The following is a 135,044-nucleotide window of genomic DNA, read 5'->3' on the forward strand; positions in this document are numbered from 1 at the left end:
GGACAAGGAGCAGGAGATGTAGAAGGAGCGGGAGGTGGAGAAGGAGCAGGAGGGAGACAAGGAGCAGTAGGTGGAGAAGGAGCAGGAGGAGGAGAAGGAGGAGAAGAAGGAACAGGAGGTGGTGAATGAGCAGGAGAGGAGAATGAGCAGGAGGTGGAGAAGGAGCAGGAGAAGGAGATGGAGAAGTAGCAGCAGGAGCAGAAGAAGCAGCAGGAGGAGAAGTAGCAGCAGGAGGAGACGGAGCAGAAGCGGGTGAAGGAGCACAAGCAGGAGTAGGAGCAAGAGCGGGAGAAGGATCATGAAGTGGAGAAGGAGCAGGAGGAGGAGTTTGAGCAAAAGCCGAGAAGGAGCAGGAGGTGGAGAATGATGAGGAGGTGGAGAAGGAGCAGGGCTGGAGAACAAAGAGGAGGAGGAGATTGAGCAAGAGGAGGAGGGAGAGCTGGAGGAGCTGAAGGAGCAGGAGGAGGAGGAGGAAAACGAGCAGGTGGAGGTTGAGCAGCAGGTTGAGAATGAGCAGGAGGTGGAGAAGGAGCAAGAGGAGGAGTTTGAGCTGGAAGGGGAGAAGGAGCAGGAGGGGGAGAAAGAGCAGGAGGGGAGAAGGAGCAGGAGGGGGAGAAGGACAGGAGGGGGAGGAGGAGGAGAAGGAGCAGGAGTTGGAGGAGGAGAAGGAGCAGGAGGTGGAGAAGGAGCGGAGTGGAGAAGGAGCAGGAGGAGGAGGATCAGCTGGAGGAGAAGATGGAGCAGGACGAGCAGGTGGAGGAGGAGCAGTTGGTGGAGGTTGAGCAGAAGGTGGAGAAGGAGCAGGAGGAGGAGGATGAGAAGTAGCAGGAGGTGGAGAAGGAGCAGGAGGAGAGAAGAAGCAGAAGAAGGAGAATGAGCAGGAGGTGGAGAAGGAGCAGGAGGTGGGGAAGGAGCACGAGGTGGAGAAGGAGCAGGAGGTGGAGAACAAGCAGGAGGGAGAGAAGGAGCAGGAGGTGGAGAAGGAGCAGGAGGAGGAGAAGGAGGAGGATGGAGACAAGGAGCAGGAGATGGTGAGTGAGCAGGAGTGGAGAAGGAGCAGGAGGTGGAGAAGGAGCAGGAGAAGGAGGTGGAGCAGGAGTGGAGATGGAGCAGGAGAAGAAGAAGGAGCAGGAGGAGGAGAAGGAGCAGGAGGTGGAGATGGAGCAGGAGTGGAGAAGGAGCAGGAGAAGGAGAAGGAGCAGCAGGAGTAGGAGCAGGAGGACGAGAACGAGCAAGAGGTGGAGAAGACGCAAGATGAGGAGAAGGAGCAGGAGGTGGAGAAGGAGCAGGAGATGGACAAGGAGCAGGAGGAGGAGAAGGATGTGGAGGAGGAGAAGGAGGTGGAGAAGGAGGAGGAGGAGAAGGAACAGGAGGTGAAGAGGAAGCAATAGGTCGAGAAGGAGCAGGAGGCGACAAAGGACCAGGAGGGTGAGTAGTAGAAGGAGTTGGAGAAGAAGCAGGAGGATGAGCAGGAGCAGGAGTAGAAGAAGGAGCAGGAGGAGGAGAATTATCAGGAGGAGGAGAAGGAGCAGGAGGAGGAGACGGATCAGGAGGAGGAGAAGGAGCAGGAGGAGGAGAAGTAGCAGGAGGTGGAGATGGAGCATGGGTGGAGGAGGAGCAGTAGAAGAAAAAGGAGCAGGAGGAGGAGGAGAAGCAGGAGGAGGAGAAGAGGTAGGAGACGGAGAAGGCGCAAGATGAGGAGAAGGAGCAGGTTGTGGAGAAGGAGAAGGATGGAGAGAAGGAGGAGGAGGGAGACAAGCAGCAGGAGGTGGAACATAAGAACATAAGAACATAAGAAATTGGAGCAGGAGTAGGCCAATCGGCCCCTCGAGCCTGCTCCGCCATTCAAAAAGATCATGGCTGATCTGATCCCAACCACAAATCTAAAGAACACAAGAAGTCGGAGCAGGACCCGGCCACATAGCCCCTGGGCCCTCTCCGCCACCCACAGGGCATTGACCGATCCGAACTCAGCTTCATGTCCAATTTCCTGCCCGCTCCCCATAACCCCTAATTCCCTTTACTTCTCGGAAACTGTCTATTTCTGTTTTAAATTTATCTAATGATGTAGCTTCCACAGCTTCCTGGGGCAGCAAATTCCACAGACCTACCACCCTCTGAGTGAAGAAGTTTCTCCTCATCTCAGTTTTGAAAGAGCAGCCCCTTATTCTAAGATTATGCCCCCTAGTTCTAGTTTCACCCATCTTTGGGAACATCCTTACTGCATCCACCCGATCAAGACCCTTCACAATCTTATATGTTTCAATAAGATCGCCTCTCATTCTTCTGAACTCCAATGAGTAGAGTCCCAATCTACTCAACCTCTCCTCATATGTCCGCCCCCTCATCCCCGGGATTAACCGAGTGAACCTTCTTTGTACTGCCTCGAGAGCAAGTATGTCTTTTCTGAAGTATGGAGACCAAAACTGTATGCAGTATTCCAGGTGCGGTCTCACCAATACCTTATATAACTGCAGCAATACCTCCTTGTTTTTATATTCTATCCCCCTAGCAATAAAAGCCAACATTCCATTGGCCTTCTTGATCACCTGCTGCACCTGCATACCAACTTTTTGATTTTCTTGCACTCGGACCCCCAGATCCCTTTGCACTGCAGTACTTTCCAGTCTCTCGCCATTAAGAAAATAACTTGCTCTCTGATTTTTCCTGCCAAAGTGCATAACCTCACTTTTTCCAATATTATATTGCATCTGCCAAATCTCCGCCCACTCACCCAGCCTGTCTATATCCCCTTGCAGGTTTTTTATGTCCTCCTCACTCTCTACTTTCCCTCCCATCTTTGTATCATCTGCAAATTTTGATATGTTGCACTCGGTCCCCTCCTCCAAATCGTTAATATAGATTGTAAAGAGTTGGGGACCCAGCACCGACCCCTGTGGAACACCACTGGTTACTGGTTGCCAGTCCGAAAAAGAACCATTTATCCCAACTCTCTGCTTCCTGTTCGATAACCAATCCTCCACCCATGCCAGAATATTACCCCCAATCCCGTGATTTTTTATCTTAAGTAATAATCTTTTATGTGGCACCTTGTCGAATGCCTTCTGGAAGTCTAAATACACTATGTCCACTGGTTCCCCTTTATCCACCCTATACGTTATATCCTCGAAGAACTCAAGCAAATTTGTCAGACATGACTTCCCCTTCATAAAGCCATGCTGACTTTGTCCTATTAAATTATGCTTATCTAAATGTTCCGTTACTGTCTCCTTAATAATAGACTCCAAAATTTTACCCACCACAGATGTTAAGCTAACTGGCCTATAATTTCCAGCCTTCTGCCTACTACCCTTTTTAAATAACGGTGTTACATTAGCAGTTTTCCAATCTGCCGGGACCTCTCCTGAGTCCAGGGAATTTTGGAAAACTATCACCAAAGCATCCACAATCCCTACTGCCACTTCCCTCAAGACCCTAGGATGGAAGCCATCAGGTCCAGGGGATTTATCCGCCTTGAGTCCCATTATTTTACTGAGTACCATCTCCTGAGTGATTTTAATCGTATTTAGCTCCTCCCCCCCCGAGAGTCCCCTGTTTGTCCAGTGTTGGGATATTCTTAGTGTCCTCTACTGTAAAGACTGAAACAAAATATTTGTTCAGCATTTTTGCCATCTCCATGTTTCCCACCATTAATTTCCCGGTCTCATCCTCTAAGGGACCTATGTTTGCCTTAGCCACCCTTTTTCTTTTTATATAACTATAGAAACTCTTGCTATCTGTTTTTATATTTTTTGCTAATTTCTTTTCATAATCTAACTTCCCTTTCTTAATCAATCCTTTCGTTACTTTTTGCTGTCTTTTGAAGAATTCCCAATCTTCTATCCTCCCACTAAGTTTGGCTACCTTATATGTCCTTGTTTTTAGTCGGATACTATCCTTGATTTCTTTACTTAGCCACGGATGGCTGTCATTTCTTTTACACCCTTTTTTCCTCAGTGGAATATATTTATTTTGAAAGTTGTAAAATAACTCCCTAAATGAACACCACTGCTCATGTACCGTCTTACCCTTTAATCTATTTTCCCAGTCCACTTTAATCAATTCCGCTCTCATACCATCATAGTCTCCTTTATTCAAGCTCAGTACGCTTGTTTGAGAATCAACCTTCTCACCCTCTAATTGGATATGGAATTCAACCATGTTGTGGTCGCTCGTTCCAAGGGGATCCTTAACGAGGACATTATTAATTAATCCTGACTCATTACACAGGACCAGGTCCAAGGTTGCCTGCCCCCTTGTAGGATCAGTTACATACTGCTCAAGAAATCCATCCCTGATGCACTCAATGAACTCGTCTTCAAGGCTGCTCTGCCCAATTTGATTTGTCCAGTTAATATGATAATTAAAATCCCCCATAATTATGGCTGTTCCCTTATTACATGCCCCGACTATCTCCTGATTAATACTTCTTCCAGCAGAGTTGCAACTATTAGGAGGCCTATATACTACGCCCACTAATGTTTTTTTTTTCCCTTATTATTCCTTATCTCCAACCAAACTGTTTTTGGGTGGAGATAAGGAATAATAAGGGAAAAGGAGCAGGACGAAGAGAAGGAGGAGAAGAAGGAGCAGGAGGTGGTGAATGAGCAGGAGTGCAGAAGGAGCAGGAGGTGGAGAAGGAGCAGGCGGGCGAGAAGGAGCAGGAGATCGAGAAGCAGCAGGTGGGTGAGATGCAGCAGGAGGGCGAGAATGCGCAGGAGGTGGACAAGGAGCAGGAGGTGGACAAGCAGCAGGAGGAGGAGGTTGAGCAGGAGGTGGCGAAGGAGCAGAAGGTGGAGATGGAGCAGGAGATGAAGAAGGAGCAGGAGGAGGATTAGGAGCAGGAGGAGGAGAAGGAGCAGGTGGTGGAGATGGAGCAGGGGGAGGAGAAGGAGCAGGAGGAGGAGAAGGAGCAGGAGAAGGAGAAGGAGCAGGAGGAGGAGAAGGAGCAAGAAGAGGAGAAGGAGCAGGAGGTGGAGAAGGAACAGAAGGTGGAGAAGAAGCAGGAGGTGGAGAAGGAGCAGGTCGGAGGCAAGGAGCAGGAGTTGGAGAAGGAGCAGGAGGAGGAGAAGTAGGAGAAGAAGGAGCAGGAGGTGGAGAAGGAGCAGGAGGTGGGGAAGGAGCAGGGGACGGAGAAGGAGCAGGAGGTGGAGATGGAGCAGGAGGTGGAGAAGGAGCAGGAGGTGGAGAAGGAGCAGGAGGGAGATAAGGAGCAGGAGGGAGTCAAAGAGCCGGAGGTGGAGAACGAGCAGGAGGAGGTGAAGGAGAAGGAGGAGAAGAAGGAGCAGGAGGTGGTGAATGAGCAGGAGTGGAGAAGGACCAGGAGGTGGAGAAGGAGCAGGAGGTGGACAAGGAGCATGAGGTGGACAAGGAGCAGGAGGTGGACAAGGAACAGAAGGAGGAGAAGAAGCAACAGGTGGAGAACGAGCAGGTGGCGGAAAAGGACCAGGAGGGCGAGTAGGAGAAGGAGTTGGAGAAGAAGCAGCAGGAGGAGCAGGAGCAGGAGGAGAAGAAGGAGCAGGAGGTGGAGAATGAGCAGGAGGCGGGGAAGGAGCAGGGGAAGGAGAAGGAGCAGGAGGTGGAGATGGAGCAGGAGGTGGAGAAGGAGCAGGAGGTGGAGAAGGAGCAGGAGGGATATAAGGAGCAGGAGGGCGTCAAAGAGCCGGTGGTGGAGAAGGAGCAGGAGGAGGAGCAGGAGCAGGAGGTGGAGATGGAGCAAGAAGAGGAGAAGGAGCAGGAGGTGGAGAAGGAGCAGGAGGTGGAGAAGGAGCAGGAGGATGAGAAGGAGGAGAAGAAGGAACAGGAGATTGTGAATGAGCAGGAGTGGAGAAGGAGCATGAGGTGGAGAAGGAGCAGGAGAAGGAGATGGAGAAGCAGCAGCAGGAGCAGAAGAAGCAGCAGGAGGAGAAGTAACAGCAGGAGGAGACGGAGCAGAAGCGGGTGAAGGAGCAGAAGCAGGAGTAGGAGCAGGAGTAGGAGAATGAGCAGAAGGTGGAGAAGGTGCAAGATGAGGTGAAGGGGCAGGAGGTGGATAAGGAGCAGGAGATGGAGAAGGCGCAAGATGAGGAGAAGGAGGAGGAGGTGGAGAAGGAGCAGGAGATGGACAAGGAGCAGGAGGAGGAGAAGGAGGTGGAGAAGGAGGAGGAGGAGAAGGAACAGGATGTGGAGAAGAAGCAATAGGTCGAGAAGGAACAGGAGGCGAAGAAGGACCAGGAGTGGAAGTAGAGAAGGAGTCGGAGAAGAAGCAGGAGGATGAGCAGGAGCAGGAGTAGAAGGAGCAGGAGGAGGAGAAGGTGCGGGAGGTGGAGAAAGAGCACGAGGTGGAGAAGGATCAGGAGGAGGAGAAGGATCAGGAGGAGGAGAAGGATCAGGAGGAGGAAAAGGAGCAGGAGGAGGAGAAGTAGCAGGAGGTGGAGATGGAGCAAGAGTGGAGTAGGAGCAGGAGAAGAAAAAGGAGCAGGAGGAGGAGTAGAAGCAAAAGGAGGCGAAGAAGTAGAAGGAGAAGGCGCAAGATGAGAAGAAGGAGCAGGAGGTGCAGAAGGAGCAAGAGAAGGAGAAGGAGCAGGAGGTGGTGAATGTGCAGGTGTGGAGAAGGAGCAGGAGGTGGAGAAGGAGCAGGAGGGCGAAAAGGAGCAGGAGGTCGAGAAGCAGCATGTCGGCGAGATGCAGCAGGAGGGCGAAAATGCGCAGCAGGTGGACAAGGAGCAGGAGGTGGACAAGCAGCAGGAGGAGGAGAAGGAGCTGGAGAAGGAGCAGGAGGAGGAGAAGGAGCAAGAGGTGAAGAAGGAGCAGGAGGTGGAGAAGGAGCATGGGTGGACAACAAGGAGGAGGAGGAGATTGAGCAAGAGGAGGAGGGAGAGCTGGAGAAGCTGAAGGAGCAGGAGGAGGAGGAGGAAAACGAGCAGATGGAGGTTGAGCAGCAGTTTGAGAATGAGCAGGAGGTGGAGAAGGAGCAGGAGGAGGAGTTTGGGCAGGAAGGGGAGAAGGAGCAGGAGGTGGAGAAGGAGCAGGAGGAGGAGAAGGAGGAGAAGAAGGAACAGGAGATTGTGAATGAGCAGGAGTGGAGAAGGAGCATGAGGTGGAGAAGGAGCAGGAGAAGGAGATGGAGAAGTAGCAGCAGGAGCAGAAGAAGCAGCAGGAGGAGAAGTAACAGCAGGAGGAGATGGAGCAGAAGCGGGTGAAGGAGCAGAAGCAGGAGGAGGAGCAGGAGTAGGAGAATGAGCAGAAGGTGGAGAAGGCGCAAGATGAGGAGAAGGAGCAGGCGGTGGAGAAGGAGCAGGAGGTGGAGAAGGCGCAAGATGAGGAGAAGGAGCAGGAGGTGGAGAAGCAGCAGGAGATTGACAAGGAGCAGGAAGAGGAGAAGGAGGTGGAGAAGGAGGAGGAGGAGAAGGAACAGAATGTGGAGAAGAAGCAATAGGTCGAGAAGGAGCAGGAGGCGAAGAAGGACCAGGAGGGGGAGTAGAGAAGGAGTTGGAGAAGAAGCAGGAGGATGAGCAGAAGCAGGAGTAGACGAAGGAGCAGGAGGTGGAGAAGGTGCGGGAGGTGGAGAATGATCAGGAGGAGGAGAAGGATCAGGAGGTGGAGATGGAGCAGGAGTGGAGGAGGAGCAGGAGCAGAAAACGGAGCAGGAGGAGTAGTAGAAGCAAAAGCAGACGAAGAAGTAGAAGAAGAAGGAGCAAGAGAAGGAGAACGAGCAGGAGGTGGAAAAGGAGAAGGAGGGAGAGAAGGAGGAGGAGGGAGACAAGCAGCAGGAGGTGGAGAAGGAGCAGGAGCAAGAGAAGAAGGAGAAAAAGGAGCAGGAGTTGGTGAATGAGCAGGTGTGGAGAAGGAGTAGGAGGTGGAGAAGGAGCAGGAGGGCGAGAAGGAGCAGGAGGTCGAGAAGCAGCACGTGTGCGAGATGCAGCAGGAGGGCGAAAATGCCCATGAGGTGGACAAGGAGCAGGAGGTGGACAAGCAGCAGGAGGAGGAGAAGGAGCTGGATAAGGAGATGGAGAAGTAGCAGCAGGAGCAGAAGAAGCAGCAGGAGGAGAAGGAGCAGCAGGAGGAGAAGGAGCAGAAGCGGGTGAAGGAGCACAAGCAGGAGTAGGAGCAGGAGCGGGAGAAGGAGCATGAAGTGGAGAAGGAGCAGGAGGAAGAGTTTGAGCAAAAGCCGAGAAGGAGCAGGAGGTGGAGAATGATGAGGAGGTGGAGAAGGAGCAGGGTTGGAGAACAAGGAGGAGGAGGAGATTGAGCAAGAGGAGGAGGGAAAGCTGGAGGAGCTGAAGGAGCAGGAGGATGAGGAGGAAAACGAGCAGGTGGAGGTTGAGCAGCAGGTTGAGAATCAGCAGGAGGTGGAGAAGGAGCACGAGGAGGAGTTTGAGCAGGAAGGGGTGAAGGAGCAGGAGGGGGAGAAGGAGCAGGAGGGGAGAAGGAGCAGGAGGTGGAGAAGGAGCAGGAGCTGGAGGAGGAGAAGGAGCAGGAGGTGGAGATGGAGCGGAGTGGAGAAGGAGCAGGAGGAGAAGGTTCAGCTGGAGGAGAAGATGGAGCAGGAGGAGCAGGTGGAGGAGGAGCAGTTGGTGGAGGTTGAGCAGAAGGTGGAGAAGGAGCAGGAGGAGAGAAGAAGCAGGAGTAGGAGAAGTAGCAGGTAGTGGAGAAGGAGCAGGAGGTGGGGAAGGAGCACGAGGTGGAGAAGGAGCAGGAGGTGGAGAAGGAGCAGGAGGGAGAGAAGGAGCAGGACGTGGAGAAGGAACAGGAGGAGGAGAAGGAGGAGGAGGGAGACAAGGAGCAGGAGGTGGTGAATGAGCAGGAGTGGAGAAGGAGCAGGAGGTGGAGAAGGAGCAGGAGAAGGAGGTGGAGAAGGAGTAGGAGAAGGAGGTGGAGACGTTGCAGCAGGAGGAGAAGAAGCGGCAGGAGGAGAAGGAGCAGATGCGGCAGAAGGAGCAGAAGCGGGAGAAGGAGCAGAAGCGGAAGATGGAGCAGGAGCGGGAGAAGGAGCATGAAGTGGAGAAGGAGCAGGAGGAGGAGAAGGAGCAGGTGGAGGAGAAGGTGCAGGAGGTGAGAAGGTGCAGGAGGGGGAGAAGGAACAGGAGCGGGAGGCGGAGCAGGAGGAGGAGGTTTAGTATCAGAAGGCGAAGGATCAGGAGGAAGTTGATGAGGAGGAGGAGAAGGAGCAGGAGGAGGTTGAGCAGGAGGAGGAGATGGAGCAGGAGGAGGTTGAGCAGGAGTTGCGGAAGGAGCAGGAGGACGAGAAGGAGCAGGAGCACGAGAAGGAGCAGGAAGACGAGAAGGATCAGGAAGACGAAAAGGATCAGGAAGACGAGAAGGATCAGGAAGACGAGAAGCATCAGGAGGAGGGGAAGAAGCAGGAGACGGAGAAGGAGCAGTTGAGGGAGAGGGAGCAGGAGGTGGAGGAGGGGCTCGACGGCGAGAATGATCAGGAGGGTGTGAACGAGCAGTCGGCGGAGGAGGAGCGGGAGCCATAAAAGGAGCAGGAGGCGGAGAAGGAGCAGGAGGCGGAGAAGGAGCAGGGGGTGGAGAAGGAGCAGGAGGTGGAGAAGGAGCAGGAGGAGGAGAAGGAGCAGGAGGAGGAGAAGGAGCAGGAGGAGGAGAAGGAGCAGGGAGAGAAGAATGAGCAGGAAGAGAAGAAGGAGCAGGAAGAGAAGAAGGAGCAGGAGGTGGAGATGGAGCAGAAGTGGAGAAGGAGCAGAAGTTGGAAGTTGAGCTGGACGACGAGATGGAACAGGAGGGGTAGAAAGAGTAGGATGTAGAGTTGGAGCAGAAGGTGGAGACCGAGCTATAGGTGGAGAAGGAGCAGGAGGGGGCGAAGGAACAGAACGGGGCGAAGGAGCAGGAGGCAAAGCAGGAGCAGGATGGTGAGAAGGTGCAGGAGGAGGGGTATGAGCAGGAGGCGGAGAAGGAGCAGGAGGCGGAGAAGGAGAAGGAGGCAGAGAAGGAGCGGGAGGCGGAGAAGGAGCAGGGGGTGGAGGTGGAGCTGGATATGGAAAATGAGCAGGAGGTGGAGAAGGAGCAGGAGATAAAGGAGGAGGAGCAGGAGGTGGAGAAGGAGCAGGAGGTGGAGAAGGAGCAGGAGGTGGAGAAGGAGCAGGAGGTGGAAAAGGAGCAGGAGGTGGAGAAGAAGCAGGATGTGGAGAAGGAGCAGGAGGTGGAGAAGGAGCAGCAGGAGGAGGTTGAGCGGGACGAGTAGAAGGAGCAGGAGGGGGAGAGTGAGCAGGATGGGGAGAGTGAGCAGGAGGTGGAGAAGGAGCAGGACGGGGAAAAGGAGCAGGAGGTGGAGATGGAGCGGGAGGGGGAGAAGGAGCAGGAGGCGGAGAAGGAGTGGGATGCAAAGCAAGAGCAAGAGGGGGCGAATGAGCAGGAGGACGAGAATGATCAGGAGGACGAGAAGGAGCAGGAGGAGGGGAAGAAGCATGAGGAGGAGAAGGAGCAGGTGGGGGTGAACGAGCAGGATGCAGAGAAGGAGCTGGATGCATCGAAGGAGCAGGACGCGTTGAAGCAGCAGGAGAGGGAGAAGGAGCCGGAGGTGGAGAAGGAGCAGGAGGTGGGGAATGACCAGATGGAGGAGAAGGAGGAGGAGGAGGCGAAGGAGCAGGAAGTGGAGAATGAACAGGAGTTGTAGAAAGCTTCAGTTGAAGAAGGAGCTGGAGGTGAAGAAGGAGCAGGACGGGGAGTTGGAGCTGGAGGAGGAGAAGGAACAGGACGTGGAGATGGAGCATGAGGAGGAGAAGGACCAGAAGGTGGAGAAGGAGCAGGAGGTGGAAAAGGAGCAGGAGGTGGAGAAGGAGGAGGAGGTGGAGAAGGAGCAGGAGGCGGAGAAGGACCAGAAGGTGGAGAAGGAGCAGGAGGTGAAGAAGGATAAGGAGGAGGAGAAGGAGCATGAAGAGAAGAAGGAGCAGGAAGAGAAGAATGAGCAGGAGGTGGAGAAGGAGCATGAAGTGGAGAAGGAGCAGAAGGTGGAAGTTAAGCTGGACGACGAGATGGAACAGGATGGATAGAATGAGCAGGATGTAGAGTAGGAGCAGAAGGTGGAGAAGTAGCTATAGGTGGAGAAGGAGCAGGAGGGGGCGAAGGAAGAGAACGGGGCGAAGGAGCAGGAGGCAAAGCAGGAGCAGGAGGGTGAGAAGGTGCAGGAAGAGGGGTATGAGCAGGAGGCGGAGAAGGAGCAGGAGGCGGAGAAGGAGAAGGAGCGGGAGGCGGAGAAGGAGCAGGAGGCGGAGAAGGAGCAGGAGGCGGAGCAGGAGGCGGAGAAGGAGCAGGAAGCGGAGAAGGAGCAGGAGGCGGAGAAGGAGCACAAGGAGGTGGAGCAGGGGGTGGAGTAGGAGCAGGAGGAGGAGAAGGAGCAGGAGGTGGAGAAGGAGCAGTAGGTGGAGAAGGAGCAGGAGTTGGAGAAGGAGCAGGAGGTGGAGAAGGAGAAGGAGGTGGAGAAGGAGCAGAATGTGGAGGTGGAGCTGGATATGGAAAATGAGCAGGAGGTGGAGAAGGAGCAGGAGATAAAGGAGGAGGAGCAGGAGGTGGAGAAGGAGCAGGAGGTGGAGAAGGAGCAGGAGGTGGAGAAGGAGCAGGAGGTGGAGAAGAAGCAGGAGGTGGAGAAGGAGCAGGAGGTGGAGAAGGAGCAGGAGGAGGAGGTTGAGCGGGACGAGGAGAAGGAGCAGGAGGGGGAGAGTGAGCAGGAGGGGGAGAGTGAGCAGGAGGTGGAGAAGGAGCAGGACGGGGAAAAGGAGCAGGAGGTAGAGATGGAGCGGGAGGGGGAGAAGGAGCAGGAGGCGGAGAAGGAGTGGGATACAAAGCAAGAGCAAGATGAGGCGAATGAGCAGGAGGACGAGAATGATCAGGAGGACGAGAAGGAGCAGGAGGAGGGGAAGAAGCAGGAGGAGGAGAAGGAGCAGGTGGGGGTGAACGAGCAGGATGCAGAGAAGGAGCTGGATGCATCGAAGGAGCAGGAGGCGTTGAAGCAGCAGGAGAGGGAGAAGGAGCCGGAGGTGGAGAAGGAGCAGGAGGTGGGGAAAGACCAGTTGGAGGAGAAGGTGGAGGAGGAGGCGAAGGAGCAGGAAGTGGAGAATGAACAGGAGTTGTAGAAAGCTTCAGTTGGAGAAGGAGCTGGAGGTGAAGAAGGAGCATGAGGAGGAGGAGAAGGAGCTGGAGGTGGAGTAGGAATAGGAGGTGGAGAAGGAGCAGGAGGTGGAGAAGGAGCAGGAGGTGGAGAAGGAGCAGGAGGTGGAGAAGGAGCAGGAGGTGGAGAAGGAGCAGGAGGCGAAGGAGGAGGAGGAGGTGGAGAAGGAGCAGGAGGTGGAGAAGGAGCAGGAGGTGGAGAAGGAGCAGGATGTGGAGAAGGAGCAGGAGGTGGGGAAATAGCAGGAGGTGGAGAAGGAGCAGGAGGTGGAGAAGGAGCAGGAGGTGGAGAAGGGGCAGGAGGTGGAGAAGGAGCAGGAGGTGGAGAAGGGGCAGGAGGTGGAGAAGGAGCAGGAGGTGGAGAAGGAGCAGGACGTGGAGATGGAGCATGAGGAGGAGGAGAAGGAGCTGGAGGTGGAGTAGGAATAGGACGTGGAGAAGGAGCAGGAGGTGGAGAAGGAGCAGGAGGTGGAGAAGGAGCAGGAGGTGGAGAAGGAGCAGGAGGTGGAAAAGGAGCAGGAGGCGAAGGAGGAGGAGGTGGTGGAGAAGGAGCAGGAGGTGGAGAAGGAGCAGGACGTGGAGAAGGAGCAGGAGGTGGGGAAGTAGCAGGAGGTGGAGAAGGAGCAGGAGGTGGAGAAGGAGCAGGAGGTGGAGAAGGAGCAGGAGGTGGAGAAGGAGCAGGAGGTGGAGATAGAGCAGGAGGCGGAGCAGGAGGCGGACAAGGAGCAGGAGGCGGAGAAGGAGCAGGAGGCGGAGAAGGAGCACAAGGAGGTGGAGCAGGGGCTGGAGTAGGAGCAGGAGGAGGAGAAGGAGCAGGAGGTGGAGAAGGAGCAGGAAGTGGAGAATGAACAGGAGTTGTAGAAAGATTCAGTTGGAGAAGGAGCTGGAGGTGAAGAAGGAGCAGGACGGGGAGTTGGAGCTGGAGGAGGAGAAGGAGCAGGACGTGGAGATGGAGCATGAGGAGGAGAAGGAGCAAGAGGTGGAGAAGGAGCAGGAGGTGGAGAAGGAGCAGGAGGTGGAGAAGGAGCAGGAGGCGAAGAAGGAGCAGGAGGCGGAGAAGGAGCAGTAGGCGGAGAAGGAGCAGGAGGTGGAGAAGGAGCAGGATGTGGAGAAGGAGCAGGAGGTGAGGAAGTCGCAGGAGGTGGGGAAGTCGCAGGAGGTGGAGAAGGAGCAGGAGGTGGAGAAGGAGCAGTCGGAAGAGGTTGAGCTTGATGAGGAAAAGGAACAGGAGACGGAGAAGGAGCAGGATGTAGAGTAGGAGCAGGAGCAGGAGGGGGTGAAGGAGCAGGTGGGGAGAAGGAGCAGCAGGCAAGCCAGGAGCAGGAGGGGGAGAAGGAGCAGGAGGAGGAGTTTGACCAGGAATTGGAAAAGGAGCAGGAGGGGGAGGTTGAGCAGAATGAGGAGATGGAGCAGGTGGAGGGGAAACAGTAGGAGGTAGAGGTGGAGCTGGACGTGGTGGAGGAGCATGAGGTGGAGAAGGATCAGGAGGCGGAGAAGGAGCAGGAGGTGGAGAAGGAGCAGGAGGTGGAGAAGGAGCAGGAGGCGGAGGTGGAGCTGCAGGTGAAGAAGGAGCAGGAGGGGTAGAAGGGGCAGGAGGTGGAGGAGGAGCAGAAGGAGGAGAAGGAGCAGAAGGTGGAGAAGGAGCAGGAAGAGAAGAATGAGCAGGAGGAGGGGTTGAGCAGAGAAGGAGCAGGACAAGAAGAAGCAGCAGGAGGAGGAGAAGGAGCACGAAGAGAAGAATGAGGTGGAGCAGGAGATGGAGCCAGACGTTGAGAAGGATCAGGAAGACGAGAAGGATCAGGAGGAGGGGTAGAAGCAGGAGACCGAGAAGGAGCAGTTGAGGGAGAGGGAGCAGGAGGTGGAGGAGGGGCTCGAGGGCGAGAATGATCAGGAGGTTGTGAACGAGCAGTTTGCGGAGAATGAGCAGGAGGAGGAGACGGAGCCAGACGTGGAGATGGAGCAGGAGGTGGAGAAGGAGCAACAGGAGGAGAAGAAGCAGGAGAGGGAGAAGGAGCAGGAGGACGAGAAGGAGCAGGAGGACGGGAAGTAGCAGGAGGACGAGAAGGATCAGGAAGACGAGAAGGATCAGGAAGACGAGAAGGATCAGGAAGACGAGAAGGATCAGGAAGACGAGAAGGATCAGGAAGACGAGAAGGATCAGGAGGAGGGGTAGAAGCAGGAGACCGAGAAGGAGCAGTTGAGGGAGAGGGAGCAGGAGGTGGAGGAGGGGCTCGAGGGCGAGAATGATCAGGAGGTTGTGAACGAGCAGTTTGCGGAGGAGGAGCGGGAGGCATAGAAGGAGCAGGAGGCGGAGAAGGAGCAGGAGGCGGAGAACGAGCAGGAGGCGAAGAAGGAGCAGGAGGTGGAGAAGGAGCAGGAGGTGGAGAAGGAGCAGTAGGCGGAGAAGGAGCAGGAGGTGGAGAAGGAGCAGGAGGAGGTGGTTGAGCTGGACGAGGAGAAGGAGCAGGAGGGGGAGAGTGAGCAGGAGGGGGAGAGTGAGCACGAGGTGGAGAAGGAGCAGGACGGAGAAAAGGAGCAGGAGGTAGAGATGGAGCGGGAGGGGGAGAAGGAGCAGGAGGCGGAGAAGGATTGGGATGCAAAGCAAGAGCAAGAGGGGGCGAATGAGCAGGAGGACGAGAATGATCAGGAGGACGAGAAGGAGCAGGAGGAGGGGAAGAAGCAGGAGGCGGAGACGGAGCAGGTGGGGGTGAACGAGCAGGATTCAGGGAAGGAGCTGGATGCATCGAAGGAGCAGGAGGCGTTGAAGCAGCAGGAGAGGGAGAAGGAGCCGGAGGTGGAGAAGGAGCCGGAGGTGGGGAACGACCAGTTGGAGGAGAAGGAGGAGGAGGCGGCGAAGGAGCAGGAATTGGAGAATGAACAGGAGTTGTAGAAAGCTTCAGTTGGAGAAGGATTTGGAGGAGGAGAAGGAGCAGGACGTGGAGATGGAGCATGAGGAGGAGGGGAAGGAGCTGGAGGTGGAGTAGGAATAGGAGGTAGAGAAGGAGCTGGAGGTGGAAAAGGAGCAGGAGGTGGAGAAGGAGCAGGAGGTGGAGAAGGAGCAGGAGGTGGAGAAGGAGCAGGGGGTGGAAAAGGAGCAGGAAGTGAAGAAGGAGGAGGAGGTGGAGAAGGAGCAGGACGTGGAGAAGGAGGATGAAGTGGAGAAGGAGCAGGAAGTGGAGAAGGAGCAGGAGGTGGAGAAGGAGCAGGAGGTGGAGAATGAACAGTTGGAGGAGAAGGAGGAGGAGGAGAAGGAGCAGTGGTTGGAGAAGGAGCATGAGGTGGAGAAGGAGCAGGATGTGGAGGTGGAGCTGGATATGGAAAAAGAGCAGTAGGTGGAGAAGGAAAGGAGATGAATGAGGAGCAGCAAGAGGTGGAGAAGGAGCAGGAGGTGGAGAAGGAGCAGGAGGTGGAGAAGGAGCATGAGGTGGAGAAGGAGCAGGAGGTGGAGAAGTAGCAGGAGGTGGAGAAGGAGGAGGAGGTGGAGAAGAAGCAGGAGGTGGAGAAGGAGCAGGAGGTGGAGAAGGAGCAGGAGGTGAAGAAGGAGGAAGAGGTGGAGAAGGAGCAGGAGGTGTAGAAGGAGCAGGAGGTGGAGAAGGAGCAGGATGTAGAGTAGGAGCAGGAGCAGGAGGGGGTGATGGAGCAGGAGGGGAGAAGGAGCAGCAGGCAAGCCATGAGCAGGAGGGGGAGAAGGAGCAGGAGGAGGAGTTTGACCAGGAATTGGAAAAGGAGCAGGAGGGGGAGGTTGAGCAGAATGAGGAGATGGAGCAGGTGGAGTGGAAGCAGCAGGATGTGGAGGTGGAGCTGGATGTGGTGGAAGGGCATAAGGTGGAGAAGGAGCAGGAGGCGGAGGAGGAGCAGTAGGTGGAGAAGGAGCAGGAGGTGGAGAAGGAGCAGGAGGCGGAGGTGGAGCTGCAGGTGAAGAAGGAGCAGGACGGGGAGAAGGAGCTGGAGGAGGAGAAGGAGCTGGAGGAGGAGAACGAACAAGAGGAGGAGAAGGAGCAGGAGGTGGAGGTGGAGCAGAAGGTGGAGAAGGAGCAGGAAGAGAAGAAGGAGCAGGAGGAGGGGGTTGAGCAGAGAAGGAGCAGGACGAGGAGAAGCAGCAGGAGGAGGAGAAGGAGCACGAAGAGAAGAATGAGCAGGAGGAGGAGATGGAGCCAGACGTTGAGAAGGAGCAGGAGGTGCAGAAGGAGCAACAGGAGGAGAAGGAGCAGGAGAGGGAGAAGAAGCAGGAGAGGGAGAAGGAGCAGGAGGGGGAGAAGGAGCAACAGGAGCAGAAGGAGCAGGAGTACGAGAAGGAGCAGGAGGACGAGAAGGAGCAGGAGGACGAGAAGGATCAGGAGGAGGGGAAGAAGCAGGAGACGGAGAAGGAGCTGTTGAGGGAGAGGGAGCAGGAGGTGGAGGAGGGGCTCGACGGCGAGAATGATCCGGAGGGTGTGAACGAGCAGTCGGCGGAGGAGGAGATGGAGGCATAGAAGGAGCAGGAGGCGGAGAAGGAGCAGGAGGTGGAGAAGGAGCAGGAGGAGGAGGTTGAGCGGGACGAGGAGAAGGAGCTGGAGGGGGAGAGTGAGCAGGAGGGGGAGAGTGCGCAGGAGGTGGAGAAGGAGCAGGATGGGGAAAAGGAGCAGGAGGTAGAGATGGAGCTGGAGGCGGAGAAGGAGCAGGAGGCGGAGAAGGAGTGGGATGCAAAGCAAGAGCAAGAGGGGGCGAATGAGCAGGAGGACGCGAATGATCAGGAGGACGAGAAGGAGCAGGAGGAGGGGAAGAAGCAGGAGGAGGAGAACGAGCAGGATGCAGAGAAGGAGCTGGATGCATCGAAGGAGCAGGAGGCGTTGAAGCAGCAGGAGAGGGAGAAGGAGCCGGAGGTGGAGAAGGAGCAGGAGGGCGAGAAGGAGCAGGAGGTCGAGAAGCAGCAGGTGGGCGAGATGCAGCAGGAGGGCGAAAATGCGCAGGAGGTGGACACGGAGCAGGAGGTGGACAAGCAGCAGGAGGAGGAGAAGGAGCTGGAGAAGGAGCAGGAGGAGGAGAAGTAACTGGAGGTGGAGAAGAAGCAATAGTGGCAGAAGGAGCAAGTGGCAGAGAAGGACCAGCAGGGGGAGTAGGAGAAGGAGTTGGAGAAGAAGCAGGACGAGGAGGTTGAGCAGGAGTTGGAGAAGAAGCAGGAGGAGGAGGTTGAGCAGGAGGTCGAGAAAGAGCAGGAGGTGGAGATGGAGCAGGAGAAGAAGAAGGAGCAGGAGGAGGATTAGGAGCAGGAGGAGGAGAAGGAGCAGGTGGTGGAGATGGAGCAGTGGGAGGAGAAGGAGCAGGAGGAGGAGAAGGATCAGGAGGTGGAGATGGAGCAAGAAGAGGAGATGGAGCAGGAGGTGGAGAAGGAGCAGGAGGTGGAGAAGGAGCAGGAGGTGGAGAAGGAGCAGGAGGGAGACAAGGAGCAGAAGGTGGAGAAGGAGCAGGAGGTGGAGAAGGAGCAGGAGGAGGAGAAAGAGGAGAAGAAGGAACAGGAGGTGGTGAATGAGCAGGAGAGGAGAATGAGCAGGAGGTGGAGAAGGAGCAGGAGAAGGAGATGGAGAAGTAGCAGCAGGAGCAGAAGAAGCAGCAGGAGGAGAAGTAACAGCAGGAGGAGACGGAGCAGAAGCGGGTGAAGGAGCACAAGCAGGAGTAGGAGCAGGAACGGGAGAAGGAGCATGAAGTGGAGAAGGAGCAAGAGGAAGAGTTTGAGCAAAAGCCGAGAAGGAGCAGGAGGTGGAGAATGATGAGCAGGTGGAGAAGGAGCAGGGGTGGAAAACAAGGAGGAGTAGATTGAGCAAGAGGAGGAGGGAGAGCTGGAGGAGCTGAAGGAGAAGGAGGAGGAGGAGGAAAACGAGCAGGTGGAGCTTGAGCAGCAGGTTGAGAATGAGCAGGAGGTGGAGAAGGAGCAGGAGGAGGAGAAGGAGCAGGAAGTGGAGAAGGAGCAGGAAGTGGAGAATGAACAGGAGTTGTAGAAAGATTCAGTTGGAGAAGGAGCTGGAGGTGAAGAAGGAGCAGGACGGGGAGTTGGAGCTGGAGGAGGAGAAGGAGCAGGACGTGGAGATGGAGCATGAGGAGGAGAAGGAGCAAGAGGTGGAGAAGGAGCAGGAGGTGGAGAAGGAGCAGGAGGTGGAGAAGGAGCAGGAGGCGAAGAAGGAGCAGGAGGCGGAGAAGGAGCAGTAGGCGGAGAAGGAGCAGGAGGTGGAGAAGGAGCAGGATGTGGAGAAGGAGCAGGAGGTGAGGAAGTCGCAGGAGGTGGGGAAGTCGCAGGAGGTGGAGAAGGAGCAGGAGGTGGAGAAGGAGCAGTCGGAAGAGGTTGAGCTTGACGAGGAAAAGGAACAGGAGACGGAGAAGGAGCAGGATGTAGAGTAGGAGCAGGAGCAGGAGGGGGTGAAGGAGCAGGTGGGGAGAAGGAGCAGCAGGCAAGCCAGGAGCAGGAGGGGGAGAAGGAGCAGGAGGAGGAGTTTGACCAGGAATTGGAAAAGGAGCAGGAGGGGGAGGTTGAGCAGAATGAGGAGATGGAGCAGGTGGAGGGGAAACAGTAGGAGGTAGAGGTGGAGCTGGACGTGGTGGAGGAGCATGAGGTGGAGAAGGATCAGGAGGCGGAGAAGGAGCAGGAGGTGGAGAAGGAGCAGGAGGTGGAGAAGGAGCAGGAGGCGGAGGTGGAGCTGCAGGTGAAGAAGGAGCAGGAGGGGTAGAAGGAGCAGGAGGTGGAGGAGGAGCAGAAGGAGGAGAAGGAGCAGAAGGTGGAGAAGGAGCAGGAAGAGAAGAATGAGCAGGAGGAGGGGTTGAGCAGAGAAGGAGCAGGACAAGAAGAAGCAGCAGGAGGAGGAGAAGGAGCACGAAGAGAAGAATGAGGTGGAGAAGGAGATGGAGCCAGACGTTGAGAAGGATCAGGAAGACGAGAAGGATCAGGAGGAGGGGTAGAAGCAGGAGACCGAGAAGGAGCAGTTGAGGGAGAGGGAGCAGGAGGTGGAGGAGGGGCTCGAGGGCGAGAATGATCAGGAGGTTGTGAACGAGCAGTTTGCGGAGAATGAGCAGGAGGAGGAGACGGAGCCAGACGTGGAGATGGAGCAGGAGGTGGAGAAGGAGCAACAGGAGGAGAAGAAGCAGGAGAGGGAGAAGGAGCAGGAGGACGAGAAGGAGCAGGAGGACGGGAAGTAGCAGGAGGACGAGAAGGATCAGGAAGACGAGAAGGATCAGGAAGACGAGAAGGATCAGGAAGACGAGAAGGATCAGGAAGACGAGAAGGATCAGGAAGACGAGAAGGATCAGGAGGAGGGGTAGAAGCAGGAGACCGAGAAGGAGCAGTTGAGGGAGAGGGAGCAGGAGGTGGAGGAGGGGCTCGAGGGCGAGAATGATCAGGAGGTTGTGAACGAGCAGTTTGCGGAGGAGGAGCGGGAGGCATAGAAGGAGCAGGAGGCGGAGAAGGAGCAGGAGGCGGAGAACGAGCAGGAGGCGAAGAAGGAGCAGGAGGCGGAGAAGGAGCAGTAGGCGGAGAAGGAGCAGGAGGTGGAGAAGGAGCAGGAGGAGGTGGTTGAGCTGGACGAGGAGAAGGAGCAGGAGGGGGAGAGTGAGCAGGAGGGGGAGAGTGAGCACGAGGTGGAGAAGGAGCAGGACGGAGAAAAGGAGCAGGAGGTAGAGATGGAGCGGGAGGGGGAGAAGGAGCAGGAGGCGGAGAAGGATTGGGATGCAAAGCAAGAGCAAGAGGGGGCGAATGAGCAGGAGGACGAGAATGATCAGGAGGACGAGAAGGAGCAGGAGGAGGGGAAGAAGCAGGAGGCGGAGACGGAGCAGGTGGGGGTGAACGAGCAGGATTCAGGGAAGGATCTGGATGCATCGAAGGAGCAGGAGGCGTTGAAGCAGCAGGAGAGGGAGAAGGAGCCGGAGGTGGAGAAGGAGCCGGAGGTGGGGAACGACCAGTTGGAGGAGAAGGAGGAGGAGGCGGCGAAGGAGCAGGAATTGGAGAATGAACAGGAGTTGTAGAAAGCTTCAGTTGGAGAAGGATTTGGAGGAGGAGAAGGAGCAGGACGTGGAGATGGAGCATGAGGAGGAGGGGAAGGAGCTGGAGGTGGAGTAGGAATAGGAGGTGGAGAAGGAGCTGGAGGTGGAAAAGGAGCAGGAGGTGGAGAAGGAGCAGGAGGTGGAGAAGGAGCAGGAGGTGGAGAAGGAGCAGGGGGTGGAAAAGGAGCAGGAAGTGAAGAAGGAGGAGGAGGTGGAGAAGGAGCAGGACGTGGAGAAGGAGGATGAAGTGGAGAAGGAGCAGGAAGTGGAGAAGGAGCAGGAGGTGGAGAAGGAGCAGGAGGTGGAGAATGAACAGTTGGAGGAGAAGGAGGAGGAGGATAAGGAGCAGTGGTTGGAGAAGGAGCATGAGGTGGAGAAGGAGCAGGATGTGGAGGTGGAGCTGGATATGGAAAAAGAGCAGTAGGTGGAGAAGGAAAGGAGATGAATGAGGAGCAGCAAGAGGTGGAGAAGGAGCAGGAGGTGGAGAAGGAGCAGGAGGTGGAGAAGGAGCATGAGGTGGAGAAGGAGCAGGAGGTGGAGAAGTAGCAGGAGGTGGAGAAGGAGGAGGAGGTGGAGAAGAAGCAGGAGGTGGAGAAGGAGCAGGAGGTGGAGAAGGAGCAGGAGGTGAAGAAGGAGGAAGAGGTGGAGAAGGAGCAGGAGGTGTAGAAGGAGCAGGAGGTGGAGAAGGAGCAGGATGTAGAGTAGGAGCAGGAGCAGGAGGGGGTGATGGAGCAGGAGGGGAGAAGGAGCAGCAGGCAAGCCATGAGCAGGAGGGGGAGAAGGAGCAGGAGGAGGAGTTTGACCAGGAATTGGAAAAGGAGCAGGAGGGGGAGGTTGAGCAGAATGAGGAGATGGAGCAGGTGGAGTGGAAGCAGCAGGATGTGGAGGTGGAGCTGGATGTGGTGGAAGGGCATAAGGTGGAGAAGGAGCAGGAGGCGGAGGAGGAGCAGTAGGTGGAGAAGGAGCAGGAGGTGGAGAAGGAGCAGGAGGCGGAGGTGGAGCTGCAGGTGAAGAAGGAGCAGGACGGGGAGAAGGAGCTGGAGGAGGAGAAGGAGCTGGAGGAGGAGAACGAACAAGAGGAGGAGAAGGAGCAGGAGGGGTAGAAGGAGCAGGAGGGGTAGAAGGAGCAGGAGGTGGAGGTGGAGCAGAAGGTGGAGAAGGAGCAGGAAGAGAAGAAGGAGCAGGAGGAGGGGGTTGAGCAGAGAAGGAGCAGGACGAGGAGAAGCAGCAGGAGGAGGAGAAGGAGCACGAAGAGAAGAATGAGCAGGAGGAGGAGATGGAGCCAGACGTTGAGAAGGAGCAGGAGGTGCAGAAGGAGCAACAGGAGGAGAAGGAGCAGGAGAGGGAGAAGAAGCAGGAGAGGGAGAAGGAGCAGGAGGGGGAGAAGGAGCAACAGGAGCAGAAGGAGCAGGAGTACGAGAAGGAGCAGGAGGACGAGAAGGAGCAGGAGGACGAGAAGGATCAGGAGGAGGGGAAGAAGCAGGAGACGGAGAAGGAGCTGTTGAGGGAGAGGGAGCAGGAGGTGGAGGAGGGGCTCGACGGCGAGAATGATCCGGAGGGTGTGAACGAGCAGTCGGCGGAGGAGGAGATGGAGGCATAGAAGGAGCAGGAGGCGGAGAAGGAGCAGGAGGTGGAGAAGGAGCAGGAGGAGGAGGTTGAGCGGGACGAGGAGAAGGAGCTGGAGGGGGAGAGTGAGCAGGAGGGGGAGAGTGCGCAGGAGGTGGAGAAGGAGCAGGATGGGGAAAAGGAGCAGGAGGTAGAGATGGAGCTGGAGGCGGAGAAGGAGCAGGAGGCGGAGAAGGAGTGGGATGCAAAGCAAGAGCAAGAGGGGGCGAATGAGCAGGAGGACGCGAATGATCAGGAGGACGAGAAGGAGCAGGAGGAGGGGAAGAAGCAGGAGGAGGAGAACGAGCAGGATGCAGAGAAGGAGCTGGATGCATCGAAGGAGCAGGAGGCGTTGAAGCAGCAGGAGAGGGAGAAGGAGCCGGAGGTGGAGAAGGAGCAGGAGGGCGAGAAGGAGCAGGAGGTCGAGAAGCAGCAGGTGGGCGAGATGCAGCAGGAGGGCGAAAATGCGCAGGAGGTGGACAAGGAGCAGGAGGTGGACAAGCAGCAGGAGGAGGAGAAGGAGCTGGAGAAGGAGCAGGAGGAGGAGAAGTAACTGGAGGTGGAGAATAAGCAATAGTGGCAGAAGGAGCAAGTGGCAGAGAAGGACCAGCAGGGGGAGTAGGAGAAGGAGTTGGAGAAGAAGCAGGACGAGGAGGTTGAGCAGGAGTTGGAGAAGAAGCAGGAGGAGGAGGTTGAGCAGGAGGTCGAGAAAGAGCAGGAGGTGGAGATGGAGCAGGAGAAGAAGAAGGAGCAGGAGGAGGATTAGGAGCAGGAGGAGGAGAAGGAGCAGGTGGTGGAGATGGAGCAGTGGGAGGAGAAGGAGCAGGAGGAGGAGAAGGATCAGGAGGTGGAGATGGAGCAAGAAGAGGAGATGGAGCAGGAGGTGGAGAAGGAGCAGGAGGTGGAGAAGGAGCAGGAGGTGGAGAAGGAGCAGGAGGGAGACAAGGAGCAGAAGGTGGAGAAGGAGCAGGAGGTGGAGAAGGAGCAGGAGGAGGAGAAAGAGGAGAAGAAGGAACAGGAGGTGGTGAATGAGCAGGAGAGGAGAATGAGCAGGAGGTGGAGAAGGAGCAGGAGAAGGAGATGGAGAAGTAGCAGCAGGAGCAGAAGAAGCAGCAGGAGGAGAAGTAACAGCAGGAGGAGACGGAGCAGAAGCGGGTGAAGGAGCACAAGCAGGAGTAGGAGCAGGAACGGGAGAAGGAGCATGAAGTGGAGAAGGAGCAAGAGGAAGAGTTTGAGCAAAAGCCGAGAAGGAGCAGGAGGTGGAGAATGATGAGCAGGTGGAGAAGGAGCAGGGGTGGAAAACAAGGAGGAGTAGATTGAGCAAGAGGAGGAGGGAGAGCTGGAGGAGCTGAAGGAGAAGGAGGAGGAGGAGGAAAACGAGCAGGTGGAGCTTGAGCAGCAGGTTGAGAATGAGCAGGAGGTGGAGAAGGAGCAGGAGGAGGAGAAGGAGCAGGAAGTGGAGAAGGAGCAGGAAGTGGAGAATGAACAGGAGTTGTAGAAAGATTCAGTTGGAGAAGGAGCTGGAGGTGAAGAAGGAGCAGGACGGGGAGTTGGAGCTGGAGGAGGAGAAGGAGCAGGACGTGGAGATGGAGCATGAGGAGGAGAAGGAGCAAGAGGTGGAGAAGGAGCAGGAGGTGGAGAAGGAGCAGGAGGTGGAGAAGGAGCAGGAGGCGAAGAAGGAGCAGGAGGCGGAGAAGGAGCAGTAGGCGGAGAAGGAGCAGGAGGTGGAGAAGGAGCAGGATGTGGAGAAGGAGCAGGAGGTGAGGAAGTCGCAGGAGGTGGGGAAGTCGCAGGAGGTGGAGAAGGAGCAGGAGGTGGAGAAGGAGCAGTCGGAAGAGGTTGAGCTTGACGAGGAAAAGGAACAGGAGACGGAGAAGGAGCAGGATGTAGAGTAGGAGCAGGAGCAGGAGGGGGTGAAGGATCAGGTGGGGAGAAGGAGCAGCAGGCAAGCCAGGAGCAGGAGGGGGAGAAGGAGCAGGAGGAGGAGTTTGACCAGGAATTGGAAAAGGAGCAGGAGGGGGAGGTTGAGCAGAATGAGGAGATGGAGCAGGTGGAGGGGAAACAGTAGGAGGTAGAGGTGGAGCTGGACGTGGTGGAGGAGCATGAGGTGGAGAAGGAGGAGGAGGAGGAAAACGAGCAGGTGGAGCTTGAGCAGCAGGTTGAGAATGAGCAGGAGATGGAGAAGGAGCAGGAGGAGGAGTTTGAGCAGGAAGGGGAGAAGGAGCAGGAGGGGGAGAAGGAGCGGGAGGGGTGAAGGAGCAGAAGGTGGAGAAGGAGCAGGAGGGGGAGGAGGAGGAGAAGGAGCAGGAGCTGGAGGAGAAGGAGCAGGAGGTGGAGATGGAGCGGAGTGGAGAAGGAGCAGGAGGAGGAGGTCCAGCTGGAGGAGAAGATGGAGCAGGAGGAGCAGGTGGAGGAGGAGCAGTTGGTGGAGGTTCAGCAGAAGGTGGAGAAGGAGCAGGAGGAGGAGGATGAGAAGGAGCAGGAGGTGGAGAAGGAATCATAGAATCATAGAATCATAGAAGTTACAACATGGAAACAGGCCCTTCGGCCCAACATGTCCATGTCGCCCAGTTTGTACCACGAAGCTAGTCCCAATTGCCTGCACTTGGCCCATATCCCTCTATACCCATCTTACCCATGTAACTGTCCAAATGCTTTTTAAAAGACAAAATTGTACCCGCCTCTACTTCTGCCTCCGGCAGCTCGTTCCAGACACTCACCACCCTTTGAGTGAAAAAATTGCCCCTCTGGACCCTTTTGTATCTCTCCCCTCTCACCTTAAATCTATGCCCCCTCGTTATAGACTCCCCTACCTTTGGGAAAAGATTTTGACTATCGACCTTATCGATGCCCCTCATTATTTTATAGACTTCTATAAGATCACCCCTTAACCTCCTACTCTCCAGGGAAAAAAGTCCCAGTCTGTCTAACCTCTCCCTGTAAGTCAAACCATCAATTCCCGGTAGCATCCCAGTAAATCTTTTCTGCACTCTTTCTAGTTTAATGATATCTTTTCTATAATAGGGTGACCAGAACTGTACACAGTACTCCAAGTGTGGCCTCACCAATGCCCTGTACAACTTCAACAAGACATCCCAACTCCTGCATTCAATGTTCTGACCAATGAAACCAAGCATGCCGAATGCCTTCTTCACCACCCTATCCACCTGTGACTCCACTTTCAAGGAGCTATGAATCTGTACTCCTAGATCTCTTTGTTCTATAACTCTCCCCAACGCCCTACCATTAACGGAGTAGGTCCTGGCCCGATTCGATCTACCAAAATGCATCACCTCACATTTATCTAAATTAAACTCCATCTGCCATTCATCGGCCCACTGGACCAATTGATCAAGATCCCGTTGCAATCTTAGATAACCTTCTTCACTGTCCACAATGCCACCAATCTTGGTGTCATCTGCAAACTTACTAACCATGCCTCCTAAATTCTCATCCAAATCATTAATATAAATAACAAATAACAGCGGACCCAGCACCGATCCCTGAGGCACACCGCTGGACACAGGCATCCAGTTTGAAAAACAACCCTCTACAACCACCCTCTGTCTTCTGTCGTCAAGCCAATTTTGTATCCAATTGGCTACCTCACCTTGGATCCCATGAGATTTAACCTTATGTAACAACCTACCATGCGGTACCTTGTCAAATGCTTTGCTGAAGTCCATGTAGACCACGTCTACTGCACAGCCCTCATCTATCTTCTTGGTTACCCCTTCAAAAAACTCAATCAAATTCGTGAGACATGATTTTCCTCTCACAAAACCATGCTGACTGTTCCTAATTAGTCCCTGCCTCTCCAAATGCCTGCAGATCCTGTCCCTCAGAATACCCTCCAACAACTTACCCACTACAGATGTCAGGCTCACTGGTCTTCAGTTCCCAGGCTTTTCCCTGCCGCCCTTCTTAAACAAAGGCACAACATTTGCTACCCTCCAATCTTCAGGCACCTCACCTGTAGCGGTGGATGATTCAAATATCTCTGCTAGGGGACCCGCAATTTCCTCCCTAACCTCCCATAACGTCCTGGGATACGTTTCATCAGGTCCCGGAGATTTATCTACCTTGATGCGCGTTAAGACTTCCAGCACCTCCCTCTCTGTAATATGTACACTCCTCAAGACATCACTATTTATTTCCCCAAGTTCCCTAACATCCATGCCTTTCTCAACCGTAAATACCGATGTGAAATATTCATTCAGGATCTCACCCATTTCTTGTGGTTCCGCACATAGATGACCTTGTTGATCCTTAAGAGGCCCTACTCTCTTCCTCGTTGGCCTTTTGCCCTTTATGTATTTGTAGAAGCTCTTTGGATTCACCTTTGCCTGATCTGCCAAAGCAATCTCATATCCCCTTTTTGCCCTCCTGATTTCTCTCTTAACTCTACTCCGGCAATCTCTATACTCTTCAAGGGATCCACTTGATCCCAGCTGCCTATGCATGTCATATGCCTCCTTCTTCTTTTTGACTAGTGCCTCAATCTCCCGAGTCATCCAAGGTTCCCTACTTCTACCAGCCTTACCCTTCACTTTATAAGGAATGTGCTTACCCTGAACCCTGGTTAACACACTTTTGAAAGCCTCCCACTTACCAGACGTCCCTTTGCCTGCCAACAGACTCTCCCAATCAACTTCTGAAAGTTCCTGTCTAATACCATCAAAATTGGCCTTTCCCCAATTTAGAATTTTAACTTTTGGGCCAGACCTATCCTTCTCCATAGCTATCTTAAAACTAATGGAATTATGATCACTGGTCCCAAAGTGATCACCTGCCCTTCCTTATTTCCCAAGAGGAGGTCAAGTTTTGCCCCCTCTCTAGTCGGGCCATCCACATACTGAATGAGAAATTCCTCCTGAATACACTCAACAAATTTCTCTCCATCCAAGCCCCTAATGCTATGGCTGTCCCAGTCAATGTTGGGAAAGTTAAAGTCCCCTACTATTACCACCCTATTTTTTCTTGCAGCTGTCTGTAATCTCCTTACATATTTGCTCCTCAATTTCCCGTTGACTATTTGGGGGTCTGTAGTACAATCCTATCAAAGTGATCTCACCCTTCTTATTTTTCAGTTCTACCCATATAGACTCAGTGGGCGAACCCTCGGATATATCCCCTCTCACTACTGCCGTGATGCTCTCCCTAATCAAGAACGCAACTCCCCCTCCTCTCTTACCTCCTGCTCTATCTTTCCTATAGCATCTGTACCCTGGAACATTGAGCTGCCAGTCCTGTCCCTCCCTTATCCATGTTTCAGTAATAGCTATAACATCCCAGTCCCATGTACCCATCCATGCCCTGAGTTCATCTGCCTTGCCCATCAGACTTCTTGCATTGAAATAAATGCAGTTTAATCTAGACTTCCCTTGGTCTTTGCCCTGCTTTCTCAGACCATCTGTCCGGTCATGTTCTGTACACTCTCCCTTACTGCCTTTTGTTTCTGTCACCATTTTATTTCCCACTGACTTCCTGCATCGGTTCCCATCCCCCTGCCACATTAGTTTAAACCCTCCCCAACAGCACTGGCAAACACTCCCCCTAGGACATTGGTTCCAGTCCTGCCCAGATGCAGACCGTCCAATTTGTACTGGTCCCACCTCCCCCAGAACCGGTTCCAATGGCCCAAGAATTTGAATCCCTCCCTCTTGCACCATCTCTCAAGCCACGTGTTCATCTTAGCTATCCTGTCATTCCTACTCTGACTTGCCCGTGGCACTGGTAGCAATCCTGAGATTACTACCTTTGAGGTCCTACTCTTTAGTTTAACTCCTAACTCCCTAAATTCAGCTTGTAGGACCTCATCCTGTTTTTTACCTATATCGTTGGTGCCTATATGCACCACGACAACTGGCTGTTCACCCTCCCCCTCCAGAATGTCCTGCAACCGCTCCGAGACATCCTTGACCCTTGCACCAGGGAGGCAACATACCATCCTGGAGTCTCGGTTGCGTCCGCAGAAACGCCTGTCTATTCCCCTTACAATCGAGTCCCCTATCACTATAGCTCTGCCACTCTTTTTCCTGCCCTCCTGTGCAGCAGAGCCAGCCACGGTGCCATGAACCTGGCCACTGCCACCTTCCCCTGGTGAGCCATCTCCCCCAACAGTATCCAAAACGGTATACCTGTTTTGGAGGGAGATGACCGCAGGGGACCCCTGCACTGCCTTCCTACTCTTCCTCTGTCTGTTGGTCACCCATTCACTATCTCCCTCAGTAATTTTTATCTGTGGTGTGACCAACTCACTGAACGTGCTATCCACGACTTTCTCAGCATCGCGGATGCTCCAAAGTGAGTCCATCCGCAGCTCCAGAGCCGTCAAGCGGAGGAGAGAAGAAGCAGGAGGAGGAGAAGGAGCAGGAGGTGGAGAAGGAGCAGGAGGTGGGGAAGGAGCACGAGGTGGAGGAGGAGCAGGAGGTGGAGAAGGAGCAGGAGGGAGAGAAGGAGCAGGACGTGGAGAAGGAGCAGGAGGAGGAGAAGGAGGAGGAGGGAGACAAGGAGCAGGAGGTGGTGAATGAGCAGGAGTGGAGAAGGAGCAGGAGGTGGAGAAGGAGCAGGAGAAGGAGGTGGAGAAGGAGCAGGAGAAGGAGGTGGAGACGTTGCAGCAGGAGGAGAAGAAGCAGCAGGAGGAGAAGTAGCGGCAGGAGGAGAAGGAGCAGATGCGGCAGAAGGAGCAGATGCGGGAGAAGGAGCAGAAGCGGAAGTTGGAGCAGGAGCGGGAGAAGGAGCATGAAGTGGAGAAGCAGCAGGAGGAGGAGAAGGAGCAGGAGGACGAGAAGGAGCAGGAAGACGAGAAGGATCAGGAAGACGAGAAGGATCAGGAAGACGACAAGGATCAGGAGGAGGGGAAGAAGCAGGAGACGGAGAAGGATCAGTTGAGGGAGAGGGAGCAGGAGGTGGAGGAGAGGCTCGAGGACGAGAATGATCAGGAGGGTGTGAACGAGCAGTAGGCGGAGGAGGAGCGGGAGGCATAGAAGGAGAAGGAGGCGGAGAAGGAGTAGGAGGTGGAGAATGAGCAGGAGGTGGAGAAGGAGCAGGAGGAGGAGAAGGAGCAGGAGGAGGAGAAGGAGCAGGACGAGGAGAAGGAGCAGGGAGAGAAGAAGGAGCAGGAAGAGAAGAATGAGCAGGAGGTGGAGAAGGAGCATGAAGTGGAGAAGGAGCAGAAGGTGGAAGTTGAGCTGGACGACGAGATGGAACAGGAGGGGTAGAATGAGCAGGATGTAGAGTAGGAACAGAAGGTGGAGAAGGAGCTATAGGTGGAGAAGGAGCAGGAGGGGGCGAAGGAACAGAACGGGGCGAAGGAGCAGGAGGCAAAGCAGGAGCAGGAGGGTGAGAAGATGAAGGAGGAGGGTTATGAGCTGGAGGCGGACAAGGAGCAGGATGCGGAGAAGAAGAAGGAGGCGGAGAAGGAGCGGGAGGCGGAGAAGGAGCAGGATGCTAAGAAGGAGCAGGAGGCGGAGCAGGAGGCGGAGAAGGAGCAGAAGGCGGAGAAGGAGCAGGAGGAGGAGAAGGAGGAGAAGAAGGAACAGGAGGTGGTGAATGATCAGGAGAAGAGAAAGAGCAGGAGGAGGAGAAGGAGCAGGAGAAGGAGATGGAGAAGTAGCAGCAGGAGGAGACGGAGCAGAAGCGGGTGAAGGAGCACAAGCAGGAGGAGGAGCAGGAGCGGGAGAAGGAGCATGAAGTGGAGAAGGAGCAGGAGGAGGAGTTTGAGCAACAGCCGAGAAGGAGCAGGAGGTGGAGAATGATGAGGAGGTGGAGAAGGAGCAGGGGTGGAGAACAAGGAGGAGGAGGAGATTGAGCAAGAGGCGGAGGGAGAGCTTGAGGAGCTGAAGCAGCAGGAGGAGGAGGAGGAAAACGATCAGGTGGAGGTTGAGCAGCAGGTTGAGAATGAGCAGGAGGTGGAGAAGGAGCAGGAGGAGGAGTTTGAGCCAGAAGGGGAGAAGGAGCAGGAGGGGGAGAAGGAGCAGAAGGGGAGAAGGAGCAGGAGGTGCAGAAGGAGCAGGACGGGGAGGAGGAGGAGAAGGAGCAGGAGCTGGAGGAGGAGAAGGAGCATGAGGTGGAGAAGGAGCAGGAGGAGAGAAGAAGCAGGAGGAGGAGAAGGAGCAGGAGGTGGAGAAGGAGCAGGAGGTGGGGTAGGAGCACGAGGTGGAGAAGGAGCAGGGGGTGGAGAAGGAGCAGGAGGGAGAGAAGGAGCAGGAGTTGGAGAAGGAGCAGGAGGAGAAGGAGGAGGAGGGAGACAAGGAGCAGGAGGTGGTGAATGAGCAGGAGTGGAGAAGGAGCAGGAGCTGGAGGAGGAGAAGGAGCATGAGGTGGAGAAGGAGCAGGAGGAGAGAAGAAGCTGGAGGAGGAGAAGGAGCAGGAGGTGGAGAAGGAGCAGGAGGTGGGGTAGGAGCACGAGGTGGAGAAGGAGCAGGAGGTGGAGAAGGAGCAGGAGGGAGAGAAGGAGCAGGAGGTGGAGAAGGAGCAGGAGGAGAAGGAGGAGGAGGGAGACAAGGAGCAGGAGGTGGTGAATGAGCAGGAGTGGAGAAGGAGCAGGAGGTGGAGAAGGAGCAGGAGAAGGATGTTGAGACGTTGCAGCAGGAGGAGAAGAAGCAGCAGGAGGAAGAGTAGCGGCAGGAGGTGAAGGAGCAGGCGCGGCAGAAGGAGCAGAAGCGGAAGTTGGAGCAGGAGCGGGAGAAGGACCATGAAGTGGAGAAGGAGAAGGAGGAGGAGAAGGAGCAGGTGGAGGAGAAGGTGCAGGAGGTGAGAAGGTGCAGGAGGGGTGAAGGTGCAGGAGAGGGAGAAGATGCAGGTGGGGGAGAAGGAACAGGAGGGGGAGGCGGAGCAGGAGGAGGAGGTTGAGTATGAGAAGGCGAAGGATCAGGAGGAAGTTGAGGAAGAGGAGGAGAAGGAGGGGAGGAGGTTGAGCAGGAATCGGAGGAGGAGCAGGAGGTGGAGGCTGAATAGGAGGAGGAGATGGAGAAGGAGGAGGTTGAGCAGGAGTTGCGGAAGGAGCAGGAGGACGAGATGGAGCAGGAGGACGAGAAGGAGCAGGAAGACGAGAAGGATCAGGAAGACGAGAAGGATCAGGAAGACGAGAAGGATCAGGATACGGGGAAGAAGCAGGAGACGGAGAAGGAGCAGTTGAGGGAGAGGGAGCAGGAGGTGGAGGAGGGGCTCGAGGGCGAGAATGATCAGGAGGGTGTGAACGAGCAGTAGGCGGAGGAGGAGCGGGAGGCATAGAAGGAGCAGGAGGCGGAGAAGGAGCAGGAGGCGGAGAAGTAGCAGGAGGCGGAGAAGGAGCAGGAGGTGGAGAAGGAGCAGGAGGAGGAGAAGGAGCAGGAGGAGGAGGAGCAGGAGGAGGAGAAGGATTAGGAGGAGGAGAAGGAGCAGGAAGAGAAGAATGAGCAAGAAGAGAAGAAGGAGCAGGAGGTGGAGAAGGAGCATGAAGTGGAGAAGGAGCAGGAGGTGGAGAAGGAGCAGGACGTCGAGTAGGAGCAGAGGGTGGAGAAGGAGCTCTTGGTGGAGAAGGAGCAGGAGGGGGCGAAGAAACAGAACGGGGCGAAGGAGCAGGAGGCAAAGCAGGAGCAGGAAGGTGAGAAGGTGCAGGAGGCGGAGAAGGAGTGGGATGCAAAGCAAGAGCAAGAGGGGGCGAATAAGCAGGAGGAGAGAATGATCAGGAGGACGAGAAGGAGCAGGAGGAGGGGAAGAAGCAGGAGGAGGAGAAGGAGCAGGAGGAGGAGAAGGATTAGGAGGAGGAGAAGGAGCAGGAAGAGAAGAATGAGCAAGAAGAGAAGAAGGAGCAGGAGGTGGAGAAGGAGCATGAAGTGGAGAAGGAGCAGGAGGTGGAGAAGGAGCAGGAGGAGGAGAAGGAGCAGGAGGAGGAGGAGGAGCAGGAGGAGGAGAAGGATTAGGAGGAGGAGAAGGAGCAGGAAGAGAAGAATGAGCAAGAAGAGAAGAAGGAGCAGGAGGTGGAGAAGGAGCATGAAGTGGAGAAGGAGCAGGAGGTGGAGAAGGAGCAGGACGTCGAGTAGGAGCAGAGGGTGGAGAAGGAGCTCTTGGTGGAGAAGGAGCAGGAGGGGGCGAAGAAACAGAACGGGGCGAAGGAGCAGGAGGCAAAGCAGGAGCAGGAGGGTGAGAAGGTGCAGGAGGCGGAGAAGGAGTGGGATGCAAAGCAAGAGCAAGAGGGGGCGAATAAGCAGGAGGAGAGAATGATCAGGAGGACGAGAAGGAGCAGGAGGAGGGGAAGAAGCAGGAGGAGGAGAAGGAGCAGGTGGGGGTGAACGAGCATGATGCAGAGAAGGAGCTGGATGCATCGAAGGAGCAGGAGGCGTTGAAGCAGCAGGAGGGGGAGAAGGAGCCGGAGGTGGAGAAGGTGCAGGAGGTGGGGAATGACCAGTTGGAGGAGAAGGAGGAGGAGGAGGCGAAGGAGCAGGAAGTGGAGAATGAACAGGAGGTGGAGAATGGGCAAGAGGTGGAGAAGGAGCAGGAGGCGGAGAAGTAGCAGGAGGTGGAGAAGGTGCAGGAGGTGGAGAAGGAGCAGGAGGTGGAGAAGGAGCAGGAGGTGGAGAAGGGGCAGGAGGTGGAGGAGGAGCAGGAGGCGGAGATGGAGCAGGAGGTGGAGAAGGAGCAGGAGGTAGAGAAGGAGCAGAAGGTGGAGAAGGAGCAGGAGGTGGAGAAGGAGCAGGAGGTAGAGAAGGAGCAGGAGGTGGAGAAGGAGCAGGATTAGAAGGAGGAGCAGTAGGAAGAGGTTGAGCTTGACGAGGAGAAGGAACAGGAGACGGAGAATGAGCAGAACGTAGAGTAGGAGAAGGAGCAGGAGGGGGTGAAGGAGCAGGAGGGGAGAAGGAGCAGCAGGCAAGGCAGGAGCAGGAGGGGAGAAGGAGCAGGAGGAGGAGTTTGACCCGGAAGTGGGGAAGGAGCAGGAGCGGGAGGTTGAGCACAAATTGGAGATGGAGCAGGTGGAGGGGAAGCAGCAGAAGGTGGTGGTGGAGCTGGATGTGGTGGACGAGCATGAGTTGGAGAAGGAGCAGGAGGCGGAGAAGCAGCAGGAGGTGGAGAAGGAGCAGGAGGTGGAGAAGAAGCAGGAGGCAGAGGAGGAGCTGCAGGTGAAGAAGGAGCAGGACGGGGAGGAGGAGCAGAAGGTGGAGAAGGAGCAGGAGGTGGAGAAGGAGCAGGAAGAGAAGAAGTAGCAGGAGGAGGGGGTTGAGCAGAGGAAGCGAAGGAGCAGGAGAAGGAGAGAAGGATCAGGACGAGGAGAAGGAGCAGGAGAAGGAGAAGGAGCACGAAGAGAAGAATGAGCAGGAGGAGTAGATGGAGCAAGACGTTGAGATGGAGCAGGAGGTGGAGAAGGAGCAACAGGAGGAGAAGGAGCAGGAGAGGGAGAAGGAGCAGGGGAGGGAGAAGGAGCAGGAGAGGGAGAAGGAGCAGGAGGGAGAGAAGGAGCAACAGGAGGAGAAGGAGCAGGAGGACGAGAAGGAGCAGGAGTACGAGAAGGAGCAACAGGAGGAGAAGGAGCAGGACGACGAGAAGGAGCAGGAGGACGAGAAGGAGCAGGAAGACGAGAAGGATCAGGAAGACGAGAAGGATCAGGAAGACGAGAAGTATCAGGAAGACGCGAAGGATCAGGATAAGGGGAAGAAGGAGGAGACGGAGAAGGAGCAGTTGAGGGAGAGGGAGCAGGAGGTGGAGGAGGGGCTCGAGGGCGAGAATGATCAGGAGGGTGTGAACGAGCAGTAGGCGGAGGAGGAGCGGGACGCATAGAAGGAGGAGGAGGCGGAGAAGGAGCAGGAGGCGGAGAAGGAGCAGGAGGTGGAGAAGGAGCAGGATGAGGAGAAGGAGCAGGAGGAGCAGGAGGAGCAGGAGGAGGAGAAGGATAAGGAGGAGGAGAAGGAGCAGGAAGAGAAGAAGGAGCAGGAAGAGAAGAAGGAGCAGGAGGTGGAGAAGGAGCATGAAGTGGAGAAGGAGCAGAAGGTGGAAGTTGAGCTGGACGACGAGATGGAACAGGAGGGGTGGAATGAGCAGGATGTCGAGTAGGAGCAGAGGGTGGAGAAGGAGCTATAGGTGGAGAAGGAGCAGGAGGGGGCAAAGGAACAGAACGGGGCGAAGGAGCAGGAGGCAAAGCAGGAGCAGGAGGGTGAGAAGGTGCAGGAGGCGGAGAAGGATTGGGATGCAAAGCAAGAGCAAGAAGGGGCGAATGAGCAGGAGGACGAGAATGATCAGGAGGACGAGAAGGAGCAGGAGGAGGGGAAGAAGCAGGAGAAGGAGAAGGAGCAGGTGGGGGTGAACGAGCATGATGCAGAGAAGGAGCTGGATGCATCGAAGGAGCAGGAGGCGTTGAAGCAGCAGGAGGGGGAGTAGGAGCCGGAGGTGGAGAAGGTGCAGGAGGTGGGGAATGACCAGTTGGAGGAGAAGGAGCAGCAGGAGGCGAAGGAGCAGGAAGTGCAGAATGAACAGGAGGTGGAGAATGGGCAGGAGGTGGAGAAGGAGCAGGAAGCGGAGAAGTAGCAGGAGGTGGAGAAGGTGCAGGAGGTGGAGAAGGAGCAGGAGGTGGAGAAGGGGCAGGAGGTGGAGAAGGAGCAGGAGCCGGAGAAGTAGCAGGAGGTGGAGAAGGAGCAGGAGGTAGAGAAGGAGCAGGAGGTGGAGAAGGAGCAGGAGTTGGAGAAGGAGCAGTCGGAAGAGGTTGAGCTTGACGAGGAGAAGGAACAGGAGACGGAGAAGGAGCAGGAGGTAAAGTAGGAGCAGGAGCAGGAGCAGATGAAGGAGCAGGAGGGGAGAAGGAGCAGCAGGCAAGGCAGGAGCAGGAGGGGGAGAAGGAGCAGGAGGAGGAATTTGACCAGGAAGTGGAGAAGGAGCAGGAGGGGGAGGTCGAGCACAAATTGGAGATGGAGCAGGTGGAGTGGAAGCAGCAGAAGGTGGAGGTGGAGCTGGATGTGGTGGAGGAGCATGAGGTGGAGAAGGAGCAGGAGGTGGAGAAGAAGCAGGAGGCGGAGGAGGAGCTGCAGGTGAAGAAGGAGCAGGACGGGGAGGAGGAGCAGAAGGAGGAGAAGGAGCAGAAGGTGGAGAAGGAGCAGGAAGAGAAGAAGGAGCAGAAGGAAGGGGTTGAGCAGAGGAAGAGAAAGAGCAGGTGGAGGAGAGAAGGAGCAGGACGAGGAGAAGGAGCAGGAGAAGGAGAAGGAGCACGAAGAGAAGAATGAGCAGGAGGAGGAGATGGAGCCAGACGTTGAGAAGGAGCAGGTGGTGGAGAAGGAGCAACAGGAGGAGAAGGAGCAGGAGAGGGAGAAGGAGGAGGAGAGGGAGAAGGAGCAGGAGAGGGAGAAGGAGCAGGAGGGGAAGAAGGAGCAACAGGAGGAGAAGGAGCAGGAGGACGAGAAGGAGCAGGAGGACGAGAAGGAGCAACAGGAGGAGAAGTAGCAGGAGGACGAGAAGGAGCAGGAGGACGAGAAGGATCAGGAAGACGAGAAGGATCAGGAAGACGAGAAGGATCAGGAGGAGGGGAAGAAGCAGGAGACGGAGAAGGAGCAGTTGAGGGAGGGGAGCAGGAGGTGGAGGAGGGGCTCGAGGGCGAGAATGATCAGGAGGGTGTGAACGAGCAGTAGGCGGAGGAGGAGCGGGAGGCATAGAAGGAACAGGAGGCGGAGAAGGAGCAGAAGGCGGAGAAGGAGCAGAAGGTGGAGAAGGAGCACGAGGTGGAGAAGGAGCAGGAGGTTGAGAAGGAGCAGGAGGAGGAGAAGGAGCAGGAGGAGGAGAAGGAACAGGAGGTAGAGAAGGACCAGGAGGTGGAGCAAGAGCAGGAGGTGGAGAAGGAGCAGGAGGTGGAGAAGGATAAGGAGGAGGAGAAGGAGCATGAAGAGAAGAAGGAGCAGGAAGAGAAGAAGGAGCAGGAGGTGGAGAAGGAGCAGAAGGTGGAAGTTGAGCTGGACGACGAGATGGAACAGGAGGGGTAGTATGAGCAGGATGTAGAGTCGGAGCAGAAGGTGGAGAAGGAGCTATCGGTGGAGAAGGAGCAGGAGGGGGCAAAGGAACAGAACGGGGCGAAGGAGCAGGAGGCAAAGCAGGAGCAGGAGGGAGTGAAGGTGCAGGAGGAGTGGTATGAGCAGGAGGCGGAGAAGGAGCAGGAGGCGGAGAAGGAGCGGGAGGCGGAGAAGGAGCAGGAGGCGGAGAAGGAGCAGGAGGCGGAGCAGGAGGCGGTAAAGGAGCAGGAGGCGGAGAAGGAGCAGGAGGCGGAGAAGGAGCACAAGGAGGTGGAGCAGGGGGTGGAGAAGGAGCAGGAGGAGGAGAAGGAGCGGGAGGGGGAGAAGGAGCAGGAGGCGGAGAAGGAGTGGGATACAAAGCAAGAGCAAGAGGGGGCGAATGAGCAGGAGGACGAGAATGATCAGGAGGACGAGAAGGAGCAGGAGGAGGGGAAGAAGCAGGAGGAGGAGAAGGAGCAGGTGGGGGTGAACGAGCATGATGCAGAGAAGGAGCTGGATGCATCGAAGGAGCAGGAGGCGTTGAAGCAGCAGGAGAGGGAGAAGGAGCCGGAGGTGGAGAAGGAGCAGGAGGTGGGGAATGACCAGTTGGAGGAGAAGGAGGAGGAGGGGGCGAAGGAGCAGGAAGTGGAGAATGAACAGGAGTTGTAGAAAGCTTCAGTTGGAGAAGGAGCTGGAGGTGAAGAAGGAGCAGGACGGGGAGATGGAGCATGAGGAGGAGGAGAATGAGCTGGAGGTGGAGTAGGAATAGGAGGTGGAGAAGGAGCAGACGGTGGAAAAGGAGCAGGAGGTGGAGAAGGAGGAGGAGGTGGAGAAGGCGCAGGAGATGGAGAAGGAGCAGGAGGTGGAGAAGGAGCAGGAGGTGGAGAAGGCGCAGGAGATGGAGAAGGAGCAGGAGGTGGAGAAGTAGCAGGAGGTGGAGAAGGAGCAGGAGGTGGAGAAGGAGCAGGAGGTGGAGAAGGAGCAGGAGGTGAAGAAGGAGGAGGAGGTGGAGAAGGCGCAGGAGATGGAGAAGGAGCAGGAGGTGGAGAAGTAGCAGGAGGTGGAGAAGGAGCAGGAGGTGGAGAAGGAGCAGGAGGTGGAGAAGGAGCAGGAGGTGGAGAACGAGCAGGAGGTGGAGAAGGAGCAGTAGGAAGAGGTTGAGCTTGACGAGGAGAAGGCACAGGAGACGGAGAAGGAGCAGGAGGTAAAGTAGGAGCAGGAGCAGGAGGGGGTGAAGGAGCAGGTGGGGAGAAGGAGCAGCAGGTAAGGCAGGAGCAGGAGGAGGAGAAGGAGCAGGAGGAGGAGTTTGACCAGGAAGTGGAGAAGGAGCAGGAGGGGGAGGTTGAGCAGAAAGAGGAGATGGAGCAGATGGAGGGGAAGCAGCAGGAGGTGGAGGTGGAGCCGGATGTGGTGGAGGAGCATGAGGTGGAGAAGGAGCAGGAGGCGGAGAAGGAGCAGGAGGTGGAGAAGGAGCAGGAGGTGGAGAATGAGCAGGAGGCGTAGGTGGAGCTGCAGGTGAAGAAGGAGCAGGAGGGGTAGAAGGAGCAGGAGGAGGAGAACGAACAAGTGGAGGAGAAGGAGCAGGACGGGTAGAAGGAGCAGGAGGGGTAGAAGGAGCAGGAGGTGGAGGAGGAGCAGAAGGGGGAGAAGGAGCAGAAGGTGGAGAAGTGGCAGGAAGAAAAGAAGAAGCAGGAGGAGGGGTTGTGCAGAGAAGGAGCAGGACGAGGAGATGCAGCAGGAGGAGGAGAAAGAGCACGAAGAGCAGAATGAGCAGGAGGAGGAGATGGAGCTAGACGTTGAAAAGGAGCAGGAGGTGGAGAAGGACAAACAGGAGGAGAAGGAGCAGGAGAGGGAGAAGGAGCAGGAGAGGGAGATGGAGCAGGAGAGGGAGAAGGAGCAGGAGGGGGAGAAGGAGCAACAGGAGGAGAAGGAGCAGGAGGACGAGAAGGAGCAGGAGGACGAGAAGGAGCAGGAGGACGAGAAGGAGCAGGAGGACGAGAAGGATCAGGAAGACGAGAAGGATGAGGAATACCATTATTCAAGAAGGGGTGTAGGGAAAAACCGGGGAACTACAGGCCAGTGAGCCTAACATCAGTGGGAGGAAAATTATTGGAAAAAATTCTGAAGGACAAAATTAGTCTCCACTTGGAGAAGCAAGGATTAATCAGGGATAGTCAACATGGCTTTGTCAAGGGAAGATCATGTCTGACTAATTTGATTGAATTTTTTGAGGGGGTGACTAGGCGTGTGGATGAGGGTAACGCAGTGGATGTGGTATACATGGATTTCAGTAAGGCCTTCGATAAAGTCCCGCACAGGAGACTGGTCAAGAAGGTTCGAGCCCATGGAATCCAGGGTGCCTTGGCACTTTGGATACAAAACTGGCTTAGTGGCAGAAGGCAGAGGGTGATGGTCGAAGGTTGTTTTTGTGACTGGAAGCCTGTGGCCAGTGGGGTACCACAGGGATCGGTGCTGGGTCCCCTGCTGTTTGTGGTCTACATTAATGACTTGGATATGAATGTAAAAGGTATGATCAGTAAGTTCGCTGATGATACAAAGATTGGTAGGGTGGTAAATAGTGAGGAGGATAGCCTCAGTCTGCAGGACGATATAGATGGGTTGGTCAGATGGGCGGAACAGTGGCAAATGGAATTTAACCCGGAAAAGTGCGAGGTGATGCACTTTGGAGGGACTAACAAGGCAAGGGAATACACAATGAATGGGAGGACCCTAGGCAAGACAGAGGGTCAGAGGGATCTTGGTGTGCAAGTTCACAGATCCCTGAAGGCGGCGGAACAGGTAGATAAGGTGGTAAAGAAGGCATATGGGATACTTGCCTTTATTAGCCGAGGCACAGAATATAAGAGCAAGGAGGTTATGATGGAGCTGTATAAAACACTGGTTAGGCCACAGCTGGAGCACTGTGTGCAGTTCTGGTCGCCACACTACAGGAAGGATGTGATCGCTTTGGAGAGGGTGCAGAGGAGATTCACCAGGATGTTACCAGGGCTGGAGCGCTTCAGCTATGAAGAGAGACTGGGAAGATTGGGTTTGTTTTCCTTGGAGCAGAGGAGGCTGAGGGGGGACATGATTGAGGTGTACAAAATTATGAGGGGCACAGATAGGATGGATACTAAGGAGCTTTTTCCCTTCGTTGAGGGTTCTATAACAAGGGGACATAGATTCAAGGTAAAAGGCGGGAGGTTTAGAGCGGATTTGAGAAAGAACTTTTTCACCCAGAGGGTGGTTGGAGTCTGGAAGTCACTGTCTGAAAGGGTTGTGGAGGCAGGAACCCTCACAACATTCAAGAAGCATTTGGATGAGCACTTGAAATGCCATAGCATACAAGGCTACGGACCAAATGCTGGAATATGGGATTAGAGTAGACAGGGCTGGTGGCCGGCGCGGACACGATGGGCCGAAGGGCCTCTATCCGTGCTGTATGACTCTATGACTCTATGACTCTAGGAAGACGAGAAGGATCAGGAAGACGAGAAGGATCAGGAGGAGGGGAAGAAGCAGGAGACGGAGAAGGAGCAGTTGAGGGAGAGGGAGCAGGAGGTGGAGGAGGGGCTCGACGGCGAGAATGATCAGGAGGGTGTGAACGAGCAGTAGGCGGAGGAGGAGCGGGAGGCATAGAAGGAGCAGGAGGCGGAAAAGGAGCAGGAGGCAGAGAAGGAGCAGGAGGCGGAGAAGGAGCAGGAGGCGGAGAAGGAGCAGGAGGCGGAGAAGGAGCAGGAGGTGGAGAAGGAGCAGGAGGTGGAGGTGGAGCTGGAAATGGAAAAGGAGCAGGAGGTGGAGAAGGAGCAGGAGATGAAGGAGGAGGAGCAGGAGGTGGAGAAGGAGCAGGAGTTGGAGAAGGAGCAGGAGGTGGAGAAGGAGCAGGAGGTGGAGAAGGAGCAGGAGCAGGAGGGGGTGAAGGAGCAGGAGGGGAGAAGGAGCAGCAGGCAAGCTAGGAGCAGGAGGGGGAGAAGGAGCACGAGGAGGAGTTTGACATGGAAGTGGAGAAGGAGCAGGAGGGGGAGGTTGAGCAGAAAGAGGAGATGGAGCAGGTGGAGTGGAAGCAGCAGGAGATGGAGGTGGAGCTGGATGTGGTGGAGGAGCATGAGGTGGAGAAGGAGCAGGAGGCGGAGAAGGAGCAGGAGGTGGAGAAGGAGCAGGAGGTGGAGAAGGAGCAGGAGGCGGAGGTGGAGTTGCAGGTGAAGAAGGAGCAGGACGGGGAGAAGGAGCAGGAGGTGGAGAAGGAGCAGGACGGGGAAAAGGAGCAGGAGGTAGAGATGGAGCGGGAGGGGGAGAAGGAGCAGCAGGCGGAGGTAGAGATGGAGCGGGAGGCATAGATGTAGCAGGAGGCGGAGAAGGAGCAGGAGGCAGAGAAGGAGCAGGAGGCGGAGAAGGAGCAGGAGGCGGAGAAGGAGCAGGAGGCGGAGAAGGAGCAGGAGTTGGAGAAGGAGCAGGAGGTGGAGAATGAACAGTTGGTGGTGAAGGAGGAGGAGGTGGAGAAGGAGCAGGAGGCGGAGAAGGAGCAGGAGGCGGAGAAGGAGCAGGAGTTGGAGAAGGAGCAGGAGGTGGAGAATGAACAGTTGGTGGTGAAGGAGCAGGAGGTGGAGAATGAGCAGGAGGTGGAGAAGGAGCAGGAGGTGGAGAAGTAGCAGGAGGTGGAGAAGGAGCAGGAGGTGGAGAAGGAGCAGGAGGTGGAGAAGGAGCAGGAGGCGGAGAAGGAGCAGTTGAGGGAGAGGGAGCAGGAGATGGAGGAGGGGCTCGAGGGCGAGAATGATCAGGAGGGTGTGAACGAGCAGTAGGCGGAGGAGGAGCGGGAGGCATAGAAGGAGCAGGAGGCGGAGAAGGAGCAGGAGGCGGAGAAGGAGCAGGAGGCGGAGAAGGAGCAGGAGGCGGAGAAGGAGCAGTAGGCGGAGAAGGAGCAGGAGGCGGAAAGGAGCAGGAAGCGGACAAGGAGCATGAGGTGGAGAAGGAGCAGGAGGTGGAGGTGGAGTTAGATATGGAAAAGGAGCAGGAGGTGGAGAAGGAGCAGGAGATGAAGGAGGAGGAGCAGGAGTTGGAGAAGGAGCAGGAGGTGGAGAAGGAGCAGGAGGAGGAGAAGGAACAGGAGGTAGAGATGGAGCGGGAGGGGGAGAATGAGCAGGAGGCGGAGGGAGAGGTGGAGCGGGAGGCATAGTAGGCGCAGTAGGCGGAGAAGGAGCAGTAGATGGAGAAGGAGCAGGAGGTGGAGATGGAGCACGAGGTGGAGAATGAACAGTTGGAGGAGAAGGAGGAGGAGGAGAAGGAGCAGTCGTTGGAGAAGGAGCATGAGGTGGAGAAGGAGCAGGATGTGGAGGTGGAGCTGGATATGGAAAAGGAGCAGGAGGTGGAGAAGGAAAGGAGATGAAGGAGGAGGAGAAGGAGGTGGAGAAGGAGCAGGAGGTGGAGAAGGAGCAGGAGGTGGAGAAGGAGCAGGAGGTGGAGAAGGAGCAGGAGGTGGAGAAGGAGCAGGAGGCGGAGAAGGAGCAGGAGTTGGAGAAGGAGCAGTAGGTGGAGAATGAACAGTTGATGGTGAAGGAGGAGGAGAAGAAGGAGCAGTGGTTGGAGAAGGAGCATGAGGTGGAGAAGGAGCACGATGTGGAGGTGGAGCTGGATATGGAAAAAGAGCAGGAGGTGGAGAAGGAAAGGAGATGAAGGAGGAGCTGGAGGTGGAGAAGGAGCAGGAGGTGGAGATGGAGCGGGAGGCATAGAAGGAGCAGGAGGCGGAGAAGGAGCAGTAGATGGAGAAGGACCAGGAGGTGGAGAAGGAGCACGAGGTGGAGAATGAACAGTTGGAGGAGAAGAAGGAGGAGGAGAAGGAGCAGTCGTTGGAGAAGGAGCATGAGGTGGAGAAGGAGCAGGATGTGGAGGTTGAGCTGGATATGGAAAAGGAGCAGGAGGTGGAGAAGGAAAGGAGATGAAGGAGGAGGAGCAGGAGGTGGAGAAGGAGCAGGAGGTGGAGAAGGAGCCGGAGTTGGAGTGGAGCAGGAGTTGGAGAAGGAGCAGGAGGTGGAGAAGGAGCAGGAGGAGGAGAAGGAGCAGGAGGAGGAGGTTGAGCGGGACGAGGAGAAGGAGCAGGATGGGAAAAAGGAGCAGGAGCAGGAGGCGTGAAGGAGCAGGAGGGGAGAAGGAGCAGCAGGCAAGGCAGGAGCAGGAGGGGGAGAAGGAGCAGGAGGAGGAGTTTGACCAGGAAGTGGAGAAGGAGCAGGAGGAGGAGGTTGAGCACGAATGCCAGGAGGAGGAGATGGAGCCAGACGTTGAGCAGGAGCAGGAGGTGGAGAACGAGCAACAGGAGAAGGAGCAGGAGAGGAAGAAGGAGCAGGAGGGGGAGAAGGAGCAACAGGAGGAGAAGGAGCAGGAGGACGAGAAGGAGCAGGAGGACGAGAAGGAGCAGGAGGACGAGAAGGAGCAGGAAGACGAGAAGGATCAGGAAGACGAGAAGGATCAGGAAGACTAGAAGGATCAGGAAGACGAGAAGGATCAGGAGGAGGGGAAGAAGCAGGAGACGGAGAAGGAGCAGTTGAGGGAGAGGGAACAGGAGGTGGAGGAGGGTCTCGAGGGCGAGAATGATCAGGAGGGTGTGAACGAGCAGTTGGCGGAGGAGGAGCGGGAGGCATAGAAAGAGCAGGAGGCGGAGAAGGAGCAGGAGGCTGAGAATGAGCAGGAGGTGGAGGTGGAGCTGGATATGGAAAAGTAGCAGGAGGTGCAGAAGGAGCAGGAGATGAAGGAGGAGGAGCAGGAGGTGGAGAAGTAGCAGGAGGAGGAGAAGGAGCAGGAGGAGGAGGTTGAGCGGGACGAGGAGAAGGAGCAGGAGGGGGTGAGTGAGCAGGAGTGCGAGAGTGAGCAGGAGGTGGAGAAGGATCAGGACGGGGAAACGGAGCAGGAGGTATCGATGGAGCGGGAGGGGGAGAAGGAGCAGGAGTTGGAGGGAGAGATGGAGCGGGAGGCATAGAAGCAGCAGGAGGCGGAGAAGGAGCAGCAGGCAGAGAAGTAGCAGGAGGCGGAGAAGGAGCAGGAGGCGGAGAAGGAGCAGGAGGTGGAGAAGCAGGAAGAGGTGGAGAAGGAGCAGGAGGTGGAGAAGGAGCAGGAGGTGGAAAAGGAGCAGGAGGTGGAGGAGGAGCAGGAGGTGGAGAAGGAGCAGGAGGTGGAGAAGGAGCAGGAGGTGGAGAAGGAGCAGTAGTTCGAGGTTGAGCTTGACGAGGAGAAGGAACAGGAGACGGAGAAGGAGCAGGAGGTAGAGTAGGAGCTGGAGCAGGAGGGGGTGAAGGAGCAGGTGGGGAGAAGGAGCAGGACGTGGAGAAGGAGGATGAGGTGGAGAAGGAGCAGGAAGTGGAGAAGGAGCAGGAGGTGGAGAAGGAGCAGGAGGTGGAGAATGAACAGTTGGAGGAGAAGGAGGAGGAGGAGAAGGAGCAGTGGTTGGAGAAGGAGCATGAGGTGTAGAAGGAGCAGGATGTGGAGGTGGAGCTGGATATGGAAAAAGAGCAGTAGGTGGAGAAGGAAAGGAGATGAAGGAGGAGCAGCAAGAGGTGGCTAAGGAGCAGGAGGTGGAGAAGGAGCAGGAGGTGGAGAAGGAGCATGAGGTGGAGAAGGAGCAGGAGGTGGAGAAGTAGCAGGAGGTGGAGAAGGAGGAGGAGGTGGAGAAGGAGCAGGAGGTGGAGAAGGAGCAGGAGGTGGAGAAGGAGCAGGAGGTGAAGAAGGAGGAAGAGGTGGAGAAGGAGCAGGAGGTGGAGAAGGAGCAGGAAGACGAGAAGGATCAGGAAGACGAGAAGGATCAGGAAGAAGAGAAGGATCAGGAAGACGAGAAGGATCAGGGGGAGGGGAAGAAGCAGGAGACGGAGAAGGAGCAGTTGAGGGAGAGGGAGCAGGAGGTGGAGGAGGGGCTCGACGGCGAGAATGATCAGGAGGATGTGAACGAGCAGCAGGCGGAGGAGAAGCGGCAGGCATAGAAGGAGCAGGAGGCAGAGAAGGAGCAGGAGGCGGAGAAGGAGCAGGAGGCGGAGAAGGAGCAGGAGACGGGAAGGAGCAGGAAGCCGAGAAGGAGCAGGAGGTGGAGAAGGATCAGCAGGTGGAGGTGGAGCTGGATATGGAAAAGGAGCAGGAGGTGGAGAAGGAGCAGGAGATGAAGGAGGAGCAGGAGGTGGAGAAGGAGCAGGAGGTGGAGAAGGAGCAGGAGGTGGAGAAGGAGCAGTAGGAAGAGGTTGAGCTTGACGAGGAGAAGGAACAGGAGACGGAAAATGAGCAGGAGGTTGAGTGGGAGCAGGAGCAGGAGGTGGTGAAGGAGCAGGAGGGGAGAAGGAGCAGCAGGCAAGCCAGGAGCAGGAGGGGGAGCAGGAGCAGGAGGAGGAGTTTGACCAGGAAGTGGAGAAGGAGCAGGAGGGGATGGTTGAGCAGAAAGGGGAGATGGAGCAGGTGGAGTGGAAGCAGCAGGAGGTGGAGGTGGAGCTGGATGTGGTGGAAGGGCATGAGGTGGAGAAGGAGCAGTAGGCGGAGAAGGAGCAGGAGGTGGAGAAGGAGCAGGAGGTGGAGAAGGAGCAGGAGGCGGAGGTGGAGCTGCAGGTGAAGAAGGAGCAGGACGGGGAGATGGAGCTGGAGGAGGAGAAGGAGCTGGAGGAGGAGAACGAACAAGAGGAGGAGAAGGAGCAGGAGGGGTAGAAGGAGCAGGAGGGGTAGAAGGAGCAGGAGGTGGAGGAGGAGCAGAAGGTGGAGAAGGAGCAGGAAGAGAAGAAGGAGCAGGAGGAGGTGGTTGAGCAGAGAAGGAGCAGTATGAGGAGAAGCAGCAGGAGGAGGAGAAGGAGCACGAAGAGAAGAATGAGCAGGAGGAGGAGATGGAGCCAGACGTTGAGATGGAGCAGGAGGTGGAGAAGGAGCAACAGGAGGAGAAGAAGCAGGAGAGGGAGAAGGGGCAGGAGGACGAGAAGGAGCAGGAGGACGGGAAGGAGCAGGAGGTGGAGAAGGATCAGCAGGTGGAGGTGGAGCTGGATCTGGAAAAGGAGCAGGAGGTGGAGAAGGAGCAGGAGATGAAGGAGGAGCAGGAGGTGGAGAAGGAGCAGGAGGTGGAGAAGGAGCAGGAGGTGGAGAAGGAGCAGTAGGAAGAGGTTGAGCTTGACGAGGAGAAGGAACAGGAGACGGAAAATGAGCAGGAGGTTGAGTGGGAGCAGGAGCAGGAGGTGGTGAAGGAGCAGGAGGGGAGAAGGAGCAGCAGGCAAGCCAGGAGCAGGAGGGGGAGCAGGAGCAGGAGGAGGAGTTTGACCAGGAAGTGGAGAAGGAGCAGGAGGGGATGGTTGAGCAGAAAGGGGAGATGGAGCAGGTGGAGTGGAAGCAGCAGGAGGTGGAGGTGGAGCTGGATGTGGTGGAAGGGCATGAGGTGGAGAAGGAGCAGTAGGCGGAGAAGGAGCAGGAGGTGGAGAAGGAGCAGGAGGTGGAGAAGGAGCAGGAGGCGGAGGTGGAGCTGCAGGTGAAGAAGGAGCAGGACGGGGAGATGGAGCTGGAGGAGGAGAAGGAGCTGGAGGAGGAGAACGAACAAGAGGAGGAGAAGGAGCAGGAGGGGTAGAAGGAGCAGGAGGGGTAGAAGGAGCAGGAGGTGGAGGAGGAGCAGAAGGTGGAGAAGGAGCAGGAAGAGAAGAAGGAGCAGGAGGAGGTGGTTGAGCAGAGAAGGAGCAGTATGAGGAGAAGCAGCAGGAGGAGGAGAAGGAGCACGAAGAGAAGAATGAGCAGGAGGAGGAGATGGAGCCAGACGTTGAGATGGAGCAGGAGGTGGAGAAGGAGCAACAGGAGGAGAAGAAGCAGGAGAGGGAGAAGGGGCAGGAGGACGAGAAGGAGCAGGAGGACGGGAAGTAGCAGGAGGACGAGAAGGATCAGGAAGACGAGAAGGATCAGGAAGACGAGAAGGATCAGGAGGAGGGGTAGAAGCAGGAGACCGAGAAGGAGCAGTTGAGGGAGAGGGAGCAGGAGGTGGAGGAGGGGCACGAGGGCGAGAATGATCAGGAGGTTGTGAACGAGCAGTTTGCGGAGGAGGAGCGGGAGGCATAGAAGGAGCAGGAGGCGGAGAAGGAGCAGGAGGCGGAGAACGAGCAGGAGGCGAAGAAGGAGCAGGAGGCGGAGAAGGAGCAGTAGGCGGAGAAGGAGCAGGAGGTGGAGAAGGAGCAGGAGGAGGGGGTTGAGCTGGACGAGGAGAAGGAGCAGGAGGGGGAGAGTGAGCAGGAGGGGGAGAGTGAGCAGGAGGTGGAGAACGAGCAGGACGGAGAAAAGGAGCAGGAGGTAGAGATGGAGCGGGAGAGGGAGAAGGAGCAGGAGGCGGAGAAAGATTGGGATGCAAAGCAAGAGCAAGAGGGGGCGAATGAGCAGGAGGACGAGAATGATCAGGAGGACGAGAAGGAGCAGGAGGAGGGGAAGAAGCAGGAGGTGGAGACGGAGCAGGTGGGGGTGAACGAGCAGGATTCAGGGAAGGAGCTGGATGCATCGAAGGAGCAGGAGGCGTTGAAGCAGCAGGAGAGGGAGAAGGAGCCGGAGGTGGAGAAGGAGCCGGAGGTGGGGAACGACCAGTTGGAGGAGAACGAGGAGGAGGCGGCGAAGGAGCAGGAATTGGAGAATGAACAGGAGTTGTAGAAAGCTTCAGTTGGAGAAGGATTTGGAGGAGGAGAAGGAGCAGGACGTGGAGATGGAGCATGAGGAGGAGGGGAAGGAGCTGGAGGTGGAGTAGGAATAGGAGGTGGAGAAGGAGCTGGAGGTGGAAAAGGAGCAGGAGGTGGAGAAGGAGCAGGAGGTGGAGAAGGAGCAGGAGGTGGAGAAGGAGCAGGGGGTGGAAAAGGAGCAGGAGGTGAAGAAGGAGGAGGAGGTGGAGAAGGAGCAGGACGTGGAGAAGGAGGATGAGGTGGAGAAGGAGCAGGAAGTGGAGAAGGAGCAGGAGGTGGAGAAGGAGCAGGAGGTGGAGAATGAACAGTTGGAGGAGAAGGAGGAGGAGGAGAAGGAGCAGTGGTTGGAGAAGGAGCATGAGGTGGAGAAGGAGCAGGATGTGGAGGTGGAGCTGGATATGGAAAAAGAGCAGTAGGTGGAGAAGGAAAGGAGATGAAGGAGGAGCAGCAAGAGGTGGAGAAGGAGCAGGAGGTGGAGAAGGAGCAGGAGGTGGAGAAGGAGCATGAGGTGGAGAAGGAGCAGGAGGTGGAGAAGTAGCAGGAGGTGGAGAAGGAGGAGGAGGTGGAGAAGGAGCAGGAGGTGGAGAAGGAGCAGGAGGTGGAGAAGGAGCAGGAGGTGAAGAAGGAGGAAGAGGTGGAGAAGGAGCAGGAGGTGTAGAAGGAGCAGGAGGTGGAGAAGGAGCAGGATGTAGAGTAGGAGCAGGAGCAGGAGGGTGAGATGGAGCAGGAGGGGAGAAGGACCAGCAGGCAAGCCAGGAGCAGGAGGGGGAGAAGGAGCAGGAGGAGGAGTTTGACCAGGAATTGGAAAAGGAGCAGGAGGGGGAGGTTGAGCAGAATGAGGAGATGGAGCAGGTGGAGTGGAAGCAGCAGGATGTGGAGGTGGAGCTGGATGTGGTGGAAGGGCATAAGGTGGAGAAGGAGCAGGAGGCGGAGGAGGAGCAGTAGGTGGAGAAGGAGCAGGAGGTGGAGAAGGAGCAGGAGGCGGAGGTGGAGCTGCAGGTGAAGAAGGAGCAGGACGGGGAGAAGGAGCTGGAGGAGGAGAAGGAGCTGGAGGAGGAGAACGAACAAGAGGAGGAGAAGGAGCAGGAGGGGTAGAAGGAGCAGGAGGGGTAGAAGGAGCAGGAGGTGGAGGTGGAGCAGAAGGTGGAGAAGGAGCAGGAAGAGAAGAAGGAGCAAGAGGAGGGGGTTGAGCAGAGAAGGAGCAGGACGAGGAGAAGCAGCAGGAGGAGGAGAAGGAGCACGAAGAGAACAATGAGCAGGAGGAGGAGATGGAGCCAGACGTTGAGAAGGAGCAGGAGGTGCAGAAGGAGCAACAGGAGGAGAAGGAGCAGGAGAGGGAGAAGAAGCAGGAGAGGGAGAAGGAGCAGGAGGGGGAGAAGGAGCAACAGGAGCAGAAGGAGCAGGAGTACGAGAAGGAGCAGGAGGACGAGAAGGAGCAGGAGGACGAGAAGGATCAGGAGGAGGGGAAGAAGCAGGAGACGGAGAAGGAGCTGTTGAGGGAGAGGGAGCAGGAGGTGGAGGAGGGGCTCGACGGCGAGAATGATCAGGAGGGTGTGAACGAGCAGTCGGCGGAGGAGGAGATGGAGGCATAGAAGGAGCAGGAGGCGGAGAAGGAGCAGGAGGTGGAGAAGGAGCAGGAGGAGGTTGAGCGGGACGAGGAGAAGGAGCTGGAGGGGGAGAGTGAGCAGGAGGGGGAGAGTGCGCAGGAGGTGGAGAAGGAGCAGGATGGGGAAAAGGAGCAGGAGGTAGAGATGGAGCGGGAGGCGGAGAAGGAGCAGGAGGCGGAGAAGGAGTGGGATGCAAAGCAAGAGCAAGAGGGGGCGAATGAGCAGGAGGACGCGAATGATCAGGAGGACGAGAAGGAGCAGGAGGAGGGGAAGAAGCAGGTGGAGGAGAACGAGCAGGATGCAGAGAAGGAGCTGGATGCATCGAAGGAGCAGGAGGCGTTGAAGCAGCAGGAGAGGGAGAAGGAGCCGGAGGTGGAGCAGGAGCAGGAGGGCGAGAAGGAGCAGGAGATCGAGAAGCAGCAGGTGGGCGAGATGCAGCAGGAGGGCGAAAATGCGCAGGAGGTGGACAAGGAGCAGGAGGTGGACAAGCAGCAGGAGGAGGAGAAGGAGCTGGAGAAGGAGCAGGAGGAGGAGAAGGAACTGGAGGTGGAGAATAAGCAATAGTGGCAGAAGGAGCAAGTGGCGGAGAAGGACCAGCAGGGGGAGTAGGAGAAGGAGTTGGAGAAGAAGCAGGACGAGAAGGTTGAGCAGGAGTTGGAGAAGAAGCAGGAGGAGGAGGTTGAGCAGGAGGTCGAGAAAGAGCAGGAGGTGGAGATGGAGCAGGAGAAGAAGAAGGAGCAGGAGGAGGCTTAGGAGCAGGAGGAGGAGAAGGAGCAGGTGGTGGAGATGGAGCAGTGGGAGGAGAAGGAGCAGGAGGAGGAGAAGGATCAGGAGGTGGAGATGGAGCAAGAAGAGGAGATGGAGCAGGAGGTGCAGAAGGAGCAGGAGGTGGAGAAGGAGCAGGAGGTGGAGAAGGAGCAGGAGGGAGACAAGGAGCAGAAGGTGGAGAAGGAGCAGGAGGTGGAGAAGGAGCAGGAGGAGGAGAAAGAGGAGAAGAAGGAACAGGAGGTGGTGAATGAGCAGGAGAGGAGAAGGAGCAGGAGGTGGAGAAGGAGCAGGAGAAGGAGATGGAGAAGTAGCAGCAGGAGCAGAAGAAGCAGCAGGAGGAGAAGTAACAGCAGGAGGAGACGGAGCAGAAGCGGGTGAAGGAGCACAAGCAGGAGTAGGAGCAGGAACGGGAGAAGGAGCATGAAGTGGAGAAGGAGCAAGATGAAGAGTTTGAGCAAAAGCCGAGAAGGAGCAGGAGGTGGAGAATGATGAGGAGGTGGAGAAGGAGCAGGGGTGGAAAACAAGGAGTAGTAGATTGAGCAACAGGAGGAGGGAGAGCTGGAGGAGCTGAAGGAGAAGGAGGAGGAGGAGGAAAACGAGCAGGTGGAGCTTGAGCAGCAGGTTGAGAATGAGCAGGAGGTGGAGAAGGAGCAGGAGGAGGAGTTTGAGCAGGAAGGGGAGAAGGAGCAGGAGGGGGAGAAGGAGCGGGAGGGGTGAAGGAGCAGGAGGTGGAGAAGGAGCAGGAGGGGGAGGAGGAGGAGAAGGAGCAGGAGCTGGAGGAGAAGGAGCAGGAGATGGAGATGGAGCGGAGTGGAGAAGGAGCAGGAGGAGGAGGTCCAGCTGGAGGAGAAGATGGAGCACGAGGAGCAGGTGGAGGAGGAGCAGTTGGTGGAGGTTCAGCCGAAGGTGGAGAAGGAGCAGGAGGAGGAGGATGAGAAGGAGCAGGAGGTGGAGAAGGAATCATAGAATCATAGAATCATAGAAGTTACAACATGGAAACAGGCCCTTCGGCCCAACATGTCCATGTCGCCCAGTTTATACCACGAAGCTAGTCCCAATTGCCTGCACTTGGCCCATATCCCTCTATACCCATCTTACCCATGTAACTGTCCAAATGCTTTTTAAAAGACAAAATTGTACCCGCCTCTACTTCTGCCTCCGGCAGCTCGTTCCAGACACTCACCACCCTTTGAGTGAAAAAATTGCCCCTCTGGACCCTTTTGTATCTCTCCCCTCTCACCTTAAATCTCTGCCCCCTCGTTATAGACTCCCCTACCTTTGGGAAAAGATTTTGACTATCGACCTTATCGATGCCCCTCATTATTTTATAGACTTCTATAAGATCACCCCTTAACCTCCTACTCTCCAGGGAAAAAAGTCCCAGTCTGTCTAACCTCTCCCTGTAAGTCAAACCATCAATTCCCGGTAGCATCCTAGTAAATCTTTTCTGCACTCTTTCTAGTTTAATGATATCTTTTCTATAATAGGGTGACCAGAACTGTACACAGTACTCCAAGTGTGGCCTCACCAATGCCCTGTACAACTTCAACAAGACATCCCAACTCCTGCATTCAATGTTCTGACCAATGAAACCAAGCATGCCGAATGCCTTCTTCACCACCCTATCCACCTGTGACTCCACTTTCAAGGAGCTATGAATCTGTACTCCTGGATCTCTTTGTTCTATAACTCTCCCCAACGCCCTACCATTAACGGAGTAGGTCCTGGCCCGATTCGATCTACCAAAATGCATCACCTCACATTTATCTAAATTAAACTCCATCTGCCATTCATCGGCCCACTGGACCAATTGATCAAGATCCCGTTGCAATCTTAGATAACCTTCTTCACTGTCCACAATGCCACCAATCTTGGTGTCATCTGCAAACTTACTAACCATGCCTCCTAAATTCTCATCCAAATCATTAATATAAATAACAAATAACAGCGGACCCAGCACCGATCCCTGAGGCACACCGCTGGACACAGGCATCCAGTTTGAAAAACAACCCTCTACAACCACCCTCTGTCTTCTGTCGTCAAGCCAATTTTGTATCCAATTGGCTACCTCACCTTGGATCCCATGAGATTTAACCTTATGTAACAACCTACCATGCGGTACCTTGTCAAATGCTTTGCTGAAGTCCATGTAGACCACGTCTACTGCACAGCCCTCATCTATCTTCTTGGTTACCCCTTCAAAAAACTCAATCAAATTCGTGAGACATGATTTTCCTCTCACAAAACCATGCTGACTGTTCCTAATTAGTCCCTGCCTCTCCAAATGCCTGCAGATCCTGTCCCTCAGAATACCCTCCAACAACTTACCCACTACAGATGTCAGGCTCACTGGTCTTCAGTTCCCAGGCTTTTCCCTGCCGCCCTTCTTAAACAAAGGCACAACATTTGCTACCCTCCAATCTTCAGGCACCTCACCTGTAGCGGTGGATGATTCAAATATCTCTGCTAGGGGACCCGCAATTTCCTCCCTAACCTCCCATAACGTCCTGGGATACGTTTCATCAGGTCCCGGAGATTTATCTACCTTGATGCGCGTTAAGACTTCCAGCACCTCCCTCTCTGTAATATGTACACTCCTCAAGACATCACTATTTATTTCCCCAAGTTCCCTAACATCCATGCCTTTCTCAACCGTAAATACCGATGTGAAATATTCATTCAGGATCTCACCCATTTCTTGTGGTTCCGCACATAGATGACCTTGTTGATCCTTAAGAGGCCCTACTCTCTTCCTCGTTGGCCTTTTGCCCTTTATGTATTTGTAGAAGCTCTTTGGATTCACCTTTGCCTGATCTGCCAAAGCAATCTCATATCCCCTTTTTGCCCTCCTGATTTCTCTCTTAACTCTACTCCGGCAATCTCTATACTCTTCAAGGGATCCACTTGATCCCAGCTGCCTATGCATGTCATATGCCTCCTTCTTCTTTTTGACTAGTGCCTCAATCTCCCGAGTCATCCAAGGTTCCCTACTTCTACCAGCCTTGCCCTTCACTTTATAAGGAATGTGCTTACCCTGAACCCTGGTTAACACACTTTTGAAAGCCTCCCACTTACCAGACGTCCCTTTGCCTGCCAACAGACTCTCCCAATCAACTTCTGAAAGTTCCTGTCTAATACCATCAAAATTGGCCTTTCCCCAATTTAGAATTTTAACTTTTGGGCCAGACCTATCCTTCTCCATAGCTATCTTAAAACTAATGGAATTATGATCACTGGTCCCAAAGTGATCACCTGCCCTTCCTTATTTCCCAAGAGGAGGTCAAGTTTTGCCCCCTCTCTAGTCGGGCCATCCACATACTGAATGAGAAATTCCTCCTGAATACACTCAACAAATTTCTCTCCATCCAAGCCCCTAATGCTATGGCTGTCCCAGTCAATGTTGGGAAAGTTAAAGTCCCCTACTATTACCACCCTATTTTTTCTTGCAGCTGTCTGTAATCTCCTTACATATTTGCTCCTCAATTTCCCGTTGACTATTTGGGGGTCTGTAGTACAATCCTATCAAAGTGATCTCACCCTTCTTATTTTTCAGTTCTACCCATATAGACTCAGTGGGCGAACCCTCGGATATATCCCCTCTCACTACTGCCGTGATGCTCTCCCTAATCAAGAACGCAACTCCCCCTCCTCTCTTACCTCCTGCTCTATCTTTCCTATAGCATCTGTACCCTGGAACATTGAGCTGCCAGTCCTGTCCCTCCCTTATCCATGTTTCAGTAATAGCTATAACATCCCAGTCCCATGTACCCATCCATGCCCTGAGTTCATCTGCCTTGCCCATCAGACTTCTTGCATTGAAATAAATGCAGTTTAATCTAGACTTCCCTTGGTCTTTGCCCTGCTTTCTCAGACCATCTGTCCGGTCATGTTCTGTACACTCTCCCTTACTGCCTTTTGTTTCTGTCACCATTTTATTTCCCACTGACTTCCTGCATCGGTTCCCATCCCCCTGCCACATTAGTTTAAACCCTCCCCAACAGCACTGGCAAACACTCCCCCTAGGACATTGGTTCCAGTCCTGCCCAGATGCAGACCGTCCAATTTGTACTGGTCCCACCTCCCCCAGAACCGGTTCCAATGGCCCAAGAATTTGAATCCCTCCCTCTTGCACCATCTCTCAAGCCACGTGTTCATCTTAGCTATCCTGTCATTCCTACTCTGACTTGCCCGTGGCACTGGTAGCAATCCTGAGATTACTACCTTTGAGGTCCTACTCTTTAGTTTAACTCCTAACTCCCTAAATTCAGCTTGTAGGACCTCATCCTGTTTTTTACCTATATCGTTGGTGCCTATATGCACCACGACAACTGGCTGTTCACCCTCCCCCTCCAGAATGTCCTGCAACCGCTCCGAGACATCCTTGACCCTTGCACCAGGGAGGCAACATACCATCCTGGAGTCTCGGTTGCGTCCGCAGAAACGCCTGTCTATTCCCCTTACAATCGAGTCCCCTATCACTATAGCTCTGCCACTCTTTTTCCTGCCCTCCTGTGCAGCAGAGCCAGCCACGGTGCCATGAACCTGGCCACTGCCACCTTCCCCTGGTGAGCCATCTCCCCCAACAGTATCCAAAACGGTATACCTGTTTTGGAGGGAGATGACCGCAGGGGACCCCTGCACTGCCTTCCTACTCTTCCTCTGTCTGTTGGTCACCCATTCACTATCTCCCTCAGTAATTTTTATCTGTGGTGTGACCAACTCACTGAACGTGCTATCCACGACTTTCTCAGCATCGCGGATGCTCCAAAGTGAGTCCATCCGCAGCTCCAGAGCCGTCAAGCGGAGGAGAGAAGAAGCAGGAGGAGGAGAAGGAGCAGGAGGTGGAGAAGGAGCAGGAGGTGGGGAAGGAGCACGAGGTGGAGGAGGAGCAGGAGGTGGAGAATGTGCAGGAGGGAGAGAAGGAGCAGGACGTGGAGAAGGAGCAGGAGGAGGAGAAGGAGGAGGAGGGAGACAAGGAGCAGGAGGTGGTGAATGAGCAGGAGTGGAGAAGGAGCAGGAGGTGGAGAAGGAGCAGGAGAAGGAGGTGGAGAAGGAGCAGGAGAAGGAGGTGGAGACGTTGCAGCAGGAGGAGAAGAAGCAGCAGGAGGAGAAGTAGCGGCAGGAGGAGAAGGAGCAGATGCGGCAGAAGGAGCAGATGCGGGAGAAGGAGCAGAAGCGGAAGTTGGAGCAGGAGCGGGAGAAGGAGCATGAAGTGGAGAAGCAGCAGGAGGAGAAGGAGCAGGAGGACGAGAAGGAGCAGGAAGACGAGAAGGATCAGGAAGACGAGAAGGATCAGGAAGACGACAAGGATCAGGAGGAGGGGAAGAAGCAGGAGACGGAGAAGGATCAGTTGAGGGAGAGGGAGCAGGAGGTGGAGGAGAGGCTCGAGGACGAGAATGATCAGGAGGGTGTGAACGAGCAGTAGGCGGAGGAGGAGCGGGAGGCATGGAAGGAGAAGTAGGCGGAGAAGGAGTAGGAGGTGGAGAATGAGCAGGAGGTGGAGAAGGAGCAGGAGGAGGAGAAGGAGCAGGAGGAGGAGAAGGAGCAGGACGAGGAGAAGGAGCAGGGAGAGAAGAAGGAGCAGGAAGAGAAGAATGAGCAGGAGGTGGAGAAGGAGCATGAAGTGGAGAAGGAGCAGAAGGTGGAAGTTGAGCTGGACGACGAGATGGAACAGGAGTGGTAGAATGAGCAGGATGTAGAGTAGGAGCAGAAGGTGGAGAAGGAGCGAAAGGTGGAGAAGGAGCAGGAGGGGGCGAAGGAACAGAACGGGGCGAAGGAGCAGGAGGCAAAGCAGGAGCAGGAGGGTGAGAAGATGAAGGAGGAGGGTTATGAGCAGGAGGCGGAGAAGGAGCAGGATGCGGAGAAGAAGAAGGAGGCGGAGAAGGAGCGGGAGGCGGAGAAGGAGCAGGATGCTAAGAAGGAGCAGGAGGCGGAGCAGGAGGCGGAGAAGGAGCAGGAGGCGGAGAAGGAGCAGGAGGTGGAGAAGGAGCAGGAGGAGGAGAAGGAGGAGAAGAAGGAACAGGAGGTGGTGAATGATCAGGAGAAGAGAAAGAGCAGGAGGAGGAGAAGGAGCAGGAGAAGGAGATGGAGAAGTAGCAGCAGGAGGAGACGGAGCAGAAGCGGGTGAAGGAGCACAAGCAGGAGGAGGAGCAGGAGCGGGAGAAGGAGCATGAAGTGGAGAAGGAGCAGGAGGAGGAGTTTGAGCAACAGCCGAGAAGGAGCAGGAGGTGGAGAATGATGAGGAGGTGGAGAAGGAGCAGGGGTGGAGAACAAGGAGGAGGAGGAGATTGAGCAAAAGGCGGAGGGAGAGCTTGAGGAGCTGAAGCAGCAGGAGGAGGAGGAGGAAAACGATCAGGTGGAGGTTGAGCAGCAGGTTGAGAATGAGCAGGAGGTGGAGAAGGAGCAGGAGGAGGAGTTTGAGCCAGAAGGGGAGAAGGAGCAGGAGGGGGAGAAGGAGCAGAAGGGGAGAAGGAGCAGGAGGTGGAGAAGGAGCAGGACGGGGAGGAGGAGGAGAAGGAGCAGGAGCTGGAGGAGGAGAAGGAGCATGAGGTGGAGAAGGAGCAGGAGGAGAGAAGAAGCAGGAGGAGGAGAAGGAGCAGGAGGTGGAGAAGGAGCAGGAGGTGGGGTAGGAGCACGAGGTGGAGAAGGAGCAGGGGGTGGAGAAGGAGCAGGAGGGAGAGAAGGAGCAGGAGGTGGAGAAGGAGCAGGAGGAGAAGGAGGAGGAGGGAGACAAGGAGCAGGAGGTGGTGAATGAGCAGGAGTGGAGAAGGAGCAGGAGCTGGAGGAGGAGAAGGAGCATGAGGTGGAGAAGGAGCAGGAGGAGAGAAGAAGCAGGAGGAGGAGAAGGAGCAGGAGGTGGAGAAGGAGCAGGAGGTGGGGTAGGAGCACGAGGTGGAGAAGGAGCAGGAGGTGGAGAAGGAGCAGGAGGGAGAGAAGGAGCAGGAGGTGGAGAAGGAGCAGGAGGAGAAGGAGGAGGAGGGAGACAAGGAGCAGGAGGTTGTGAATGAGCAGGAGTGGAGAAGGAGCAGGAGGTGGAGAAGGAGCAGGAGAAGGATGTTGAGACGTTGCAGCAGGAGGAGAAGAAGCAGCAGGAGGAAGAGTAGCGGCAGGAGGTGAAGGAGCAGGCGCGGCAGAAGGAGCAGAAGCGGAAGTTGGAGCAGGAGCGGGAGAAGGACCATGAAGTGGAGAAGGAGAAGGAGGAGGAGAAGGAGCAGGTGGAGGAGAAGGTGCAGGAGGTGAGAAGGTGCAGGAGGGGTGAAGGTGCAGGAGAGGGAGAAGATGCAGGTGGGGGAGAAGGAACAGGAGGGGGAGGCGGAGCAGGAGGAGGAGGTTGAGTATGAGAAGGCGAAGGATCAGGAGGAAGTTGAGGAAGAGGAGGAGAAGGAGGGGAGGAGGTTGAGCAGGAATCGGAGGAGGAGCAGGAGGTGGAGGCTGAATAGGAGGAGGAGATGGAGAAGGAGGAGGTTGAGCAGGAGTTGCGGAAGGAGCAGGAGGACGAGATGGAGCAGGAGGACGAGAAGGAGCAGGAAGACGAGAAGGATCAGGAAGACGAGAAGGATCAGGAAGACGAGAAGGATCAGGAAGACGAGAAGGATCAGGATACGGGGAAGAAGCAGGAGACGGAGAAGGAGCAGTTGAGGGAGAGGGAGCAGGAGGTGGAGGAGGGGCTCGAGGGCGAGAATGATCAGGAGGGTGTGAACGAGCAGTAGGCGGAGGAGGAGCGGGAGGCATAGAAGGAGCAGGAGGCGGAGAAGGAGCAGGAGTCGGAGAAGGAGCAGGAGGCGGAGAAGGAACAGGAGGTGGAGAAGGAGCAGGAGGAGGAGAAGGAGCAGGAGGAGGAGGAGCAGGAGGAGGAGAAGGATTAGGAGGAGGAGAAGGAGCAGGAAGAGAAGAATGAGCAAGAAGAGAAGAAGGAGCAGGAGGTGGAGAAGGAGCATGAAGTGGAGAAGGAGCAGGAGGTGGAGAAGGAGCAGGACGTCGAGTAGGAGCAGAGGGTGGAGAAGGAGCTCTTGGTGGAGAAGGAGCAGGAGGGGGCGAAGAAACAGAACGGGGCGAAGGAGCAGGAGGCAAAGCAGGAGCAGGAGGGTGAGAAGGTGCTGGAGGCGGAGAAGGAGTGGGATGCAAAGCAAGAGCAAGAGGGGGCGAATAAGCAGGAGGAGAGAATGATCAGGAGGACGAGAAGGAGCAGGAGGAGGGGAAGAAGCAGGAGGAGGAGAAGGAGCAGGTGGGGGTGAACGAGCATGATGCAGAGAAGGAGCTGGATGCATCGAAGGAGCAGGAGGCGTTGAAGCAGCAGGAGGGGGAGAAGGAGCCGGAGGTGGAGAAGGTGCAGGAGGTGGGGAATGAACAGGAGGTGGAGAATGGGCAAGAGGTGGAGAAGGAGCAGGAGGCGGAGAAGTAGCAGGAGGTGGAGAAGGTGCAGGAGGTGGAGAAGGAGCAGGAGGTGGAGAAGGAGCAGGAGGTGGAGAAGGGGCAGGAGGTGGAGAAGGAGCAGGAGGCGGAGATGGAGCAGGAGGTGGAGAAGGAGCAGGAGGTAGAGAAGGAGCAGGAGGTGGAGAAGGAGCAGGAGGTGGAGAAGGAGCAGGAGGTAGAGAAGGAGCAGGAGGTGGAGAAGGAGCAGGATTAGGAGAAGGAGCAGTAGGAAGAGGTTGAGCTTGACGAGGAGAAGGAACAGGAGACGGAGAAGGAGCAGAACGTAGAGTAGGAGAAGGAGCAGGAGGGGGTGAAGGAGCAGGAGGGGAGAAGGAGCAGCAGGCAAGGCAGGAGCAGGAGGGGAGAAGGAGCAGGAGGAGGAGTTTGACCCGGAAGTGGGGAAGGAGCAGGAGCGGGAGGTTGAGCACAAATTGGAGATGGAGCAGGTGGAGGGGAAGCAGCAGAAGGTGGTGGTGGAGCTGGATGTGGTGGACGAGCATGAGTTGGAGAAGGAGCACAAGCAGGAGTAGGAGCAGGAGCGGGAGAAGGATCATGAAGTGGAGAAGGAGCAGGAGGAGGAGTTTGAGCAAAAGCCGAGAAGGAGCAGGAGGTGGAGAATGATGAGGAGGTGGAGAAGGAGCAGGGCTGGAGAACAAAGAGGAGGAGGAGATTGAGCAAGAGGAGGAGGGAGAGCTGGAGGAGCTGAAGGAGCAGGAGGAGGAGGAGGAAAACGAGCAGGTGGAGGTTGAGCAGCAGGTTGAGAATGAGCAGGAGGTGGAGAAGGAGCAAGAGGAGGAGTTTGAGCTGGAAGGGGAGAAGGAGCAGGAGGGGGAGAAAGAGCAGGAGGGGAGAAGGAGCAGGAGGGGGAGAAGGACAGGAGGGGGAGGAGGAGGAGAAGGAGCAGGAGTTGGAGGAGGAGAAGGAGCAGGAGGTGGAGAAGGAGCGGAGTGGAGAAGGAGCAGGAGGAGGAGGATCAGCTGGAGGAGAAGATGGAGCAGGAGGAGCAGGTGGAGGAGGAGCATTTGGTGGAGGTTGAGCAGAAGGTGGAGAAGGAGCAGGAGGAGGAGGAGGATGAGAAGGAGCAGGAGGTGGAGAAGGAGCAGGAAGAGAGAAGAAGCAGAAGAAGGAGAATGAGCAGGAGGTGGAGAAGGAGCAGGAGGTTGGGAAGGAGCACGAGGTGGAGAAGGAGCAGGAGGTGGAGAACAAGCAGGAGGGAGAGAAGGAGCAGGAGGTGGAGAAGGAGCAGGAGGTGGAGAAGGAGCAGGAGAAGGAGGTGGAGCAGGAATGGAGATGGAGCAGGAGAAGAAGAAGGAGCAGGAGGAGTAGAAGGAGCAGGAGGTGGAGATGGAGCAGGAGTGGAGAAGGAGCAGGAGAAGGAGAAGGAGCAGCAGGAGTAGGAGCAGGAGGACGAGAACGAGCAAGAGGTGGAGAAGACGCAAGATGAGGAGAAGGAGCAGGAGGTGGAGAAGGAGCAGGAGATGGACAAGGAGCAGGAGGAGGAGAAGGATGTGGAGGAGGAGAAGGAGGTGGAGAAGGAGGAGGAGGAGAAGGAACAGGAGGTGGAGAGGAAGCAATAGGTCGAGAAGGATCAGGAGGCGACAAAGGACCAGGAGGGTGAGTAGTAGAAGGAGTTGGAGAAGATGCAGGAGGATGAGCAGGAGCAGGAATAGAAGAAGGAGCAGGAGGAGGAGAATTATTAGGAGGAGGAGAAGGAACAGGGGGAGGAGACGGATCAGGAGGAGGAGAAGGAGCAGGAGGAGGAGAAGTAGCAGGAGGTGGAGATGGAGCATGGGTGGAGGAGGAGCAGGAGAAGAAAAAGGAGCAGGAGGAGGAGGAGAAGCAGGAGGAGGAGAAGAGGTAGGAGACGGAGAAGGCGCAAGATGAGGAGAAGGAGCAGGAGAAGGAGAACGAGCAGGTTGTGGAGAAGGAGAAGGATGGAGAGAAGGAGGAGGAGGGAGACAAGCAGCAGGAGGTGGAGAAGGAGCAGGACGAAGAGAAGGAGGAGAAGAAGGAGCAGGAGGTGGTGAATGAGCAGGAGTGCAGAAGGAGCAGGAGGTGGAGAAGGAGCAGGCGGGCGAGAAGGAGCAGGAGATCGAGAAGCAGCAGGTGGGTGAGATGCAGCAGGAGGGCGAGAATGCGCAGGAGGTGGACAAGGAGCAGGAGGTGGACAAGCAGCAGGAGGAGGAGGTTGAGCAGGAGGTGGCGAAGGAGCAGGTGGTGGAGATGGAGCAGGGGGAGGAGAAGGAGCAGGAGGAGGAGAAGGAGCAGGAGAAGGAGAAGGAGCAGGAGGAGGAGAAGGAGCAAGAAGAGGAGAAGGAGCAGGAGGTGGAGAAGGAGCAGGTCGGAGGCAAGGAGCAGGAGTTGGAGAAGGAGCAGGAGGAGGAGAAGTAGGAGAAGAAGGAGCAGGAGGTGGAGAAGGAGCAGGAGGTGGGGAAGGAGCAGGGGACGGAGAAGGAGCAGGAGGTGGAGATGGAGCAGGAGGTGGAGATGGAGCAGGAGGTGGAGAAGGAGCAGGAGGGAGATAAGGAGCAGGAGGGAGTCAAAGAGCCGGAGGTGGAGAACGAGCAGGAGGAGGTGAAGGAGAAGGAGGAGAAGAAAGAGCAGGAGGAGGATTAGGAGCATGAGGAGGAGAAGGAGCAGGTGGTGGAGATGGAGCAGGGGGAGGAGAAGGAGCAGGAGGAGGAGAAGGAGCAGCAGGTGGAGATGGAGCAAGAAGAGGAGATGGAGCAGGAGGTGGACAAGGAGCAGGAGATGTAGAAGGAGCAGGAGGTGGAGAAGGAGCAGGAGGGAGACAAGGAGCAGTAGGTGGAGAAGGAGCAGGAGGAGGAGAAGGAGGAGAAGAAGGAACAGGAGGTGGTGAATGAGCAGGAGAGGAGAATGAGCAGGAGGTGGAGAAGGAGCAGGAGAAGGAGATGGAGAAGTAGCAGCAGGAGCAGAAGAAGCAGCAGGAGGAGAAGTAGCTGCAGGAGGAGACGGAGCAGAAGCGGGTGAAGGAGCACAAGCAGGAGTAGGAGCAGGAGCGGGAGAAGGATCATGAAGTGGAGAAGGAGCAGGAGGAGGAGTTTGAGCAAAAGCCGAGAAGGAGCAGGAGGTGGAGAATGATGAGGAGGTGGAGAAGGAGCAGGGCTGGAGAACAAAGAGGAGGAGGAGATTGAGCAAGAGGAGGAGGGAGAGCTGGAGGAGCTGAAGGAGCAGGAGGAGGAGGAGGAAAACGAGCAGGTGGAGGTTGAGCAGCAGGTTGAGAATGAGCAGGAGGTGGAGAAGGAGCAAGAGGAGCAGTTTGAGCTGGAAGGGGAGAAGGAGCAGGAGGGGGAGAAAGAGCAGGAGGGGAGAAGGAGCAGGAGGGGGAGAAGGACAGGAGGGGGAGGAGGAGGAGAAGGAGCAGGAGTTGGAGGAGGAGAAGGAGCAGGAGGTGGAGAAGGAGCGGAGTGGAGAAGGAGCAGGAGGAGGAGGATCAGCTGGAGGAGAAGATGGAGCAGGACGAGCAGGTGGAGGAGGAGCAGTTGGTGGAGGTTGAGCAGAAGGTGGAGAAGGAGCAGGAGGAGGAGGATGAGAAGGAGCAGGAGGTGGAGAAGGAGCAGGTGGAGAGAAGAAGCAGAAGAAGGAGAATGAGCAGGAGGTGGAGAAGGAGCAGGAGGTGGGGAAGGAGCACGAGGTGGAGAAGGAGCAGGAGGTGGGGAAGGAGCACGAGGTGGAGAAGGAGCAGGAGGTGGAGAACAAGCAGGAGGGAGAGAAGGAGCAGGAGGTGGAGAAGGAGCAGGAGGAGGAGAAGGAGGAGGATGGAGACAAGGAGCAGGAGATGGTGAGTGAGCAGGAGTGGAGAAGGAGCAGGAGGTGGAGAAGGAGCAGGAGAAGGAGGTGGAGCAGGAATGGAGATGGAGCAGGAGAAGAAGAAGGAGCAGGAGGAGGAGAAGGAGCAGGAGGTGGAGATGGAGCAGGAGTGGAGAAGGAGCAGGAGAATGAGAAGGAGCAGCAGGAGTAGGAGCAGGAGGACGAGAACGAGCAAGAGGTGGAGAAGACGCAAGATGAGGAGAAGGAGCAGGAGGTGGAGAAGGAGCAGGAGATGGACAAGGAGCAGGAGGAGGAGAAGGATGTGGAGGAGGAGAAGGAGGTGGAGAAGGAGGAGGAGGAGAAGGAACAGGAGGTGGAGAGGAAGCAATAGGTCGAGAAGGAGCAGGAGGCGACAAAGGACCAGGAGGGTGAGTAGTAGAAGGAGTTGGAGAAGTAGCAGGAGGTGGAGATGGAGCAGGAGTAGAAGAAGGAGCAGGAGGAGGAGAATTATTAGGAGGAGGAGAAGGAGCAGGAGGAGGAGACGGATCAGGAGGAGGAGAAGGAGCAGGAGGAGGAGAAGTAGCAGGAGGTGGAGATGGAGCATGGGTGGAGGAGGAGCAGGAGAAGAAAAAGGAGCAGGAGGAGGAGGAGACGCAGGAGGAGGAGAAGAGGTAGGAGACGGAGAAGGCGCAAGATGAGGAGAAGGAGCAGGAGAAGGAGAACGAGCAGGTTGTGGAGAAGGAGAAGGATGGAGAGAAGGAGGAGGAGGGAGACGAGCAGCAGGAGGTGGAGAATGAGCAGGACGAAGAGAAGGAGGAGAAGAAGGAGCAGGAGGTGGTGAATGAGCAGGAGTGCAGAAGGAGCAGGAGGTGGAGAATGATGAGGAGGTGGAGAAGGAGCAGGGCTGGAGAACAAAGAGGAGGAGGAGATTGAGCAAGAGGAGGAGGGAGAGCTGGAGGAGCTGAAGGAGCAGGAGGAGGAGGAGGAAAACGAGCAGGTGGAGGTTGAGCAGCAGGTTGAGAATGAGCAGGAGGTGGAGAAGGAGCAAGAGGAGCAGTTTGAGCTGGAAGGGGAGAAGGAGCAGGAGGGGGAGAAAGAGCAGGAGGGGAGAAGGAGCAGGAGGGGGAGAAGGACAGGAGGGGGAGGAGGAGGAGAAGGAGCAGGAGTTGGAGGAGGAGAAGGAGCAGGAGGTGGAGAAGGAGCGGAGTGGAGAAGGAGCAGGAGGAGGAGGATCAGCTGGAGGAGAAGATGGAGCAGGACGAGCAGGTGGAGGAGGAGCAGTTGGTGGAGGTTGAGCAGAAGGTGGAGAAGGAGCAGGAGGAGGAGGATGAGAAGGAGCAGGAGGTGGAGAAGGAGCAGGTGGAGAGAAGAAGCAGAAGAAGGAGAATGAGCAGGAGGTGGAGAAGGAGCAGGAGGTGGGGAAGGAGCACGAGGTGGAGAAGGAGCAGGAGGTGGGGAAGGAGCACGAGGTGGAGAAGGAGCAGGAGGTGGAGAACAAGCAGGAGGGAGAGAAGGAGCAGGAGGTGGAGAAGGAGCAGGAGGAGGAGAAGGAGGAGGATGGAGACAAGGAGCAGGAGATGGTGAGTGAGCAGGAGTGGAGAAGGAGCAGGAGGTGGAGAAGGAGCAGGAGAAGGAGGTGGAGCAGGAATGGAGATGGAGCAGGAGAAGAAGAAGGAGCAGGAGGAGGAGAAGGAGCAGGAGGTGGAGATGGAGCAGGAGTGGAGAAGGAGCAGGAGAATGAGAAGGAGCAGCAGGAGTAGGAGCAGGAGGACGAGAACGAGCAAGAGGTGGAGAAGACGCAAGATGAGGAGAAGGAGCAGGAGGTGGAGAAGGAGCAGGAGATGGACAAGGAGCAGGAGGAGGAGAAGGATGTGGAGGAGGAGAAGGAGGTGGAGAAGGAGGAGGAGGAGAAGGAACAGGAGGTGGAGAGGAAGCAATAGGTCGAGAAGGAGCAGGAGGCGACAAAGGACCAGGAGGGTGAGTAGTAGAAGGAGTTGGAGAAGTAGCAGGAGGTGGAGATGGAGCAGGAGTAGAAGAAGGAGCAGGAGGAGGAGAATTATTAGGAGGAGGAGAAGGAGCAGGAGGAGGAGACGGATCAGGAGGAGGAGAAGGAGCAGGAGGAGGAGAAGTAGCAGGAGGTGGAGATGGAGCATGGGTGGAGGAGGAGCAGGAGAAGAAAAAGGAGCAGGAGGAGGAGGAGACGCAGGAGGAGGAGAAGAGGTAGGAGACGGAGAAGGCGCAAGATGAGGAGAAGGAGCAGGAGAAGGAGAACGAGCAGGTTGTGGAGAAGGAGAAGGATGGAGAGAAGGAGGAGGAGGGAGACGAGCAGCAGGAGGTGGAGAATGAGCAGGACGAAGAGAAGGAGGAGAAGAAGGAGCAGGAGGTGGTGAATGAGCAGGAGTGCAGAAGGAGCAGGAGGTGGAGAAGGAGCAGGCGGGCGAGAAGGAGCAGGAGATCGAGAAGCAGCAGGTGGGTGAGATGCAGCAGGAGGGCGAGAATGCGCAGGAGGTGGACAAGGAGCAGGAGGTGGACAAGCAGCAGGAGGAGGAGGTTGAGCAGGAGGTGGCGAAGGAGCAGAAGGTGGAGATGGAGCAGGAGAAGAAGAAGGAGCAGGAGGAGGATTAGGAGCAGGAGGAGGAGAAGGAGCAGGTGGTGGAGATGGAGCAGGGGGAGGAGAAGGAGCAGGAGGAGGAGAAGGAGCAGGAGAAGGAGAAGGAGCAGGAGGAGGAAAAGGAGCAGGAAGAGGAGAAGGAGCAGGAGGTGGAGAAGGAACAGAAGGTGGAGAAGGAGCAGGAGGTGGAGAAGGAGCAGGTCGGAGGCAAGGAGCAGGAGTTGGAGAAGGAGCAGGAGGAGGAGAAGTAGGAGAACAAGGAGCAGGAGGTGGAGAAGGAGCAGGAGGTGGGGAAGGAGCAGGGAACGGAGAAGGAGCAGGAGGTGGAGATGGAGCAGGAGGTGGAGAAGGAGCAGGAGTTGGAGAAGGAGCAGGAGGGAGATAAGGAGCAGGAGGGAGTCAAAGAGCCGGAGGTGGAGAACGAGCAGGAGGAGGTGAAGGAGAAGGAGGAGAAGAAGGAGCAGGAGGTGATGAATGAGCAGGAGTGGAGAAGGACCAGGAGGTGGAGAAGGAGCAGGAGGTGGACAAGGAGCAGGAGGTGGACAAGGAACAGAAGGAGGAGAAGAAGCAACAGGTGGAGAACGAGCAGGTGGCGGAAAAGGACCAGGAGGGCGAGTAGGAGAAGGAGTTGGAGAAGAAGCTGGAGGATGAGCAGGAGCAGGAGGTGGAGATGGAGCAGGAGAAGAAGAAGGAGCAGGAGGAGGATTAGGAGCATGAGGAGGAGAAGGAGCAGGTGGTGGAGATGGAGCAGGGGGAGGAGAAGGAGCAAGAGGAGGAGAAGGAGCAGGAGGTGGAGATGGAGCAAGAAGAGGAGATGGAGCAGGAGGTGGACAAGGAGCAGGAGATGTAGAAGGAGCGGGAGGTGGAGAAGGAGCAGGAGGGAGACAAGGAGCAGTAGGTGGAGAAGGAGCAGGAGGAGGAGAAGGAGGAGAAGAAGGAACAGGAGGTGGTGAATGAGCAGGAGAGGAGAATGAGCAGGAGGTGGAGAAGGAGCAGGAGAAGGAGATGGAGAAGTAGCAGCAGGAGCAGAAGAAGCAGCAGGAGGAGAAGTAGCAGCAGGAGGAGACGGAGCAGAAGCGGGTGAAGGAGCACAAGCAGGAGTAGGAGCAAGAGCGGGAGAAGGATCATGAAGTGGAGAAGGAGCAGGAGGAGGAGTTTGAGCAAAAGCCGAGAAGGAGCAGGAGGTGGAGAATGATGAGGAGGTGGAGAAGGAGCAGGGCTGGAGAACAAAGAGGAGGAGGAGATTGAGCAAGAGGAGGAGGGAGAGCTGGAGGAGCTGAAGGAGCAGGAGGAGGAGGAGGAAAACGAGCAGGTGGAGGTTGAGCAGCAGGTTGAGAATGAGCAGGAGGTGGAGAAGGAGCAAGAGGAGGAGTTTGAGCTGGAAGGGGAGAAGGAGCAGGAGGGGGAGAAAGAGCAGGAGGGGAGAAGGAGCAGGAGGGGGAGAAGGACAGGAGGGGGAGGAGGAGGAGAAGGAGCAGGAGTTGGAGGAGGAGAAGGAGCAGGAGGTGGAGAAGGAGCGGAGTGGAGAAGGAGCAGGAGGAGGAGGATCAGCTGGAGGAGAAGATGGAGCAGGACGAGCAGGTGGAGGAGGAGCAGTTGGTGGAGGTTGAGCAGAAGGTGGAGAAGGAGCAGGAGGAGGAGGATGAGAAGTAGCAGGAGGTGGAGAAGGAGCAGGAGGAGAGAAGAAGCAGAAGAAGGAGAATGAGCAGGAGGTGGAGAAGGAGCAGGAGGTGGGGAAGGAGCACGAGGTGGAGAAGGAGCAGGAGGTGGAGAACAAGCAGGAGGGAGAGAAGGAGCAGGAGGTGGAGAAGGAGCAGGAGGAGGAGAAGGAGGAGGATGGAGACAAGGAGCAGGAGATGGTGAGTGAGCAGGAGTGGAGAAGGAGCAGGAGGTGGAGAAGGAGCAGGAGAAGGAGGTGGAGCAGGAGTGGAGATGGAGCAGGAGAAGAAGAAGGAGCAGGAGGAGGAGAAGGAGCAGGAGGTGGAGATGGAGCAGGAGTGGAGAAGGAGCAGGAGAAGGAGAAGGAGCAGCAGGAGTAGGAGCAGGAGGACGAGAACGAGCAAGAGGTGGAGAAGACGCAAGATGAGGAGAAGGAGCAGGAGGTGGAGAAGGAGCAGGAGATGGACAAGGAGCAGGAGGAGGAGAAGGATGTGGAGGAGGAGAAGGAGGTGGAGAAGGAGGAGGAGGAGAAGGAACAGGAGGTGAAGAGGAAGCAATAGGTCGAGAAGGAGCAGGAGGCGACAAAGGACCAGGAGGGTGAGTAGTAGAAGGAGTTGGAGAAGAAGCAGGAGGATGAGCAGGAGCAGGAGTAGAAGAAGGAGCAGGAGGAGGAGAATTATCAGGAGGAGGAGAAGGAGCAGGAGGAGGAGACGGATCAGGAGGAGGAGAAGGAGCAGGAGGAGGAGAAGTAGCAGGAGGTGGAGATGGAGCATGGGTGGAGGAGGAGCAGTAGAAGAAAAAGGAGCAGGAGGAGGAGGAGAAGCAGGAGGAGGAGAAGAGGTAGGAGACGGAGAAGGCGCAAGATGAGGAGAAGGAGCAGGTTGTGGAGAAGGAGAAGGATGGAGAGAAGGAGGAGGAGGGAGACAAGCAGCAGGAGGTGGAACATAAGAACATAAGAACATAAGAAATTGGAGCAGGAGTAGGCCAATCGGCCCCTCGAGCCTGCTCCGCCATTCAAAAAGATCATGGCTGATCTGATCCCAACCACAAATCTAAAGAACACAAGAAGTCGGAGCAGGACCCGGCCACATAGCCCCTGGGCCCTCTCCGCCACCCACAGGGCATTGACCGATCCGAACTCAGCTTCATGTCCAATTTCCTGCCCGCTCCCCATAACCCCTAATTCCCTTTACTTCTCGGAAACTGTCTATTTCTGTTTTAAATTTATCTAATGATGTAGCTTCCACAGCTTCCTGGGGCAGCAAATTCCACAGACCTACCACCCTCTGAGTGAAGAAGTTTCTCCTCATCTCAGTTTTGAAAGAGCAGCCCCTTATTCTAAGATTATGCCCCCTAGTTCTAGTTTCACCCATCTTTGGGAACATCCTTACTGCATCCACCCGATCAAGACCCTTCACAATCTTATATGTTTCAATAAGATCGCCTCTCATTCTTCTGAACTCCAATGAGTAGAGTCCCAATCTACTCAACCTCTCCTCATATGTCCGCCCCCTCATCCCCGGGATTAACCGAGTGAACCTTCTTTGTACTGCCTCGAGAGCAAGTATGTCTTTTCTGAAGTATGGAGACCAAAACTGTATGCAGTATTCCAGGTGCGGTCTCACCAATACCTTATATAACTGCAGCAATACCTCCTTGTTTTTATATTCTATCCCCCTAGCAATAAAAGCCAACATTCCATTGGCCTTCTTGATCACCTGCTGCACCTGCATACCAACTTTTTGATTTTCTTGCACTCGGACCCCCAGATCCCTTTGCACTGCAGTACTTTCCAGTCTCTCGCCATTAAGAAAATAACTTGCTCTCTGATTTTTCCTGCCAAAGTGCATAACCTCACTTTTTCCAATATTATATTGCATCTGCCAAATCTCCGCCCACTCACCCAGCCTGTCTATATCCCCTTGCAGGTTTTTTATGTCCTCCTCACTCTCTACTTTCCCTCCCATCTTTGTATCATCTGCAAATTTTGATATGTTGCACTCGGTCCCCTCCTCCAAATCGTTAATATAGATTGTAAAGAGTTGGGGACCCAGCACCGACCCCTGTGGAACACCACTGGTTACTGGTTGCCAGTCCGAAAAAGAACCATTTATCCCAACTCTCTGCTTCCTGTTCGATAACCAATCCTCCACCCATGCCAGAATATTACCCCCAATCCCGTGATTTTTTATCTTAAGTAATAATCTTTTATGTGGCACCTTGTCGAATGCCTTCTGGAAGTCTAAATACACTATGTCCACTGGTTCCCCTTTATCCACCCTATACGTTATATCCTCGAAGAACTCAAGCAAATTTGTCAGACATGACTTCCCCTTCATAAAGCCATGCTGACTTTGTCCTATTAAATTATGCTTATCTAAATGTTCCGTTACTGTCTCCTTAATAATAGACTCCAAAATTTTACCCACCACAGATGTTAAGCTAACTGGCCTATAATTTCCAGCCTTCTGCCTACTACCCTTTTTAAATAACGGTGTTACATTAGCAGTTTTCCAATCTGCCGGGACCTCTCCTGAGTCCAGGGAATTTTGGAAAACTATCACCAAAGCATCCACAATCCCTACTGCCACTTCCCTCAAGACCCTAGGATGGAAGCCATCAGGTCCAGGGGATTTATCCGCCTTGAGTCCCATTATTTTACTGAGTACCATCTCCTGAGTGATTTTAATCGTATTTAGCTCCTCCCCCCCCGAGAGTCCCCTGTTTGTCCAGTGTTGGGATATTCTTAGTGTCCTCTACTGTAAAGACTGAAACAAAATATTTGTTCAGCATTTTTGCCATCTCCATGTTTCCCACCATTAATTTCCCGGTCTCATCCTCTAAGGGACCTATGTTTGCCTTAGCCACCCTTTTTCTTTTTATATAACTATAGAAACTCTTGCTATCTGTTTTTATATTTTTTGCTAATTTCTTTTCATAATCTAACTTCCCTTTCTTAATCAATCCTTTCGTTACTTTTTGCTGTCTTTTGAAGAATTCCCAATCTTCTATCCTCCCACTAAGTTTGGCTACCTTATATGTCCTTGTTTTTAGTCGGATACTATCCTTGATTTCTTTACTTAGCCACGGATGGCTGTCATTTCTTTTACACCCTTTTTTCCTCAGTGGAATATATTTATTTTGAAAGTTGTAAAATAACTCCCTAAATGAACACCACTGCTCATGTACCGTCTTACCCTTTAATCTATTTTCCCAGTCCACTTTAATCAATTCCGCTCTCATACCATCATAGTCTCCTTTATTCAAGCTCAGTACGCTTGTTTGAGAATCAACCTTCTCACCCTCTAATTGGATATGGAATTCAACCATGTTGTGGTCGCTCGTTCCAAGGGGATCCTTAACGAGGACATTATTAATTAATCCTGACTCATTACACAGGACCAGGTCCAAGGTTGCCTGCCCCCTTGTAGGATCAGTTACATACTGCTCAAGAAATCCATCCCTGATGCACTCAATGAACTCGTCTTCAAGGCTGCTCTGCCCAATTTGATTTGTCCAGTTAATATGATAATTAAAATCCCCCATAATTATGGCTGTTCCCTTATTACATGCCCCGACTATCTCCTGATTAATACTTCTTCCAGCAGAGTTGCAACTATTAGGAGGCCTATATACTACGCCCACTAATGTTTTTTTTTCCCTTATTATTCCTTATCTCCAACCAAACTGTTTTTGGGTGGAGATAAGGAATAATAAGGGAAAAGGAGCAGGACGAAGAGAAGGAGGAGAAGAAGGAGCAGGAGGTGGTGAATGAGCAGGAGTGCAGAAGGAGCAGGAGGTGGAGAAGGAGCAGGCGGGCGAGAAGGAGCAGGAGATCGAGAAGCAGCAGGTGGGTGAGATGCAGCAGGAGGGCGAGAATGCGCAGGAGGTGGACAAGGAGCAGGAGGTGGACAAGCAGCAGGAGGAGGAGGTTGAGCAGGAGGTGGCGAAGGAGCAGAAGGTGGAGATGGAGCAGGAGATGAAGAAGGAGCAGGAGGAGGATTAGGAGCAGGAGGAGGAGAAGGAGCAGGTGGTGGAGATGGAGCAGGGGGAGGAGAAGGAGCAGGAGGAGGAGAAGGAGCAGGAGAAGGAGAAGGAGCAGGAGGAGGAGAAGGAGCAAGAAGAGGAGAAGGAGCAGGAGGTGGAGAAGGAACAGAAGGTGGAGAAGAAGCAGGAGGTGGAGAAGGAGCAGGTCGGAGGCAAGGAGCAGGAGTTGGAGAAGGAGCAGGAGGAGGAGAAGTAGGAGAAGAAGGAGCAGGAGGTGGAGAAGGAGCAGGAGGTGGGGAAGGAGCAGGGGACGGAGAAGGAGCAGGAGGTGGAGATGGAGCAGGAGGTGGAGAAGGAGCAGGAGGTGGAGAAGGAGCAGGAGGGAGATAAGGAGCAGGAGGGAGTCAAAGAGCCGGAGGTGGAGAACGAGCAGGAGGAGGTGAAGGAGAAGGAGGAGAAGAAGGAGCAGGAGGTGGTGAATGAGCAGGAGTGGAGAAGGACCAGGAGGTGGAGAAGGAGCAGGAGGTGGACAAGGAGCATGAGGTGGACAAGGAGCAGGAGGTGGACAAGGAACAGAAGGAGGAGAAGAAGCAACAGGTGGAGAACGAGCAGGTGGCGGAAAAGGACCAGGAGGGCGAGTAGGAGAAGGAGTTGGAGAAGAAGCAGCAGGAGGAGCAGGAGCAGGAGGAGAAGAAGGAGCAGGAGGTGGAGAATGAGCAGGAGGCGGGGAAGGAGCAGGGGAAGGAGAAGGAGCAGGAGGTGGAGATGGAGCAGGAGGTGGAGAAGGAGCAGGAGGTGGAGAAGGAGCAGGAGGGATATAAGGAGCAGGAGGGCGTCAAAGAGCCGGTGGTGGAGAAGGAGCAGGAGGAGGAGCAGGAGCAGGAGGTGGAGATGGAGCAAGAAGAGGAGAAGGAGCAGGAGGTGGAGAAGGAGCAGGAGGTGGAGAAGGAGCAGGAGGATGAGAAGGAGGAGAAGAAGGAACAGGAGATTGTGAATGAGCAGGAGTGGAGAAGGAGCATGAGGTGGAGAAGGAGCAGGAGAAGGAGATGGAGAAGCAGCAGCAGGAGCAGAAGAAGCAGCAGGAGGAGAAGTAACAGCAGGAGGAGACGGAGCAGAAGCGGGTGAAGGAGCAGAAGCAGGAGTAGGAGCAGGAGTAGGAGAATGAGCAGAAGGTGGAGAAGGTGCAAGATGAGGTGAAGGGGCAGGAGGTGGATAAGGAGCAGGAGATGGAGAAGGCGCAAGATGAGGAGAAGGAGGAGGAGGTGGAGAAGGAGCAGGAGATGGACAAGGAGCAGGAGGAGGAGAAGGAGGTGGAGAAGGAGGAGGAGGAGAAGGAACAGGATGTGGAGAAGAAGCAATAGGTCGAGAAGGAACAGGAGGCGAAGAAGGACCAGGAGTGGAAGTAGAGAAGGAGTCGGAGAAGAAGCAGGAGGATGAGCAGGAGCAGGAGTAGAAGGAGCAGGAGGAGGAGAAGGTGCGGGAGGTGGAGAAAGAGCACGAGGTGGAGAAGGATCAGGAGGAGGAGAAGGATCAGGAGGAGGAGAAGGATCAGGAGGAGGAAAAGGAGCAGGAGGAGGAGAAGTAGCAGGAGGTGGAGATGGAGCAAGAGTGGAGTAGGAGCAGGAGAAGAAAAAGGAGCAGGAGGAGGAGTAGAAGCAAAAGGAGGCGAAGAAGTAGAAGGAGAAGGCGCAAGATGAGAAGAAGGAGCAGGAGGTGCAGAAGGAGCAAGAGAAGGAGAAGGAGCAGGAGGTGGAGAAGGAGCAGGAGGAAGAAAAGGAGGAGAAGAAGGAGCAGGAGGTGGTGAATGTGCAGGTGTGGAGAAGGAGCAGGAGGTGGAGAAGGAGCAGGAGGGCGAAAAGGAGCAGGAGGTCGAGAAGCAGCATGTCGGCGAGATGCAGCAGGAGGGCGAAAATGCGCAGCAGGTGGACAAGGAGCAGGAGGTGGACAAGCAGCAGGAGGAGGAGAAGGAGCTGGAGAAGGAGCAGGAGGAGGAGAAGGAGCAAGAGGTGAAGAAGGAGCAGGAGGTGGAGAAGGAGCATGGGTGGACAACAAGGAGGAGGAGGAGATTGAGCAAGAGGAGGAGGGAGAGCTGGAGAAGCTGAAGGAGCAGGAGGAGGAGGAGGAAAACGAGCAGATGGAGGTTGAGCAGCAGTTTGAGAATGAGCAGGAGGTGGAGAAGGAGCAGGAGGAGGAGTTTGGGCAGGAAGGGGAGAAGGAGCAGGAGGTGGAGAAGGAGCAGGAGGAGGAGAAGGAGGAGAAGAAGGAACAGGAGATTGTGAATGAGCAGGAGTGGAGAAGGAGCATGAGGTGGAGAAGGAGCAGGAGAAGGAGATGGAGAAGTAGCAGCAGGAGCAGAAGAAGCAGCAGGAGGAGAAGTAACAGCAGGAGGAGATGGAGCAGAAGCGGGTGAAGGAGCAGAAGCAGGAGGAGGAGCAGGAGTAGGAGAATGAGCAGAAGGTGGAGAAGGCGCAAGATGAGGAGAAGGAGCAGGCGGTGGAGAAGGAGCAGGAGGTGGAGAAGGCGCAAGATGAGGAGAAGGAGCAGGAGGTGGAGAAGCAGCAGGAGATTGACAAGGAGCAGGAAGAGGAGAAGGAGGTGGAGAAGGAGGAGGAGGAGAAGGAACAGAATGTGGAGAAGAAGCAATAGGTCGAGAAGGAGCAGGAGGCGAAGAAGGACCAGGAGGGGGAGTAGAGAAGGAGTTGGAGAAGAAGCAGGAGGATGAGCAGAAGCAGGAGTAGACGAAGGAGCAGGAGGTGGAGAAGGTGCGGGAGGTGGAGAATGATCAGGAGGAGGAGAAGGATCAGGAGGTGGAGATGGAGCAGGAGTGGAGGAGGAGCAGGAGCAGAAAACGGAGCAGGAGGAGTAGTAGAAGCAAAAGCAGACGAAGAAGTAGAAGAAGAAGGAGCAAGAGAAGGAGAACGAGCAGGAGGTGGAAAAGGAGAAGGAGGGAGAGAAGGAGGAGGAGGGAGACAAGCAGCAGGAGGTGGAGAAGGAGCAGGAGCAAGAGAAGAAGGAGAAAAAGGAGCAGGAGTTGGTGAATGAGCAGGTGTGGAGAAGGAGTAGGAGGTGGAGAAGGAGCAGGAGGGCGAGAAGGAGCAGGAGGTCGAGAAGCAGCACGTGTGCGAGATGCAGCAGGAGGGCGAAAATGCCCATGAGGTGGACAAGGAGCAGGAGGTGGACAAGCAGCAGGAGGAGGAGAAGGAGCTGGATAAGGAGATGGAGAAGTAGCAGCAGGAGCAGAAGAAGCAGCAGGAGGAGAAGGAGCAGCAGGAGGAGAAGGAGCAGAAGCGGGTGAAGGAGCACAAGCAGGAGTAGGAGCAGGAGCGGGAGAAGGAGCATGAAGTGGAGAAGGAGCAGGAGGAAGAGTTTGAGCAAAAGCCGAGAAGGAGCAGGAGGTGGAGAATGATGAGGAGGTGGAGAAGGAGCAGGGTTGGAGAACAAGGAGGAGGAGGAGATTGAGCAAGAGGAGGAGGGAAAGCTGGAGGAGCTGAAGGAGCAGGAGGATGAGGAGGAAAACGAGCAGGTGGAGGTTGAGCAGCAGGTTGAGAATCAGCAGGAGGTGGAGAAGGAGCACGAGGAGGAGTTTGAGCAGGAAGGGGTGAAGGAGCAGGAGGGGGAGAAGGAGCAGGAGGGGAGAAGGAGCAGGAGGTGGAGAAGGAGCAGGAGCTGGAGGAGGAGAAGGAGCAGGAGGTGGAGATGGAGCGGAGTGGAGAAGGAGCAGGAGGAGAAGGTTCAGCTGGAGGAGAAGATGGAGCAGGAGGAGCAGGTGGAGGAGGAGCAGTTGGTGGAGGTTGAGCAGAAGGTGGAGAAGGAGCAGGAGGAGAGAAGAAGCAGGAGTAGGAGAAGTAGCAGGTAGTGGAGAAGGAGCAGGAGGTGGGGAAGGAGCACGAGGTGGAGAAGGAGCAGGAGGTGGAGAAGGAGCAGGAGGGAGAGAAGGAGCAGGACGTGGAGAAGGAACAGGAGGAGGAGAAGGAGGAGGAGGGAGACAAGGAGCAGGAGGTGGTGAATGAGCAGGAGTGGAGAAGGAGCAGGAGGTGGAGAAGGAGCAGGAGAAGGAGGTGGAGAAGGAGTAGGAGAAGGAGGTGGAGACGTTGCAGCAGGAGGAGAAGAAGCGGCAGGAGGAGAAGGAGCAGATGCGGCAGAAGGAGCAGAAGCGGGAGAAGGAGCAGAAGCGGAAGATGGAGCAGGAGCGGGAGAAGGAGCATGAAGTGGAGAAGGAGCAGGAGGAGGAGAAGGAGCAGGTGGAGGAGAAGGTGCAGGAGGTGAGAAGGTGCAGGAGGGGGAGAAGGAACAGGAGCGGGAGGCGGAGCAGGAGGAGGAGGTTTAGTATCAGAAGGCGAAGGATCAGGAGGAAGTTGATGAGGAGGAGGAGAAGGAGCAGGAGGAGGTTGAGCAGGAGGAGGAGATGGAGCAGGAGGAGGTTGAGCAGGAGTTGCGGAAGGAGCAGGAGGACGAGAAGGAGCAGGAGCACGAGAAGGAGCAGGAAGACGAGAAGGATCAGGAAGACGAAAAGGATCAGGAAGACGAGAAGGATCAGGAAGACGAGAAGCATCAGGAGGAGGGGAAGAAGCAGGAGACGGAGAAGGAGCAGTTGAGGGAGAGGGAGCAGGAGGTGGGGAAGGAGCACGAGGTGGAGAAGGAGCAGGAGGTGGAGAAGGAGCAGGAGGGAGAGAAGGAGCAGGACGTGGAGAAGGAACAGGAGGAGGAGAAGGAGGAGGAGGGAGACAAGGAGCAGGAGGTGGTGAATGAGCAGGAGTGGAGAAGGAGCAGGAGGTGGAGAAGGAGCAGGAGAAGGAGGTGGAGAAGGAGTAGGAGAAGGAGGTGGAGACGTTGCAGCAGGAGGAGAAGAAGTGGCAGGAGGAGAAGGAGCAGATGCGGCAGAAGGAGCAGAAGCGGGAGAAGGAGCAGAAGCGGAAGATGGAGCAGGAGCGGGAGAAGGAGCATGAAGTGGAGAAGGAGCAGGAGGAGGAGAAGGAGCAGGTGGAGGAGAAGGTGCAGGAGGTGAGAAGGTGCAGGAGGGGGAGAAGGAACAGGAGCGGGAGGCGGAGCAGGAGGAGGAGGTTTAGTATCAGAAGGCGAAGGATCAGGAGGAAGTTGATGAGGAGGAGGAGAAGGAGCAGGAGGAGGTTGAGCAGGAGGAGGAGATGGAGCAGGAGGAGGTTGAGCAGGAGTTGCGGAAGGAGCAGGAGGACGAGAAGGAGCAGGAGCACGAGAAGGAGCAGGAAGACGAGAAGGATCAGGAAGACGAAAAGGATCAGGAAGACGAGAAGGATCAGGAAGACGAGAAGCATCAGGAGGAGGGGAAGAAGCAGGAGACGGAGAAGGAGCAGTTGAGGGAGAGGGAGCAGGAGGTGGAGGAGGGGCTCGACGGCGAGAATGATCAGGAGGGTGTGAACGAGCAGTCGGCGGAGGAGGAGCGGGAGCCATAAAAGGAGCAGGAGGCGGAGAAGGAGCAGGAGGCGGAGAAGGAGCAGGGGGTGGAGAAGGAGCAGGAGGTGGAGAAGGAGCAGGAGGAGGAGAAGGAGCAGGAGGAGGAGAAGGAGCAGGAGGAGGAGAAGGAGCAGGGAGAGAAGAATGAGCAGGAAGAGAAGAAGGAGCAGGAAGAGAAGAAGGAGCAGGAGGTGGAGATGGAGCAGAAGTGGAGAAGGAGCAGAAGTTGGAAGTTGAGCTGGACGACGAGATGGAACAGGAGGGGTAGAAAGAGTAGGATGTAGAGTTGGAGCAGAAGGTGGAGACCGAGCTATAGGTGGAGAAGGAGCAGGAGGGGGCGAAGGAACAGAACGGGGCGAAGGAGCAGGAGGCAAAGCAGGAGCAGGATGGTGAGAAGGTGCAGGAGGAGGGGTATGAGCAGGAGGCGGAGAAGGAGCAGGAGGCGGAGAAGGAGAAGGAGGCAGAGAAGGAGCGGGAGGCGGAGAAGGAGCAGGGGGTGGAGGTGGAGCTGGATATGGAAAATGAGCAGGAGGTGGAGAAGGAGCAGGAGATAAAGGAGGAGGAGCAGGAGGTGGAGAAGGAGCAGGAGGTGGAGAAGGAGCAGGAGGTGGAGAAGGAGCAGGAGGTGGAAAAGGAGCAGGAGGTGGAGAAGAAGCAGGATGTGGAGAAGGAGCAGGAGGTGGAGAAGGAGCAGCAGGAGGAGGTTGAGCGGGACGAGTAGAAGGAGCAGGAGGGGGAGAGTGAGCAGGATGGGGAGAGTGAGCAGGAGGTGGAGAAGGAGCAGGACGGGGAAAAGGAGCAGGAGGTGGAGATGGAGCGGGAGGGGGAGAAGGAGCAGGAGGCGGAGAAGGAGTGGGATGCAAAGCAAGAGCAAGAGGGGGCGAATGAGCAGGAGGACGAGAATGATCAGGAGGACGAGAAGGAGCAGGAGGAGGGGAAGAAGCATGAGGAGGAGAAGGAGCAGGTGGGGGTGAACGAGCAGGATGCAGAGAAGGAGCTGGATGCATCGAAGGAGCAGGACGCGTTGAAGCAGCAGGAGAGGGAGAAGGAGCCGGAGGTGGAGAAGGAGCAGGAGGTGGGGAATGACCAGATGGAGGAGAAGGAGGAGGAGGAGGCGAAGGAGCAGGAAGTGGAGAATGAACAGGAGTTGTAGAAAGCTTCAGTTGAAGAAGGAGCTGGAGGTGAAGAAGGAGCAGGACGGGGAGTTGGAGCTGGAGGAGGAGAAGGAACAGGACGTGGAGATGGAGCATGAGGAGGAGAAGGACCAGAAGGTGGAGAAGGAGCAGGAGGTGGAAAAGGAGCAGGAGGTGGAGAAGGAGGAGGAGGTGGAGAAGGAGCAGGAGGCGGAGAAGGACCAGAAGGTGGAGAAGGAGCAGGAGGTGAAGAAGGATAAGGAGGAGGAGAAGGAGCATGAAGAGAAGAAGGAGCAGGAAGAGAAGAATGAGCAGGAGGTGGAGAAGGAGCATGAAGTGGAGAAGGAGCAGAAGGTGGAAGTTAAGCTGGACGACGAGATGGAACAGGATGGATAGAATGAGCAGGATGTAGAGTAGGAGCAGAAGGTGGAGAAGTAGCTATAGGTGGAGAAGGAGCAGGAGGGGGCGAAGGAAGAGAACGGGGCGAAGGAGCAGGAGGCAAAGCAGGAGCAGGAGGGTGAGAAGGTGCAGGAAGAGGGGTATGAGCAGGAGGCGGAGAAGGAGCAGGAGGCGGAGAAGGAGAAGGAGCGGGAGGCGGAGAAGGAGCAGGAGGCGGAGAAGGAGCAGGAGGCGGAGCAGGAGGCGGAGAAGGAGCAGGAAGCGGAGAAGGAGCAGGAGGCGGAGAAGGAGCACAAGGAGGTGGAGCAGGGGGTGGAGTAGGAGCAGGAGGTGGAAAAGGAGCAGGAGTTGGAGAAGGAGCAGGAGGTGGAGAAGGAGAAGGAGGTGGAGAAGGAGCAGAATGTGGAGGTGGAGCTGGATATGGAAAATGAGCAGGAGGTGGAGAAGGAGCAGGAGATAAAGGAGGAGGAGCAGGAGGTGGAGAAGGAGCAGGAGGTGGAGAAGGAGCAGGAGGTGGAGAAGGAGCAGGAGGTGGAGAAGAAGCAGGAGGTGGAGAAGGAGCAGGAGGTGGAGAAGGAGCAGGAGGAGGAGGTTGAGCGGGACGAGGAGAAGGAGCAGGAGGGGGAGAGTGAGCAGGAGGGGGAGAGTGAGCAGGAGGTGGAGAAGGAGCAGGACGGGGAAAAGGAGCAGGAGGTAGAGATGGAGCGGGAGGGGGAGAAGGAGCAGGAGGCGGAGAAGGAGTGGGATACAAAGCAAGAGCAAGATGAGGCGAATGAGCAGGAGGACGAGAATGATCAGGAGGACGAGAAGGAGCAGGAGGAGGGGAAGAAGCAGGAGGAGGAGAAGGAGCAGGTGGGGGTGAACGAGCAGGATGCAGAGAAGGAGCTGGATGCATCGAAGGAGCAGGAGGCGTTGAAGCAGCAGGAGAGGGAGAAGGAGCCGGAGGTGGAGAAGGAGCAGGAGGTGGGGAAAGACCAGTTGGAGGAGAAGGTGGAGGAGGAGGCGAAGGAGCAGGAAGTGGAGAATGAACAGGAGTTGTAGAAAGCTTCAGTTGGAGAAGGAGCTGGAGGTGAAGAAGGAGCATGAGGAGGAGGAGAAGGAGCTGGAGGTGGAGTAGGAATAGGAGGTGGAGAAGGAGCAGGAGGTGGAGAAGGAGCAGGAGGTGGAGAAGGAGCAGGAGGTGGAGAAGGAGCAGGAGGTGGAGAAGGAGCAGGAGGCGAAGGAGGAGGAGGAGGTGGAGAAGGAGCAGGAGGTGGAGAAGGAGCAGGAGGTGGAGAAGGAGCAGGATGTGGAGAAGGAGCAGGAGGTGGGGAAATAGCAGGAGGTGGAGAAGGAGCAGGAGGTGGAGAAGGTGCAGGAGGTGGAGAAGGGGCAGGAGGTGGAGAAGGAGCAGGAGGTGGAGAAGGGGCAGGAGGTGGAGAAGGAGCAGGAGGTGGAGAAGGAGCAGGACGTGGAGATGGAGCATGAGGAGGAGGAGAAGGAGCTGGAGGTGGAGTAGGAATAGGACGTGGAGAAGGAGCAGGAGGTGGAGAAGGAGCAGGAGGTGGAGAAGGAGCAGGAGGTGGAGAAGGAGCAGGAGGTGGAAAAGGAGCAGGAGGCGAAGGAGGAGGAGGTGGTGGAGAAGGAGCAGGAGGTGGAGAAGGAGCAGGACGTGGAGAAGGAGCAGGAGGTGGGGAAGTAGCAGGAGGTGGAGAAGGAGCAGGAGGTGGAGAAGGAGCAGGAGGTGGAGAAGGAGCAGGAGGTGGAGAAGGAGCAGGAGGTGGAGATAGAGCAGGAGGCGGAGCAGGAGGCGGACAAGGAGCAGGAGGCGGAGAAGGAGCAGGAGGCGGAGAAGGAGCACAAGGAGGTGGAGCAGGGGCTGGAGTAGGAGCAGGAGGAGGAGAAGGAGCAGGAGGTGGAGAAGGAGCAGGAAGTGGAGAATGAACAGGAGTTGTAGAAAGATTCAGTTGGAGAAGGAGCTGGAGGTGAAGAAGGAGCAGGACGGGGAGTTGGAGCTGGAGGAGGAGAAGGAGCAGGACGTGGAGATGGAGCATGAGGAGGAGAAGGAGCAAGAGGTGGAGAAGGAGCAGGAGGTGGAGAAGGAGCAGGAGGTGGAGAAGGAGCAGGAGGCGAAGAAGGAGCAGGAGGCGGAGAAGGAGCAGTAGGCGGAGAAGGAGCAGGAGGTGGAGAAGGAGCAGGATGTGGAGAAGGAGCAGGAGGTGAGGAAGTCGCAGGAGGTGGGGAAGTCGCAGGAGGTGGAGAAGGAGCAGGAGGTGGAGAAGGAGCAGTCGGAAGAGGTTGAGCTTGACGAGGAAAAGGAACAGGAGACGGAGAAGGAGCAGGATGTAGAGTAGGAGCAGGAGCAGGAGGGGGTGAAGGAGCAGGTGGGGAGAAGGAGCAGCAGGCAAGCCAGGAGCAGGAGGGGGAGAAGGAGCAGGAGGAGGAGTTTGACCAGGAATTGGAAAAGGAGCAGGAGGGGGAGGTTGAGCAGAATGAGGAGATGGAGCAGGTGGAGGGGAAACAGTAGGAGGTAGAGGTGGAGCTGGACGTGGTGGAGGAGCATGAGGTGGAGAAGGATCAGGAGGCGGAGAAGGAGCAGGAGGTGGAGAAGGAGCAGGAGGTGGAGAAGGAGCAGGAGGCGGAGGTGGAGCTGCAGGTGAAGAAGGAGCAGGAGGGGTAGAAGGGGCAGGAGGTGGAGGAGGAGCAGAAGGAGGAGAAGGAGCAGAAGGTGGAGAAGGAGCAGGAAGAGAAGAATGAGCAGGAGGAGGGGTTGAGCAGAGAAGGAGCAGGACAAGAAGAAGCAGCAGGAGGAGGAGAAGGAGCACGAAGAGAAGAATGAGGTGGAGCAGGAGATGGAGCCAGACGTTGAGAAGGATCAGGAAGACGAGAAGGATCAGGAGGAGGGGTAGAAGCAGGAGACCGAGAAGGAGCAGTTGAGGGAGAGGGAGCAGGAGGTGGAGGAGGGGCTCGAGGGCGAGAATGATCAGGAGGTTGTGAACGAGCAGTTTGCGGAGAATGAGCAGGAGGAGGAGACGGAGCCAGACGTGGAGATGGAGCAGGAGGTGGAGAAGGAGCAACAGGAGGAGAAGAAGCAGGAGAGGGAGAAGGAGCAGGAGGACGAGAAGGAGCAGGAGGACGGGAAGTAGCAGGAGGACGAGAAGGATCAGGAAGACGAGAAGGATCAGGAAGACGAGAAGGATCAGGAAGACGAGAAGGATCAGGAAGACGAGAAGGATCAGGAAGACGAGAAGGATCAGGAGGAGGGGTAGAAGCAGGAGACCGAGAAGGAGCAGTTGAGGGAGAGGGAGCAGGAGGTGGAGGAGGGGCTCGAGGGCGAGAATGATCAGGAGGTTGTGAACGAGCAGTTTGCGGAGGAGGAGCGGGAGGCATAGAAGGAGCAGGAGGCGGAGAAGGAGCAGGAGGCGGAGAACGAGCAGGAGGCGAAGAAGGAGCAGGAGGTGGAGAAGGAGCAGGAGGTGGAGAAGGAGCAGTAGGCGGAGAAGGAGCAGGAGGTGGAGAAGGAGCAGGAGGAGGTGGTTGAGCTGGACGAGGAGAAGGAGCAGGAGGGGGAGAGTGAGCAGGAGGGGGAGAGTGAGCACGAGGTGGAGAAGGAGCAGGACGGAGAAAAGGAGCAGGAGGTAGAGATGGAGCGGGAGGGGGAGAAGGAGCAGGAGGCGGAGAAGGATTGGGATGCAAAGCAAGAGCAAGAGGGGGCGAATGAGCAGGAGGACGAGAATGATCAGGAGGACGAGAAGGAGCAGGAGGAGGGGAAGAAGCAGGAGGCGGAGACGGAGCAGGTGGGGGTGAACGAGCAGGATTCAGGGAAGGAGCTGGATGCATCGAAGGAGCAGGAGGCGTTGAAGCAGCAGGAGAGGGAGAAGGAGCCGGAGGTGGAGAAGGAGCCGGAGGTGGGGAACGACCAGTTGGAGGAGAAGGAGGAGGAGGCGGCGAAGGAGCAGGAATTGGAGAATGAACAGGAGTTGTAGAAAGCTTCAGTTGGAGAAGGATTTGGAGGAGGAGAAGGAGCAGGACGTGGAGATGGAGCATGAGGAGGAGGGGAAGGAGCTGGAGGTGGAGTAGGAATAGGAGGTGGAGAAGGAGCTGGAGGTGGACAAGGAGCAGGAGGTGGAGAAGGAGCAGGAGGTGGAGAAGGAGCAGGAGGTGGAGAAGGAGCAGGGGGTGGAAAAGGAGCAGGAAGTGAAGAAGGAGGAGGAGGTGGAGAAGGAGCAGGACGTGGAGAAGGAGGATGAAGTGGAGAAGGAGCAGGAAGTGGAGAAGGAGCAGGAGGTGGAGAAGGAGCAGGAGGTGGAGAATGAACAGTTGGAGGAGAAGGAGGAGGAGGAGAAGGAGCAGTGGTTGGAGAAGGAGCATGAGGTGGAGAAGGAGCAGGATGTGGAGGTGGAGCTGGATATGGAAAAAGAGCAGTAGGTGGAGAAGGAAAGGAGATGAATGAGGAGCAGCAAGAGGTGGAGAAGGAGCAGGAGGTGGAGAAGGAGCAGGAGGTGGAGAAGGAGCATGAGGTGGAGAAGGAGCAGGAGGTGGAGAAGTAGCAGGAGGTGGAGAAGGAGGAGGAGGTGGAGAAGAAGCAGGAGGTGGAGAAGGAGCAGGAGGTGGAGAAGGAGCAGGAGGTGAAGAAGGAGGAAGAGGTGGAGAAGGAGCAGGAGGTGTAGAAGGAGCAGGAGGTGGAGAAGGAGCAGGATGTAGAGTAGGAGCAGGAGCAGGAGGGGGTGATGGAGCAGGAGGGGAGAAGGAGCAGCAGGCAAGCCATGAGCAGGAGGGGGAGAAGGAGCAGGAGGAGGAGTTTGACCAGGAATTGGAAAAGGAGCAGGAGGGGGAGGTTGAGCAGAATGAGGAGATGGAGCAGGTGGAGTGGAAGCAGCAGGATGTGGAGGTGGAGCTGGATGTGGTGGAAGGGCATAAGGTGGAGAAGGAGCAGGAGGCGGAGGAGGAGCAGTAGGTGGAGAAGGAGCAGGAGGTGGAGAAGGAGCAGGAGGCGGAGGTGGAGCTGCAGGTGAAGAAGGAGCAGGACGGGGAGAAGGAGCTGGAGGAGGAGAAGGAGCTGGAGGAGGAGAACGAACAAGAGGAGGAGAAGGAGCAGGAGGTGGAGGTGGAGCAGAAGGTGGAGAAGGAGCAGGAAGAGAAGAAGGAGCAGGAGGAGGGGGTTGAGCAGAGAAGGAGCAGGACGAGGAGAAGCAGCAGGAGGAGGAGAAGGAGCACGAAGAGAAGAATGAGCAGGAGGAGGAGATGGAGCCAGACGTTGAGAAGGAGCAGGAGGTGCAGAAGGAGCAACAGGAGGAGAAGGAGCAGGAGAGGGAGAAGAAGCAGGAGAGGGAGAAGGAGCAGGAGGGGGAGAAGGAGCAACAGGAGCAGAAGGAGCAGGAGTACGAGAAGGAGCAGGAGGACGAGAAGGAGCAGGAGGACGAGAAGGATCAGGAGGAGGGGAAGAAGCAGGAGACGGAGAAGGAGCTGTTGAGGGAGAGGGAGCAGGAGGTGGAGGAGGGGCTCGACGGCGAGAATGATCCGGAGGGTGTGAACGAGCAGTCGGCGGAGGAGGAGATGGAGGCATAGAAGGAGCAGGAGGCGGAGAAGGAGCAGGAGGTGGAGAAGGAGCAGGAGGAGGAGGTTGAGCGGGACGAGGAGAAGGAGCTGGAGGGGGAGAGTGAGCAGGAGGGGGAGAGTGCGCAGGAGGTGGAGAAGGAGCAGGATGGGGAAAAGGAGCAGGAGGTAGAGATGGAGCTGGAGGCGGAGAAGGAGCAGGAGGCAGAGAAGGAGTGGGATGCAAAGCAAGAGCAAGAGGGGGCGAATGAGCAGGAGGACGCGAATGATCAGGAGGACGAGAAGGAGCAGGAGGAGGGGAAGAAGCAGGAGGAGGAGAACGAGCAGGATGCAGAGAAGGAGCTGGATGCATCGAAGGAGCAGGAGGCGTTGAAGCAGCAGGAGAGGGAGAAGGAGCCGGAGGTGGAGAAGGAGCAGGAGGGCGAGAAGGAGCAGGAGGTCGAGAAGCAGCAGGTGGGCGAGATGCAGCAGGAGGGCGAAAATGCGCAGGAGGTGGACAAGGAGCAGGAGGTGGACAAGCAGCAGGAGGAGGAGAAGGAGCTGGAGAAGGAGCAGGAGGAGGAGAAGTAACTGGAGGTGGAGAATAAGCAATAGTGGCAGAAGGAGCAAGTGGCAGAGAAGGACCAGCAGGGGGAGTAGGAGAAGGAGTTGGAGAAGAAGCAGGACGAGGAGGTTGAGCAGGAGTTGGAGAAGAAGCAGGAGGAGGAGGTTGAGCAGGAGGTCGAGAAAGAGCAGGAGGTGGAGATGGAGCAGGAGAAGAAGAAGGAGCAGGAGGAGGATTAGGAGCAGGAGGAGGAGAAGGAGCAGGTGGTGGAGATGGAGCAGTGGGAGGAGAAGGAGCAGGAGGAGGAGAAGGATCAGGAGGTGGAGATGGAGCAAGAAGAGGAGATGGAGCAGGAGGTGGAGAAGGAGCAGGAGGTGGAGAAGGAGCAGGAGGTGGAGAAGGAGCAGGAGGGAGACAAGGAGCAGAAGGTGGAGAAGGAGCAGGAGGTGGAGAAGGAGCAGGAGGAGGAGAAAGAGGAGAAGAAGGAACAGGAGGTGGTGAATGAGCAGGAGAGGAGAATGAGCAGGAGGTGGAGAAGGAGCAGGAGAAGGAGATGGAGAAGTAGCAGCAGGAGCAGAAGAAGCAGCAGGAGGAGAAGTAACAGCAGGAGGAGACGGAGCAGAAGCGGGTGAAGGAGCACAAGCAGGAGTAGGAGCAGGAACGGGAGAAGGAGCATGAAGTGGAGAAGGAGCAAGAGGAAGAGTTTGAGCAAAAGCCGAGAAGGAGCAGGAGGTGGAGAATGATGAGCAGGTGGAGAAGGAGCAGGGGTGGAAAACAAGGAGGAGTAGATTGAGCAAGAGGAGGAGGGAGAGCTGGAGGAGCTGAAGGAGAAGGAGGAGGAGGAGGAAAACGAGCAGGTGGAGCTTGAGCAGCAGGTTGAGAATGAGCAGGAGGTGGAGAAGGAGCAGGAGGAGGAGAAGGAGCAGGAAGTGGAGAAGGAGCAGGAAGTGGAGAATGAACAGGAGTTGTAGAAAGATTCAGTTGGAGAAGGAGCTGGAGGTGAAGAAGGAGCAGGACGGGGAGTTGGAGCTGGAGGAGGAGAAGGAGCAGGACGTGGAGATGGAGCATGAGGAGGAGAAGGAGCAAGAGGTGGAGAAGGAGCAGGAGGTGGAGAAGGAGCAGGAGGTGGAGAAGGAGCAGGAGGCGAAGAAGGAGCAGGAGGCGGAGAAGGAGCAGTAGGCGGAGAAGGAGCAGGAGGTGGAGAAGGAGCAGGATGTGGAGAAGGAGCAGGAGGTGAGGAAGTCGCAGGAGGTGGGGAAGTCGCAGGAGGTGGAGAAGGAGCAGGAGGTGGAGAAGGAGCAGTCGGAAGAGGTTGAGCTTGACGAGGAAAAGGAACAGGAGACGGAGAAGGAGCAGGATGTAGAGTAGGAGCAGGAGCAGGAGGGGGTGAAGGATCAGGTGGGGAGAAGGAGCAGCAGGCAAGCCAGGAGCAGGAGGGGGAGAAGGAGCAGGAGGAGGAGTTTGACCAGGAATTGGAAAAGGAGCAGGAGGGGGAGGTTGAGCAGAATGAGGAGATGGAGCAGGTGGAGGGGAAACAGTAGGAGGTAGAGGTGGAGCTGGACGTGGTGGAGGAGCATGAGGTGGAGAAGGATCAGGAGGCGGAGAAGGAGCAGGAGGTGGAGAAGGAGCAGGAGGTGGAGAAGGAGCAGGAGGCGGAGGTGGAGCTGCAGGTGAAGAAGGAGCAGGAGGGGTAGAAGGAGCAGGAGGTGGAGGAGGAGCAGAAGGAGGAGAAGGAGCAGAAGGTGGAGAAGGAGCAGGAAGAGAAGAATGAGCAGGAGGAGGGGTTGAGCAGAGAAGGAGCAGGACAAGAAGAAGCAGCAGGAGGAGGAGAAGGAGCACGAAGAGAAGAATGAGGTGGAGAAGGAGATGGAGCCAGACGTTGAGAAGGATCAGGAAGACGAGAAGGATCAGGAGGAGGGGTAGAAGCAGGAGACCGAGAAGGAGCAGTTGAGGGAGAGGGAGCAGGAGGTGGAGGAGGGGCTCGAGGGCGAGAATGATCAGGAGGTTGTGAACGAGCAGTTTGCGGAGAATGAGCAGGAGGAGGAGACGGAGCCAGACGTGGAGATGGAGCAGGAGGTGGAGAAGGAGCAACAGGAGGAGAAGAAGCAGGAGAGGGAGAAGGAGCAGGAGGACGAGAAGGAGCAGGAGGACGGGAAGTAGCAGGAGGACGAGAAGGATCAGGAAGACGAGAAGGATCAGGAAGACGAGAAGGATCAGGAAGACGAGAAGGATCAGGAAGACGAGAAGGATCAGGAAGACGAGAAGGATCAGGAGGAGGGGTAGAAGCAGGAGACCGAGAAGGAGCAGTTGAGGGAGAGGGAGCAGGAGGTGGAGGAGGGGCTCGAGGGCGAGAATGATCAGGAGGTTGTGAACGAGCAGTTTGCGGAGGAGGAGCGGGAGGCATAGAAGGAGCAGGAGGCGGAGAAGGAGCAGGAGGCGGAGAACGAGCAGGAGGCGAAGAAGGAGCAGGAGGCGGAGAAGGAGCAGTAGGCGGAGAAGGAGCAGGAGGTGGAGAAGGAGCAGGAGGAGGTGGTTGAGCTGGACGAGGAGAAGGAGCAGGAGGGGGAGAGTGAGCAGGAGGGGGAGAGTGAGCACGAGGTGGAGAAGGAGCAGGACGGAGAAAAGGAGCAGGAGGTAGAGATGGAGCGGGAGGGGGAGAAGGAGCAGGAGGCGGAGAAGGATTGGGATGCAAAGCAAGAGCAAGAGGGGGCGAATGAGCAGGAGGACGAGAATGATCAGGAGGACGAGAAGGAGCAGGAGGAGGGGAAGAAGCAGGAGGCGGAGACGGAGCAGGTGGGGGTGAACGAGCAGGATTCAGGGAAGGATCTGGATGCATCGAAGGAGCAGGAGGCGTTGAAGCAGCAGGAGAGGGAGAAGGAGCCGGAGGTGGAGAAGGAGCCGGAGGTGGGGAACGACCAGTTGGAGGAGAAGGAGGAGGAGGCGGCGAAGGAGCAGGAATTGGAGAATGAACAGGAGTTGTAGAAAGCTTCAGTTGGAGAAGGATTTGGAGGAGGAGAAGGAGCAGGACGTGGAGATGGAGCATGAGGAGGAGGGGAAGGAGCTGGAGGTGGAGTAGGAATAGGAGGTGGAGAAGGAGCTGGAGGTGGAAAAGGAGCAGGAGGTGGAGAAGGAGCAGGAGGTGGAGAAGGAGCAGGAGGTGGAGAAGGAGCAGGGGGTGGAAAAGGAGCAGGAAGTGAAGAAGGAGGAGGAGGTGGAGAAGGAGCAGGACGTGGAGAAGGAGGATGAATTGGAGAAGGAGCAGGAAGTGGAGAAGGAGCAGGAGGTGGAGAAGGAGCAGGAGGTGGAGAATGAACAGTTGGAGGAGAAGGAGGAGGAGGATAAGGAGCAGTGGTTGGAGAAGGAGCATGAGGTGGAGAAGGAGCAGGATGTGGAGGTGGAGCTGGATATGGAAAAAGAGCAGTAGGTGGAGAAGGAAAGGAGATGAATGAGGAGCAGCAAGAGGTGGAGAAGGAGCAGGAGGTGGAGAAGGAGCAGGAGGTGGAGAAGGAGCATGAGGTGGAGAAGGAGCAGGAGGTGGAGAAGTAGCAGGAGGTGGAGAAGGAGGAGGAGGTGGAGAAGAAGCAGGAGGTGGAGAAGGAGCAGGAGGTGGAGAAGGAGCAGGAGGTGAAGAAGGAGGAAGAGGTGGAGAAGGAGCAGGAGGTGTAGAAGGAGCAGGAGGTGGAGAAGGAGCAGGATGTAGAGTAGGAGCAGGAGCAGGAGGGGGTGATGGAGCAGGAGGGGAGAAGGAGCAGCAGGCAAGCCATGAGCAGGAGGGGGAGAAGGAGCAGGAGGAGGAGTTTGACCAGGAATTGGAAAAGGAGCAGGAGGGGGAGGTTGAGCAGAATGAGGAGATGGAGCAGGTGGAGTGGAAGCAGCAGGATGTGGAGGTGGAGCTGGATGTGGTGGAAGGGCATAAGGTGGAGAAGGAGCAGGAGGCGGAGGAGGAGCAGTAGGTGGAGAAGGAGCAGGAGGTGGAGAAGGAGCAGGAGGCGGAGGTGGAGCTGCAGGTGAAGAAGGAGCAGGACGGGGAGAAGGAGCTGGAGGAGGAGAAGGAGCTGGAGGAGGAGAACGAACAAGAGGAGGAGAAGGAGCAGGAGGGGTAGAAGGAGCAGGAGGGGTAGAAGGAGCAGGAGGTGGAGGTGGAGCAGAAGGTGGAGAAGGAGCAGGAAGAGAAGAAGGAGCAGGAGGAGGGGGTTGAGCAGAGAAGGAGCAGGACGAGGAGAAGCAGCAGGAGGAGGAGAAGGAGCACGAAGAGAAGAATGAGCAGGAGGAGGAGATGGAGCCAGACGTTGAGAAGGAGCAGGAGGTGCAGAAGGAGCAACAGGAGGAGAAGGAGCAGGAGAGGGAGAAGAAGCAGGAGAGGGAGAAGGAGCAGGAGGGGTAGAAGGAGCAACAGGAGCAGAAGGAGCAGGAGTACGAGAAGGAGCAGGAGGACGAGAAGGAGCAGGAGGACGAGAAGGATCAGGAGGAGGGGAAGAAGCAGGAGACGGAGAAGGAGCTGTTGAGGGAGAGGGAGCAGGAGGTGGAGGAGGGGCTCGACGGCGAGAATGATCCGGAGGGTGTGAACGAGCAGTCGGCGGAGGAGGAGATGGAGGCATAGAAGGAGCAGGAGGCGGAGAAGGAGCAGGAGGTGGAGAAGGAGCAGGAGGAGGAGGTTGAGCGGGACGAGGAGAAGGAGCTGGAGGGGGAGAGTGAGCAGGAGGGGGAGAGTGCGCAGGAGGTGGAGAAGGAGCAGGATGGGGAAAAGGAGCAGGAGGTAGAGATGGAGCTGGAGGCGGAGAAGGAGCAGGAGGCGGAGAAGGAGTGGGATGCAAAGCAAGAGCAAGAGGGGGCGAATGAGCAGGAGGACGCGAATGATCAGGAGGACGAGAAGGAGCAGGAGGAGGGGAAGAAGCAGGAGGAGGAGAACGAGCAGGATGCAGAGAAGGAGCTGGATGCATCGAAGGAGCAGGAGGCGTTGAAGCAGCAGGAGAGGGAGAAGGAGCCGGAGGTGGAGAAGGAGCAGGAGGGCGAGAAGGAGCAGGAGGTCGAGAAGCAGCAGGTGGGCGAGATGCAGCAGGAGGGCGAAAATGCGCAGGAGGTGGACAAGGAGCAGGAGGTGGACAAGCAGCAGGAGGAGGAGAAGGAGCTGGAGAAGGAGCAGGAGGAGGAGAAGTAACTGGAGGTGGAGAATAAGCAATAGTGGCAGAAGGAGCAAGTGGCAGAGAAGGACCAGCAGGGGGAGTAGGAGAAGGAGTTGGAGAAGAAGCAGGACGAGGAGGTTGAGCAGGAGTTGGAGAAGAAGCAGGAGGAGGAGGTTGAGCAGGAGGTCGAGAAAGAGCAGGAGGTGGAGATGGAGCAGGAGAAGAAGAAGGAGCAGGAGGAGGATTAGGAGCAGGAGGAGGAGAAGGAGCAGGTGGTGGAGATGGAGCAGTGGGAGGAGAAGGAGCAGGAGGAGGAGAAGGATCAGGAGGTGGAGATGGAGCAAGAAGAGGAGATGGAGCAGGAGGTGGAGAAGGAGCAGGAGGTGGAGAAGGAGCAGGAGGTGGAGAAGGAGCAGGAGGGAGACAAGGAGCAGAAGGTGGAGAAGGAGCAGGAGGTGGAGAAGGAGCAGGAGGAGGAGAAAGAGGAGAAGAAGGAACAGGAGGTGGTGAATGAGCAGGAGAGGAGAATGAGCAGGAGGTGGAGAAGGAGCAGGAGAAGGAGATGGAGAAGTAGCAGCAGGAGCAGAAGAAGCAGCAGGAGGAGAAGTAACAGCAGGAGGAGACGGAGCAGAAGCGGGTGAAGGAGCACAAGCAGGAGTAGGAGCAGGAACGGGAGAAGGAGCATGAAGTGGAGAAGGAGCAAGAGGAAGAGTTTGAGCAAAAGCCGAGAAGGAGCAGGAGGTGGAGAATGATGAGCAGGTGGAGAAGGAGCAGGGGTGGAAAACAAGGAGGAGTAGATTGAGCAAGAGGAGGAGGGAGAGCTGGAGGAGCTGAAGGAGAAGGAGGAGGAGGAGGAAAACGAGCAGGTGGAGCTTGAGCAGCAGGTTGAGAATGAGCAGGAGGTGGAGAAGGAGCAGGAGGAGGAGAAGGAGCAGGAAGTGGAGAAGGAGCAGGAAGTGGAGAATGAACAGGAGTTGTAGAAAGATTCAGTTGGAGAAGGAGCTGGAGGTGAAGAAGGAGCAGGACGGGGAGTTGGAGCTGGAGGAGGAGAAGGAGCAGGACGTGGAGATGGAGCATGAGGAGGAGAAGGAGCAAGAGGTGGAGAAGGAGCAGGAGGTGGAGAAGGAGCAGGAGGTGGAGAAGGAGCAGGAGGCGAAGAAGGAGCAGGAGGCGGAGAAGGAGCAGTAGGCGGAGAAGGAGCAGGAGGTGGAGAAGGAGCAGGATGTGGAGAAGGAGCAGGAGGTGAGGAAGTCGCAGGAGGTGGGGAAGTCGCAGGAGGTGGAGAAGGAGCAGGAGGTGGAGAAGGAGCAGTCGGAAGAGGTTGAGCTTGACGAGGAAAAGGAACAGGAGACGGAGAAGGAGCAGGATGTAGAGTAGGAGCAGGAGCAGGAGGGGGTGAAGGATCAGGTGGGGAGAAGGAGCAGCAGGCAAGCCAGGAGCAGGAGGGGGAGAAGGAGCAGGAGGAGGAGTTTGACCAGGAATTGGAAAAGGAGCAGGAGGGGGAGGTTGAGCAGAATGAGGAGATGGAGCAGGTGGAGGGGAAACAGTAGGAGGTAGAGGTGGAGCTGGACGTGGTGGAGGAGCATGAGGTGGAGAAGGAGGAGGAGGAGGAAAACGAGCAGGTGGAGCTTGAGCAGCAGGTTGAGAATGAGCAGGAGATGGAGAAGGAGCAGGAGGAGGAGTTTGAGCAGGAAGGGGAGAAGGAGCAGGAGGGGGAGAAGGAGCGGGAGGGGTGAAGGAGCAGGAGGTGGAGAAGGAGCAGGAGGGGGAGGAGGAGGAGAAGGAGCAGGAGCTGGAGGAGAAGGAGCAGGAGGTGGAGATGGAGCGGAGTGGAGAAGGAGCAAGAGGAGGAGGTCCAGCTGGAGGAGAAGATGGAGCAGGAGGAGCAGGTGGAGGAGGAGCAGTTGGTGGAGGTTCAGCAGAAGGTGGAGAAGGAGCAGGAGGAGGAGGATGAGAAGGAGCAGGAGGTGGAGAAGGAATCATAGAATCATAGAATCATAGAAGTTACAACATGGAAACAGGCCCTTCGGCCCAACATGTCCATGTCGCCCAGTTTGTACCACGAAGCTAGTCCCAATTGCCTGCACTTGGCCCATATCCCTCTATACCCATCTTACCCATGTAACTGTCCAAATGCTTTTTAAAAGACAAAATTGTACCCGCCTCTACTTCTGCCTCCGGCAGCTCGTTCCAGACACTCACCACCCTTTGAGTGAAAAAATTGCCCCTCTGGACCCTTTTGTATCTCTCCCCTCTCACCTTAAATCTATGCCCCCTCGTTATAGACTCCCCTACCTTTGGGAAAAGATTTTGACTATCGACCTTATCGATGCCCCTCATTATTTTATAGACTTCTATAAGATCACCCCTTAACCTCCTACTCTCCAGGGAAAAAAGTCCCAGTCTGTCTAACCTCTCCCTGTAAGTCAAACCATCAATTCCCGGTAGCATCCCAGTAAATCTTTTCTGCACTCTTTCTAGTTTAATGATATCTTTTCTATAATAGGGTGACCAGAACTGTACACAGTACTCCAAGTGTGGCCTCACCAATGCCCTGTACAACTTCAACAAGACATCCCAACTCCTGCATTCAATGTTCTGACCAATGAAACCAAGCATGCCGAATGCCTTCTTCACCACCCTATCCACCTGTGACTCCACTTTCAAGGAGCTATGAATCTGTACTCCTAGATCTCTTTGTTCTATAACTCTCCCCAACGCCCTACCATTAACGGAGTAGGTCCTGGCCCGATTCGATCTACCAAAATGCATCACCTCACATTTATCTAAATTAAACTCCATCTGCCATTCATCGGCCCACTGGACCAATTGATCAAGATCCCGTTGCAATCTTAGATAACCTTCTTCACTGTCCACAATGCCACCAATCTTGGTGTCATCTGCAAACTTACTAACCATGCCTCCTAAATTCTCATCCAAATCATTAATATAAATAACAAATAACAGCGGACCCAGCACCGATCCCTGAGGCACACCGCTGGACACAGGCATCCAGTTTGAAAAACAACCCTCTACAACCACCCTCTGTCTTCTGTCGTCAAGCCAATTTTGTATCCAATTGGCTACCTCACCTTGGATCCCATGAGATTTAACCTTATGTAACAACCTACCATGCGGTACCTTGTCAAATGCTTTGCTGAAGTCCATGTAGACCACGTCTACTGCACAGCCCTCATCTATCTTCTTGGTTACCCCTTCAAAAAACTCAATCAAATTCGTGAGACATGATTTTCCTCTCACAAAACCATGCTGACTGTTCCTAATTAGTCCCTGCCTCTCCAAATGCCTGCAGATCCTGTCCCTCAGAATACCCTCCAACAACTTACCCACTACAGATGTCAGGCTCACTGGTCTTCAGTTCCCAGGCTTTTCCCTGCCGCCCTTCTTAAACAAAGGCACAACATTTGCTACCCTCCAATCTTCAGGCACCTCACCTGTAGCGGTGGATGATTCAAATATCTCTGCTAGGGGACCCGCAATTTCCTCCCTAACCTCCCATAACGTCCTGGGATACGTTTCATCAGGTCCCGGAGATTTATCTACCTTGATGCGCGTTAAGACTTCCAGCACCTCCCTCTCTGTAATATGTACACTCCTCAAGACATCACTATTTATTTCCCCAAGTTCCCTAACATCCATGCCTTTCTCAACCGTAAATACCGATGTGAAATATTCATTCAGGATCTCACCCATTTCTTGTGGTTCCGCACATAGATGACCTTGTTGATCCTTAAGAGGCCCTACTCTCTTCCTCGTTGGCCTTTTGCCCTTTATGTATTTGTAGAAGCTCTTTGGATTCACCTTTGCCTGATCTGCCAAAGCAATCTCATATCCCCTTTTTGCCCTCCTGATTTCTCTCTTAACTCTACTCCGGCAATCTCTATACTCTTCAAGGGATCCACTTGATCCCAGCTGCCTATGCATGTCATATGCCTCCTTCTTCTTTTTGACTAGTGCCTCAATCTCCCGAGTCATCCAAGGTTCCCTACTTCTACCAGCCTTGCCCTTCACTTTATAAGGAATGTGCTTACCCTGAACCCTGGTTAACACACTTTTGAAAGCCTCCCACTTACCAGACGTCCCTTTGCCTGCCAACAGACTCTCCCAATCAACTTCTGAAAGTTCCTGTCTAATACCATTAAAATTGGCCTTTCCCCAATTTAGAATTTTAACTTTTGGGCCAGACCTATCCTTCTCCATAGCTATCTTAAAACTAATGGAATTATGATCACTGGTCCCAAAGTGATCACCTGCCCTTCCTTATTTCCCAAGAGGAGGTCAAGTTTTGCCCCCTCTCTAGTCGGGCCATCCACATACTGAATGAGAAATTCCTCCTGAATACACTCAACAAATTTCTCTCCATCCAAGCCCCTAATGCTATGGCTGTCCCAGTCAATGTTGGGAAAGTTAAAGTCCCCTACTATTACCACCCTATTTTTTCTTGCAGCTGTCTGTAATCTCCTTACATATTTGCTCCTCAATTTCCCGTTGACTATTTGGGGGTCTGTAGTACAATCCTATCAAAGTGATCTCACCCTTCTTATTTTTCAGTTCTACCCATATAGACTCAGTGGGCGAACCCTCGGATATATCCCCTCTCACTACTGCCGTGATGCTCTCCCTAATCAAGAACGCAACTCCCCCTCCTCTCTTACCTCCTGCTCTATCTTTCCTATAGCATCTGTACCCTGGAACATTGAGCTGCCAGTCCTGTCCCTCCCTTATCCATGTTTCAGTAATAGCTATAACATCCCAGTCCCATGTACCCATCCATGCCCTGAGTTCATCTGCCTTGCCCATCAGACTTCTTGCATTGAAATAAATGCAGTTTAATCTAGACTTCCCTTGGTCTTTGCCCTGCTTTCTCAGACCATCTGTCCGGTCATGTTCTGTACACTCTCCCTTACTGCCTTTTGTTTCTGTCACCATTTTATTTCCCACTGACTTCCTGCATCGGTTCCCATCCCCCTGCCACATTAGTTTAAACCCTCCCCAACAGCACTGGCAAACACTCCCCCTAGGACATTGGTTCCAGTCCTGCCCAGATGCAGACCGTCCAATTTGTACTGGTCCCACCTCCCCCAGAACCGGTTCCAATGGCCCAAGAATTTGAATCCCTCCCTCTTGCACCATCTCTCAAGCCACGTGTTCATCTTAGCTATCCTGTCATTCCTACTCTGACTTGCCCGTGGCACTGGTAGCAATCCTGAGATTACTACCTTTGAGGTCCTACTCTTTAGTTTAACTCCTAACTCCCTAAATTCAGCTTGTAGGACCTCATCCTGTTTTTTACCTATATCGTTGGTGCCTATATGCACCACGACAACTGGCTGTTCACCCTCCCCCTCCAGAATGTCCTGCAACCGCTCCGAGACATCCTTGACCCTTGCACCAGGGAGGCAACATACCATCCTGGAGTCTCGGTTGCGTCCGCAGAAACGCCTGTCTATTCCCCTTACAATCGAGTCCCCTATCACTATAGCTCTGCCACTCTTTTTCCTGCCCTCCTGTGCAGCAGAGCCAGCCACGGTGCCATGAACCTGGCCACTGCCACCTTCCCCTGGTGAGCCATCTCCCCCAACAGTATCCAAAACGGTATACCTGTTTTGGAGGGAGATGACCGCAGGGGACCCCTGCACTGCCTTCCTACTCTTCCTCTGTCTGTTGGTCACCCATTCACTATCTCCCTCAGTAATTTTTATCTGTGGTGTGACCAACTCACTGAACGTGCTATCCACGACTTTCTCAGCATCGCGGATGCTCCAAAGTGAGTCCATCCGCAGCTCCAGAGCCGTCAAGCGGAGGAGAGAAGAAGCAGGAGGAGGAGAAGGAGCAGGAGGTGGAGAAGGAGCAGGAGGTGGGGAAGGAGCACGAGGTGGAGGAGGAGCAGGAGGTGGAGAAGGAGCAGGAGGGAGAGAAGGAGCAGGACGTGGAGAAGGAGCAGGAGGAGGAGAAGGAGGAGGAGGGAGACAAGGAGCAGGAGGTGGTGAATGAGCAGGAGTGGAGAAGGAGCAGGAGGTGGAGAAGGAGCAGGAGAAGGAGGTGGAGAAGGAGCAGGAGAAGGAGGTGGAGACGTTGCAGCAGGAGGAGAAGAAGCAGCAGGAGGAGAAGTAGCGGCAGGAGGAGAAGGAGCAGATGCGGCAGAAGGAGCAGATGCGGGAGAAGGAGCAGAAGCGGAAGTTGGAGCAGGAGCGGGAGAAGGAGCATGAAGTGGAGAAGCAGCAGGAGGAGGAGAAGGAGCAGGAGGACGAGAAGGAGCAGGAAGACGAGAAGGATCAGGAAGACGAGAAGGATCAGGAAGACGACAAGGATCAGGAGGAGGGGAAGAAGCAGGAGACGGAGAAGGATCAGTTGAGGGAGAGGGAGCAGGAGGTGGAGGAGAGGCTCGAGGACGAGAATGATCAGGAGGGTGTGAACGAGCAGTAGGCGGAGGAGGAGCGGGAGGCATAGAAGGAGAAGGAGGCGGAGAAGGAGTAGGAGGTGGAGAATGAGCAGGAGGTGGAGAAGGAGCAGGAGGAGGAGAAGGAGCAGGAGGAGGAGAAGGAGCAGGACGAGGAGAAGGAGCAGGGAGAGAAGAAGGAGCAGGAAGAGAAGAATGAGCAGGAGGTGGAGAAGGAGCATGAAGTGGAGAAGGAGCAGAAGGTGGAAGTTGAGCTGGACGACGAGATGGAACAGGAGGGGTAGAATGAGCAGGATGTAGAGTAGGAACAGAAGGTGGAGAAGGAGCTATAGGTGGAGAAGGAGCAGGAGGGGGCGAAGGAACAGAACGGGGCGAAGGAGCAGGAGGCAAAGCAGGAGCAGGAGGGTGAGAAGATGAAGGAGGAGGGTTATGAGCTGGAGGCGGAGAAGGAGCAGGATGCGGAGAAGAAGAAGGAGGCGGAGAAGGAGCGGGAGGCGGAGAAGGAGCAGGATGCTAAGAAGGAGCAGGAGGCGGAGCAGGAGGCGGAGAAGGAGCAGAAGGCGGAGAAGGAGCAGGAGGAGGAGAAGGAGGAGAAGAAGGAACAGGAGGTGGTGAATGATCAGGAGAAGAGAAAGAGCAGGAGGAGGAGAAGGAGCAGGAGAAGGAGATGGAGAAGTAGCAGCAGGAGGAGACGGAGCAGAAGCGGGTGAAGGAGCACAAGCAGGAGGAGGAGCAGGAGCGGGAGAAGGAGCATGAAGTGGAGAAGGAGCAGGAGGAGGAGTTTGAGCAACAGCCGAGAAGGAGCAGGAGGTGGAGAATGATGAGGAGGTGGAGAAGGAGCAGGGGTGGAGAACAAGGAGGAGGAGGAGATTGAGCAAGAGGCGGAGGGAGAGCTTGAGGAGCTGAAGCAGCAGGAGGAGGAGGAGGAAAACGATCAGGTGGAGGTTGAGCAGCAGGTTGAGAATGAGCAGGAGGTGGAGAAGGAGCAGGAGGAGGAGTTTGAGCCAGAAGGGGAGAAGGAGCAGGAGGGGGAGAAGGAGCAGAAGGGGAGAAGGAGCAGGAGGTGGAGAAGGAGCAGGACGGGGAGGAGGAGGAGAAGGAGCAGGAGCTGGAGGAGGAGAAGGAGCATGAGGTGGAGAAGGAGCAGGAGGAGAGAAGAAGCAGGAGGAGGAGAAGGAGCAGGAGGTGGAGAAGGAGCAGGAGGTGGGGTAGGAGCACGAGGTGGAGAAGGAGCAGGGGGTGGAGAAGGAGCAGGAGGGAGAGAAGGAGCAGGAGGTGGAGAAGGAGCAGGAGGAGAAGGAGGAGGAGGGAGACAAGGAGCAGGAGGTGGTGAATGAGCAGGAGTGGAGAAGGAGCAGGAGCTGGAGGAGGAGAAGGAGCATGAGGTGGAGAAGGAGCAGGAGGAGAGAAGAAGCTGGAGGAGGAGAAGGAGCAGGAGGTGGAGAAGGAGCAGGAGGTGGGGTAGGAGCACGAGGTGGAGAAGGAGCAGGAGGTGGAGAAGGAGCAGGAGGGAGAGAAGGAGCAGGAGGTGGAGAAGGAGCAGGAGGAGAAGGAGGAGGAGGGAGACAAGGAGCAGGAGGTGGTGAATGAGCAGGAGTGGAGAAGGAGCAGGAGGTGGAGAAGGAGCAGGAGAAGGATGTTGAGACGTTGCAGCAGGAGGAGAAGAAGCAGCAGGAGGAAGAGTAGCGGCAAGAGGTGAAGGAGCAGGCGCGGCAGAAGGAGCAGAAGCGGAAGTTGGAGCAGGAGCGGGAGAAGGACCATGAAGTGGAGAAGGAGAAGGAGGAGGAGAAGGAGCAGGTGGAGGAGAAGGTGCAGGAGGTGAGAAGGTGCAGGAGGGGTGAAGGTGCAGGAGAGGGAGAAGATGCAGGTGGGGGAGAAGGAACAGGAGGGGGAGGCGGAGCAGGAGGAGGAGGTTGAGTATGAGAAGGCGAAGGATCAGGAGGAAGTTGAGGAAGAGGAGGAGAAGGAGGGGAGGAGGTTGAGCAGGAATCGGAGGAGGAGCAGGAGGTGGAGGCTGAATAGGAGGAGGAGATGGAGAAGGAGGAGGTTGAGCAGGAGTTGCGGAAGGAGCAGGAGGACGAGATGGAGCAGGAGGACGAGAAGGAGCAGGAAGACGAGAAGGATCAGGAAGACGAGAAGGATCAGGAAGACGAGAAGGATCAGGATACGGGGAAGAAGCAGGAGACGGAGAAGGAGCAGTTGAGGGAGAGGGAGCAGGAGGTGGAGGAGGGGCTCGAGGGCGAGAATGATCAGGAGGGTGTGAACGAGCAGTAGGCGGAGGAGGAGCGGGAGGCATAGAAGGAGCAGGAGGCGGAGAAGGAGCAGGAGGCGGAGAAGTAGCAGGAGGCGGAGAAGGAGCAGGAGGTGGAGAAGGAGCAGGAGGAGGAGAAGGAGCAGGAGGAGGAGGAGGAGCAGGAGGAGGAGAAGGATTAGGAGGAGGAGAAGGAGCAGGAAGAGAAGAATGAGCAAGAAGAGAAGAAGGAGCAGGAGGTGGAGAAGGAGCATGAAGTGGAGAAGGAGCAGGAGGTGGAGAAGGAGCAGGACGTCGAGTAGGAGCAGAGGGTGGAGAAGGAGCTCTTGGTGGAGAAGGAGCAGGAGGGGGCGAAGAAACAGAACGGGGCGAAGGAGCAGGAGGCAAAGCAGGAGCAGGAAGGTGAGAAGGTGCAGGAGGCGGAGAAGGAGTGGGATGCAAAGCAAGAGCAAGAGGGGGCGAATAAGCAGGAGGAGAGAATGATCAGGAGGACGAGAAGGAGCAGGAGGAGGGGAAGAAGCAGGAGGAGGAGAAGGAGCAGGAGGAGGAGAAGGATTAGGAGGAGGAGAAGGAGCAGGAAGAGAAGAATGAGCAAGAAGAGAAGAAGGAGCAGGAGGTGGAGAAGGAGCATGAAGTGGAGAAGGAGCAGGAGGTGGAGAAGGAGCAGGAGGAGGAGAAGGAGCAGGAGGAGGAGGAGGAGCAGGAGGAGGAGAAGGATTAGGAGGAGGAGAAGGAGCAGGAAGAGAAGAATGAGCAAGAAGAGAAGAAGGAGCAGGAGGTGGAGAAGGAGCATGAAGTGGAGAAGGAGCAGGAGGTGGAGAAGGAGCAGGACGTCGAGTAGGAGCAGAGGGTGGAGAAGGAGCTCTTGGTGGAGAAGGAGCAGGAGGGGGCGAAGAAACAGAACGGGGCGAAGGAGCAGGAGGCAAAGCAGGAGCAGGAGGGTGAGAAGGTGCTGGAGGCGGAGAAGGAGTGGGATGCAAAGCAAGAGCAAGAGGGGGCGAATAAGCAGGAGGAGAGAATGATCAGGAGGACGAGAAGGAGCAGGAGGAGGGGAAGAAGCAGGAGGAGGAGAAGGAGCAGGTGGGGGTGAACGAGCATGATGCAGAGAAGGAGCTGGATGCATCGAAGGAGCAGGAGGCGTTGAAGCAGCAGGAGGGGGAGAAGGAGCCGGAGGTGGAGAAGGTGCAGGAGGTGGGGAATGACCAGTTGGAGGAGAAGGAGGAGGAGGAGGCGAAGGAGCAGGAAGTGGAGAATGAACAGGAGGTGGAGAATGGGCAAGAGGTGGAGAAGGAGCAGGAGGCGGAGAAGTAGCAGGAGGTGGAGAAGGTGCAGGAGGTGGAGAAGGAGCAGGAGGTGGAGAAGGAGCAGGAGGTGGAGAAGGGGCAGGAGGTGGAGGAGGAGCAGGAGGCGGAGATGGAGCAGGAGGTGGAGAAGGAGCAGGAGGTAGAGAAGGAGCAGAAGGTGGAGAAGGAGCAGGAGGTGGAGAAGGAGCAGGAGGTAGAGAAGGAGCAGGAGGTGGAGAAGGAGCAGGATTAGAAGAAGGAGCAGTAGGAAGAGGTTGAGCTTGACGAGGAGAAGGAACAGGAGACGGAGAATGAGCAGAACGTAGAGTAGGAGAAGGAGCAGGAGGGGGTGAAGGAGCAGGAGGGGAGAAGGAGCAGCAGGCAAGGCAGGAGCAGGAGGGGAGAAGGAGCAGGAGGAGGAGTTTGACCCGGAAGTGGGGAAGGAGCAGGAGCGGGAGGTTGAGCACAAATTGGAGATGGAGCAGGTGGAGGGGAAGCAGCAGAAGGTGGTGGTGGAGCTGGATGTGGTGGACGAGCATGAGTTGGAGAAGGAGCAGGAGGCGGAGAAGCAGCAGGAGGTGGAGAAGGAGCAGGAGGTGGAGAAGAAGCAGGAGGCAGAGGAGGAGCTGCAGGTGAAGAAGGAGCAGGACGGGGAGGAGGAGCAGAAGGTGGAGAAGGAGCAGGAGGTGGAGAAGGAGCAGGAAGAGAAGAAGTAGCAGGAGGAGGGGGTTGAGCAGAGGAAGCGAAGGAGCAGGAGAAGGAGAGAAGGATCAGGACGAGGAGAAGGAGCAGGAGAAGGAGAAGGAGCACGAAGAGAAGAATGAGCAGGAGGAGTAGATGGAGCAAGACGTTGAGATGGAGCAGGAGGTGGAGAAGGAGCAACAGGAGGAGAAGGAGCAGGAGAGGGAGAAGGAGCAGGGGAGGGAGAAGGAGCAGGAGAGGGAGAAGGAGCAGGAGGGAGAGAAGGAGCAACAGGAGGAGAAGGAGCAGGAGGACGAGAAGGAGCAGGAGTACGAGAAGGAGCAACAGGAGGAGAAGGAGCAGGACGACGAGAAGGAGCAGGAGGACGAGAAGGAGCAGGAAGACGAGAAGGATCAGGAAGACGAGAAGGATCAGGAAGACGAGAAGTATCAGGAAGACGCGAAGGATCAGGATAAGGGGAAGAAGGAGGAGACGGAGAAGGAGCAGTTGAGGGAGAGGGAGCAGGAGGTGGAGGAGGGGCTCGAGGGCGAGAATGATCAGGAGGGTGTGAACGAGCAGTAGGCGGAGGAGGAGCGGGACGCATAGAAGGAGGAGGAGGCGAAGAAGGAGCAGGAGGCGGAGAAGGAGCAGGAGGTGGAGAAGGAGCAGGGTGAGGAGAAGGAGCAGGAGGAGGAGGAGGAGCAGGAGGAGGAGAAGGATAAGGAGGAGGAGAAGGAGCAGGAAGAGAAGAAGGAGCAGGAAGAGAAGAAGGAGCAGGAGGTGGAGAAGGAGCATGAAGTGGAGAAGGAGCAGAAGGTGGAAGTTGAGCTGGACGACGAGATGGAACAGGAGGGGTGGAATGAGCAGGATGTCGAGTAGGAGCAGAGGGTGGAGAAGGAGCTATAGGTGGAGAAGGAGCAGGAGGGGGCAAAGGAACAGAACGGGGCGAAGGAGCAGGAGGCAAAGCAGGAGCAGGAGGGTGAGAAGGTGCAGGAGGCGGAGAAGGATTGGGATGCAAAGCAAGAGCAAGAAGGGGCGAATGAGCAGGAGGACGAGAATGATCAGGAGGACGAGAAGGAGCAGGAGGAGGGGAAGAAGCAGGAGAAGGAGAAGGAGCAGGTGGGGGTGAACGAGCATGATGCAGAGAAGGAGCTGGATGCATCGAAGGAGCAGGAGGCGTTGAAGCAGCAGGAGGGGGAGTAGGAGCCGGAGGTGGAGAAGGTGCAGGAGGTGGGGAATGACCAGTTGGAGGAGAAGGAGCAGCAGGAGGCGAAGGAGCAGGAAGTGCAGAATGAACAGGAGGTGGAGAATGGGCAGGAGGTGGAGAAGGAGCAGGAAGCGGAGAAGTAGCAGGAGGTGGAGAAGGTGCAGGAGGTGGAGAAGGAGCAGGAGGTGGAGAAGGGGCAGGAGGTGGAGAAGGAGCAGGAGGCGGAGAAGTAGCAGGAGGTGGAGAAGGAGCAGGAGGTAGAGAAGGAGCAGGAGGTGGAGAAGGAGCAGGAGTTGGAGAAGGAGCAGTCGGAAGAGGTTGAGCTTGACGAGGAGAAGGAACAGGAGACGGAGAAGGAGCAGGAGGTAAAGTAGGAGCAGGAGCAGGAGCAGATGAAGGAGCAGGAGGGGAGAAGGAGCAGCAGGCAAGGCAGGAGCAGGAGGGGGAGAAGGAGCAGGAGGAGGAATTTGACCAGGAAGTGGAGAAGGAGCAGGAGGGGGAGGTCGAGCACAAATTGGAGATGGAGCAGGTGGAGTGGAAGCAGCAGAAGGTGGAGGTGGAGCTGGATGTGGTGGAGGAGCATGAGGTGGAGAAGGAGCAGGAGGTGGAGAAGAAGCAGGAGGCGGAGGAGGAGCTGCAGGTGAAGAAGGAGCAGGACGGGGAGGAGGAGCAGAAGGAGGAGAAGGAGCAGAAGGTGGAGAAGGAGCAGGAAGAGAAGAAGGAGCAGAAGGAAGGGGTTGAGCAGAGGAAGAGAAAGAGCAGGTGGAGGAGAGAAGGAGCAGGACGAGGAGAAGGAGCAGGAGAAGGAGAAGGAGCACGAAGAGAAGAATGAGCAGGAGGAGGAGATGGAGCCAGACGTTGAGAAGGAGCAGGTGGTGGAGAAGGAGCAACAGGAGGAGAAGGAGCAGGAGAGGGAGAAGGAGGAGGAGAGGGAGAAGGAGCAGGAGAGGGAGAAGGAGCAGGAGGGGAAGAAGGAGCAACAGGAGGAGAAGGAGCAGGAGGACGAGAAGGAGCAGGAGGACGAGAAGGAGCAACAGGAGGAGAAGTAGCAGGAGGACGAGAAGGAGCAGGAGGACGAGAAGGATCAGGAAGACGAGAAGGATCAGGAAGACGAGAAGGATCAGGAGGAGGGGAAGAAGCAGGAGACGGAGAAGGAGCAGTTGAGGGAGGGGAGCAGGAGGTGGAGGAGGGGCTCGAGGGCGAGAATGATCAGGAGGGTGTGAACGAGCAGTAGGCGGAGGAGGAGCGGGAGGCATAGAAGGAACAGGAGGCGGAGAAGGAGCAGAAGGCGGAGAAGGAGCAGAAGGTGGAGAAGGAGCACGAGGTGGAGAAGGAGCAGGAGGTTGAGAAGGAGCAGGAGGAGGAGAAGGAGCAGGAGGAGGAGAAGGAACAGGAGGTAGAGAAGGACCAGGAGGTGGAGCAAGAGCAGGAGGTGGAGAAGGAGCAGGAGGTGGAGAAGGATAAGGAGGAGGAGAAGGAGCATGAAGAGAAGAAGGAGCAGGAAGAGAAGAAGGAGCAGGAGGTGGAGAAGGAGCAGAAGGTGGAAGTTGAGCTGGACGACGAGATGGAACAGGAGGGGTAGTATGAGCAGGATGTAGAGTCGGAGCAGAAGGTGGAGAAGGAGCTATCGGTGGAGAAGGAGCAGGAGGGGGCAAAGGAACAGAACGGGGCGAAGGAGCAGGAGGCAAAGCAGGAGCAGGAGGGAGTGAAGGTGCAGGAGGAGTGGTATGAGCAGGAGGCGGAGAAGGAGCAGGAGGCGGAGAAGGAGCGGGAGGCGGAGAAGGAGCAGGAGGCGGAGAAGGAGCAGGAGGCGGAGCAGGAGGCGGTAAAGGAGCAGGAGGCGGAGAAGGAGCAGGAGGCGGAGAAGGAGCACAAGGAGGTGGAGCAGGGGGTGGAGAAGGAGCAGGAGGAGGAGAAGGAGCGGGAGGGGGAGAAGGAGCAGGAGGCGGAGAAGGAGTGGGATACAAAGCAAGAGCAAGAGGGGGCGAATGAGCAGGAGGACGAGAATGATCAGGAGGACGAGAAGGAGCAGGAGGAGGGGAAGAAGCAGGAGGAGGAGAAGGAGCAGGTGGGGGTGAACGAGCAGGATGCAGAGAAGGAGCTGGATGCATCGAAGGAGCAGGAGGCGTTGAAGCAGCAGGAGAGGGAGAAGGAGCCGGAGGTGGAGAAGGAGCAGGAGGTGGGGAATGACCAGTTGGAGGAGAAGGAGGAGGAGGGGGCGAAGGAGCAGGAAGTGGAGAATGAACAGGAGTTGTAGAAAGCTTCAGTTGGAGAAGGAGCTGGAGGTGAAGAAGGAGCAGGACGGGGAGATGGAGCATGAGGAGGAGGAGAATGAGCTGGAGGTGGAGTAGGAATAGGAGGTGGAGAAGGAGCAGACGGTGGAAAAGGAGCAGGAGGTGGAGAAGGAGGAGGAGGTGGAGAAGGCGCAGGAGATGGAGAAGGAGCAGGAGGTGGAGAAGGAGCAGGAGGTGGAGAATGAGCAGGAGGTGGAGAAGGAGCAGGAGGTGAAGAAGGAGGAGGAGGTGGAGAAGGCGCAGGAGATGGAGAAGGAGCAGGAGGTGGAGAAGTAGCAGGAGGTGGAGAAGGAGCAGGAGGTGGAGAAGGAGCAGGAGGTGGAGAAGGAGCAGGAGGTGGAGAACGAGCAGGAGGTGGAGAAGGAGCAGTAGGAAGAGGTTGAGCTTGACGAGGAGAAGGCACAGGAGACGGAGAAGGAGCAGGAGGTAAAGTAGGAGCAGGAGCAGGAGGGGGTGAAGGAGCAGGTGGGGAGAAGGAGCAGCAGGTAAGGCAGGAGCAGGAGGAGGAGAAGGAGCAGGAGGAGGAGTTTGACCAGGAAGTGGAGAAGGAGCAGGAGGGGGAGGTTGAGCAGAAAGAGGAGATGGAGCAGATGGAGGGGAAGCAGCAGGAGGTGGAGGTGGAGCCGGATGTGGTGGAGGAGCATGAGGTGGAGAAGGAGCAGGAGGCGGAGAAGGAGCAGGAGGTGGAGAAGGAGCAGGAGGTGGAGAATGAGCAGGAGGCGTAGGTGGAGCTGCAGGTGAAGAAGGAGCAGGAGGGGTAGAAGGAGCAGGAGGAGGAGAACGAACAAGTGGAGGAGAAGGAGCAGGACGGGTAGAAGGAGCAGGAGGGGTAGAAGGAGCAGGAGGTGGAGGAGGAGCAGAAGGAGGAGAAGGAGCAGAAGGTGGAGAAGTGGCAGGAAGAAAAGAAGAAGCAGGAGGAGGGGTTGTGCAGAGAAGGAGCAGGACGAGGAGATGCAGCAGGAGGAGGAGAAAGAGCACGAAGAGCAGAATGAGCAGGAGGAGGAGATGGAGCTAGACGTTGAAAAGGAGCAGGAGGTGGAGAAGGACAAACAGGAGGAGAAGGAGCAGGAGAGGGAGAAGGAGCAGGAGAGGGAGATGGAGCAGGAGAGGGAGAAGGAGCAGGAGGGGGAGAAGGAGCAACAGGAGGAGAAGGAGCAGGAGGACGAGAAGGAGCAGGAGGACGAGAAGGAGCAGGAGGACGAGAAGGAGCAGGAGGACGAGAAGGATCAGGAAGACGAGAAGGATGAGGAATACCATTATTCAAGAAGGGGTGTAGGGAAAAACCGGGGAACTACAGGCCAGTGAGCCTAACATCAGTGGGAGGAAAATTATTGGAAAAAATTCTGAAGGACAAAATTAGTCTCCACTTGGAGAAGCAAGGATTAATCAGGGATAGTCAACATGGCTTTGTCAAGGGAAGATCATGTCTGACTAATTTGATTGAATTTTTTGAGGGGGTGACTAGGCGTGTGGATGAGGGTAACGCAGTGGATGTGGTATACATGGATTTCAGTAAGGCCTTCGATAAAGTCCCGCACAGGAGACTGGTCAAGAAGGTTCGAGCCCATGGAATCCAGGGTGCCTTGGCACTTTGGATACAAAACTGGCTTAGTGGCAGAAGGCAGAGGGTGATGGTCGAAGGTTGTTTTTGTGACTGGAAGCCTGTGGCCAGTGGGGTACCACAGGGATCGGTGCTGGGTCCCCTGCTGTTTGTGGTCTACATTAATGACTTGGATATGAATGTAAAAGGTATGATCAGTAAGTTCGCTGATGATACAAAGATTGGTAGGGTGGTAAATAGTGAGGAGGATAGCCTCAGTCTGCAGGACGATATAGATGGGTTGGTCAGATGGGCGGAACAGTGGCAAATGGAATTTAACCCGGAAAAGTGCGAGGTGATGCACTTTGGAGGGACTAACAAGGCAAGGGAATACACAATGAATGGGAGGACCCTAGGCAAGACAGAGGGTCAGAGGGATCTTGGTGTGCAAGTTCACAGATCCCTGAAGGCGGCGGAACAGGTAGATAAGGTGGTAAAGAAGGCATATGGGATACTTGCCTTTATTAGCCGAGGCACAGAATATAAGAGCAAGGAGGTTATGATGGAGCTGTATAAAACACTGGTTAGGCCACAGCTGGAGCACTGTGTGCAGTTCTGGTCGCCACACTACAGGAAGGATGTGATCGCTTTGGAGAGGGTGCAGAGGAGATTCACCAGGATGTTACCAGGGCTGGAGCGCTTCAGCTATGAAGAGAGACTGGGAAGATTGGGTTTGTTTTCCTTGGAGCAGAGGAGGCTGAGGGGGGACATGATTGAGGTGTACAAAATTATGAGGGGCACAGATAGGATGGATACTAAGGAGCTTTTTCCCTTCGTTGAGGGTTCTATAACAAGGGGACATAGATTCAAGGTAAAAGGCGGGAGGTTTAGAGCGGATTTGAGAAAGAACTTTTTCACCCAGAGGGTGGTTGGAGTCTGGAAGTCACTGTCTGAAAGGGTTGTGGAGGCAGGAACCCTCACAACATTCAAGAAGCATTTGGATGAGCACTTGAAATGCCATAGCATACAAGGCTACGGACCAAATGCTGGAATATGGGATTAGAGTAGACAGGGCTGGTGGCCGGCGCGGACACGATGGGCCGAAGGGCCTCTATCCGTGCTGTATGACTCTATGACTCTATGACTCTAGGAAGACGAGAAGGATCAGGAAGACGAGAAGGATCAGGAGGAGGGGAAGAAGCAGGAGACGGAGAAGGAGCAGTTGAGGGAGAGGGAGCAGGAGGTGGAGGAGGGGCTCGACGGCGAGAATGATCAGGAGGGTGTGAACGAGCAGTAGGCGGAGGAGGAGCGGGAGGCATAGAAGGAGCAGGAGGCGGAAAAGGAGCAGGAGGCAGAGAAGGAGCAGGAGGCGGAGAAGGAGCAGGAGGCGGAGAAGGAGCAGGAGGCGGAGAAGGAGCAGGAGGTGGAGAAGGAGCAGGAGGTGGAGGTGGAGCTGGAAATGGAAAAGGAGCAGGAGGTGGAGAAGGAGCAGGAGATGAAGGAGGAGGAGCAGGAGGTGGAGAAGGAGCAGGAGTTGGAGAAGGAGCAGGAGGTGGAGAAGGAGCAGGAGGTGGAGAAGGAGCAGGAGCAGGAGGGGGTGAAGGAGCAGGAGGGGAGAAGGAGCAGCAGGCAAGCTAGGAGCAGGAGGGGGAGAAGGAGCACGAGGAGGAGTTTGACATGGAAGTGGAGAAGGAGCAGGAGGGGGAGGTTGAGCAGAAAGAGGAGATGGAGCAGGTGGAGTGGAAGCAGCAGGAGATGGAGGTGGAGCTGGATGTGGTGGAGGAGCATGAGGTGGAGAAGGAGCAGGAGGCGGAGAAGGAGCAGGAGGTGGAGAAGGAGCAGGAGGTGGAGAAGGAGCAGGAGGCGGAGGTGGAGTTGCAGGTGAAGAAGGAGCAGGACGGGGAGAAGGAGCAGGAGGTGGAGAAGGAGCAGGACGGGGAAAAGGAGCAGGAGGTAGAGATGGAGCGGGAGGGGGAGAAGGAGCAGCAGGCGGAGGTAGAGATGGAGCGGGAGGCATAGATGTAGCAGGAGGCGGAGAAGGAGCAGGAGGCAGAGAAGGAGCAGGAGGCGGAGAAGGAGCAGGAGGCGGAGAAGGAGCAGGAGGCGGAGAAGGAGCAGGAGTTGGAGAAGGAGCAGGAGGTGGAGAATGAACAGTTGGTGGTGAAGGAGGAGGAGGTGGAGAAGGAGCAGGAGGCGGAGAAGGAGCAGGAGGCGGAGAAGGAGCAGGAGTTGGAGAAGGAGCAGGAGGTGGAGAATGAACAGTTGGTGGTGAAGGAGCAGGAGGTGGAGAATGAGCAGGAGGTGGAGAAGGAGCAGGAGGTGGAGAAGTAGCAGGAGGTGGAGAAGGAGCAGGAGGTGGAGAAGGAGCAGGAGGTGGAGAAGGAGCAGGAGGCGGAGAAGGAGCAGTTGAGGGAGAGGGAGCAGGAGATGGAGGAGGGGCTCGAGGGCGAGAATGATCAGGAGGGTGTGAACGAGCAGTAGGCGGAGGAGGAGCGGGAGGCATAGAAGGAGCAGGAGGCGGAGAAGGAGCAGGAGGCGGAGAAGGAGCAGGAGGCGGAGAAGGAGCAGGAGGCGGAGAAGGAGCAGTAGGCGGAGAAGGAGCAGGAGGCGGAAAGGAGCAGGAAGCGGACAAGGAGCATGAGGTGGAGAAGGAGCAGGAGGTGGAGGTGGAGTTAGATATGGAAAAGGAGCAGGAGGTGGAGAAGGAGCAGGAGATGAAGGAGGAGGAGCAGGAGTTGGAGAAGGAGCAGGAGGTGGAGAAGGAGCAGGAGGAGGAGAAGGAACAGGAGGTAGAGATGGAGCGGGAGGGGGAGAATGAGCAGGAGGCGGAGGGAGAGGTGGAGCGGGAGGCATAGTAGGCGCAGTAGGCGGAGAAGGAGCAGTAGATGGAGAAGGAGCAGGAGGTGGAGATGGAGCACGAGGTGGAGAATGAACAGTTGGAGGAGAAGGAGGAGGAGGAGAAGGAGCAGTCGTTGGAGAAGGAGCATGAGGTGGAGAAGGAGCAGGATGTGGAGGTGGAGCTGGATATGGAAAAGGAGCAGGAGGTGGAGAAGGAAAGGAGATGAAGGAGGAGGAGAAGGAGGTGGAGAAGGAGCAGGAGGTGGAGAAGGAGCAGGAGGTGGAGAAGGAGCAGGAGGTGGAGAAGGAGCAGGAGGTGGAGAAGGAGCAGGAGGCGGAGAAGGAGCAGGAGTTGGAGAAGGAGCAGTAGGTGGAGAATGAACAGTTGATGGTGAAGGAGGAGGAGAAGAAGGAGCAGTGGTTGGAGAAGGAGCATGAGGTGGAGAAGGAGCACGATGTGGAGGTGGAGCTGGATATGGAAAAAGAGCAGGAGGTGGAGAAGGAAAGGAGATGAAGGAGGAGCTGGAGGTGGAGAAGGAGCAGGAGGTGGAGATGGAGCGGGAGGCATAGAAGGAGCAGGAGGCGGAGAAGGAGCAGTAGATGGAGAAGGACCAGGAGGTGGAGAAGGAGCACGAGGTGGAGAATGAACAGTTGGAGGAGAAGAAGGAGGAGGAGAAGGAGCAGTCGTTGGAGAAGGAGCATGAGGTGGAGAAGGAGCAGGATGTGGAGGTTGAGCTGGATATGGAAAAGGAGCAGGAGGTGGAGAAGGAAAGGAGATGAAGGAGGAGGAGCAGGAGGTGGAGAAGGAGCAGGAGGTGGAGAAGGAGCCGGAGTTGGAGTGGAGCAGGAGTTGGAGAAGGAGCAGGAGGTGGAGAAGGAGCAGGAGGAGGAGAAGGAGCAGGAGGAGGAGGTTGAGCGGGACGAGGAGAAGGAGCAGGATGGGAAAAAGGAGCAGGAGCAGGAGGCGTGAAGGAGCAGGAGGGGAGAAGGAGCAGCAGGCAAGGCAGGAGCAGGAGGGGGAGAAGGAGCAGGAGGAGGAGTTTGACCAGGAAGTGGAGAAGGAGCAGGAGGAGGAGGTTGAGCACGAATGCCAGGAGGAGGAGATGGAGCCAGACGTTGAGCAGGAGCAGGAGGTGGAGAACGAGCAACAGGAGAAGGAGCAGGAGAGGAAGAAGGAGCAGGAGGGGGAGAAGGAGCAACAGGAGGAGAAGGAGCAGGAGGACGAGAAGGAGCAGGAGGACGAGAAGGAGCAGGAGGACGAGAAGGAGCAGGAAGACGAGAAGGATCAGGAAGACGAGAAGGATCAGGAAGACTAGAAGGATCAGGAAGACGAGAAGGATCAGGAGGAGGGGAAGAAGCAGGAGACGGAGAAGGAGCAGTTGAGGGAGAGGGAACAGGAGGTGGAGGAGGGTCTCGAGGGCGAGAATGATCAGGAGGGTGTGAACGAGCAGTTGGCGGAGGAGGAGCGGGAGGCATAGAAAGAGCAGGAGGCGGAGAAGGAGCAGGAGGCTGAGAATGAGCAGGAGGTGGAGGTGGAGCTGGATATGGAAAAGTAGCAGGAGGTGCAGAAGGAGCAGGAGATGAAGGAGGAGGAGCAGGAGGTGGAGAAGTAGCAGGAGGAGGAGAAGGAGCAGGAGGAGGAGGTTGAGCGGGACGAGGAGAAGGAGCAGGAGGGGGTGAGTGAGCAGGAGTGCGAGAGTGAGCAGGAGGTGGAGAAGGATCAGGACGGGGAAACGGAGCAGGAGGTATCGATGGAGCGGGAGGGGGAGAAGGAGCAGGAGTTGGAGGGAGAGATGGAGCGGGAGGCATAGAAGCAGCAGGAGGCGGAGAAGGAGCAGCAGGCAGAGAAGTAGCAGGAGGCGGAGAAGGAGCAGGAGGCGGAGAAGGAGCAGGAGGTGGAGAAGCAGGAAGAGGTGGAGAAGGAGCAGGAGGTGGAGAAGGAGCAGGAGGTGGAAAAGGAGCAGGAGGTGGAGGAGGAGCAGGAGGTGGAGAAGGAGCAGGAGGTGGAGAAGGAGCAGGAGGTGGAGAAGGAGCAGTAGTTCGAGGTTGAGCTTGACGAGGAGAAGGAACAGGAGACGGAGAAGGAGCAGGAGGTAGAGTAGGAGCTGGAGCAGGAGGGGGTGAAGGAGCAGGTGGGGAGAAGGAGCAGCAGGCAAGGCAGGAGCAGGAGGGGGAGAAGGAGCATGAGGAGGAGTTTGACCAGGAAGTGGAGAAGGAGCAGGAGGCAGAGGTTGAGCAGAAAGAGGAGATGGAGCAGGTGGAGGGGAAGCAGCAGGAGGTGGAGGTGGAGCTGGATGTGGTGGAGGAGCATGAGGTGGAGAAGGAGCAGGAGGCGGAGAAGGAGCAGGAGGTGGAGAAGGAGCAGGAGGTGGAGAAGGAGCAGGACGGGGAGAAGGAGCTGGAGGACGAGAAGGAGCTGGAGGAGGAGAACGAACAAGAGGAGGAGAAGGAGCAGGAGGGGTAGAAGGAGCAGGAGGGGTAGAAGGAGCAGGAGGTGGAGGAGGAGCAGAAGGAGGAGAAGGAGCAGAAGGTGGAGAAGGGGCAGGAAGAGAAGAAGGAACAGGAGGAGGGGTTGAGCAGAGAAGGAGCAGGACGAGGTGAAGCAGCAGGAGGAGGAGAAGGAGCAAGAAGAGAAGAATGAGCAGGAGGAGGAGATGGAGCCAGACGTTGAGCAGGAGCAGGAGGTGGAGAACGAGCAACAGGAGGAGAAGGAGCAGGAGAGGGAGAAGGAGCAGGAGAGGGTGAAGGAGCAGGAGAGGGAGAAGGAGCAGGATGGGGAGAAGGAGCAACAGGAGGAGAAGGAGCAGGAGGACGAGAAGGAGCAGGAGGACGAGAAGGAGCAGGAGGACGAGAAGGAGCAGGAAGACGAGAAGGATCAGGAAGACGAGAAGGATCAGGAAGACGAGAAGGATCAGGAGGAGGGGAAGAAGCAGGAGACGGAGAATGAGCAGTTGAGGGAGAGGGAACAGGAGGTGGAGGAGGGGCTCGAGGGCGAGAATGATCAGGAGGGTGTGAACGAGCAGTAGGCGGAGGAGGAGCGGGAGGCATAGAAAGAGCAGGAGGCGGAGAAGGAGCAGGAGGCGGAGAAGGAGCAGGAGGCTGAGAAGGAGCAGTAGGCGGAGAAGGAGCAGGAGGCGGAGAAGGAGCAGGAGGTGGAGAATGAGCAGGAGGTGGAGGTGGAGCTGGATATGGAAAAGGAGCAGGAGGTGGAGAAGGAGCAGGAGATGAAGGAGGAGCAGGAGGTGGAGAAGGAGCAGGAGGTGGAGAAGGAGCAGGAGGTGGACAAGGAGCAGGAGTCGGAGGTAGAGATGGAGCGGGAGGCATAGAAGGAGCAGGAGGCGGAGAAGGAGCAGGAGGCGGAGAAGGAGCAGGAGGCGGAGAAGGAGCAGGAGGCGGAGAAGGAGCAGGAGTTGGAGAAGGAGCAGTAGGTGGAGAATGAACAGTTGATGGTGAAGGAGGAGGAGAAGAAGGAGCAGTGGTTGGAGAAGGAGCATGAGGTGGAGAAGGAGCACGATGTGGAGGTGGAGCTGGATATGGAAAAAGAGCAGGAGGTGGAGAAGGAAAGGAGATGAAGGAGGAGCTGGAGGTGGAGAAGGAGCAGGAGGTGGAGAAGGAGCAGGAGGTGGAGAAGGAGCAGGAGGTGGAGAAGCAGCAGGAGGTGGATGAGGAGCAGGAGATGGACAAGGAGCAGGAGTTGGAGAAGGAGCAGGAGGTGAAGAAGGAGGAGTAGGTGGAGAAGGAGCAGGAGGTGGAGAAGGAGCAGGAGGTGGAGAAGGAGCAGTCGGAAGAGGTTGAGCTTGACGAGGAGAAGGAACAGGAGACGGAGAATGAGCAGGAGGTAGAGTAGGAGCAGGAGCAGGAGGGGGTGAAGGAGCAGGAGGGGAGAAGGAGCAGCAGGCAAGCCAGGAGCAGGAGGGGGAGAAGGAGCAGGAGGAGGAGTTTGACCAGGAATTGTAGAAGGAGCAGGAGGGTGAGGTTGAGCAGAAAGAGGAGATGGAGCAGGTGGAGTGGAAGCAGCAGGAGGTGGAGGTGGAGCTGGAAGTGGTGGAGGAGCATGAGGTGGAGAAGGAGCAGGAGGCGGAGAAGGAGCAGGAGGTGGAGAAGGAGCAGGAGGTGGAGAAGGAGCAGGAGGCGGAGGTGGAGCTGCAGGTGAAGAAGGAGCAGGACGGGGAGAAGGAGCTGGAGGAGGAGAACGAACAAGAGGAGGAGAAGGAGCAGGAGGGGTAAAAGGAGCAGGAGGGGAAGAAGGAGCAGGAGGTGGAGGATGAGGAGGAGAAGGAGCGGAAGGTGGAGGAGGAGCAGGAAGAGAAGAAGGAGCAGGCGGAGGGGGTTGAGCAGAGAAGGAGCAGGACGTGGAGAAGCAGCAGGAGGAGGAGAAGGAGCACGAAGAGGAGAATGAGCAGGAGGAAGAGATGGAGCCACACGTTGAGAAGGAGCAGGAGGTGGAGAAGGAGCAACAGGAGGATAAGGAGCAGGAGAGGGAGAAGGAGCAGGAGAGGGTGAAGGAGCAGGAGGGGGAGAAGGAGCAGGATGGAGAGAAGGAGCAACAGGAGGAGAAGGAGAAGGAGGACGAGAAGGAGCAGAAAGACGAGAAGGAGCAGGAGGACGAGAAGGAGCAGGAGGACGAGAAGGAGCAGGAAGACGAGAAGGATCAGGAAGACGAGACGGATCAGGAAGACGAGAAGGATCAGGAAGACGAGAAGGATCAGGAGGAGGGGAAGAAGCAGGAGACGGAGAATGAGCAGTTGAGGGAGAGGGAACAGGAGGTGGAGGAGGGGCTCGAGGGCGAGAATGATCAGGAGGGTGTGAACGAGCAGTAGGCGGAGGAGGAGCGGGAGGCATAGAATGAGCAGGAGGCGGAGAAGGAGCAGGAGGCGGAGAAGGAGCAGGAGGCTGAGAAGGAGCAGTAGGCGGAGAAGGAGCAGGAGGCGGAGAAGGAGCAGGAGGTGGAGAATGAGCAGGAGGTGGAGGTGGAGCTGGATATGGAAAAGGAGCAGGAGGTGGAGAAGGAGCAGGAGATGAAGGAGGAGCAGGAGGTGGAGAAGGAGCAGGAGGTGGAGAAGGAGCAGGAGGTGGACAAGGAGCAGGAGTCGGAGGTAGAGATGGAGCGGGAGGCATAGAAGGAGCAGGAGGCGGAGAAGGAGCAGGAGGCGGAGAATGAGCAGGAGGCGGAGAAGGAACAGGAGGCGGAGAAGGAGCAGGAGTTGGAGAAGGAGCAGGAGGTAGAGAATGAACAGTTGATGGTGAAGGAGGAGGAGAAGAAGGAGCAGTGGTTGGAGAAGGAGCATGAGGTGGAGAAGGAGCAGGATGTGGAGGTGGAGCTGGATATGGAAAAAGAGCAGGAGGTGGAGAAGGAAAGGAGATGAAGGAGGAGCAGGAGGTGGAGAAGGAGCAGGAGGTGGAGAAGGAGCAGGAGGTGGAGAAGGAGCAGGAGGTGGAGAAGCAGCAGGAGGTGGAGGAGGAGCAGGAGATGGAGAAGGAGCAGCATGTGGAGAAGGAGCAGGAGGTGAAGAAGGAGGAGTAGGTGGAGAAGGAGCAGGAGGTGGAGAAGGAGCAGGAGGTGGAGAAGGAGCAGTCGGAAGAGGTTGAGCTTGACGAGGAGAAGGAACAGGAGACGGAGAATGAGCAGGAGGTAGAGTAGGAGCAGGAGCAGGAGGGGGTGAAGGAGCAGGAGGGGAGAAGGAGCAGCAGGCAAGCCAGGAGCAGGAGGGGGAGAAGGAGCAGGAGGAGGAGTTTGACCAGGAATTGTAGAAGGAGCAGGAGGGTGAGGTTGAGCAGAAAGAGGAGATGGAGCAGGTGGAGTGGAAGCAGCAGGAGGTGGAGGTGGAGCTGGAAGTGGTGGAGGAGCATGAGGTGGAGAAGGAGCAGGAGGCGGAGAAGGAGCAGGAGGTGGAGAAGGAGCAGGAGGTGGAGAAGGAGCAGGAGGCGGAGGTGGAGCTGCAGGTGAAGAAGGAGCAGGACGGGGAGAAGGAGCTCGAGGAGGAGAACGAACAAGAGGAGGAGAAGGAGCAGGAGGGGTAAAAGGAGCAGGAGGGGAAGAAGGAGCAGGAGGTGGAGGATGAGCAGAAGGAGGAGAAGGAGCGGAAGGTGGAGGAGGAGCAGGAAGAGAAGAAGGAGCAGGCGGAGGGGGTTCAGCAGAGAAGGAGCAGGACGAGGAGAAGCAGCAGGAGGAGGAGAAGGAGCACGAAGAGGAGAATGAGCAGGAGGAAGAGATGCAGCCAGACGTTGAGAATGAGCAGGAGGTGGAGAAGTTGCAACAGGAGGAGAAGGAACAGGAGAGGGAGAAGGAGCAGGAGAGGGAGAAGGAGCAGGAGGGGGAGAAGGAGCAACAGGAGGAGAAGGAGCAGGAGGACGAGAAGGAGCAGGAGGATGAGAAGGATCAGGAAGACGAGAAGGATCAGGAAGACTAGAAGGATCAGGAAGACGAGAAGGATCAGGAGGAGGGGAAGAAGCAGGAGACGGATAAGGAGCAGTTGAGGGAGAGGTCGCAGGAGATGGAGGAGGGGCTCGAGGGCGAGAATGATCAGGAGGGTGTGAACGAGCAGTAGGCGGAGGAGGAGCGGGAGGCATAGAAGGAGCAGGAGGCGGAGAAGGAGCAGGAGGCGGAGAAGGAGCAGTAGGCGGAGAAGGAGCAGAAGGCGGAGAAGGAGCAGGAAGCGGAGAAGGAGCAGGAGGTGGGGAAGGAGCAGGAGGTGGAGGTGGAGTTGGATATGGAAAAGGGGCAGGAGGTGGAGAAGGAGCAGGAGATGAAGGAGGAGGAGCAGGAGGTGGAGAAGGAGCAGGAGGTGGAGAAGGAGCAGGAGGAGGAGAAGGAGCAGGAGGTAGAGATGGAGCGGGAGGCATAGAAGGAGCAGGAGGCGGAGAAGGAGCAGTAGATGGAGAAGGACCAGGAGGTGGAGAAGGAGCACGAGGTGGAGAATGAACAGTTGGAGGAGAAGAAGGAGGAGGAGAAGGAGCAGTCGTTGGAGAAGGAGCATGAGGTGGAGAAGGAGCAGGATGTGGAGGTTGAGCTGGATATGGAAAAGGAGCAGGAGGTGGAGAAGGAAAGGAGATGAAGGAGGAGGAGCAGGAGGTGGAGAAGGAGCAGGAGGTGGAGAAGGAGCCGGAGTTGGAGTGGAGCAGGAGTTGGAGAAGGAGCAGGAGGTGGAGAAGGAGCAGGAGGAGGAGAAGGAGCAGGAGGAGGAGGTTGAGCGGGACGAGGAGAAGGAGCAGGATGGGAAAAAGGAGCAGGAGCAGGAGGCGTGAAGGAGCAGGAGGGGAGAAGGAGCAGCAGGCAAGGCAGGAGCAGGAGGGGGAGAAGGAGCAGGAGGAGGAGTTTGACCAGGAAGTGGAGAAGGAGCAGGAGGAGGAGGTTGAGCACGAAGAGAAGAATGCCAGGAGGAGGAGATGGAGCCAGACGTTGAGCAGGAGCAGGAGGTGGAGAACGAGCAACAGGAGGAGAAGGAGCAGGAGAGGAAGAAGGAGCAGGAGGGGGAGAAGGAGCAACAGGAGGAGAAGGAGCAGGAGGACGAGAAGGAGCAGGAGGACGAGAAGGAGCAGGAGGACGAGAAGGAGCAGGAAGACGAGAAGGATCAGGAAGACGAGAAGGATCAGGAAGACTAGAAGGATCAGGAAGACGAGAAGGATCAGGAGGAGGGGAAGAAGCAGGAGACGGAGAAGGAGCAGTTGAGGGAGAGGGAACAGGAGGTGGAGGAGGGGCTCGAGGGCGAGAATGATCAGGAGGGTGTGAACGAGCAGTTGGCGGAGGAGGAGCGGGAGGCATAGAAAGAGCAGGAGGCGGAGAAGGAGCAGGAGGCTGAGAAGGAGCAGGAGGCGGAGAAGGAGCAGGAGGCGGAGAAGGAGCAGGAGGTTGAGAATGAGCAGGAGGTGGAGGTGGAGCTGGATATGGAAAAGTAGCAGGAGGTGCAGAAGGAGCAGGAGATGAAGGAGGAGGAGCAGGAGGTGGAGAAGTAGCAGGAGGAGGAGAAGGAGCAGGAGGAGGAGGTTGAGCGGGACGAGGAGAAGGAGCAGGAGGGGGTGAGTGAGCAGGAGTGCGAGAGTGAGCAGGAGGTGGAGAAGGATCAGGACGGGGAAACGGAGCAGGAGGTATCGATGGAGCGGGAGGGGGAGAAGGAGCAGGAGTTGGAGGGAGAGATGGAGCGGGAGGCATAGAAGCAGCAGGAGGCGGAGAAGGAGCAGCAGGCAGAGAAGTAGCAGGAGGCGGAGAAGGAGCAGGAGGCGGAGAAGGAGCAGGAGGTGGAGAAGCAGGAAGAGGTGGAGAAGGAGCAGGAGGTGGAGAAGGAGCAGGAGGTGGAAAAGGAGCAGGAGGTGGAGGAGGAGCAGGAGGTGGAGAAGGAGCAGGAGGTGGAGAAGGAGCAGGAGGTGGAGAAGGAGCAGTAGTTCGAGGTTGAGCTTGACGAGGAGAAGGAACAGGAGACGGAGAAGGAGCAGGAGGTAGAGTAGGAGCTGGAGCAGGAGGGGGTGAAGGAGCAGGTGGGGAGAAGGAGCAGCAGGCAAGGCAGGAGCAGGAGGGGGAGAAGGAGCATGAGGAGGAGTTTGACCAGGAAGTGGAGAAGGAGCAGGAGGCAGAGGTTGAGCAGAAAGAGGAGATGGAGCAGGTGGAGGGGAAGCAGCAGGAGGTGGAGGTGGAGCTGGATGTGGTGGAGGAGCATGAGGTGGAGAAGGAGCAGGAGGCGGAGAAGGAGCAGGAGGTGGAGAAGGAGCAGGAGGTGGAGAAGGAGCAGGACGGGGAGAAGGAGCTGGAGGACGAGAAGGAGCTGGAGGAGGAGAACGAACAAGAGGAGGAGAAGGAGAAGGAGGGGTAGAAGGAGCAGGAGGGGTAGAAGGAGCAGGAGGTGGAGGAGGAGCAGAAGGAGGAGAAGGAGCAGAAGGTGGAGAAGGGGCAGGAAGAGAAGAAGGAACAGGAGGAGGGGTTGAGCAGAGAAGGAGCAGGACGAGGTGAAGCAGCAGGAGGAGGAGAAGGAGCACGAAGAGAAGAATGAGCAGGAGGAGGAGATGGAGCCAGACGTTGAGCAGCAGCAGGAGGTGGAGAACGAGCAACAGGAGGAGAAGGAGCAGGAGAGGGAGAAGGAGCAGGAGAGGGTGAAGGAGCAGGATGGGGAGAAGGAGCAACAGGAGGAGAAGGAGCAGGAGGACGAGAAGGAGCAGGAGGACGAGAAGGAGCAGGAGGACGAGAAGGAGCAGGAAGACGAGAAGGATCAGGAAGACGAGAAGGATCAGGAAGACGAGAAGGATCAGGAAGACGAGAAGGATCAGGAGGAGGGGAAGAAGCAGGAGACGGAGAATGAGCAGTTGAGGGAGAGGGAACAGGAGGTGGAGGAGGGGCTCGAGGGCGAGAATGATCAGGAGGGTGTGAACGAGCAGTAGGCGGAGGAGGAGCGGGAGGCATAGAATGAGCAGGAGGCGGAGAAGGAGCAGGAGGCGGAGAAGGAGCAGGAGGCTGAGAAGGAGCAGTAGGCGGAGAAGGAGCAGGAGGCGGAGAAGGAGCAGGAGGTGGAGAATGAGCAGGAGGTGGAGGTGGAGCTGGATATGGAAAAGGAGCAGGAGGTGGAGAAGGAGCAGGAGATGAAGGAGGAGCAGGAGGTGGAGAAGGAGCAGGAGGTGGAGAAGGAGCAGGAGGTGGACAAGGAGCAGGAGTCGGAGGTAGAGATGGAGCGGGAGGCATAGAAGGAGCAGGAGGCGGAGAAGGAGCAGGAGGCGGAGAAGGAGCAGGAGGCGGAGAAGGAGCAGGAGGTGGAGAAGGAGCAGGAGTTGGAGAAGGAGCAGTAGGTGGAGAATGAACAGTTGATGGTGAAGGAGGAGGAGAAGAAGGAGCAGTGGTTGGAGAAGGAGCATGAGGTGGAGAAGGAGCACGATGTGGAGGTGGAGCTGGATATGGAAAAAGAGCAGGAGGTGGAGAAGGAAAGGAGATGAAGGAGGAGCTGGAGGTGGAGAAGGAGCAGGAGGTGGAGAAAGAGCAGGAGGTGGAGAAGGAGCAGGAGGTGGAGAAGCAGCAGGAGGTGGATGAGGAGCAGGAGATGGACAAGGAGCAGGAGTTGGAGAAGGTGCATGAGGTGAAGAAGGAGGAGTAGGTGGAGAAGGAGCAGGAGGTGGAGAAGGAGCAGGAGGTGGAGAAGGAGCAGTCGGAAGAGGTTGAGCTTGACGAGGAGAAGGAACAGGAGACGGAGAATGAGCAGGAGGTAGAGTAGGAGCAGGAGCAGGAGGGGGTGAAGGAGCAGGAGGGGAGAAGGAGCAGCAGGCAAGCCAGGAGCAGTAGGGGGAGAAGGAGCAGGAGGAGGAGTTTGACCAGGAATTGTAGAAGGAGCAGGAGGGTGAGGTTGAGCAGAAAGAGGAGATGGAGCAGGTGGAGTGGAAGCAGCAGGAGGTGGAGGTGGAGCTGGAAGTGGTGGAGGAGCATGAGGTGGAGAAGGAGCAGGAGGCGGAGAAGGAGCAGGAGGTGGAGAAGGAGCAGGAGGTGGAGAAGGAGCAGGAGGCGGAGGTGGAGCTGCAGGTGAAGAAGGAGCAGGACGGGGAGAAGGAGCTGGAGGAGGAGAACGAACAAGAGGAGGAGAAGGAGCAGGAGGGGTAAAAGGAGCAGGAGGGGAAGAAGGAGCAGGAGGTGGAGGATGAGGAGGAGAAGGAGCGGAAGGTGGAGGAGGAGCAGGAAGAGAAGAAGGAGCAGGCGGAGGGGGTTGAGCAGAGAAGGAGCAGGACGTGGAGAAGCAGCAGGAGGAGGAGAAGGAGCACGAAGAGGAGAATGAGCAGGAGGAAGAGATGGAGCCACACGTTGAGAAGGAGCAGGAGGTGGAGAAGGAGCAACAGGAGGATAAGGAGCAGGAGAGGGAGAAGGAGCAGGAGAGGGTGAAGGAGCAGGAGGGGGAGAAGGAGCAGGATGGAGAGAAGGAGCAACAGGAGGAGAAGGAGAAGGAGGACGAGAAGGAGCAGGAAGACGAGAAGGAGCAGGAGGACGAGAAGGAGCAGGAGGACGAGAAGGAGCAGGAAGACGAGAAGGATCAGGAAGACGAGACGGATCAGGAAGACGAGAAGGATCAGGAAGACGAGAAGGATCAGGAGGAGGGGAAGAAGCAGGAGACGGAGAATGAGCAGTTGAGGGAGAGGGAACAGGAGGTGGAGGAGGGGCTCGAGGGCGAGAATGATCAGGAGGGTGTGAACGAGCAGTAGGCGGAGGAGGAGCGGGAGGCATAGAATGAGCAGGAGGCGGAGAAGGAGCAGGAGGCGGAGAAGGAGCAGGAGGCTGAGAAGGAGCAGTAGGCGGAGAAGGAGCAGGAGGCGGAGAAGGAGCAGGAGGTGGAGAATGAGCAGGAGGTGGAGGTGGAGCTGGATATGGAAAAGGAGCAGGAGGTGGAGAAGGAGCAGGAGATGAAGGAGGAGCAGGAGGTGGAGAAGGAGCAGGAGGTGGAGAAGGAGCAGGAGGTGGACAAGGAGCAGGACTCGGAGGTAGAGATGGAGCGGGAGGCATAGAAGGAGCAGGAGGCGGAGAATGAGCAGGAGGCGGAGAAGGAACAGGAGGCGGAGAAGGAGCAGGAGTTGGAGAAGGAGCAGGAGGTGGAGAATGAACAGTTGATGGTGAAGGAGGAGGAGAAGAAGGAGCAGTGGTTGGAGAAGGAGCATGAGGTGGAGAAGGAGCAGGATGTGGAGGTGGAGCTGGATATGGAAAAAGAGCAGGAGGTGGAGAAGGAAAGGAGATGAAGGAGGAGCAGGGGGTGGAGAAGGAGCAGGAGGTGGAGAAGGAGCAGGAGGTGGAGAAGGAGCAGGAGGTGGAGAAGCAGCAGGAGGTGGATGAGGAGCAGGAGATGGAGAAGGAGCAGGATGTGGAGAAGGAGCAGGAGGTGAAGAAGGAGGAGTAGGTGGAGAAGGAGCAGGAGGTGGAGAAGGAGCAGGAGGTGGAGAAGGAGCAGTCGGAAGAGGTTGAGCTTGACGAGGAGAAGGAACAGGAGACGGAGAATGAGCAGGAGGTAGAGTAGGAGCAGGAGCAGGAGGGGGTGAAGGAGCAGGAGGGGAGAAGGAGCAGCAGGCAAGCCAGGAGCAGGAGGGGGAGAAGGAGCAGGAGGAGGAGTTTGACCAGGAATTGTAGAAGGAGCAGGAGGGGGAGGTTGAGCAGAAAGAGGAGATGGAGCAGGTGGAGTGGAAGCAGCAGGAGGTGGAGGTGGAGCTGGAAGTGGTGGAGGAGCATGAGGTGGAGAAGGAGCAGGAGGCGGAGAAGGAGCAGGAGGTGGAGAAGGAGCAGGAGGTGGAGAAGGAGCAGGAGGCGGAGGTGGAGCTGCAGGTGAAGAAGGAGCAGGACGGGGAGAAGGAGCTCGAGGAGGAGAACGAACAAGAGGAGGAGAAGGAGCAGGAGGGGTAAAAGGAGCAGGAGGGGAAGAAGGAGCAGGAGGTGGAGGATGAGCAGAAGGAGGAGAAGGAGCGGAAGGTGGAGGAGGAGCAGGAAGAGAAGAAGGAGCAGGCGGAGGGGGTTCAGCAGAGAAGGAGCAGGACGAGGAGAAGCAGCAGGAGGAGGAGAAGGAGCACGAAGAGGAGAATGAGCAGGAGGAAGAGATGCAGCCAGACGTTCAGAATGAGCAGGAGGTGGAGAAGTTGCAACAGGAGGAGAAGGAACAGGAGAGGGAGAAGGAGCAGGAGAGGGAGAAGGAGCAGGAGGGGGAGAAGGAGCAACAGGAGGAGAAGGAGCAGGAGGACGAGAAGGAGCAGGAGGATGAGAAGGATCAGGAAGACGAGAAGGATCAGGAAGACTAGAAGGATCAGGAAGACGAGAAGGATCAGGAGGAGGGGAAGAAGCAGGAGACGGATAAGGAGCAGTTGAGGGAGAGGTCGCAGGAGATGGAGGAGGGGCTCGAGGGCGAGAATGATCAGGAGGGTGTGAACGAGCAGTAGGCGGAGGAGGAGCGGGAGGCATAGAAGGAGCAGGAGGCGGAGAAGGAGCAGGAGGCGGAGAAGGAGCAGGAGGCGGAGAAGGAGCAGGAGGCGGAGAAGGAGCAGTAGGCGGAGAAGGAGCAGAAGGCGGAGAAGGAGCAGGAAGCGGAGAAGGAGCAGGAGGTGGGGAAGGAGCAGGAGGTGGAGGTGGAGTTGGATATGGAAAAGGGGCAGGAGGTGGAGAAGGAGCAGGAGATGAAGGAGGAGGAGCAGGAGGTGGAGAAGGAGCAGGAGGTGGAGAAGGAGCAGGAGGAGGAGAAGGAGCAGGAGGTAGAGATGGAGCGGGAGGCATAGAAGGAGCAGGAGGCGGAGAAGGAGCAGTAGATGGAGAAGGACCAGGAGGTGGAGAAGGAGCACGAGGTGGAGAATGAACAGTTGGAGGAGAAGAAGGAGGAGGAGAAGGAGCAGTCGTTGGAGAAGGAGCATGAGGTGGAGAAGGAGCAGGATGTGGAGGTTGAGCAGGATATGGAAAAGGAGCAGGAGGTGGAGAAGGAAAGGAGATGAAGGAGGAGGAGCAGGAGGTGGAGAAGGAGCAGGAGGTGGAGAAGGAGCCGGAGTTGGAGTGGAGCAGGAGTTGGAGAAGGAGCAGGAGGTGGAGAAGGAGCAGGAGGAGGAGAAGGAGCAGGAGGAGGAGGTTGAGCGGGATGAGGAGAAGGAGCAGGATGGGAAAAAGGAGCAGGAGCAGGAGGCGTGAAGGAGCAGGAGGGGAGAAGGAGCAGCAGGCAAGGCAGGAGCAGGAGGGGGAGAAGGAGCAGGAGGAGGAGTTTGACCAGGAAGTGGAGAAGGAGCAGGAGAGGGAGGTTGAGCACGAAGAGAAGAATGCCAGGAGGAGGAGATGGAGCCAGACGTTGAGCAGGAGCAGGAGGTGGAGAACGAGCAACAGGAGGAGAAGGAGCAGGAGAGGAAGAAGGAGCAGGAGGGGGAGAAGGAGCAACAGGAGGAGAAGGAGCAGGAGGACGAGAAGGAGCAGGAGGACGAGAAGGAGCAGGAGGACGAGAAGGAGCAGGAAGACGAGAAGGATCAGGAAGACGAGAAGGATCAGGAAGACTAGAAGGATCAGGAAGACGAGAAGGATCAGGAGGAGGGGAAGAAGCAGGAGACGGAGAAGGAGCAGTTGAGGGAGAGGGAACAGGAGGTGGAGGAGGGGCTCGAGGGCGAGAATGATCAGGAGGGTGTGAACGAGCAGTTGGCGGAGGAGGAGCGGGAGGCATAGAAAGAGCAGGAGGCGGAGAAGGAGCAGGAGGCTGAGAAGGAGCAGGAGGCGGAGAAGGAGCAGGAGGCGGAGAAGGAGCAGGAGGTTGAGAATGAGCAGGAGGTGGAGGTGGAGCTGGATATGGAAAAGTAGCAGGAGGTGCAGAAGGAGCAGGAGATGAAGGAGGAGGAGCAGGAGGTGGAGAAGTAGCAGGAGGAGGAGAAGGAGCAGGAGGAGGAGGTTGAGCGGGACGAGGAGAAGGAGCAGGAGGGGGTGAGTGAGCAGGAGTGCGAGAATGAGCAGGAGGTGGAGAAGGATCAGGACGGGGAAACGGAAAAGGAGGTATCGATGGAGCGGGAGGGGGAGAAGGAGCAGGAGTCGGAGGGAGAGATGGAGCGGGAGGCATAGAAGCAGCAGGAGGCGGCGAAGGAGCAGCAGGCAGAGAAGTAGCAGGAGGCGGAGAAGGAGCAGGAGGCGGGGAAGGAGCAGGAGGTGGAGAAGCAGGAAGAGGTGGAGAAGGAGCAGGAGGTGGAGAAGGAGCAGGAGGTGGAAAAGGAGCAGGAGGTGGAGGAGGAGCAGGAGGTGGAGAAGGAGCAGGAGGTGGAGAAGGAGCAGGAGGTGGAGAAGGAGCAGTAGTTCGAGGTTGAGCTTGACGAGGAGAAGGAACAGGAGACGGAGAAGGAGCAGGAGGTAGAGTAGGAGCTGGAGCAGGAAGGGGTGAAGGAGCAGGTGGGGAGAAGGAGCAGCAGGCAAGGCAGGAGCAGGAGGGGGAGAAGGAGCAGGAGGAGGAGTTTGACCAGGAAGTGGAGAAGGAGCAGGAGGCAGAGGTTGAGCAGAAAGAGGAGATGGAGCAGGTGGAGGGGAAGCAGCAGGAGGTGGAGGTGGAGCTGGATGTGGTGGAGGAGCATGAGGTGGAGAAGGAGCAGGAGGCGGAGAAGGAGCAGGAGGTGGAGAAGGAGCAGGAGGTGGAGAAGGAGCAGGACGGGGAGAAGGAGCTGGAGGACGAGAAGGAGCTGGAGGAGGAGAACGAACAAGAGGAGGAGAAGGAGCAGGAGGGGTAGAAGGAGCAGGAGGGGTAGAAGGAGCAGGAGGTGGAGGAGGAGCAGAAGGAGGAGAAGGAGCAGAAGGTGGAGAAGGGGCAGGAAGAGAAGAAGGAGCAGGAGGAGGGGTTGAGCAGAGAAGGAGAAGGACGAGGAGAAGCAGCAGGAGGAGGAGAAGGAGCACGATGAGAAGAATGAGCAGGAGGAGGAGATGGAGCCAGACGTTGAGAAGGAGCAGGAGGTGGAGAAGGAGCAGGAGAGGGAGATGGAGCAGAAGAGGGAGAAGGAGCAGGAGGGGAAGAAGGATCAAGAGGAGGAGAAGGAGCAGGAGAACGAGAAGCAGCAGGAGGACGAGAAGGAGCAGGAGGACGAGAAAGAGCAGGAGGACGAGAACGATCAGGAAGACGAGAAGGATCAGGAAGACGAGAAGGATCAGGAGGAGGGGAAGAAGCAGGAGACGGAGAAGGAGCAGTTGATTGAGAGGGAACAGAAGGTGGAGGAGGGGCTCGACGGCGAGAATGATCAGGAGGGTGCGAACGAGCAGTAGGCGGAGGAGGAGCGGGAGGCATAGAAGGAGCAGGAGGCGGAGAAGGAGCAGGAGGCGGAGAAGGAGCAGGAGGTGGAGAAGGAGCAGGAGGTGGAGGTGGAGCTGGAAATGGAAAAGGAGCAGGAGGTGGAGAAGGAGCAGGAGATGAAGGAGGAGGAGCAGGAGGTGGAGAAGGAGCAGGAGGTGGAGATGGAGCAGGAGGTGGAGAAGGAGCAGGAGGTGGAGAAGGAGCAGGAGGTGGAGAAGGAGCAGGACGGGGAAAAGGAGCAGGAGGTAGAGATGGAGCGGGAGGGGGAGAAGGAGCAGGAGGCAGAGAAGGAGCAGGAGGCGGAGAAGGAGCAGTGGGTGGAGAAGGAGCAGGAGGTGGAGAAGGAGCAGGATGTGGAAAAAGAGCAGGAGGTGGAGAAAGAAAGGAGATGAAGGAGGAGCAGGAGGTGGAGAAGGAGCAGGAGGTGGAGAAGGAGCAGGAGGTGGAGAAGGAGCAGGAGGTGGAGAAGTAGCAGGAGGTGGAGAAAGAGCAGGAGGTGGAGAAGGAGCAGGATGTGGAGAAGGAGCAGGAGGGGGAGAAGGAGCAGGAGGTGGAGAAGGAGCAGGAGGTTAAGAAGGAGGAGGAGGTGGAGAAGGAGCAGGAGGTGGAGAAGGAGCAGGAGTTGGACAAGCAGCAGGAGGAGGAGAAAGAGCACGAAGAGAAGAATGAGCAGGAGGAGGAGATGGAGCCAGACGTTGAGAAGGAGCAGGAGGTGGAGAAGGAGCAATAGGAGGAGAAGGAGCAGGAGAGGGAGAAGGAGCGTGAGAGGGAGAAGGAGCAGGAGGGGGAGAAGGAGCAACAGGAGGAGAAGGAGCAGGAGGACGAGAAGGAGCAGGAGGACGAGAAGGATCAGGAAGACGAGAAGGATCAGGAAGACGAGAAGGATCAGGAAGACGAGAAGGATCAGGAAGACGAGAAGGATCAGGAAGACGAGAAGGATCAGGAGGAGGGGAAGAAGCAGGAGACGGAGAAGGAGCAGTTGAGGGAGAGGGAGCAGGAGATGGAGGAGGGGCTCGAGGGCGAGAATGATCAGGAGGGCGTGAACGAGCAGTAGGCGGAGGAGGAGCGGGAGGCATAGAAGGAGCAGGAGGCAGAGAAGGAGCAGGAGGCGGAGAAGGAGCAGGAGGTGGAGAAGGAGCAGGAGGCAGACAAGGAACAGGAGGTGGAGAAGGAGCAGGCGGAGAAGAAGGAACAGGAGAAGGAGAAGGAGCAGGAGATGGAGAAGGAGCAGGAGTTGGAGAAGGAGCAGGAGGAGAAGAAGGAGCAGGAGGTGGTGAATGAGCAGGAGTGGCGAAGAAGCAGCAAGTGGAGAAGGAGCTGGAGGTGGAGAAGGAGCAGGAGGGCGAGAAGGAGCATGAGGGGGAGAAGAAGCTGGAGGACGAGAAGGAGCAGGAGGGCGAGAAGGAGCGGGATGGCGAGATTGAGCAGGAGGTGGACAATGAGCCGGAGGCGGACAAGGAGCAGGAGGTGGAAAAAGATCAGCAGGTGGACACGGAGCAGGAGGTGCACAAGGAGCAGGAGGTTGACAAGGAGCAGGAGGTGTACAAGGAGCAGGAGGTGGACAAGGAGCAGGAGGTGGACAAGGAGCAGGAGGAGGAGAAGGACGTGGACCAGGAGAAGGAGGTGGAGAAGGTGCACGAGGAGGAGAAGGAACAGGAAGTGGAGAAGACGCAATCGGTGGAGAAGGAGCAGGAGGAGGAGCAGGACCAGGAGGGGGAGTCGGTGAAGGAGTTGGAGAAGAAGCAGGAGGAGGAGCAGGAGCTGGAGTTGGAGAAGGAGCAGGAGAAGAAGAAGGAGCAGGAGGAGGAGTACCAGCAGGAGGAGGAGAAGGAGCAGTAGATGTAGAGGGCGCAAGATGAGGAGATGGAGCAGGAGGTGGAGAAAGAGCAGGAGAAGGAGAAGGAGCAGAAGGTGAAGATGGAGCAGGAGTGGAGAAGGAGATGGAGAAGAAGCAGGAGCAGGAGGAGGAGTAGGAGCAGGAGGAGGAGAAGGAGCAGGAGGTGGACAAGGAGCAGGAGGAGGAGAAGGAACAGGAGGTGGAGAAGAAGCAATAGGTCGAGAAGGAGCAGGAGGTGGAGAAGGACCAGGAGGGGGTGTACGAGAAGCTGATGGAAAAGAAGCAGGAGGAGGAGCAGGAGCAGGAGGAGAAGGAGGATCAGGCGGAGGAGAAGGTGCAGGAGGTGGAGAAGTAGCAGGAGGTGGAGATGGAGCAGGAGTGGCGAAGGAGCAGGAGAAGAAAAAGGAGCAAGATGAGGAGTTGAAGCAGGAGGAGGAGAAGAAGTAGGAGGTCGAGAAGGCGCAAGATGAGGAGAAGTAGCAGGAGGTGAATAAGGAGCAGGAGAACGAGATGGAGCAGGAGGTGGAAAAGGAGTAGGAGGGAGACAAGGAGCAGGAGGGAGACAAGCAGCAGGAGGTGGAGGAGCAGGAATAGGAGAAGGAGGAGAAGAAGGAGCAGGAGGTGGTGAATGAGCAGGAGTGGAGAAGGAGCAGGAGATGGAGAAGGAGCAGGAGGGCGAGAAGGAGCAGGAAGTCGAGAAGCAGCAGGTGGGCAAGATGGAGCAGAAGGGCGAGAAGGCGCAGGAGGTGGTCAAGGAGCAGGAGGTGGATAAGCAGGAGGAGGAGAAGGAGCTGGAGAAGGAGCAGGAGGAGGAGAAGCTGCAGGAGGTGGAGATGGGGCAAGGGGAGGAGAAGGAGAAGGAGGTGGAGAAGGAGCAGGAGTGGAGAAGGAGCAGGAGGAGGAGAAGGAGCAGGAGAAGGAGATGGAGAAGCAGCAACAGGAGCAGAAGAAGGAGCAGGAGGAGAAGTAGCAGCAGGTGGAGACGGAGCAGAAACGGGAGACGGAGCAGAAGCGGGAGAAGGAGCAGAAGCGGCAGTCGGAGCAGGAGCGGGAGAAGGAGCATGAAGTGGAGAAGGAGCAGGAGGAGGAGGTTGAGCCAAAGTGGAGAAGGAGCAGGAGGTGGAGAATGATGAGGAGGTGGAGAATGAGCAGGGGTGGAGAACAAGGAGGAGGAGGAGATTGAGCAAGAGGAGGAGGGTTAGCTGGAGGAGCTGAAGGAGCAGGAGGAGGAGGAGAAGGAGCAGGTGGAGGTTGAGCAGCAGGTTGAGAAGGAGGAGGAGGTGGAGAAGGAGCAGGAGGAGGAGTTTGAGCCAGAAGGGGAGAAGGAGCAGGAGGGGGAGAAGTTGCAGGAGGGGGAGAAGGAGCAAGAGGTGGAGAAGGAGCAGGAGGGGGAGAAGGAGGAAATGGAGCAGGAGCTGAAGGAGGAGAAGGAGCAGGAGGTGGAGATGGAACGGAGTGGAGAAGGAGCAGGAGAAGAAGAAGGAGTAGGAGGAGGAGTAGGAGCAGGAGGTGGAGTAGGAGAAGGAGTTGGAGACGAAGCAGGAGGAGGAGGTTGAGCAGGAGAAGAAGAAGGAGCAGGAGGAGCTGGTGGAGAAGGAGCAGTTGGTGGAAGTTGAGCAGGAGTTGGAGAAGGAGCAGGAGGAGGAGGATGAAAAGGAGCAGGAGGTGGAGAAGGAGCAGGAGCAGGAGAAGGAGCAGGAGGTGGACAAGGAGCAGGAGGTGGACAACGAGCCGGAGGTGGACAAGGAGCAGGATGTTGACAAGGAGCAAGAGGTGGACAAGAAGCAGGAGGTGGACAAGGAACAGGAGGAGGAGAAGGAGGTGGAGGGGGAGAAGGAGGTGGAGAAGGAACAGGAGGAGGAGAAGGAAAAGGAGGTTGAGAAGAAGCAACAGGTGGAGAAGGAGCAGGAGGCGGAGAAGGACCAGGAGGGCGATTAGGAGAAGGAGTTGGAGATGAAGCAGGAGGAAGAGAAGGAGCAGGAGGAGAAGAAGGAGCAGGAGGTGGAGAAGGAGCAGGAGGTGGAGAAGGAGCAGGAGGTGGAGAAGGAGCAGGAGGGCGAGAAGGAGCAGGAGGGCGAGAAGAAGCAGGAGGGCGAGAAGGAGCAGGAGGACGAGAAGGAGCTGGAGGACGAGAAGGAGCAGGAGGGCGAGAAGGAGCACCAGGTGGACAAGGAGCAGGAGGTGGACACGGAGCAGGAGGTGGACAACGAGCAGGAGGTGGACATGGAGCCGTAGGTGGACAAGGAGTAGTTGGTGGACAAGGAGCAGGAGGTGGACAAGGAGCAGGAGGAGGAGAAGGAGCAGGAGGGAGACAAGAAGCAGGAGGAAGACAAAGAGCAGGAGGTGGAGAAGGAGCAGGAGAAGAAGAAGGAGCAGGAGGGAGACAAGAACCAGGAGGAAGACAAAGAGCAGGAGGTGGAGAAGGAGCAGGAGGAGGAGAAGGAGTAGAAGAAGGAGCAGGAAGTGGACAAGGAGCAGGAGTTGGACATGGAGCAGAAGGTGGACAAGGAGCAGGAGGTGGACAAGGATCAGGAGGTGGGCACAGAGCAGGAGGTGCACAATGAGAAGGAGGTGGACAAGGAGCAGGAAGTGGACAAGGAGCAGGAGGAGGAGAGGGAACAGGAGGTGGAGAAGAAGCAATAGGTTGAGAAGGAGCAGGAGGCGGAGAAGGAGCAGGAGGTGGAGAAGGAGCAGGAGGTGGAGAAGGAGCAGGAGGTGGAGAAGGAGCAGGAGGGCGAGAAGGAGCAGGAGGGCGAGAAGAAGCAGGAGGGCGAGAAGGAGCAGGAGGACGAGAAGGAACTGGAGGACGAGAAGGAGCAAGAGGGCGAGAAGGAGCACCGGGTGGAAAAGGAGCTGGAGGTGGACACGGAGCAGGAGCTGGACAATGAGCAGGAGGTGGACATGGAGCCGGAGGTGGACAAGGAGTAGTTGGTGGACAAGGAGCAGGAGATGGACAAGGAGCAGGAGGAGGAGAAGGAGATGGAGGAGGAGAAGGAGGTGGAGAAGGAGCAGAAGGAGGAGAAAGGATAGGACGTGGAGAAGAAGCAATTGGTGGAGAAGGAGCAGGAGGCGGAGACGGACCAGGACGGGGAGTAGGAGAAGGATTTGGATAAGAAGCAGGAGGAGGAGCAGGAGCAGGAGGAGGAGAGGGATCAGGAAGTGGCGAAGGAGCAGGAGGAGGAGAAGGAGCAGGAGTGGAGAAGGAGCAGGAGGTTGGGAAGGAGCAGAAGGACGAGAAGTGAGCAGGAGGGCGAGAAGAAGCAGGAGAGCGAGAAGGAGCAGGAGGACGAGAAGGAGCTGGAGGACGAGAAGGAGCAGGAGGGCGAGAAGGAGCACCAGGTGGACAAGGAGCAGGAGGTGGACACGGAGCAGGAGGTGGACAACGAGCAGGAGGTGGACATGGAGCCGGAGGTGGACAAGGAGTAGTTGGTGGACAAGGAGCAGGAGGTGGACAAGGAGCAGGAGGAGGAGGAGGAGATGGAGGAGGAGAAGGAGGTGGAAAAGGAGCAGAAGGAGGAGAAAGGATAGGACGTGGAGAAGAAGCAATTGGTGGAGAAGGAGCAGCAGGCGGAGACGGACCAGGAGGGGGAGTAGGAGAAGGAGTTGGAGAAGAAGCAGGAGGAGGAGCAGGAGCAGGAGGAGAAGAGGGAGCAGGAAGTGGCGAAGGAGCAGGAGGAGGAGAAGGAGCAGGAGTGGAGAAGGAACAGGAGAAGAAGAAGGAGCAGGAGGGAGACAAGAAGCAGGAGGAAGACAAAGAGCAGGAGGTGGAGAAGGAGCAGGAGGAGGAGAAGGAGTAGAAGAAGGAGCAGGAAGTGGACAAGGAGCAGGAGTTGGACATGGAGCAGAAGGTGGACAAGGAGCAGGAGGTGGACAAGGATCAGGAGGGGGGCACAGAGCAGGAGGTGCACAATGAGAAGGAGGTGGACAAGTAGCAGGAAGTGGACAAGGAGCAGGAGGAGGAGAGGGAACAGAAGGTGGAGAAGAAGCAATAGGTTGAGAAGGAGCAGGAGGCGGAGAAGGAGCAGGAGGTGGAGAAGGAGCAGGAGGTGGAGAAGGAGCAGGAGGTGGAGAAGGAGCAGGAGGGAGAGAAGGAGCAGGAGGGCGAGAAGAAGCAGGAGGGCGAGAAGGAGCAGGAGGACGAGAAGGAGCTGGAGGACGAGAAGGAGCAGGAGGGCGAGAAGGAGCACCAGGTGGACAAGGAGCAGGAGGTGGACACGGAGCAGGAGGTGGACAATGAGCAGGAGGTGGACATGGAGCCGGAGGTGGACAAGGAGTAGTTGGTGGACAAGGAGCAGGAGGTGGACAAGGAGCAGGAGGAGGAGAAGGAGATGGAGGAGGAGAAGGAGGTGGAGAAGGAGCAGAAGGAGGAGAAAGGATAGGACGTGGAGAAGAAGCAATTGGTGGAGAAGGAGCAGGAGGCGGAGACGGACCAGGAGGGGGAGTAGGAGAAGGATTTGGATAAGAAGCAGGAGGAGGAGCAGGAGCAGGAGGAGAAGAGGGAGCAGGAAGTGGCGAAGGAGCAGGAGGAGGAGAAGGAGCAGGAGTGGAGAAGGAACAGGAGAAGAAGAAGGAGCAGGAGGGAGACAAGAAGCAGGGGGAAGACAAAGAGCAGGAGGTGGAGAAGGAGCAGGAGGAGGAGAAGGAGTAGAAGATGGAGCTGGAAGTGGACAAGGAGCAGGAGTTGGACATGGAGCAGAAGGTGGACAAGGAGCAGGAGGTGGACAAGGATCAGGAGGTGGGCACAGAGCAGGAGGTGCACAAGGAACAGGAGGAGGAGAAGGAGCAAGAGGTGGAGAAGGTGCAAGATGAGGAGAAGGAGCAGGAGGTGGAGAAGGAGCAGGAGTTGGAGATGGAGCAGGAGAAGGAGAAGGAGCATGAGGTGGAGATGGAGCAGGAGGTTAAGAAGGAGCAGGAGGTGGAGACGGAGCAGGAGGGAGACAAGGAGCAGGAGGAAGACAAAGAGCAGGAAGGTGGAGAAGGAGCAGGAGGAGGAGAAGGAGGAGAAGAAGGAGCAGGGGATGGTGAATGAGCAGGAGTGGGGAACGAGCAGGAGGTGGAGAAGGAGCAGGAGGGCAGGAAGTAGCAGGAGGGGGAGAAGGAGCAGGAGGTGTAGAAGGAGCAGGAGGAGGATAAGGAGCAGGAGGAGTAGAAGGAGCAGGAGTGGAGAAGGAGCAGGAGGAGAAGAAGGAGCAGGAGGAGGAGTAGGAGCAGGTGGAGGAGAAGGAGCAGGAGGTGGAGAAGGCGAAAGATGAGGAGAAGGAGCAGGAGGTGGAGAAGGAGCAGGAGGTGGAGAAGGAGCACGAATGGAGAAGGAGCAGGAGGTGGAGAAGGAGCAGGAGGGCAGGAAGGAGCAGGAGGGCGAGGAGGATCTGGAGGACGAGAAGTAGCAGGAGGGCGAGAAGGAGCACTAGGTGGACAAGGAGCAGGTGGTGGACAACGAGCAGGAGGTGGACAAGGATCAGGAGTTGGACACAGAGCAGGAGGTGGATAATGAGAAGGAGGTGGACAAGGAGCAGGAGGTGGACAAGGAGCAGGAGTAGGAGAAGGAGGTGGAGGAGGAGAAGAAGGTGGAGAAGGAGCAGGAGGAGGAGAGGGAACAGGAGGTGGAGAAGAAGCAACAGGTGGAGAAGGAGCAGGAGGCGGAAAAGGACCAGGAGGGTGAGTGGTAGAAGGAGTTGGAGAAGAAGCAGGAGCAGGAGCAGGAGGAGGAGGAGAAGAAGGAGCAGGAGGTGGAGAAGGAGCAGGAGGTGTAGAAGGAGCAGGAGGAGGAGAAGGAGCAGGAGGAGGAGAAGGAGCAGGAGTGGAGGAGGAGCAGGAGAAGAAGCAGGAGCAGGAGGAGGAGTAGGAGCAGGAGGAGGAGAAGGAGCAGGAGGTGGAGAAGGTGCAAGATGAGGAGAAGGAGCAGGAGCTGGAGAAGGAGCAGGAGAAGGAGAAGGAGCATGAGGTGGAGATGGAGCAGGAGGTGGAGAAGGAGCAGGAGGTGGAGAAGGAGCAGGAGGGAGACAAGGAGCAGTAGGAAGACAAAGAGCAGGAAGGTGGAGAAGGAGCAGGAGCATGAGAAGAAGGAGCAGGATGTGGTGAATGAGCAGGAGTGGGGAAGGAGCAGGAGGTGGAGAAGGAGCAGGAGGGCAGGAAATAGCAGGAGGGGGAGAAGGAGCAGGAGGTGGAAAAGGAGCAGGAGGTGGACAAAGTGTAGGAGGTGGACAAGGAGCAGGAGGTTGACAAGGAGCAGGAGTTGGACAAGAAGCAGGAGGTGGACAAGGAACAGGAGGAGGAGAAGGAGGTGGAGGGGGAGAAGGAGGTGGAGAAGGAACAGGAGAAGGAACAGGATGTTGAGAAGAAGCAACAGGTGGAGAAGTAGCAAGAGGCGGAAAAGGACCAGGAGGGCGATGAGGAGAAGGAGTTGGACAAGAAGCAGGAGGAGGAGAAGGAGCAGGAGGAGAAGATGGAGCAGGAGGTGGAGAAGGAGCAGGAGGTGGAGAAGGAGCAGGAGGTGGAGAAGGAGCAGGAGGGCGAGAAGGAGCAGGAGGTGTAGAAGGAGCAGGAGGAGGAAAATGAGCAGGAGGAGTAGAAGGAGCAGGAGTGGAGAAGGAGCAGGAGGAGAAGAAGGAGCAGGAGGAGGAGTAGGAGCAGGTGGAGGAGAAGGAGCAGGAGGTTGAGAAGGCGAAAGATGAGGAGAAGGAGCAGGAGGTGGAGAAGGAGCAAGAGATGGAGAAGGAGCAAGAATGGAGAAGGAGCAGGAGGTGGAGAAGGAGCAGGAGGGCAGGAAGGAGCAGGAGGGTGAGAAGGCTCTGGAGGACGAGAAGTAGCAGGAGGGCGAGAAGGAGCACTAGGTGGACAAGGAGCAGGAGGTGGACAAGGAGCAGGAGGTGGACAAGGATCAGGAGTTGGACACAGAGCAGGAGGTGGATAATGAGAAGGAGGTGGACAAGGAGCAGGAGGTGGACAAGGAGCAGGAGTAGGAGAAGGAGGTGGAGGAGGAGAAGATGATGGAGAAGGAGCAGGAGGAGGAGAGGGAACAGGACGTGGAGAAGAAGCAACAGGTGGAGAAGGAGCAGGAGGCGGAAAAGGACCAGGAGGGTGAGTGGTAGAAGGAGTTGGAGAAGAAGTAGGAGCAGGAGCAGGAGGAGGAGGAGAAGAAGGAGCAGGAGGTGGAGAAGGAGCAGGAGGTGTCGAAGGAGCAGGAGGAGGAGAAGGAGCAGGAGGAGGAGAAGGAGCAGGAGTGGAGGAGGAGCAGGAGAAGAAGCAGGAGCAGGAGGAGGAGTAGGAGCAGCTGGAGGAGAAGGAGCAGGAGGTGGAGAAGGTGCAAGATGAGGAGAAGGAGCAGGAGGTGGAGAAGGAGCAGGAGAAGGAGAAGGAGCAGGAGGTGGAGATGGAGCAGGAGGTGGAGAAGGAGCAGGAGGTTGAGAAGGAGCAGGAGGGAGACAAGGAGCAGTAGGAAGACAAAGAGCAGGAAGGTGGAGAAGGAGCAGGAGCATGAGAAGAAGAAGCAGGATGCGGTGAATGAGCAGGAGTGGGGAAGGAGCAGGAGGTGGAGAAGGAGCAGGAGGGCAGGAAGTAGCAGGAGGGGGAGAAGGAGCAGGACGTGGAAAAGGAGCAGGAGGTGGACAAAGTGCAGGAGTTGGACAAGGAGCAGGAGGTTGACAAGGAGCAGGAGGTGGACAAGGAGCAGGAGGTGGACAAGGAACAGGAGGAGGAGAAGGAGGTGGAGGAGGAGATGTAGGTGGAGAAGGAACAGGAGATGGAGAAGGACCAGGAGGGCGATTAGGAGAAGGAGCTGGAGAAGAAGCAGGAGGAGGAGGAGGAGCAGGAGGAGAAGGAGGAGCAGGAGGTGGAGAAGGACCAGGATGTGGAGAAGGAGCAGGAGGCGGAGCAGGAGCAGGAAGAGGAGGAGGAGTAGGAGGTGGAAAAGGAGCAGGAGGGAGACAAGGAGCGGGAGGGCGAGAAGATGCTGGAGGCCGAGAAGGAGCATGAGGGCGAGAAGGAGCAGGAGGACGAGAAGGAGCATGAGGGCGAGAAGGAGCAATAGGTGGACAAGGAGCAGGAGGTGTAGAAGGAGCAGGAAGTGGCGAAGGAGTAGGAGGTGGAAAAGGAGCAGGAGGGAGACAAAGAGCGGGAGGGCGAGAAGATGCTGGAGGCCGAGAAGGAGCATGAGGGCGAGAAGGAGCAGGAGGACGAGAAGGAGCATGAGGGCGAGAAGGAGCAATAGGTGGACAAGGAGCAGGAGGTGGATCAGGAGCAGGAGGTGGACAAGGAACAGGATGTAGACACGGAGCAGGAGGTGGACAACGAGCAGGAGGTGTTCAAGGAGCAGTTGGTGGACAAGGAACAGGAGGTGGGCAATGAGCAGCAGGTGGACAATCAGCAGGAGGAGGAGAAGGAGGTGGAGGATGAAGGAGGTGGAGAAGGAGCAGGAGGAGGATAAGGAACAGGAGGTGGAGAAGAAGAAATAGGTGGAGGATGAGCAGGAGGTGGAGTAGGCGCAATATGAGGAGAAGGAGCAGGAGGTGGAGAAGGAGCATGAGGTGGAGAAGGAGTAGGAGCTGGAGAATGAGCAGGCGGGAGACAAGGAGCAGGAGGTGGAGAAGGAGCATGAGGAGGAGCAGGAGGAGAAGAAGGAGCAGGAGGTGGAGAAGGAGCAGGAGTTGGAGAAGGAGCAGGAGGACGAGAAGGAGCAGGAGGGCGAGAAGAAGCAGGAGGGCGAGAAGGAGCAGGAGGGCGAGAAGGAGCTGGAGGACGAGAAGGAGCAGGACGGCGAGAAGGAGCACTACGTGGACAAGGAGCAGGAGGTGGACACGGAGCAGGAGGTGGACAATGAGCAGGAGGAGGAGAAGGAGATGGAGGAGGAGAAGGAGGTGGAGAAGGAGCAGGAGGAGGAGAAAGGATAGGACGTGGAGAAGAAGCAATTGGTGGAGAATGAGCAGGAGGCGGAGACGGACCAGGAGGGGGAGTAGGACAAGGAGTTGGAGAAGAAGCAGGAGGAGGAGCAGGAGCAGGAGGAGAAGAGGGAGCAGGAAGTGGAGAAGGAGCAGGAGGTGGAGAAGGAGCAGGAGGAGGAGAAGGAGCAGGAGGAGGAGAATGAGCAGGAGGAGGAGAAGGAGCAGGAGTGGAGAAGGAGCAGGAGAAGAAGAAGGAGCAGGAGGGAGTCAAGAAGCAGGAGGAAGACAAAGACCAGGAGGTGGAGAAGGAGCAGGAGGAGGAGAAGGAGGAGAAGAAGGAGCAGGAGGTGGTGAATGAGCAGGAGTGGAGAAGGAGCAGGAGGTGGAGAAGGAGCAGGAGGGCAGGAAGTAGCAGGAGCGTGAGAAGGAGCAGGAGGTGGACAAGGAGCAGGATGTGGGCAAGGAGCAGAAGGTGGACAAGGAGCAGGAGGGGGACAAGGAGCAGGAGGTGTACAAGGAGCAGGAAGTGGACAAGGAACAGGAGGAGGAGAAAGAGGTGGAGGAGGAGAAGGAGGTGGAGAAGGAGCAGGAGGAGGAGAAGGAACAGGAGGTGGAGAAGAAGCAAGAGGTGGAGAAGGAGCAGTAGGCGGAGAAGGAGCAGGAAGAGGAGGATTAGTAGGATCAGGAGGTTGAGATGGAGCAGGTGGTGGAGAAGGAGCAGGATGTGGAGAAGGAACAGGACGTGGAGAAGGCGCAAAATGAGGAGAAGGAGCAGGAGGTGGAGAAGGAGCAGGAGGTGGAGAAGGAGCAGGAGTTGAAGAAGGAGTAGGAGGTGGAGAAGTAGCAGGAGGGTGACAAGGAGCGGGAGGTCGAGAAGAAGCAGGAGAGCGAGAAGGAGCACTTGGTGGACAAGGAGCAGGAGGTGGACAAGGAGCAGGAGGTGGACAAGGAACAGGATGTAGACATGGAGCAGGAGGTGGACAAGGAGCAGGAGGAGGAGAAGTAGGAGGAGGAGGTGAAGGAGGAACAAGAGGTGGTGAATGAGCAGGAGAGGAGAAGGAGCAGGAGGTGGAGAATGAACAGGAGAAGGAGGTGGAGAAGTTGCAGCAGGAGCAGATGAAGCAGCAGGAGGAGCAGTAGCAGCAGGAGGAGACGGAGCATAAGTGGAGAAGGAGCAGGAGGTGGAGAATGATGAGGAGGTGGAGAAGGAGCAGGGGTGGAGAACAAGGAGGAGGAGGAGATTGATTAAGAGGAGGAGGGTGATCTGGAGGATCAGAAGGAGCAGGAGGAGGAGGACGAGAACGAGCAGGTGGAGGTTGAGCAGCAGGTTGGGAAGGGGCAGGAGGTGGAGAAGGAGCAGGAGGAGGAGTTTGAGCAGGAGGGGGAGAATGAGCAAGAGGGGGAGAAGGAGCAGGAGTGGGAGAAGGAGCAGGACGGGGAGAAGGTGCCAGAGGTGGAGAAGGAGCAGGAGGGGGAGGAAGAGGAGAAGGAGCAGGAGCTGGAGGAGGCGAAGGTGCAGGTGGTGGCGATGGAGCAGGAGTGGAGAAGGAGCAGGAGAAGAAGAAGGAGCAGGAGGAGGAGTACGAGCAGGAGGAGGAGAAGGAGCAGGATGTGGAGAAGGCGCAAGATGAGGACAAGGAGCAGGAGGTGGAGAAGGAGCAGGAGAAGGAGAAGGAGCAGTTGGTGGAGAAGGAGCAAGAGGAGGAGACGGAGCAGACGGTGGAGATGGAGCAGAAGTGGAGAAGGAGAAGAAGAAGGAGCAGGAGGAGGAGTGGGAGCAGGAGGAGGAGAAGGAGCAGGAGGTGGACAAGGAGCAGGAGGAGGAGAAGGAGCAGGAGGAGGAGAAGGAGGAGGAGGAGGAGAAGGAGCAGGAGGTGGACAAGGAGCAGAAGGAGGAGAAGGAGGTGGAGGAGGAGGAGGAGGTTGAGAAGGAGCAGGAGGAGGAGAAGGAACAGGAGGTGGAGAAGAAGCAATAGGTCGAGAAGGAGCAGGAGGCAGAGAAGGACCAGGAGGGGGAGTAGGAGAAGGAGTTGGAGAAGAAGCAGGAGGAGGAGCAGGAGCTGGAGGAGATGAAGGATCAGGAGGAGGAGAAGGTGCAGGAGGAGGAGAAGTAGTAGGAGGTGCAGATGGAGCAGGAGTGGCGAAGGAGCATGAGAAGAAAAAGGAGCAAGAGGAGGAGTTGAAGCACGAGGAGGAGAAGAAGTAGGAGGTGGAGAATGCGCAAGATGAGGAGAAGGAGCAGGAGGTGGAGAAGGAGCAGGAGCGAGACAAGGAGCAGGAGGGAGTCAAGCAGCAGGAGGTGGAGAAGGAGCAGGAGGAGGAGAAGGAGGAGAAGAAGGAGCAGGAGGTGGTGAATGAGCAGGAGTGGAGAAGGAGCAGGAGATGGAAAAGGAGCAGGAAGGCGAGAAGGAGCAGGAAGTCGAGAAGCAGCAGGTTGGCGAGATGGAGCAGGAGGGCGAGAAGGCGCAGGAGTGGACAAGGAGCAGGAGGTGGACAAGCAGCAGGAGGGGGAGCAGGAGGTGGACAAGCAGCAGGAGGAGGAGCAGGAGGTGGAGAAGGAGCAGGAGGTGGAAAAGGAGCAGGAGGTGGAGAAGGATCAGAGGGAGACAAGGAGCATGAGGTGGAGAAGGAGCAGGTGGAGGAGGATGTGAAGAACTAGCAGCAGGAGCAGAAGAAGCAGCAGGAGGAGAAGTAGCAGCAGGATGAGAACGAGCAGAAGCGGGAGAAGGAGCAGAAGTGGGAGTAGGAGCAGGAGCAGGAGCAGGAGAAAGAGCATTAAGTGCAGAAGGAGCAGGAGGAGGAGGTTGAGCAA

This window comes from Heptranchias perlo, chromosome 9 (assembly GCF_035084215.1).
Source record: "Heptranchias perlo isolate sHepPer1 chromosome 9, sHepPer1.hap1, whole genome shotgun sequence".
NCBI classification, from domain to species: domain Eukaryota; kingdom Metazoa; phylum Chordata; class Chondrichthyes; order Hexanchiformes; family Hexanchidae; genus Heptranchias; species Heptranchias perlo.